General features: G+C 45.1%; 3 protein-coding genes across 5 annotated transcripts; all 3 read right to left on the bottom strand.

Moving 5' to 3' along the window:
- Positions 1–22,846: 22,846 nt before the first annotated feature.
- On the bottom strand, positions 22,847–35,443 carry slc16a6b (solute carrier family 16 member 6b). 2 transcript variants are annotated; one of them, XM_065010797.1, is made up of 6 exons: positions 35,016–35,443; positions 30,689–30,951; positions 28,363–28,506; positions 27,384–27,512; positions 25,964–26,893; positions 22,847–24,668 (listed from the first exon to the last, which is right to left on the bottom strand). In XM_065010797.1, the coding sequence occupies exons 2-6, from the start codon at positions 30,933–30,935 to the stop codon at positions 24,367–24,369; spliced, it is 1,752 nt and encodes a 583-aa protein (XP_064866869.1). In that variant the 5' UTR covers positions 30,936–30,951; positions 35,016–35,443; the 3' UTR covers positions 22,847–24,366. The 2 variants fall into 2 exon arrangements, with proteins under 2 accessions (XP_064866869.1, XP_064866870.1); XM_065010798.1 differs by lacking the exon at positions 30,689–30,951 and having other exon boundaries at positions 35,016–35,442.
- A 24,921-nt stretch (positions 35,444–60,364) lies between these two features.
- Positions 60,365–101,673, bottom strand: wipi1 (WD repeat domain, phosphoinositide interacting 1). The gene is made up of 14 exons (XM_065010825.1): positions 101,260–101,673; positions 93,570–93,652; positions 90,511–90,677; positions 88,394–88,490; positions 88,205–88,302; positions 86,167–86,259; positions 84,082–84,152; positions 77,413–77,520; positions 73,890–73,968; positions 73,612–73,697; positions 72,663–72,770; positions 69,534–69,673; positions 68,947–69,047; positions 60,365–62,717 (listed from the first exon to the last, which is right to left on the bottom strand). Exons 1-14 carry the CDS (start codon positions 101,367–101,369, stop codon positions 62,667–62,669), a joined length of 1,392 nt encoding a protein of 463 aa, XP_064866897.1. The 5' UTR covers positions 101,370–101,673; the 3' UTR covers positions 60,365–62,666.
- Positions 101,674–118,777: 17,104 nt separating this feature from the next.
- On the bottom strand, positions 118,778–134,419 carry zgc:86896 (uncharacterized protein LOC415190 homolog). 2 transcript variants are annotated; one of them, XM_065010795.1, is made up of 10 exons: positions 134,283–134,419; positions 133,318–133,464; positions 129,777–129,881; positions 129,359–129,581; positions 128,648–128,755; positions 126,835–127,041; positions 125,512–125,587; positions 123,216–123,406; positions 122,984–123,074; positions 118,778–119,264 (listed from the first exon to the last, which is right to left on the bottom strand). In XM_065010795.1, the coding sequence occupies exons 2-10, from the start codon at positions 133,379–133,381 to the stop codon at positions 119,259–119,261; spliced, it is 1,071 nt and encodes a 356-aa protein (XP_064866867.1). In that variant the 5' UTR covers positions 133,382–133,464; positions 134,283–134,419; the 3' UTR covers positions 118,778–119,258. The 2 variants fall into 2 exon arrangements, with proteins under 2 accessions (XP_064866867.1, XP_064866868.1); XM_065010796.1 differs by having other exon boundaries at positions 133,318–133,461.
- Positions 134,420–138,807: the final 4,388 nt, after the last annotated feature.

Raw genomic sequence — 138,807 nt, 5'->3', positions numbered from 1 at the left:
GAGTACTCACCATAGATAATAACAGAGCAGCAGCAGCGTTCCGGTAGAGTACTCACCATAGATAATAACAGAGCAGCAGTGTTCCGGAAGTACTCACCATAGATAATAACAGAGCAGCAGCAGCGTTCGGGGAAGTAGAGTACTCACCATAGATAATAACAGAGCAGCAGCAGCGTTCCGGGGATTCAGAGCAGCAGGGGGAAGTATAGTACTCACCATAGATAATAACAGAGCAGCAGCAGCGTTCCAGGGGAAGTATAGTACTCACCATAGATAATAACAGAGCAGCAGTGCTCACCATAGATTAACAGGGCAGCAGTATAGTACTCACCATAGATAATAACAGAGCAGCAGTGTTCCAGGGGGAAGTATAGTACTCACCATAGATAATAACAGAGCAGCAGCAGCGTTCCGGGGGGAAGTATAGTACTCACCATAGATAATAACAGAGCAGCAGTGTTCCGGGGGAAGTATAGTTCTCACCATAGATAATAACAGAGCAGCAGCAGCGTTCCGGGGGAAGTAGAGTACTCACCATAGATAATAACAGAGCAGCAGCAGTTCAGGGGAAGTAGAGTACTCACCATAGATGATAACAGAGCAGCAGCAGCGTTCAGGGGAAGTATAGTACTCACCATAGATAATAACAGAGCAGCAGCAGCGTTCCAGGGGAAGTATAGTACTCACCATAGATAATAACAGAGCAGCAGCAGCGTTCCAGGGGGAAGTATAGTACTCACCATAGATAATAACAGAGCAGCAGCAGCGTTCCAGGGGGAAGTATAGTACTCACCATAGATAATAACAGAGCAGCAGTGTTCCGGGGGGAAGTATAGTACTCACCATAGATAATAACAGAGCAGCAGCAGCGTTCCGGGGAAGTATAGTACTCACCATAGATAATAACAGAGCAGCAGCTCACCATAGATAATAACAGAGCAGCAGCAGGGGGAAGTATAGTACTCACCATAGATAATAACAGAGCAGCAGCAGCGTTCCGGGGGAAGTATAGTACTCACCATAGATAATAACAGAGCAGCAGCAGCGTTCAGGGGGAAGTATAGTACTCACCATAGATAATAACAGAGCAGCAGCAGCGTTCCAGGGAAGTATAGTACTCACCATAGATAATAACAGAGCAGCAGCAGCGTTCCAGGGGGAAGTATAGTTCTCACCATAGATAATAACAGAGCAGCAGCAGCGTTCCAGGGGAAGTATAGTACTCACCATAGATAATAACAGAGCAGCAGCAGCTCACCATAGATTCCAGGGGGAAGTATAGTACTCACCATAGATAATAACAGAGCAGCAGCAGCGTTCCAGGGGAAGTATAGTACTCACCATAGATAATAACAGAGCAGCAGCAGCGCGTTCCGGGAAGTATAGTTCTCACCATAGATAATAACAGAGTAGCAGCAGCGTTCCAGGGGGAAGTATAGTTAATAACTCACCATAGATAATAATAATAACAGAGCAGCAGCGTTCCAGGGGGGAAGTATAGTACTCACCATAGATAATAACAGAGCAGCAGCGTTCAGGGGGAAGTATAGTACTCACCATAGATGATAACAGAGCAGCAGCAGCGTTCCAGGGGAAGTAGAGTACTCACCATAGATAATAACAGAGCAGCAGCGTTCCGGGGAAGTAGAGTACTCACCATAGATAATAACAGAGCAGCAGCAGCGTTCCAGGGGGAAGTATAGTACTCACCATAGATAAAAACAGAGCAGCAGCGTTCCGGGGAAGTATAGTACTCACCATAGATAATAACAGAGCAGCAGCAGCGTTCCAGGGAAGTAGAGTACTCACCATAGATAATAACAGAGCAGCAGTGTTCAGGGAAGTAGAGTACTCACCATAGATGATAACAGAGCAGCAGCAGCGTTCCAGGGGAAGTATAGTACTCACCATAGATAATAAACAGAGCAGCAGCGTAATCAGAGCAGCAGGGGAAGTAGAGTACTCACCATAGATGATAACAGAGCAGCAGCAGTTCCCAGGGGAAGTATAGTACTCACCATAGATAATAACAGAGCAGCAGCAGCGTTCCAGGGGAAGTATAGTACTCACCATAGATAATAACAGAGCAGCAGCAGCGTTCCAGGGGGAAGTATAGTACTCACCATAGATAATAACAGAGCAGCAGCAGCGTTCAGGGGGAAGTATAGTACTCACCATAGATAATAACAGAGCAGCAGTGTTCCGGGGAAGTATAGTTCTCACCATAGATAATAACAGAGCAGCAGCAGCGTTCCGGGGGGAAGTAGAGTACTCACCATAGATAATAACAGAGCAGCAGCAGCGTTCCGGGGGGAAGTATAGTACTCACCATAGATAATAACAGAGCAGCAGCAGCGTTCCAGGGGGAAGTATAGTACTCACCATAGATAATAACAGAGCAGCAGCGTTCCGGGGGGAAGTATAGTACTCACCATAGATAATAACAGAGCAGCAGCGTTCCAGGGGGAAGTATAGTACTCACCATAGATAATAACAGAGCAGCAGCAGCGTTCCGGGGGGAAGTATAGTTCTCACCATAGATAATAACAGAGCAGCAGCAGCGTTCCAGGGGGAAGTATAGTACTCACCATAGATAATAACAGAGCAGCAGCAGCGTTCCGGGGGGAAGTATAGTACTCACCATAGATAATAACAGAGCAGCAGCAGCGTTCAGAGTAGCAGGGGAAGTATAGTACTCACCATAGATAATAACAGAGCAGCAGCGTTCCGGGGGGAAGTATAGTACTCACCATAGATAATAACAGAGCAGCAGCAGCGTTCCGGGGAAGTATAGTACTCACCATAGATAATAACAGAGCAGCAGCAGCGTTCCAGGGGGAAGTATAGTTCTCACCATAGATAATAACAGAGCAGCAGCAGCGTTCCAGGGGGAAGTATAGTACTCACCATAGATAATAACAGAGCAGCAGCAGATAATAACAGAGCAGCAGCAGGTTCCAGGAAGTATAGTACTCACCATAGATAATAACAGAGCAGCAGTGTTCCAGGGGAAGTATAGTACTCACCATAGATAATAACAGAGCAGCAGCAGCGTTCCAGGGGGAAGTATAGTACTCACCATAGATAATAACAGAGCAGCAGCAGTTCCAGGGGAAGTATAGTACTCACCATAGATAATAACAGAGCAGCAGCAGCGTTCCAGGGGAAGTATAGTACTCACCATAGATAATAACAGAGCAGCAGCAAGCGATTCAGAGCAGCAGCAGGGGGGAAGTATAGTACTCACCATAGATAATAACAGAGCAGCAGCAGCGTTCCGGGGAAGTATAGTACTCACCATAGATAATAACAGAGCAGCAGCGTTCCAGGGGAAGTATAGTACTCACCATAGATAATCAGAGCAGGGCGTTCAGGGGGAAGTATAGTTCTCACCATAGATAATAACAGAGCAGCAGCAGCGTTCCAGGGGGAAGTATAGTACTCACCATAGATAATAACAGAGCAGCAGCAGCGTTCCGGGGAAGTATAGTACTCACCATAGATAATAACAGAGCAGCAGCAGCGTTCCGGGGAAGTAGAGTTCTCACCATAGATAATAACAGAGCAGCAGCAGTTCCAGGGGGAAGTATAGTACTCACCATAGATAATAACAGAGCAGCAGCAGCGTTCAGAGCAGGGGAAGTATAGTACTCACCATAGATAATAACAGAGCAGCAGCAGCGTTCCAGGGGAAGTATAGTACTCACCATAGATAATAACAGAGCAGCAGCAGCGTTCAGGGGAAGTATAGTACTCACCATAGATAATAACAGAGCAGCAGCAGCGTTCCCAGGGGGAAGTAGAGTACTCACCATAGATAATAACAGAGCAGCAGCAGTTTCCGGGGAAGTATAGTACTCACCATAGATAATAACAGAGCAGCAGCAGCGTTCAGGGGCAGAAGTATAGTACTCACCATAGATAATAACAGAGCAGCAGCAGCGTTCCGGGGGAAGTATAGTACTCACCATAGATAATAACAGAGCAGCAGTGTTCCGGGGGAAGTAGTTCTCAGTACTCACCATAGATAATAACAGAGCAGCAGCAGCGTTCCGGGGTACTCAAGTAGAGTACTCACCATAGATAATAACAGAGCAGCAGCAGCGTTCGGGGGAAGTATAGTACTCACCATAGATAATAACAGAGCAGCAGCAGCGTTCAGGGGAAGTAGAGTACTCACCATAGATAATAACAGAGCAGCAGCAGCGTTCCAGGGGAAGTATAGTACTCACCATAGATAATAACAGAGCAGCAGCAGCGTTCAGAGCAGGGGGAAGTATAGTACTCACCATAGATAATAACAGAGCAGCAGCAGCGTTCCGGGGAAGTATAGTTCTCACCATAGATAATAACAGAGCAGCAGCAGCGTTCCGGGGAAGTATAGTACTCACCATAGATAATAACAGAGCAGCAGCAGCGTTCCAGGGGAAGTATAGTACTCACCATAGATAATAACAGAGCAGCAGTGTTCGGGGGAAGTATAGTACTCACCATAGATAATAACAGAGCAGCAGCAGCGTTCCAGGGGAAGTATAGTACTCACCATAGATAATAACAGAGCAGCAGCAGCGTTCAGGGGAAGTATAGTTCTCACCATAGATAATAACAGAGCAGCAGCAGCGTTCCGGGGGAAGTATAGTTCTCACCATAGATAATAACAGAGCAGCAGCAGCGTTCCAGGGGGAAGTATAGTACTCACCATAGATAATAACAGAGCAGAGCAGCAGCGTTCCGGGGAAGTATAGTACTCACCATAGATAATAACAGAGCAGCAGCAGCGTTCCGGGGAAGTATAGTACTCACCATAGATAATAACAGAGCAGCAGCAGCGTTCGGGGGAAGTATAGTACTCACCATAGATAATAACAGAGCAGCAGCAGCGTTCCGGGGGGAAGTATAGTACTCACCATAGATAATAACAGAGCAGCAGCAGCGTTCCGGGGGGAAGTATAGTACTCACCATAGATAATAACAGAGCAGCAGCAGCGTTCCAGGGGGAAGTATAGTACTCACCATAGATAATAACAGAGCAGCAGCAGCGTTCCAGGGGGAAGTATAGTACTCACCATAGATAATAACAGAGCAGCAGCAGCGTTCCGGGGGGAAGTATAGTTCTCACCATAGATAATAACAGAGCAGCAGTGTTCCAGGGGGAAGTATAGTACTCACCATAGATAATAACAGAGCAGCAGCAGCGTTCCAGGGGGAAGTATAGTACTCACCATAGATAATAACAGAGCAGCAGCAGTTCCAGGGGGAAGTATAGTACTCACCATAGATAATAACAGAGCAGCAGCAGCGTTCCAGGGGGAAGTATAGTTCTCACCATAGATAATAACAGAGCAGCAGCAGCGTTCCAGGGGGAAGTAGCAGCAGCGTTCCGGGGGGAAGTAGAGTTCTCACCATAGATAATAACAGAGCAGCAGCAGCGTTCCAGGGGGAAGTATAGTTCTCACCATAGATAATAACAGAGCAGCAGCAGCGTTCCAGGGGGAAGTATAGTACTCACCATAGATAATAACAGAGCAGCAGCAGTTCCGGGGGAAGTATAGTACTCACCATAGATAATAACAGAGCAGCAGCAGCAGCGTTCCAGGGGAAGTATAGTTCTCACCATAGATAATAACAGAGCAGCAGCAGCGTTCCAGGGAAGTATAGTACTCACCATAGATAATAACAGAGCAGCAGCAGCGTTCCAGGGGGAAGTATAGTACTCACCATAGATAATAACAGAGCAGCAGCAGCGTTCCGGGGAAGTATAGTACTCACCATAGATAATAACAGAGCAGCAGCAGCGTTCCGGGGAAGTATAGTTCTCACCATAGATAATAACAGAGCAGCAGCAGCGTTCCAGGGGGAAGTATAGTACTCACCATAGATAATAACAGAGCAGCAGCAGCGTTCAGAGCAGCAGGGGAAGTATAGTTCTCACCATAGATAATAACAGAGCAGCAGCAGTTCCAGGGGGAAGTATAGTACTCACCATAGATAATAACAGAGCAGCAGCAGCGTTCCAGGGGAAGTATAGTACTCACCATAGATAATAACAGAGCAGCAGCGTTCCGGGGAAGTATAGTTCTCACCATAGATAATAACAGAGCAGCAGCAGCAGGTTCCAGGGAAGTAGTACTCACCATAGATAATAACAGAGCAGCAGCAGCGTTCCAGGGGGAAGTATAGTACTCACCATAGATAATAACAGAGCAGCAGCAGCGTTCCGGGGGAAGTATAGTACTCACCATAGATAATAACAGAGCAGCAGTACAGCGTTCCAGGGGAAGCAGCGTAGTACTCACCATAGATAATAACAGAGCAGCAGCAGCGTTCCAGGGGAAGTATAGTACTCACCATAGATAATAACAGAGCAGCAGCAGTTCCAGGGAAGTATAGTTCTCACCATAGATAATAACAGAGCAGCAGCAGATAACAACAGAGCAGCAGCAGCGTTCCGGGAAGCGTTCCAGGGGGGAAGTATAGTACTCACCATAGATAATAACAGAGCAGCAGCAGCGTTCCAGGGGAAGTATAGTACTCACCATAGATAATAACAGAGCAGCAGCAGTTCGGGGAAGTATAGTACTCACCATAGATAATAACAGAGCAGCAGCAGCGTTCCAGGGGAAGTATAGTTCTCACCATAGATAATAACAGAGCAGCAGCAGCGTTCAGGGGGAAGTATAGTACTCACCATAGATAATAACAGAGCAGCAGCAGCGTTCCAGGGGAAGTAGGGGAGTACTCACCATAGATAATAACAGAGCAGCAGCAGCGTTCAGGGGAAGTATAGTACTCACCATAGATAATAACAGAGCAGCAGCAGCGTTCAGACAGCAGGCGGGGAAGTATAGTACTCACCATAGATAATAACAGAGCAGCAGCAGCGTTCCAGGGGGAAGTATAGTACTCACCATAGATAATAACAGAGCAGCAGCAGCGTTCCGGGGGGAAGTATAGTACTCACCATAGATAATAACAGAGCAGCAGCAGCGTTCCAGGGGGAAGTATAGTACTCACCATAGATAATAACAGAGCAGCAGCAGCGTTCCCAGGGGGAAGTATAGTTCTCACCATAGATAATAACAGAGCAGCTCACCATAGATAATAACAGAGCAGCAGTTCAGGGGAAGTATAGTACTCACCATAGATAATAACAGAGCAGCAGCAGTTTCGGGGGGGAAGTATAGTACTCACCATAGATAATAACAGAGCAGCAGCAGCGTAGATAATAACAGAGCAGCAGCAGGGGGAAGTATAGTTCTCACCATAGATAATAACAGAGCAGCAGCAGCGTTCCGGGGGGAAGTATAGTACTCACCATAGATAATAACAGAGCAGCAGCAGCGTTCCAGGGGGAAGTATAGTACTCACCATAGATAATAACAGAGCAGCAGCAGCGTTCCGGGGCAGCGTTCGGGGAAGTATAGTTCTCACCATAGATAATAACAGAGCAGCAGCAAGCGTTCCAGGGGAAGTATAGTACTCACCATAGATAATAACAGAGCAGCAGCAGCGTTCCGGGGGGAAGTATAGTACTCACCATAGATAATAACAGAGCAGCAGTGTTCCGGGGGAAGTATAGTTCTCACCATAGATAATAACAGAGCAGCAGCAGCGTTCCAGGGGGAAGTATAGTACTCACCATAGATAATAACAGAGCAGCAGCAGCGTTCCGGGGGGAAGTAGAGTACTCACCATAGATAATAACAGAGCAGCAGCAGCGTTCAGGGAAGTATAGTTCTCACCATAGATAATAACAGAGCAGGAAGCAGCGTTCAGGGGAAGTATAGTTCTCACCATAGATAATAACAGAGCAGCAGCAGCGTTCCAGGGGGAAGTATAGTTCTCACCATAGATAATAACAGAGCAGCAGCAGCGTTCCAGGGGGAAGTATAGTACTCACCATAGATAATAACAGAGCAGCAGCAGCGTTCCAGGGGGAAGTATAGTTCTCACCATAGATAATAACAGAGCAGCAGCAGCGTTCCAGGGGGAAGTATAGTACTCACCATAGATAATAACAGAGCAGCAGTGTTCCGGGGGGAAGTATAGTACTCACCATAGATAATAACAGAGCAGCAGCAGCGTTCCAGGGGGAAGTATAGTTCTCACCATAGATAATAACAGAGCAGCAGCAGTTCCGGGGAAGTATAGTACTCACCATAGATAATAACAGAGCAGCAGCAGCGTTCCAGGGGAAGTATAGTACTCACCATAGATAATAACAGAGCAGCAGCAGCGTTCCGGGAAGTATAGTTCTCACCATAGATAATAACAGAGCAGCAGCAGCGTTCCAGGGGAAGTATAGTACTCACCATAGATAATAACAGAGCAGCAGCAGCGTTCCAGGGGGAAGTATAGTACTCACCATAGATAATAACAGAGCAGCAGCAGCGTTCCAGGGGAAGTATAGTACTCACCATAGATAATAACAGAGCAGCAGCAGTTCCAGGGGAAGTATAGTACTCACCATAGATAATAACAGAGCAGCAGCAGCGTTCTCACCATAGATAATAACAGAGCAGCAAGTATAGTACTCACCATAGATAATAACAGAGCAGCAGCAGTTCCAGGGGGAAGTATAGTTCTCACCATAGATAATAACAGAGCAGCAGCAGCGTTCCAGGGGAAGTATAGTACTCACCATAGATAATAACAGAGCAGCAGCAGATAATAACAGTTCCGGGGGAAGTAGAGTACTCACCATAGATAATAACAGAGCAGCAGCAGCGTTCCAGGGGAAGTATAGTACTCACCATAGATAATAACAGAGCAGCAGCAGCGTTCCAGGGGGAAGTATAGTACTCACCATAGATAATAACAGAGCAGCAGCGTTCCAGGGGAAGTATAGTTCTCACCATAGATAATAACAGAGCAGCAGCAGCGTTCAGGGGGAAGTATAGTACTCACCATAGATAATAACAGAGCAGCAGCAGCGTTCCAGGGGAAGTATAGTACTCACCATAGATAATAACAGAGCAGCAGCAGCGTTCGGGGGAAGTAGAAGTACTCACCATAGATAATAACAGAGCAGCAGCAGCGTTCAGGGGGAAGGGTTCACCAAGATAGTACTCACCATAGATAATAACAGAGCAGCAGCAGCGTTCCGGGGAAGTATAGTACTCACCATAGATAATAACAGAGCAGCAGCAGCGTTCCGTATAGTAGTATAGATACTCACAGCATAGATAATAACAGAGATAACAGCAGCAGCGTTCCAGGGGGAAGTATAGTACTCACCATAGATAATAACAGAGCAGCAGCGTTCCAGGGGGAAGTATAGTTCTCACCATAGATAATAACAGAGCAGCAGCAGCGTTCCAGGGGGAAGTATAGTTCTCACCATAGATAATAACAGAGCAGCAGCAGCGTTCAGGGAAGTATAGTACTCACCATAGATTCAGAGGGGGGGGAAGTATAGTTCTCACCATAGATAATAACAGAGCAGCAGCAGCGTTCCAGGGGGAAGTATAGTACTCACCATAGATAATAACAGAGCAGCAGCAGCGTTCAGGGGGAAGTATAGTACTCACCATAGATAATAACAGAGCAGCAGCAGCGTTCCAGGGGGAAGTATAGTACTCACCATAGATAATAACAGAGCAGCAGCAGCGTTCCAGGGGAAGTATAGTTCTCACCATAGATAATAACAGAGCAGCAGCAGCGTTCCAGGGGGGGGAAGTATAGTACTCACCATAGATAATAACAGAGCAGCAGCAGTTCGGGGAAGTATAGTACTCACCATAGATAATAACAGAGCAGCAGCAGCGTTCCAGGGGAAGTATAGTACTCACCATAGATAATAACAGAGCAGCAGCGTTCCAGGGGGAAGTATAGTACTCACCATAGATAATAACAGAGCAGCAGCAGCGTTCCAGGGGGAAGTATAGTACTCACCATAGATAATAACAGAGCAGCAGCAGCGTTCCAGGGGGAAGTATAGTACTCACCATAGATAATAACAGAGCAGCAGCAGCGTTCCAGGGGAAGTATAGTTCTCACCATAGATAATAACAGAGCAGCAGCAGCGTTCAAGCGTTCAGGGGAAGTATAGTACTCACCATAGATAATAACAGAGCAGCAGCAGCGTTCCACCATAGGGAAGTATAGTACTCACCATAGATAATAACAGAGCAGCAGCAGCGTTCCGGGGGGGAAGTATAGTACTCACCATAGATAATAACAGAGCAGCAGCAGCGTTCCGGGGGGAAGTATAGTTCTCACCATAGATAATAACAGAGCAGCAGCAGCGTTCCAGGGGGAAGTATAGTACTCACCATAGATAATAACAGAGCAGCAGCAGCGTTCCAGGGGAAGAAGTATAGTAATAACTCACCATAGATAATAACAGAGCAGCAGCAGCGTTCCAGGGGAAGTATAGTACTCACCATAGATAATAACAGAGCAGCAGCAGCGTTCAGGGAAGTATAGTACTCACCATAGATAATAACAGAGCAGCAGCAGCGTTCCGGGGAAGTATAGTTCTCACCATAGATAATAACAGAGCAGCAGTGTTCAGAGCAGGGCGTTCAAAGTATAGTACTCACCATAGATAATAACAGAGCAGCAGCAGCGTTCCAGGGGGAAGTATAGTACTCACCATAGATAATAACAGAGCAGCAGTGTTCCGGGGGGAAGTATAGTTCTCACCATAGATAATAACAGAGCAGCAGCAGCGTTCCGGGGGGGAAGTATAGTACTCACCATAGATAATAACAGAGCAGCAGCAGCGTTCCGGGGGGAAGTAGAGTACTCACCATAGATAATAACAGAGCAGCAGCAGCGTTCCAGGGGGAAGTATAGTTCTCACCATAGATAATAACAGAGCAGCAGCAGCGTTCCAGGGGGAAGTATAGTACTCACCATAGATAATAACAGAGCAGCAGCAGCGTTCAGGGGGAAGTATAGTTCTCACCATAGATAATAACAGAGCAGCAGCAGCGTTCAGGGGAAGTATAGTACTCACCATAGATAATAACAGAGGGGGAAGTATAGTTCAGCAGCAGCGTTCCAGGGGGAAGTATAGTACTCACCATAGATAATAACAGAGCAGCAGCAGCGTTCCAGGGGGAAGTATAGTACTCACCATAGATAATAACAGAGCAGCAGCAGCGTTCCAGGGGGAAGTATAGTACTCACCATAGATAATAACAGAGCAGCAGCAGCGTTCCATAGTACTCACCATAGATAATAACAGAGCAGCAGTATAGTACTCACCATAGATAATAACAGAGCAGCAGCAGCGTTCCAGGGGGAAGTATAGTACTCACCATAGATAATAACAGAGCAGCAGTGTTCCGGGGGAAGTATAGTTCTCACCATAGATAATAACAGAGCAGCAGCAGCGTTCCGGGGGAAGTATAGTACTCACCATAGATAATAACAGAGCAGCAGCAGCGTTCCGGGGGGAAGTATAGTACTCACCATAGATAATAACAGAGCAGCAGCAGCGTTCCAGGGGGAAGTATAGTACTCACCATAGATAATAACAGAGCAGCAGCAGCGTTCCGGGGGGAAGTATAGTTCTCACCATAGATAATAACAGAGCAGCAGCAGCGTTCCGGGGAAGTATAGTACTCACCATAGATAATAACAGAGCAGCAGCAGCGTTCCAGGGGGAAGTATAGTTCTCACCATAGATAATAACAGAGCAGCAGCAGCGTTCCAGGGGGAAGTATAGTACTCACCATAGATAATAACAGAGCAGCAGCGTTCCGGGGGGAAGTATAGTACTCACCATAGATAATAACAGAGCAGCAGCAGCGTTCCAGGGGGAAGTATAGTACTCACCATAGATAATAACAGAGCAGCAGCGTTCCGGGGGGAAGTATAGTACTCACCATAGATAATAACAGAGCAGCAGCAGCGTTCCAGGGGGAAGTATAGTACTCACCATAGATAATAACAGAGCAGCAGCAGCGTTCCAGGGGGAAGTATAGTACTCACCATAGATAATAACAGAGCAGCAGCAGCGTTCCAGGGGAAGTATAGTACTCACCATAGATAATAACAGAGCAGCAGCAGCGTTCAGGGGAAGTATAGTACTCACCATAGATAATAACAGAGCAGCAGTGCGTTCCGGGGAAGTATAGTACTCACCATAGATAATAACAGAGCAGCAGCAGCGTTCCAGGGGGAAGTATAGTACTCACCATAGATAATAACAGAGCAGCAGCAGCGTTCCGGGGGGAAGTATAGTTCTCACCATAGATAATAACAGAGCAGCAGCAGCGTTCCAGGGGAAGTATAGTACTCACCATAGATAATAACAGAGCAGCAGCAGCGTTCAGGGGAAGTATAGTTCTCACCATAGATAATAACAGAGCAGCAGCAGCGTTCCAGGGGAAGTATAGTACTCACCATAGATAATAACAGAGCAGCAGTAGGGGAAGTATAGTTCTCACCATAGATAATAACAGAGCAGCAGCAGCGTTCCAGGGGGGGAAGTATAGTTCTCACCATAGATAATAACAGAGCAGCAGCAGCGTTCCAGGGGAAGTATAGTACTCACCATAGATAATAACAGAGCAGCAGCAGCGTTCCGGGGAAGTATAGTACTCACCATAGATAATAACAGAGCAGCAGCAGCGTTCAGGGGGAAGTATAGTACTCACCATAGATAATAACAGAGCAGCAGCAGCGTTCAGGGGGAAGTATAGTACTCACCATAGATAATAACAGAGCAGCAGCAGCGTTCCAGGGGAAGTATAGTACTCACCATAGATAATAACAGAGCAGCAGCAGCGTTCCAGGGAAGTATAGTACTCACCATAGATAATAACAGAGCAGCAGCAGCGTTCGGGGAAGTATAGTTCTCACCATAGATAATAACAGAGCAGCAGCAGCGTTCGGGGAAGTATAGTACTCACCATAGATAATAACAGAGCAGCAGCAGCGTTCCGGGGGGAAGTATAGTTCTCACCATAGATAATAACAGAGCAGCAGCAGCGTTCAGGGGAAGTATAGTACTCACCATAGATAATAACAGAGCAGCAGCATTACAAGTATAGCAGCAGCGACTTACTCAAATAGATTGTTCACCTTATGACCACCAGATGGAAGGGGGAAGTATAGTACTCACCATAGATAATAACAGAGCAGCAGCAGCGTTCAGGGGAAGTATAGTTCTCACCATAGATAATAACAGAGCAGCAGTGTTCAGGGGGAAGTATAGTTACTCACCATAGATAATAACAGAGAGCAGCAGCGTCTCCGGGTGGAAGTATAGTGTCTCACCATAGATAATTCCACCATTGGGGGCAGAGCAGCAGTTTTGACTGGGCTGAGCGGGAACTGTACTCACCATAGATAATAACAGAGCAGCAGCAGCGTTCCTGATCAGAGCCTGGAGGTATAGTTCTCACCATAGATAATAACAGAGCAGAGCAGCAGCAGCGTTCCGGGGAAAGTATAGTTCTCACCATAGATAATAACAGAGCAGCAGCAGCGTTCCATAGAGTACTCACCATAGATAATAACAGAGCAGCAGTTCCAGGGGAAGTATAGTACTCACCATAGATAATAACAGAGCAGCAGCAGCGTTCCAGGGGAAGTATAGTACTCACCATAGATAATAACAGAGCAGCAGCAGCGTTCAGGGGGAAGTATAGTACTCACCATAGATAATAACAGAGCAGCAGCAGCGTTCCAGGGGGAAGTATAGTACTCACCATAGATAATAACAGAGCAGCAGCAGCGTTCCGGGGGGGAAGTATAGTACTCACCATAGATAATAACAGAGCAGCAGCAGCGTTCCAGGGGGAAGTATAGTACTCACCATAGATAATAACAGAGCAGCAGCAGCGTTCCAGGGGGAAGTATAGTACTCACCATAGATAATAAAAGAGCAGCAGTATTCCGGGGGGAGGTATAGTACTCACCATAGATAATAACAGAGCAGCAGCAGCGTTCCGGGGAAGTATAGTACTCACCATAGATAATAACAGAGCAGCAGCAGTCAGCGTTCGGGGAAGTATAGTACTCACCATAGATAATAACAGAGCAGCAGCAGCGTTCCGGGGGGAAGTATAGTTCTCACCATAGATAATAACAGAGCAGCAGCAGCGTTCCGGGGGGAAGTATAGTTCTCACCATAGATAATAACAGAGCACCAGTGTTCCGGGGGGAAGTATAGTTCTCACCATAGATAATAACAGAGCAACAGCAGCGAGCAGCAGCAGCGTTCCGGGGGAGGTATAGTACTCACCATAGATAATAACAGAGCAGCAGCAGCGTTCGGGGGAAAGTATAGTTCTCACCATAGATAATAACAGAGCAGCAGCGTTCTCACCAGGGGAAGTATAGTTCTCACCATAGATAATAACAGAGCAGCAGTATTCCGGGGGGAAGTATAGTTCTCACCATAGATAATAACAGAGCAGCAGCGTTCCAGGGGGAAGTATAGTTCTCACCATAAATAATAACAGAGCAGCAGCAGCGTTCCAGGGGGAAGTAGAGTACTCACCATAGATAATAACAGAGCAGCAGCGTTCCGGGGGGGAAGTAGAGTACTCACCATAGATAATAACAGAGCAGCAGCGTTCCAGGGGGAAGTATAGTACTCACCATAGATAATAACAGAGCAGCAGCAGCGTCCGGGGAAGTAGAGTACTCACCATAGATAATAACAGAGCAGCAGCGTTCCGGGGGGAAGTAGAGTACTCACCATAGATAATAACAGAGCAGCAGTGTTCCGGGGGGAAGTATAGTACTCACCATAGATAATAACAGAGCAGCAGCGTTCCGGGGGGAAGTAGAGTACTCACCATAGATAATAACAGAGCAGCAGTGTTCCGGGGGGAAGTATAGTACTCACCATAGATAATAACAGAGCAGCAGTGTTCCGGGGGGAAGTATAGTACTCACCATAGATAATAACAGAGCAGCAGCGTTCCGGGGGGAAGTAGAGTACTCACCATAGATAATAACAGAGCAGCAGCAGCGTTCCAGGGGGAAGTATAGTACTCACCATAGATAATAACAGAGCAGCAGCGTTCCGGGGGGAAGTAGAGTACTCACCATAGATAATAACAGAGCAGCAGCAGCGTTCCAGGGGAAGTAGAGTACTCACCATAGATAATAACAGAGCAGCAGCAGTTCGGGGAAGTAGAGTACTCACCATAGATAATAACAGAGCAGCAGCAGCGTTCCGGGGGGAAGTAGAGTACTCACCATAGATAATAACAGAGCAGCAGCAGCGTTCCAGGGGGAAGTAGAGTTCTCACCATAGATAATAACAGAGCAGCAGCAGCGTTCCAGGGGGAAGTATAGTACTCACCATAGATAATAACAGAGCAGCAGCGTTCCGGGGGGAAGTAGAGTACTCACCATAGATAATAACAGAGCAGCAGCAGCGTTCCGGGGGGAAGTAGAGTACTCACCATAGATAATAACAGAGCAGCAGCAGCGTTCCAGGGGGAAGTATAGTTCTCACCAACATGTCATCGATGTGGGACAGGAAGGGCTGCTTAGCACTGTGATGGGGCTGTACTAATGTTACCAAGGCAGCAGAGCCTCATGTACATCAGGATGTAATGTTACTGAGGAGACGCTAGGTGGCACTGTGATGGGGCTGTACTAATGTTACCAAGGCAGCAGAGCCTCATGTACATCCGGATGTAATGTCACTGAGGAGACGCTAGGTGGCACTGTGATGGGGCTGTACTATTGTTACCAAGGCAGCAGAGCCTCATGTACATCAGGATGTAATGTCACTGAGGAGACGCTAGGTGGCACTGTGATGGGGCTGTTCTAATGTTACCAAGGCAGCAGAGCCTCATGTAATATAGGTCAACATCAGGATGTAATGTTACTGAGGAGACGCTTAGGTGGCAGTGTAACACAGGAGTTATCACTGTACAGTAGACCACTGTAGTAGAAACGCTTAGGTAGCAGCGTAACACAGGATTTATCACTGTACTGTAGACCAGTGTAGGAGCGAGAGGGTCACAGCAGCAAGATATGTGACCTGTTGCCACAAGACAAGGGCAACCAGTGAAGAACAAACACCACTGTAAATACAACCCATATTTATGTTTATTTATTTTCCCTTTTGTACTTTAACTAACATAGACATAATATGACATTTGTAATGTCTTTATTCCTTTGGAACTTTAGTGAGTGTAATGTTTACTGTTCATTTTTATTGTTTATTTCACTGTTGTTTATTTTATTATTTTTATTATTTATTTATTTTTGCCACTGAAATGAAACACTTTATTTAAAGGGTTTTCATATAATTGAAATGTCATACCATTTCAAATGTACAAACCAAAGCAAAAGAAAATGTGCAGCTGCATTTTGTCACAACAAGAACAGACATCACTGACATAGCATACCTCATGTCACCATAGCAGCACCCACTCGTAGCACGCGCTCCAGCAGGTATATCTCACTGGTCACCATAGCAGCACCCACTCGTAGCACGCGCTCCAGCAGGTATATCTCACTGGTCACCATAGCAGCACCCACTCGTAGCACGCGCTCCAGCAGGTATATCTCACTGGTCACCATAGCAGCACCCACTCGTAGCACGCGCTCCAGCAGGTATATCTCACTGGTCACCATAGCAGCACCCACTCGTAGCACGCGCTCCAGCAGGTATATCTCACTGGTCACCATAGCAGCACCCACTCGTAGCACCGCTCCAGCAGGTATATCTCACTGGTCACCATAGCAGCACCCACTCGTAGCACGCGCTCCAGCAGGTATATCTCACTGGTCACCCCCAAAGCCAATTCCTCCTTTGGTCGCCTTTCCTTCCAGTTCTCTGCTGCCACTGACTGGAACGAACTGCAAAAATCACTGAAGCTGGAGATTCCCATCTCCCTCACTAGCTTTAAGCACCAGCTGTCAGAGCAGCTCACAGATCACTGCACCTGTTCATAGCCCATCTGTAAACAGCCCACCTACCTCATCCCCATACTGATATTTATTTATTTATCTTGCTCCTTTGCACCCCAGTATCTCTACTTGCACATTCATCTTCTGCACATCTACCATTCCAGTGTTTAATTGCTATATTGTAATTACTTTGCCACCATGGCCTATTTATTGCCTTAACTCCCTTATCTTACCTCATTTGCACTCACTGTATATAGACTTTTTGTTTTCATCTTGTTCTACTGTATTATTGACTATGTTTTGTTTATTCCATGTCTAACTCTGTGTTGTTGTATCTGTCGAACTGCTTTGCTTTATCTTGGCCAGGTCGCAGTTGTACATGAGAACTTGTTCTCAACTAGCCTACCTGGTTAAATAAAGGTGTTCTCAACTAGCCTACCTGGTTAAATAAAGGTGTTCTCAACTAGTCTACCTGGTTAAATAAAGGTGTTCTCAACTAGTCTACCTGGTTAAATAAAGGTGAAATAACATAATAAATGTATGGAAAACTAATTATAAATGCTCTGCTATTGGTGATTTCTCATGTCACTGTGAGATGAAACCGATATAGATTGCATGGTAGTGCCTATTGGTGATTTCTCATGTCACTGTGAGATGAAACCGATATAGATTGCATGGTAGTGCCTATTGGTGATTTCTCATGTCACTGTGAGATGAAACCGATATAGATTGCATGGTAGTGCCTATTGGTGATTTCTCATGTCACTGTGAGATGAAACCGATATAGATTGCATGGTAGTGCCTATTGGTGATTTCTCATGTCACTGTGAGATGAAACCGATATAGATTGCATGGTAGTGCCTATTGGTGATTTCTCATGTCACTGTGAGATGAAACCGATATAGATTGCATGGTAGTGCTGAGAACATCAATAACTGTGAGCATCTCGTTCTATTGGGTTCTCCAACATCTGTCAGTCTGTTAACAATGGCAGTGGTTTTCAAAATCTCTCCTCTGGCATTTCTAAAGTTTAGTTGTAGCTCTGAAATGGCGTGCCTGATTCTGATTCACCTATTAAAAGGTTTGATGATAAGTTGAACCAGGTGTGCTAGCTGTGGAGTATATAAAATACCTGGAACGGCTGGGGGTCCTAGAAGCTAGGTTGGACTCCCCCCCCCCTCCCCTGAGCTAGGAGACTACAACCCACTGAGGACAATATCATTAACCTAATAGTGCATGGCTCAAGATTGGGCCTAGTAAACATTTAACATTTACATTTAAGTCATTGAACTCCCAGACGTTATCCTGGCTGAGAAGGCAGTACTTTAATAAATTAACAACTTCTCCCATGTAGTTCGTTCTGGCTGAGAAGGCAGTACTGAACATTAATAGAATTAACAACTTATCCTGTGTAGTTCGTTCTGGCTGAGAAGGCAGTACTGAACATTAATAGAATTAACAACTTCTCCTGTGTAGTTCGTTCTGGCTGAGAAGGCAGTACTGAACATTAATAGAATTAACAACTTCTCCCATGTAGTTTGTTCTGGCTGAGAAGGCAGTACTGAACATTAATATAATATAATATAATATATAATATAATTGCAAAGCCAGATGTCCAGGGTTATATCAGTTGGTATATGGATTTACTTTGCTAAATCACAGGAACTCCTGGCAGGACCATCTGACCGATATGGATGCAAACTGCAGGTCGATAGTTCCCCTGTAGAGGTCACTGGACACCATTATAGAGACTGTGTTGTGATGAACTCAGTGTACAGAACTATCAACCAGACACAAAAACCACTGGGCACCATTATAGAGACTGCGTTGTGATGAACTCAGTGTACAGAACTAATCAACCAGACAGGAAAACCACTGGGCACCATTATAGAGACTGCGTTGTGATGAACTCAGTGAACAGAACTAATCAACTAGACTAGAGACTGTGTTGTGATGAACTCAGTGTACAGAACTAATCAACCAGACAGGAAAACCACTGGGCACCATTATAGAGACTGTGTTGTGATGAACTCAGTGTACAGAACTAATCAACCAGACAGGAAAACCACTGGGCACCATTATAGAGACTGCGTTGTGATGAACTCAGTGTACAGAACTAATCAACCAGACAGGAAAACCACTGGGCACCATTATAGAGACTGCGTTGTGATGAACTCAGTGTACAGAACTAATCAACCAGACAGGAAAACCACTGGGCACCATTATAGAGACTGTGTTGTGATGAACTCAGTGTACAGAACTAATCAACCAGACAGGAAAACCACTGGTCTACTGGGAACAGGTCAATACAGGTTTACAGTGATCTAAAAGTCAGAACATAGGCAGAGAACTTCAAAGGGACACATTGGTAGATATTAACATAATATTCTTAACATAAGGGTACTACAGGATGTTGTAAATATAACTTGGGTATAACAAGGTTGGATGGTTAATCTACAAGCAAGACCAAATTGAAAGCTGTCCTGAGGCAAAGAAAATCTCCCCCTATAAAGCACCCACTTCCATCAGTAAAATCCCCCATGGCATAAAATAAAGAACGTTATCTTTCCAGTTAATATAAATATATATATATATACATGTATATAAGGCCCTGAGGAGTATTGCACACATTGCAAGAGATGATTGTGAAGACGTGATGCATAATTCAAGCAACCATATTGTTTTTTCCTACATTTCTCCACACAAACAAACATCATTTTTTCTGAATTCAGTACCATTGTGCAAGGCTGTGGAGTAGTTCAATGGGTCTTTTCTTTAGGGGGCAGGTTTATTGGTTCAGTGATCCGTCTTCTCCCCCAGAACCAGAGCTGCTATTTGCCGGGTCCTTTTAAGAGTGTTGAAAACGTCTTTGCTCGATGTTGGACACACCAAAATGTTGAGCTGCAAAGATGCCTGTGCAAGTCCCACAGATCACGCCCCAAAACCACAGAGGATCGCAGCCTAGACACAATATATCCTGCCAAGAAGCCCTTAAGGAAAGGAGAGGCCAGCACACTGCCACCCTGTGGGATCCCAGACTTCCTTCTCCACACGGCGCTGGATGTCCTCTAGCTGGTCCTTGAGCTCTACCTGGTCCTTCAGTGGTCTTAAGGGGTCCACATGGATGGGCATAAAACTCCATTGTAGCCTACACCCCAGTAAGCACGGACCAGCGCCAGCGTCTTTCTTTGGTGCGGACCGGCCTTGACGTTTATGTTTGGTTAAAAGTTTGTTCGGTCTGGACCAAAACATAGACTTCACATAAAGTTGGTCTCACTTTTGTTTATTATCTACTTCACTTGCTTTGGCAATGTTAACATATGTTTCCCATGCCAATAAATCCCTTACATTTGAATTGAGTGTGTGTGTGTGTGTGTGTGTGTGTGTGTGTGTGTGTGTGTGTGTGTGTGTGTGTGTGTGTGTGTGTGTGTGTGTGTGTGTTCTGTGTGTGTGTGTGTGTGTGTGTGTGTGTGTGTGTGTGTGTGTGTGTGTGTGTGTGTGTGTGTGTGTGTGTGTGTGTGTGTGTGTGTGTGTGTGTGTGTGTGTGTGTGTGTGTGTGTGTGTGTGTGTGTGTGTGTGTGTGTGTGTGTGTGTGTGTGTACCATAAAACATCAACACTGAGATACACACACATACATTAATCTTCAGCTTCAACACTGACAGACTCTCTCTTCCTCTCTCTCTCAACACTGACAGACTCTCTCTTCCTCTCTCTCTCAACACTGACAGACTCTCTCTTCCTCTCTCTCTCAACACTGACAGACTCTCTCTTCCTCTCTCTCTCAACACTGACAGACTCTCTCTTCCTCTCTCTCTCAACACTGACAGACTCTCTCTTCTCTCTGACAGACTCTCTCAACACTGACAGACTCTCTCTTCTCCTCTCTCTCTCAACACTGACAGACTCTCTCTTCCTCTCTCTCTCTCAGACTCAACACTGACAGACTCTCTCTTCCTCTCTCTCTCAACACTGACAGACTCTCTCTTCCTCTCTCTCTCAACACTGACAGACTCTCTCTTCCTCTCTCTCTCAACACTGACAGACTCTCTCAACACTGACAGACTCTCTCTTCCTCTCTCTCTCAACACTGACAGACTCTCTCTTCCTCTCTCTCTCAAACACTGACAGACTCTCTCTTCCTCTCTCTCTCAACACTGACAGACTCTCTCTTCCTCTCTCTCTCAACACTGACAGACTCTCTCTTCCTCTCTCTCTCAACACTGACAGACTCTCTCTTCCTCTCTCTCAACACTGACAGACTCTCTCTTCCTCTCTCTCAACACTGACAGACTCTCTAGTCCTCTCTCTCTCAACACTGACAAACTCTCTCAACACTGACAGACTCTCTCTTCCTCAACACTGACAGACTGACAGACTCTCTTCCTCTCTCTCTCAACACTGACAGACTCTCTCTTCCTCTCTCTCTCAACACTGACAGACTCTTCCTCTTCCACTCAGACTCTCTCTCAACACTGACAGACTCTCTCTTCCTCTCTCTCTCAACACTGACAGACTCTCTCTTCCTCTCTCTCTGACAGACTCTCTCTTCCTCTCTCTCAACACTGACAGACTCTCTCTTCCTCTCTCTCTCAACACTGACAGACTCTCTCTTCCTCTCTCTCTCTCAACACTGACAGACTCTCTTCCTCTCTCTCTCAACACTGACAGACTCTCTCTTCCTCTCTCTCTCAACACAGACAGACTCTCTCTTCCTCTCTCTCTCAACACTGACAGACTCTCTCAACACTGACAAACTCTCTCTTCCTCTCTCTCTCAACACTGACAGACTCTCTCTTCCTCTCTCTCAACACTGACAGACTCTCTCTTCCTCTCTCTCTTGATGTCTTTCTCTGGTCCAGTAAGTACAGTGTATTCTGAAAGTATTCAGACCCCTTGACTTTTTCCACATTTACGTTACAGCCTTATTCTACGTTAAGGATTCAGACCCTTTGCTCAGATACTTGAGATTGTGACTTGTCCCAAAGCCACTCCTGCGTTTCTTGTCTGTGTGCTTAGGGTCATTGTCCTGTTGGAAGGTGAACCTTCACCCCAGTCTGCTCTGGAGCAGGTTTTCATCAAGGATCTCTGTACTTCGCTCCATTCATCTTTCTCTCGATCCTGATTAGTCTCCCAGTCCCTGCCGCTGAAAAACATCCCCACAGCATGATGCTGCCACCACCACCATGCTTCACTGTAGGGATGGTGCCAGGTGTCCTCCAGACATGATGCTGCCACCACCACCATGCTTCACCGTAGGGATGGTGCCAGGTGTCCTCCAGACATGATGCTGCCACCACCATGCTTCACCGTAGGGATGGTGCCAGGTGTCCTCCAGACATGATGCTGCCACCACCATGCTTCACCGTAGGGATGCTGCCACCACCATGCTTCACCGTAGGGATGGTGCCAGGTGTCCTCCAGACATGATGCTGCCACCACCATGCTTCACCGTAGGGATGGTGCCAGGTGTCCTCCAGACATGATGCTGCCACCACCACCATGCTTCACCGTAGGGATGGTGCCAGGTTTCGTCCAGACATGACGCTTGGCATTCGGGCCAAAGAGTTCAATCTTGGCGGGACCTTATATAGACAGGTGTGTGCCTTTCCAAATCATGTCCAATCAATTTAATTTACCACAGGTGGATTCCAATCTGGTTGTAGAAACATCTCAAGGATGATCAATGGAAACAGGATGGACCTGAGCTCAATTTCAAGTATCATAGCAAAGGGTCTGAATACTTATGTAAATAAACTTTTTCTGTTTTTTATTCTTAATACATTTGCAAAAATGTCTAAAAACCTGTTTTCGCTTTGTCATTATGGGGTATTGTGTGTAGATTGAGTGTAATTTCAAAAAATATTGAATCCATTTTAGAGTAAAGCTGTAACGTAACACAATGTGGAAAAAGGAAAGGGGTCTGAATACTGTCTGAATACCGTCTGAATATATATGTATGTATATGTATATATGCCTCTCTCAATAGAATGAATACATGGACACGTGTTCAAATGTTCATTTGTTATAAACAAATCAATTTAATCAATTAGAAAAAGCTGATCAGCAGTGAGTGTTGCAGCAGAGATGATAGATCCTGTATCTCAGTGCAAGAGGTCTGAGTGACTCAGAGTCTTTGGGTAGGGCATTTAGGCCAGTCTGAGGGAGATCGGCCTCTCTCCTTGTCTCAAGGTCTTTACCTGCCTAATATGGCGGTGAAAGACTCCAGGGTGTTTTCGGAGTCGACGATCAAAGGAGTCGAGGAATCAACACTTTCGTAGTCAAATCTCCACCTCTACCTACCTAGGAAGTTTTGTCTCGTCACCGTGGCCTTGGCTTCAAATGCATTTATATATATTTTATTTAAATAAACACAATATAAATAAAAGCTTTGATTGATTGATTGACAGGTAAAGCAGTGATCCACAGCATTGAAACAGCTCGTCATTCACACTGTAATCCATACGTCTTAGTTTCACCTACGGTCTTATTTGGTACTTTTATATCACATTTATACATCACATAGGTACATGAAGTAGACTGTTGACGAATACATACCGTGCACAGGCTGTGCAGAATACTGTGGTGGTATTGTGTTTGGATAACAGCAGTCATTCAGATTCAACCATAATAATAGTAATCGATATAAAGACAGGACTTGGCCTGTTACTACCAGGCCTTTGGCATCAACTGAGGGGTTGAGACAGAGAAACAGTCATCGTGGTTATAACTATGAACAGATGTCGTATCATGGTTATAACTATGAACAGAGAGGTCGTGTCATGGTTATAACTATGAACAGAGAGGTCGTGTCATGGTTATAACTATGAACAGAGGTCGTATCATGGTTATAACTATGAACAGAAAGGTAATATCATGGTTATAACTATGAACAGATGTCGTATCATGGTTATAACTATGAACAGAGAGGTCATATCATGGTTATATCAACTACTGACAGAGCGGTAATCATGTTAAAAGCCTGTGTCTCAGCCATGCATGGAGTTTGGTTGACTCTGAGGAGAGAGACTTGGTCAATAGGAATGATGCACCTAAGACAGTTGTTCGCTGCAATGCAAGTGTATGTGAATGACATCTGAGAGGGTGAACAGGTCAAAGCTGTGTGTGTGTGTGTGTGTGTGTGTGTGTGTATACATTCTGTACCACAGAGGTGATTGTCCAGCACTCAGTCTCTCAGTAGCATGTTGACAGTGTGTGTGTGTGTGTGTGTACATTCTGTACCACAGAGGTGTTTGTCCAGCACTCAGTCTCTCAGTAGCATGTTTGACAGCGTGTGTGTTCTCTTATTTGCTAGATGGTTGGGTGTTTGTTCTCCATTCTAACCACCTGTGAGTATCTAGTGGTCGAGGTTCTCCTTGGTCGGTCAGTTAGGCAGCGGTCAGCAAAACGTTGTCATGTGTTTTATATTCAACCTTTATTTAACCAGGTCGTCCCATTGAGTTCAGAAGATCCAAAGGAGGCCTGGTTGTGGTTCTGTCTTAGCTATTCAACCGCGTTCAGACCGCGTTTCAGACCGCGTTGGTCTCCTGTTTTGGGGACCATTTAGCCGGACTGGTCTCCACAACCAGATCAACATCTAGATAATCTGTTGATCCACTGTCCTGAGAAACCTTCTCCTCCTCCTCCTCTCCTCCTCCCTCCTCTCTCCTCTCCTCCTTCCTCCTCTCCTCCTGTTTTCTCGTCTTCCCGCGGTGGCAGAGGCCAGACTTGGCAGGTCCCACCATGGCGAGGAAGATGGCGCCCAGGCCCATTCCCACAGCACAGGAGTAGAAGGCTGAGCCATAGTTCTGGGTCTTGTCCACCAACAGGCCTGGGGAGAAAACACAGGAGGCAAAGTCAGAGACGCCTAAAGATCTGCCAAGACCCTTCAAGATCATCAGGTTGGTGCAGCAGCAATCAACACCTTCTAGATGGGTTCAAAACAGGATTACAGACAATGAAAGGATTCACAAAGAAAGATATTCAGAGAGGGAGGGACTGAGAGAGAGAGAGAGAGAGAGAGAGAGAGAGAGAGAGAGAGAGAGAGAGACTGAGAGAGAGAGAGAGAGAGAGAGAGAGGGAGGGACTGAGAGAGAGAGAGAGAGAGAGAGAGAGAGAGAGAGAGAGAGAGAGAGAGAGAGAGAGAGGGAGAGAGAGAGAGGAGAGAGGAGAGATGGAGAGAGGGAGAGAGAGAGAGAGGGAGAGATGGAGAGAGGAGAGATGGAGAGAGGGAAAGACAGAGAGAGAGAGAGAGAGAGAGAGGGAGAGAGAGAGAGGGAGAGATGGAGAGAGAGGGAGATAGAGAGGACAGAGAGAGAGAGAGAGGGAGTAACAAAGAGAGGGAGAGACGGAGAGAGGGAGAGATGGAGAGAGGGAGAGATGGAGAGAGGGAAAGACAGAGAGAGAGAGAGAGAGTAACAAAGAGAGGGAGAGAGATAGATGGAGAGGGAGAGATGGAGAGAGGGAGAGATGGAGAGAGGGAAAGACAGAGGGAGAGAGAGAGAGAGTAACAAAGAGAGGGAGAGACGGAGAGAGGGAGAGATGGAGAGAGGGAGAGATGGAGAGATGGAGAGAGAGAAAGACAGAGAGAGAGAGAGAGAGTAACAAAGAGAGGGAGAGACGGAGAGAGGGAGAGATGGAGAGAGGGAAAGACAGACAGGGAGAGAGAGAGAGAGTAACAAAGAGAGGGAGAGAGATAGATGGAGAGGGAGTAGCGGAGAGAGGGAGAGAAAAAAAGGGAGAGAGGGAGTAACAGAGGAGGGAGTAGACAGAGAGAGGGAGAGAAGAAGAAAGGGAGAGAGGGAGTAACAGAGAGAGGGAGAGAAGAAGAAAGGGAGAGAGGGAGTAACAGAGAGAGGGAGAGAAGAAGAAAGGGAGAGAGGGAGTAACAGAGAGAGGGAGAGAAGAAGAAAGGGAGAGAGGGAGAGAAGAAGAAAGGGAGAGAAGGAGTAACAGAGAGAGGGAGAGAAGAAGAAAGGGAGAGAGGGAGTAACAGAGAGAGGGAGAGAAGAAGAAAGGGAGAGAGGGAGAGAGAGAGGGAGAGAAGAAGAAAGGGAGAGAGGGAGTAACAGAGAGAGGGAGAGAAGACTAAGATCCAGACAGAGTTAACCATCTAGAGTCTCTTACCCCCCAGCGGTGGTCCGGCCAACCCAGCAAAGCTCTGGATACACACATAGACCCCCACGGACGAGGGCATCCTGTCTATGCCCACCACGTCGTCCTCTGCCAGCATGGGGATGTGTGTAGAGCCCACGGTGCCCATCAGGAAGCCATAGAGACAGCAGCAGGCTGCCAGGCCCCAGAACTCAGTCACCTGGGTGAAGGCAAGCAGCACCAGACACAGCAGAACTACACATCCCAGAAGCACCTGGGTCTTACGCATCCGCACCTTGTTTAAAATGACCCCGATGGACAGGCGCCCGCAGACCTCGGACACCGCCATTACAGAGAGCATGTAGGCCGACTTCTCTGGGTGGACGCCGCGGCTCTTACTGAGCTCTATGATGTAGAGAGACGGGGCGAAGAACCCCAGCGTGGCGAAGAGACCGAACAGAGAGTAGCAGATGAACGATCCATCTTTCAACACAGAAAAGTCTAGAAGTTTAGGTCTGGAGGGTTGGACAAGGGGACCCACCTCACCCTGCTCTTTCTCCCCAGCCTCCAGCTGATTCAGTGGGGTTCCAAGGGCTGCCTGTCCCCCCTGGTTCTTCTCCCCCTGGTCCTCCATGAGGGCCCGGGTCTCTGAGGGGTCCTGTGCGGCTGTGGCGGCCTGGAGGTCAGCACTGGAGGCGGACAGAGAGGTGACCCCAGAATCCCCCGAGTCCTCAGACTCCCCCGAGCTAACGTTGGTCTGGGTGTCCTCATTCTCCAGCTCGTAGACCGTCTGCAGCTTAACGGACAGCTTCTCCTTATTGGACACCTCCCCTGACACTTCCTGGTCAGGTCGGATGATGATTGGTCGAAGCAGAGCGCCGCAGCCAATCACGGAGGCCTGCATGAGACCGATGACGACGAGGCAGTGGCGCCAGCCGATGATCTCCTTCAAAGCCATGAAGGCTGCAGGAGAGGAGATGTTTAATGACTCTTAGAAACATTTAAAAGGCCTGTTTCTTTACCTTCCTCCACAATGTTTCAGGTATTATTTATAGAACAGTATCAGTCACTATATCTGCCTTTGAGATTCATTAGTCTGTGTATGAAATGGCACCCTATTCCCTATATAGTGCACTACTTTTGACCAGGGCCCAATGATGCCCTATTCCCTACATAGTGCACTACTTTTGACCAGGGCCCAATGATACCCTATTCCCTACATAGTGCACTACTTTTTACCAGGGCCCAATGATACCCTATTCCCTATATAGTGCACTACTTTTGACCAGGGCCCATAGGGTGTAGGGTGCTATATAGGTAATAGGGTATCATTGGGTCCTGGTCAAAAGTAGTGCACTATGTAGGGAATAGGGTATCATTGGGCCCTGGTCAAAAGTAGTGCACTATAAAGGGAACAGGGTGCCATTTGGGCCCACATGAAACCACAACGTACCTGGTGCGAAGACAAACATGGCGAAGGACTCCCCTGAGGAGGCCAGGGCGGTGACCAGGGACCTCCTACTGCTGAAGTACTGGGACAGGATGGTGATGGTGGGCAGGAAGGCCAGGCAGTACCCCAGACCTGGACACATTAACAAAACCACAAACACCTGTTATTGTATATACGCAATCTGGAAATCACATGAGTAACATGAAACCAAAACCACATGAAAACACGGATTACAGGAGTACCTTGTCATCAAGATCATGTCAAATAACGTTTACAAAGTGAATACAGTCACTGTGCAAAATGCTGCTGACGGTTTCACGTTTCAGTCCCATGTCTTAGATATATACACATCATTGGTCCAGCAGAGGACACACAGAGGGGTGTGACAGCCACGGGCACTGCAGCAAGGTCAGGGGTCAGAGGTCAGTGGTCAGGGTTCACAGGTCACCCTGATGTCAAGAGGTCAGGGTTGATAGGTCACTCGGGCTTGTTGTCGTGGTGACTGCTGAAAGAGGACGTAGTTAAAAAACAAAAGACAAGAAGAGAGAAGACAGAGGTTGTTAAGTTGCTGCTGTCTGTTTTAAAGGAAGGTGAAGACGTATTTAGTGGGACAGCTAGCAGTGTTTCGTTCTGTAAAAGAAAAGTTATTTGGATCAGATCTGAAAGGAAATATTGGTTTATTTTGGACAATTTTGGGAATTGTTCTTTTTCTGTTGTGTAAATCTGTCCTACAGACTCAAGATGGGGGAGTTTAGGCCTCATTGATACGACACGTTTCATTCAAATCCTTCAATCTGAGTTGAATACAGCTTTGACAGTGGGGAGTTTTTACCCCACAAACACAGGCCGGGTCTGGAAGAGACAGACATCGATCAGTCAGCCTCATGCACTGCTAGGAGTCCCTTGTTTCATTCAGATCTTGTCTGTGTGTGTGTGTGTGTGTGTGCGTGTGTGTGTGTGTATAAAGTAGTTAGATCGTTACCTGAGACAATGCCGATAGTGACGTACATCTCGTTGATGGAGGAGACGAAAGCAGAGCTGATGGTACCCAGACTGACCAGAAAACCCCCCAACATCACTACGGGACGGTACCCAAACCGGTTACTGAGCACCGAGGACAGAGGGGCTGGAGGGGGAGAAAGAGGTGGGGGGGGAGGGGGGAAGAGGAGAGAAGGGGGGAAGAGGAGAGAGAGAGAGGGGGAGAGGGGGAAGAGGAGTGAGAGGGAGAGGGGGAAGAGGAGAGGGAGGGAGAGAGGAGAGAGAGGGAAGGGGAGAGAGAGGGGGAAGAGGAGAGAGAGAGGGGGAGAGAGGAGAGAGGGGGAAGAGGAAAGAGAGGGAGAGGGGGAAGAGGAGAGAGGGGGAAGAGGAGAAAGGGGAGAGAGGAGAGAGGGGGAAGAGGAGAGAGGGGGAGAGGGGGAAGAGGAGGGAGGGAGAGGGAGAGAGAGGGGGAAGAGGAGAGAGGGGGAGGGGAGGGGAAGGGGAGAGGAGGAGGGGAGGGGAAGGGGAGAGGAGAGGAGAGAGGGGGAAGAGGAGAGAGAGAGGGGGGGAGAGGAGAGAGAGAGAGGGGGAGGGGAGAGGGGGAAGAGGAGAGAGGGGGAGAGGGGGAGAGAGGGGGAAGAGGAGTGAGAGGGAGAGGGGGAAGAGGAGTGAGAGGGGGAAGAGGAGAGAGAAGGGGAAGAGGAGAGAGGACTGTTAGTTTTACTATAGACATGTTTTTAATTAACCTTATACACTATTTAATGAAGTAGTTGATTGACACAGTTCAGTGAATAGGACAGATTCTGTGTCTAAATACTGTTCACACAGATTTACTGGCCCATAAAGCCTCTTATACGAGTGCTGATCTAGGATCAGGACCCCTGTCCATAAAAATCTGATCCATTATGATCTAAAAGGCAAAACTATTCCTAGATCAGCACTGCTACTCTGATCTTAGACCTGTGAAGATGATGATTAAAACTTCCTAAGGCTAGGGGGCAGTATTTTGATGTCCGGATGAAAAGCGTGCCCAAAGTAAACTGCCTGTTACTCAGGCCCAGAAGCTAGGATATGCATATAATTTAGATTTGGATAGAAAACAGTCTAAAGTTTCTAAAACGGTTAAAATTATGTCTGTGAGTATAACAGAACTGATTTGGCAGGCGAAACCCCGAGGACAAGCCATCCAGGGGAAAAAAAATTGAGGTCATAGGATTTTCCAATGGTTTTCTATGGGAAACCCTATTTATTAGGAACCCGGGTGCAGTTCCTATGGCTTCCACTAGATGTCACCAGTCTTTAGAAATTGGTGGATGTTTTTCTTTTGAGAAATGAAGAAGTAGTGCTATTCATTCCATGTGTCACTCTGAAGGTCCCCCTACTATTTTGTTGAGCTTGAACAGGAAGCGCGCTTTCCTTCGGTATTGGAAACAGATTATCCCGTCTAAAAATTTGATTGATTATTTACATTTTAGGATACCTGAGGTTGGATTAGGATTTACCTGAGGTTGGATTAGGAACGTTGTTTGAAATGTTTGGACCGAGTTTACAGGTAACTAATTAGATACTTTGTAGTCATGTTGGGCGAGTTGAAACCGGTGTATTTCTGAATCAAACGCGCCAAATGAATGGACATTTTGGGGATATAAAGAAGGAATTTATCGAACAAAACGACCATTCATTGTGTCACTGAGACATTTTGGGATTGCAAAAGGATCTTCAAAGGTAAGGCACTTATTATATCGTTATTTCTTACTTTTGTGTCGCACCTGCACCTGGCTGGAAAATGATTTTCATGCGTTTGTATACGGGGGCACTGTCCTCAGGTAATCCCATGGTTTGCTTTCACCGTAAAGCCTTTTTGAAATCTGACACAGCAGCTGGATTAACACGTAGCGAAGCTTTATTTTGATGTATTACACTTGTATTTTCATGAATGTTGAATATTGATATATCTGTAAGTTTGAATTTGGCGCTCTGCTATTTCACCGGATGTTGTCAAATCGATCCCACTAAAGGGATCGGCACTTTAAGAGATCCCTACGAGGTTTTAAGAGGCTCTCTCTGAACCACCTGTGAAGCTGAGGATGATTAAGATGCTCTGTCTGAACCACCTGTGATTATGATGAGTAAGAGGCTCTCTGAACCCCCTGTGATTATGATGACTAAGAGGCTCTCTGAACCCCCTGTGATTATGATGACTAAGAGGCTCTCTGAACCCCCTGTGATTATGATGACTAAGAGGCTCTCTGAACCCCCTGTGATTATGATGACTAAGAGGCTCTCTGAACCCCCTGTGATTATGATGACTAAGAGGCTCTCTGAACCACCTGTGAATGTGACGATGAAGACGCAGATTGCGATGACCCAGGATACTCTGCTGTTGCTCTCCCCAAACTCTGTCATGAGGTCCTCGAGGAACACCCCCAGAGACTTGATGGTCCCGTAAGTAAACACCTCAACGAAGAAGAAGGCCACAGCCACCGCCCAGCCCCAGCCCCCGTCTGGCACCGCCTCGTACACACACGGACCCCCGCATCCCCCGGACCCCTGCACCGCTGACTTTAACCCCCGCATGGCTGGGTCTGAGCACCTGGGAGAGAGGGACAGAGAGTCAATCAGGGAACTTTTAAAGTTTTTCCAAGTGTAGTCAAGCGCTATGATGAAACTGGCTCTCGTGAGGACTGCCACAGGAAACGAAGACCCAGAGTTACCTCTGCTGCAGAAGGTAAGTTCATTAGAGTTACCAGCCTCAGAATTCGGCAATTAACTGCACCTCAGAAAACATCAAGTGTTCAGAGGAGACTGCGTGAATCATTCCTTCATGGTCCAATTGCTGAAAAGAAGAAACTAAAATATATTTTTATTTGTTTAACACTTTTTTGGTTACTACATGATTCCATATGTGTTATTTCATAGATTTGATGTATTCACTATTATTCTACAATGTAGAAAATAGTGTGTGTGTACTGTATGTATATTGAGTGTACAAAACATTATGAACACCTGCTCTTTCCATGACACAGACTGACCAGGTGAATTCAGGTGAAATATATGATCCCTTATTGATGTCACTTGTTAAATCCACTTCAATCAGTGTAGATGAAGAGGAGGAGACCTGGTTAAACTCAATAGTAGGAAGGTGTTCTTAAGGTTTTGTACACTCAGTGTATGTATGCACTTAGAGGGAAAGGGACAGAGATACTGGCATGCAGGCAAACACAGGCATACACACACACACACACACACACACACACACACACACACACACACACACACACACACACACACACACACACACACACACACACACACACACACACACACACACACACACACACACACCATAGCCTCCAGACCTGGCACATATAAAGGAACACAGCCAGAGGAAAGACACACGCAGCATATAGTGGGCTGGTGAGATTTAGGGCGTTCTCATACATCTTTTGTTTGCTTAAGTTTTGAATCAGAGTTCAGATATGAGCCTAAGCTCCACCCCCACCATCCCCACTCTCGTTCTCTGTATAAATGTCTATCTCTCTCTGTTCTGGTCTTCTCTTGTTCCATCTGAATCTGAACTGAAAACAAACAAAGATGATATAATCTACCAGCTGATCCAGCTGGTGTCTGAATACTACTATAGCTCTATCCAAAATATAGCTGTTTTATATGAGGCTGGTTCATAGACTGACTGTTTTATATGGGGCTGGTTCATAGACTGTCTGTTTTATATGGGGCTGGTTCATAGACTGACTGTTTTATATGGGGCTGGTTCATGTTTTAGACTTATATGGGGCTGGTTCATAGACTGATATGGGGCTGTTTTATATGGGGCTGGTTCATAGACTGACTGTTTTATATGGGGCTGGTTCATAGACTGACTGTTTTATATGGGGCTGGTTGGTTCTGGTTCATAGACTGACTGTTTTATATGGGGCTGGTTCATATGGGGCTGGTTCATAGACTGAGTTTTATATGGGGCTGACTGACTGTTTTATATGGGGCTGGTTCATAGACTGACTGTTTTATATGGGGCTGGTTCATAGACTGACTGTTTTATATGGGGCTTTTAGACTGACTGTTTTATATGGGGCTGGTTCATAGACTGACTGTTTTATATGGGGCTGGTTCATAGACTGACTGTTTTATATGGGGCTGGTTCATAGACTGACTGTTTTATATGGGGCTGGTTCATAGACTGACTGTTTTATATGGGGCTGGTTCATAGACTGACTGTTTTATATGGGGCTGGTTCATAGACTGACTGTTTTATATGACTGACTGTTTTATATGAGGCTGGTTCATAGACTGACTGTTTTATATGAGGCTGGTTCATAGACTGACTGTTTTATATGGGGCTGGTTCATAGACTGACTGTTTTATATGGGGCTGGTTCATAGACTGACTGTTTTATATGTTATTATCGTGTGTGTGTGTGTGTGTGTGTGTGTTTATCACAGAGCTGAGAAACTCTGTTTATGGGTGATCTCCCCTGTTATCTCAACTGCATGATAATAACATGTATTTAGATTAGGAGGAAATATCACTATTGTAATCTATAGCACACCAATCTGTAGCTAGTTACAGGATCCACATGCATTAAAAATACATGTTTCTGGATCATAAATACCAATATGGCTGAAACCGGCCCGTGTGGAAGGCAAGCCCTTCCTAATTCAAACCCTGTCTCCTCTACCATGTTCCTTGGGCTGCTAACAGGTGGTGGCCCACATTCCCACTGAGCTGAAACACTGCACTTGATACAATGTAACAACGTTGATGTAACACCATCACTATAGCAACTTTGTATCCGCTCTCCTTCATCTCTGAACAGTGAACTTGGACTTCTCTATGGACACATAGTGCAGTGTAGGGCAGACTGTAGTCTACTGGCTGGAAGGATGGTGTCAACCCCAGCAACAGGACCAGATCTGACCTGCGGCTCGTCTTTTCAGCATTGCAGAGATCTAGCTCGGTCCTGAATGTGACACCGTACTCTCTTTGGTGACGCACTGTGCCAACGTGTTACTGCAAGACCCCAACTGAGATTGCTACATACTTTCTCTACTAGCCTAGGCCAGGGGTTTTCCAACTTTTCTTGCGACCCAGACCCAGGGACCCCCTCCCAGGTAAACTGGTGACCCAGACCCAGGGACCCCCTCCCAGGTAAACTGGTGACCCAGGGACCCCCTCCCAGGTAAACTGGTGACCCAGACCCAGGGACCCCCTCCCAGGTAAACTGGTGACCCAGACCCAGGGACCCCCCCAGGTAAACTGGTGACCCAGACCCAGGGACCCCCTCCCAGGTAAACTGGTGACCCAGATCCAGGGACCCCTCCCAGGTAAACTGGTGACCCAGACCCAGGGACCCCCTCCCAGGTAAACTGGTGACCCAGACCCAGGGACCCCCTCCCAGGTAAACTGGTGACCCAGACCCAGGGACCCCCATCATATGTTAGCAACAAAAAAAATGATTAACATCTTGTCATCAGGTGAATTATAATGGCAAGTAGAAGTACTCAACATTTTAAAATGAATAGATTTGGTAGATAGTTTCATTATTTTGACCCCCCACAGTTCATTGGAAGAGGAAGAGTTAACTCTAACATAGTCTATTAGGTTGAAAGGTGTCTTGGTCGGCGTAGAGAAAATGTTGTAGTTTTAAAGATCATTTTCTGCAATTCTATGTATGTTGCCATGGCAAATGCTTTGTTCCTCTGCTCAAACATTCTAACTAAACCAATGGGCGTGTGACCTGACTGCCCAGTTTATGGGATGTTCGAGTCTCCCTGACTCTCTAGCTTTTATTTGATTGTTAGTTCTCAAAGATGTTTTTATTTTTATTATATATATTATATTATATATTATAAAATATATTTAAAAAATATATATATAAGTTTATGTCAAACTTAAACGACTTAAACCAGATAGAAAACATGCAGAAAATATATTGACCTATACATATATTTATGTATGTATTTATATTTATGCATAAATATATGTATAGGTCAATATATTTTCTGCATGTTTTCTATCTGGTTTAAGTCGTTTAAGTTTGACAAACTTTTTTTTCCATCCCAAAAATGACCACTTGAATGGCCCAACTAAGAATTTTCTATACAGAAAAAACCCTGTAATTAGCTCCAATTAGTGTAATTTCCTCCATATTAAAGGGCTCGTTCGAGATTTTGACAATGCAGCCCTTTAACTACCTCCCCAGAGTCAGATGAACAGTTAACAGCTAGCACGCTAAATGTTCCTGTAGTCTTCCAATCATTGTGCTATTGCTAGTTAGCATCGGCTCAGTTAGCATTGGATCGTAAAAACCACCTCTAACTCCCTTCATACTAGATGCAAAGACATACAAATGGTATCCACTGTCACCTAAAAAAATCCCCAAAATATATATTTTTTCAAAAAACATAGCGGAAGACCTGCAGTACCTCCGCGGACCCGTAAGGGGTCGCGGACCCCAGTTTGAAACCCCTTAGGCTACTACTGGTAAGGCATCACTAAGCAACGCCCTGGCCTCGGAGCTACACTAAACAGTGAGCATCACAGCTCGCTTGGCAGCTGAGTGAGTTGTTCACATAGGGTGAGTGAGTGAGTTCACATAGGGTGAGAGCGTGAGTTCACGTTGAAATATAAAATACTTACCAACAGAGCGACGATCAGTCTAGTCGGAAAAGTGATCGACACAGAATAGTCGACTGTCGAATATAACGAACAGGTTTTAATGGCAAAATGAGCAGCTAGTTTATCGGTATGTTATTTCTATGTTCTCCCTATACCGTTAGTCTACCAGCTCTGTCTCTTCCGCTTCCGATCAGACGAATCGATGTTCTGGACTAAAGCAACATCTTTTTAAGCATGATGTAAAAAATGTCCTCTTGTCCGATCCACAAGAAGAATCATAGCTTATTATGTTACCCTGGTTACTGTATCTGTCCTCTCTTTCTTGAATGCCAAAAACACATCTGTGTCTTCTGTAAAAGTAAATCAACCGTTTCCTTATTTCCTTACTGTTCTGTCAGCTCTTTATAGCCTACCGGCTCGAGCCGGTCTTCAAGCGGGGGCGCGCAAAAACTGCTGTAGCCTTTTTCTCAAGAGCGCGCATCCCTGCGTTATGCTTCCACGAGCCTGAGCGTTGTGACACTTCAATACCATTAGATCTGTGAAGTAGTCTGTAGGCCTTACGCCTACGTGGAGAAAAGTAGCCTACTGGATGTATATTATAATACTATTATATATTACACTTGCTTTGGCAATGTAAACATACGTTTCCAATGTCAATAAAGCCCCTTAAATTGAAGACAAATAAATTATATCCATCTCAGTAAACAATTCCCTTTACATTTTAGGCAAATTAATAAATAGCGGTTATATGTATTTTTACTGGTAAGCCTGTGCCTGTTTTGGTTGCTCCTTCACTCCAGTGACGTAGCCTACTGTCGAGTTTTTGTCGAGAGCGCGCTCTTTGGGGAGCAGACTGATGAAACAGCCTTTCCAGGAGCGCACATGCGGACAGAGGCTCCCTGGCTGGGTGGAACAGGTTTATTCCAGTTCTGAGCCAACAACACTCACTTATTCAACATTTAATATCGCAATAACATACTTATCTAACCGGTGTTTTGCTGCCAGAAATTGATATGAACTAGCCAGGGGTGAGGGTAGTTCTCCAACAATGCACGTGGATAGATGTTCCTTCCTGTGTGAATGTTGGTAGTGGGTCATCATAGGCCCCGCCCCAGTATTATAGGTTAGAGACACCATTCGTGGGTTGTCACTAGTAACCACAGCCATTTTTGGTCTTAATTTGAGGTTAGGTTAGGCATAACGTTAGCTGTGTGGTTAATGTTAGGGTTATACGTCAGATTTTAAGAAGATACATTGTAGAAATATGCGGGTTGTGGTATGACTCTGTGGTTGTGGTAACTAGTGACGACCTTTGTCTTGTCCTCAGATGACGTTGCAGTGACCCACAACCAGGCTAGATTATAGACTATCGCTAAAAGTACGCGGTGTAGCCTATAGCCTAGTTCTCTAGGCTAGGTTCATTCCATACCTACTGTATTTAATGTGGGAATCCTCAAATGCCGATGTACTGTAAAATAGACTATTGATTGTGTGATTTGAGTCAGTATTAGCAATGGCATCATATACCAGGGATGTGTAGGGTCTGTTGGGAACACACAAGACTGGTCACACACATAATGTCTATGTCCTCTTTTGTTGACCCAGTCTTGTTAAATGTTTATAGAATGTATACTTTAAAAAAAAAACATCCTAAGGAAAAATATGAAAGTGATCAATGCACTTGTCTCCGCTGACCTAACCATTACCTCCCTCGCCAAGTAGTCAGGGGAAATGACGTCGCACCAGCAGCACCGCTGATATTGCGATGAACATGATGCAAGACTTCATAATCACACGGTTACACACAGCATCTGCACGGGTTGGCTTTCATCCCCCATAGCGTGGTAGCTATGCGACCAAAACAGCGGAGAAGTTAACCCTCGCGCTTCAACGCTCTTAGTTGTTGCGGCGGAAATTCACCCACTATGAAACCATAATAGTGCATCTAACCTAAGGTCTGGGAGCCTATCTATAAAGAATCTCAAAGTCCTAGGAATCTCGTTAAACCTGTTTTACGACGACAACAAATAAACTCCCAGCTCATAGTAGATTTAAGGATGACGTTTAAACACTGCAAAGACAAACTCTGAGCCAGGAGTAAAAATCAATTTATAAAAGTTGATCTCCGCTGGTAATCACGACAGTTTGAGGTACCGCAAAGGATATATAGCGATGACGCTCATTGACATTGTTGCAAATGATGGGGAATAACCAATCGTAATCAGGCGTCGCCAGCTGTTAACTCTACAGCACGCTTCAGACAAGGACACTACATCAAATGTTGTCATGGTAAAACGTTGATATCATTTTCGCCTGACACGATCGCTTTGCCTACTCTTAATTATTGCCTAATATGTTGGGATGCATGACTTTTTAATAAAACATTTTTTTTACAATTGTGGTGGTTGTTAAAAAGCGGATTTTTAAAAATAATACCGTTATGTCAACACACTCGTCTCTCACCGGTTTAACAACTCTAAATCGCTTTTGACACAGTAGGCATCAGTTAAGTCACTTGCCGATCATGTTGCATGCAACGTTTGAAAGGGCTATAATTTTAATCGAACACAATCAAATGTTACATAAGATGTCTTCAATTGACCAATTTAGACATATATATATTTTAAACATCGTGATGTTGCTCTCAAAGGGGTACATCGAAAAACATGATGTAGGTAATTCAATAAACGAAAGAAAAACGTATTTCTTTATTAGCCTCGTTGTTGTAAGTATATATTTAGGCATGTCGTATGAAATAATTGTCAAAAGTGCAAAAGATAAGGACTACTGTTGCATGTATGCATGCTGTCTACACGATATATGGATTAATCACATTACAACAGAAATATCAAAACAGTGTTTTTAACGACTCCAAAGCAATTGCATGGGGCGCAGGAACCACTGACTCGGTGCATTTTTTCTATGATCAAGACACCTGCCGGTAACTCTTAACTGGTTAGGACAGCTCACGAGGTGTCCTAAATATCTGCGGACTACAATGGGCTCTTATGACTAAAGGGGCTTCATGCATAGCTTTTATTTTTTAACCGTAAGAGTAAAATGTCTCTATTCTCAGCGTTTACGACCATTTGATTTACTCTGTGACGCTTGGTGCATCCGGGCCCTGGTGTTTGAATGTAAACCCAATGTAAGTGTTATGATACAACGAAACTATTGTCAAACATAATATACGTGCTCTGACTTGTCTTAAACACCCATAGTGGTAATTTAATCTGAATATTGGTGTTTTTAAGAGAGTGTTGTGAAAAGACGTTTAGGGGTTTTCCGTGTATGTAAAAGGCAGCATCAAAACACCGTGTCTCTCACACATCCAAATGGATTCTATCTTAAATATTGATTATTGATAAGGGCCTTTGGACAATATTGATTATGGAATTCCACCTTTTTTCATTGCTTTATTTAGACAGACAAGACAGAGAAGGAGTGAAAGTGGGACAGGCAGAAGCGGAAATTGGACCCAAAACTTCTGGGGCAGTAAAATGGTACATTTTATTGAAATTTCATCGGAATTTTACACAATCAACGACACAGCCACACTTTTTTTTACGTTTCTGGGGTGAATTGAAATTGACTCAATAAATAACAAACATGTACTTTATACAAATGAATGCAAGTCATTTCAATAATTTGTTCATTTAATTTGACCAACATTCGTTTTTAGAATAAATCCAACTTAATATATTTTATTTGAGGATAACCAAAAATGGAGAACATTTTGTGATTGAACTAATTGTCAAGCCTGCTCCCCCTCCTTGGCGCTGCAGGGCGCCAGGCTCCCCGTCATCACGCTCACCTGTTACCATCGTTACACGCAGCTGCGCTCATTGGACTCACCTGGACTCCCTCACATATGTCTGCTCCTCTGTGTTGCGTTGGGCCTTACACTAATTAGGAGTATGGTTTTAAACTCCTTGCACATGTGGTTATATTTTTAGAGCATTGTGGGTCATTCAAAATGTTTAGACTTTATGTTTGAATAAATGAAAATATATGAGTATTAATTTTTTTTTAAATTTTACCTTTATTTTACTAGGCAAGTCAGTTAAGAACAAATTCTTATTTTCAATGACGGCCTACGAACAGTGGGTTAACTGCCTGTTCAGGGGCAGAACGACAGATTTGTACCTTGTCAGCTCGGGGATTTGAACTTGCAACCTTCCGGTTACTAGTCCAACGCTCTAACCACTAGGCTACCCTGCCGGCGTGTTGTATCATGAGGTGTAACGGATCACGATGAAGGGACATCACTGCCATCAGGCAGAATGACGTTCAATGATATGATCCTTTCCCACGTTTCCAACTTTTAATGGGAGACGCAAATACACTATCCTGCGATGCTGTAAAACCTCCAGCTACTGCTGTTGGATTGAACACTGTGCTCAACAATACCTGTCAAAGGGGATTTAAACTGGCAAATAATCAGATACATAAATCAACTAAAATCCCCCAGAAGAAGGTATCTAACACGAGACAGGAAACACGAGACAGGAAACACGAAACAGGAAACACGAAACAGGAAACACGAGACAGGAAACACGAGACAGGAAACACGAAACAGGAAACACTAGACAGGAAACACGAGACAGGAAACACGAGACAGGAAACACTAGACAGGAAACACGAGACAGGAAACACGAGACAGGAAACACGAAACAGGAAACACGAGACAGGAAACACCAGTAAAGTGTTCAGATGTTTTTTCGCGACTGGAACGAGCTGCAAAAAAACCACTCAAACGTCTCTTAATTTAAAGACTCAGTCATGGACACTGACTGACAGTTGGGGCGGCAGGGTAGCCTAGTGGTTAGAGTGTAGAGGCTGCAGCGTAGCCTAGTGGTTAGAGTGTAGAGGCTGCAGCGTAGCCTAGTGGTTAGAGTGTAGAGGCTGCAGAGTAGCCTAGTGGTTAGAGTGTAGAGGCTGCAGCGTAGCCTAGTGGTTAGAGTGTAGAGGCTGCAGCGTAGCCTAGTGGTTAGAGTGTAGAGGCTGCAGCGTAGCCTAGTGGTTAGAGTGTAGAGGCTGCAGCGTAGCCTAGTGGTTAGAGTGTAGAGGCTGCAGCGTAGCCTAGTGGTGAGAGTGTAGAGGCTGCAGCGTAGCCTAGTGGTTAGAGTGTAGAGGCTGCAGCGTAGCCTAGTGGTTAGAGTGTAGAGGCTGCAGCGTAGCCTAGTGGTTAGAGTGTAGAGGCGGCAGGGTAGCCTAGTGGTTAGAGTGTAGAGGCGGCAGGGTAGCCTAGTGGTTAGAGTGTAGAGGCGGCAGGGTTAGTGGTTAGAGCGTTGGACTAGTAATCGGAAGGTTGCGAGTTCAAACCCCCGAGCTGACAAGGTACAAATCTGTCGTTCTGCCCCTGAACAGGCAGTTAACCCACTGTTCCTAGGCCGTCATTGAAAATAAGAATGTGTTCTTAACTGACTTGCCTGCTTAAATAAAGGTAAAAAAATAAAAAATAATGTGCTGTCTCTACTACCTTCTTGCCCTTTGTGCTGTTGTCTGTGCCCAATGTTTGTATGGTGTTTTGTGCTGCTACCATGTTGTGTTGTTGCCATGTTGTGTTGCTACTATATTGTTGTCATGTTGTGTTGCTACCATGTTATGTTGTGTTGCTACCATGTTGTTGTCATGTTGTGTTGCTACCATGTTATGTTGTGTTGCTACCATGTTGTCATGTTGTGTTACTACCATGTTACGTTTTGTTGCTACCATGTTGTTGTCATGTTGTGTTGCTACCATGTTGTTGTCATGTTGTGTTGCTACCATGTTATGTTGTGTTGCTACCATGTTGTTGTCATGTTGTGTTGCTACCATGTTATGTTGTGTTGCTACCATGTTGTCATGTTGTGTTACTACCATGTTACGTTTTGTTGCTACCATGTTGTTGTCATGTTGTGTTGCTACCATGTTGTGTTGCTACCATGTTATGTTATGTTGCTACCATGTTGTCATGTTGTGTTGCTACCATGTTGTTGTCATGTTATGTTGCTACCATGTTGTCATGTTGTGTTGCTACCATGTTGTTGTCATGTTATGTTGCTACCATGTTGTCATGTTGTGTTGCTACCATGTTGTTGTCATGTTATGTTGCTACCATGTTATGTTGCTACCATGTTGTCATGTTGTGTTTCTACCATGCTGTGTTTTCAGGGATCTAATTCTGCACTAAACAGATCTTGAAACACTATAATAGTGTGTTCAACCTTTTCCACTAGTCCTCCCAGTCCCTGGGAAGTTGTTACAACACACCGTGTCATGTTTCAGAACATCTCAGGATGATGTGTTTCAATACTCCAGCAAAGTTAAGGTTTGGTCTCCGTCAAGTTGGTGTTTTGGTTTTACAAAACACTTCCTTTTAACAGTGTATGTCATATTGCTGGCTCTACCTTTAACCTAGCCACTGTCCCAGCCAGGCCTCTCTCCACCTCCGGTAAAGAAAGCCTGGGCGCCCAAGGCTACTTTTAACCCTGTACCTGGGCATCCAATAGTTTTCTTTCTCCATAGGAGCATTAAAGTCCCTCCAGTGATTATATTAGCTCTAGTGTTATTTTTTTGAGCAGTGTGTTTCTATTACCGAGGTTGACACTAAGGACGTGGAGCGAGCCACCCCACCCGTTGGCCCCCCACACCCCCACCCGTTGGCCCCCCACACCCCCACCCGTTGGCCCCTCCACCCCCACCCGTTGGCCCCCCACCCCCACCCGTAGGTCCACAGAGGCCATGGCCCAGTGAGTCTGTGGATCCAGGCCGTGGAGGGGAAAACACAGAAGTCTGAGGCTTCTAAGTCAAGCACCGGGGTAAATCCCCAGTGGAGATGTGAGAGGATGCCTAACCCTGCAATTCTAAACCTTCCCCTGTCCATCCATGACAACTGCCTTGATGATGCAAATCATTTGCATATCGGACAAGTCTTTACTTATTAAGGACGAGACTTTAAGGCCAAGGCTTTGTCCCAAATGGCACCCTATTGCCTATGTAGTGCACTACTTTTGACCAGGGTTCATATGGCTCAAGGCAAAAGTAGTGCACTATAGGGAATAGGGTGCCATTTGGGATAATCCAGAGTCAAGTCTCTGGTACACTGGTCCTTTTAGATTACATGGACAGGAGGAACTGATCCTAGACCAGCTCTATGACTGAATACTGGTCCTATTAGATTACATGGACAGGGGGACCTGATCCTAGACCAGCTCTATGACTGAATACTGGTCCTATTAGATTACATGGACAGGAGGAACTGATCCTAGACCCGCTCTATGACTGAATACTGGTCCTTTTAGATTACATGGACAGGGGGGACCTGATCCTAGACCAGCTCTATGACTGAATACTGGTCCTTTTAGATTACATGGACAGGGGGACAAGATCCTAGACCAGCTCTATGACTGAATACTGGTCCTATTAGATTACATGGACAGGGGGGACCTGATCCTAGACCAGCTCTATGACTGAATACTGGTCCTTTTAGATTACATGGACAGGGGGACCTGATCCTAGACCAGCTCTATGACTGAATACTGGTCCTATTAGATTACATGGACAGGGGGGACCTGATCCTAGACCAGCTCTATGACTGAATACTGGTCCTTTTAGATTACATGGACAGGGGGACCTGATCCTAGACCAGCTCTATGACTGAATACTGGTCCTATTAGATTACATGGACAGGGGGACCTGATCCTAGACCAGCTCTATGACTGAATACTGGTCCTATTAGATTACATGGACAGGAGGAACTGATCCTAGACCCGCTCTATGACTGAATACTGGTCCTTTTAGATTACATGGACAGGGGGGACCTGATCCTAGACCAGCTCTATGACTGAATACTGGTCCTTTTAGATTACATGGACAGGGGGACAAGATCCTAGACCAGCTCTATGACTGAATACTGGTCCTATTAGATTACATGGACAGGGGGGACCTGATCCTAGACCAGCTCTATGACTGAATACTGGTCCTTTTAGATTACATGGACAGGGGGACCTGATCCTAGACCAGCTCTATGACTGAATACTGGTCCTATTAGATTACATGGACAGGGGGACCTGATCCTAGACCAGCTCTATGACTGAATACTGGTCCTTTTAGATTACATGGACAGGGGGACCTGATCCTAGACCAGCTCTATGACTGAATACTGGTCCTATTAGATTACATGGACAGGGGGACCTGATCCTAGACCAGCTCTATGACTGAATACTGGTCCTTTTAGATTACATGGACAGGGGGACCTGATCCTAGACCAGCTCTATGACTGAATACTGGTCCTATTAGGTTACATGGACAGGGGGGACCTGATCCTAGATTATGACTGAATACTGGTCCTTTTAGATTACATGGACAGGGGGACCTGATCCTAGACCAGCTCTATGACTGAATATGCCTGTTCACCCCGCTATCATCCAGAAGGCGAGGTCAGTACAGGTGCATCAAAGCTGGGACCGAGAGACTGAAAAACAGCTTCTATCTTAAGGCCATCAGACTGTTAAACAGCCACCACTAACATTGAGTGGCTGCTGCCAACACACTGACATTGACACTGACTCAACTCCAGCCACTTTAATAATGGGAATTGATGGGAAATGATGTAAATATATCACTAGCCACTTTAAACAATGCTACCTTATATAATGTTACTTACCCTACATTATTCATCTCATATGCATACGTATATACTGTACTCTATATCATCGACTGCATCCTTATGTAATACATGTATCACTAGCCACTTTAACTTTGCCACTTTGTTTACTTTGTTTACATACTCATCTCATATGTATATACTGTACTCGATACCATCTACTGTATGCTGCCCTGTACCATCACTCATTCATATATCCTTATGTACAAATTCTTTATCCCCTTACACTGTGTATAAGACAGTAGTTTTGGAATTGTTAGTTAGATTACTTGTTGGTTATTACTGCATTGTCGGAAACTAGAAGCACAAGCATTTCGCTACACTCGCATTAACATCTGCTAACCATGTGTATGTGACAAATAAAATTTGATTTGATTTGAATACTGGTCCTATTAGATTACATGGACAGGAGGAACTGATCCTAGACCAGCTCTATGACTGAATACAGGTCCTATTAGATTACATGGACAGGGGGACCTGATCCTAGACCAGCTCTATGACTGAATACTGGTCCTTTTAGATTACATGGACAGGGGGACCTGATCCTAGACCAGCTCTATGACTGAATACTGGTCCTATTAGGTTACATGGACAGGGGGGACCTGATCCTAGATTATGACTGAATACTGGTCCTTTTAGATTACATGGACAGGGGGACCTGATCCTAGACCAGCTCTATGACTGAATATGCCTGTTCACCCCGCTATCATCCAGAAGGCGAGGTCAGTACAGGTGCATCAAAGCTGGGACCGAGAGACTGAAAAACAGCTTCTATCTTAAGGCCATCAGACTGTTAAACAGCCACCACTAACATTGAGTGGCTGCTGCCAACACACTGACATTGACACTGACTCAACTCCAGCCACTTTAATAATGGGAATTGATGGGAAATGATGTAAATATATCACTAGCCACTTTAAGCTCTATGACTGAATACTGGTCCTATTAGATTACATGGACAGGGGGGACCTGATCCTAGACCAGCTCAATGACTGAATACTGGTCCTATTAGATTACATGGACAGGGGGACCTGATCCTAGACCAGCTCTACGACTCCTACGCTTGATACAGATGTTGATTTCTGTGTTGGTTTTGCCATGGGTCTGTTTTTTAATTTGTAATTTCTTTTATGCCTTTATTTAACTTGGCAAGTCAGTTAAGAACAAATTCTTATTTTCAATGACGGCCTAGGAACAGTGGGTTAACTGGCTTGTTCAGGGGCAGAACGACAGATTTTTACCTTGTCAGCTCGGGGATTTGATATTGCAACCTTTCTCTAACCAATACTCTAACCACTAGGCTACCTGCCACCCCAAGGGCTGGACCAGACCTAGGGCTTTTAATATGAGCACACATAACTCCCTGGACCAGAGCTAGGGCTTTTAATATGAGCACACGTAACTCCCTGGACCAGAGCTAGGGCTTTCAATATGGTCTCACCTTTCCAATATGAACACACGTAACTCCCTGGACCAGAGCTAGGACTTTCAATATGGTCCCACCTTTCCAATATGAACACACGTAACTCCCTGGACCAGAGCTAGGGCTTTCAATATGGTCCCACCTTTCCAATATGAACACACGTAACTCCCTGGACCAGAGCTAGGACTTTCAATATGGTCCCACCTTTTCAATATGAACACACATAACTCCCTGGATCAGAGCTAGGGCTTTCAATATGAGCACACGTAACTCCCTGGACCAGAGCTAGGGCTTTTAATATGAGCACACGTAACTCCCTGGACCAGAGCTAGGGCTTTTAATATGAGCACACGTAACTCCCTGGACCAGAGCTAGGGCTTTCAATATGAGCACACGTAACTCCCTGGACCAGAGCTAGGGCTTTTAATATGAGCACACGTAACTCCCTGGACCAGAGCTAGGGCTTTTAATATGAGCACACGTAACTCCCTGGACCAGAGCTAGGGCTTTCAATATGAGCACACGTAACTCCCTGGACCAGAGCTAGGGCTTTTAATATGAGCACACGTAACTCCCTGGACCAGAGCTAGGGCTTTTAATATGAGCACACGTAACTCCCTGGATCAGAGCTAGGGCTTTCAATATGAGCACACGTAACTCCCTGGACCAGAGCTAGGGCTTTCAATATGAGCACACGTAACTCCCTGGACCAGAGCTAGGGTTTTCAATATGAGCACACGTAACTCCCTGGACCAGAGCTAGGGCTTTCAATATGAGCACACGTAACTCCCTGGACCAGAGCTAGGGCTTTTAATATGAGCACACGTAACTCCCTGGACCAGAGCTAGGGCTTTCAATATGAGCACACGTAACTCCCTGGACCAGAGCTAGGGCTTTCAATATGAGCACACGTAACTCCCTGGACCAGAGCTAGGGCTTTTAATATGAGCACACGTAACTCCCTGGACCAGAGCTAGGGCTTTCAATATGAGCACACGTAACTCCCTGGACCAGAGCTAGGGCTTTCAATATGGTCCCACCTTTCCAATATGAGCACACGTAACTCCCTGGACCAGAGCTAGGGCTTTCAATATGGTCCCACCTTTCCAATATGAACACACGTAACTCCCTGGACCAGAGCTAGGGCTTTCAATATGAGCACACGTAACTCCCTGGACCAGAGCTATGGCTTTTAATATGAGCACACGTAACTCCCTGGACCAGAGCTAGGGCTTTCAATATGAGCACACGTAACTATGTTGACTTTGAGACTGGTGTTTTGCGGGTACTATTTACTGAAGCTGCCAGTTGAGGACTTGTGAGGCGTCTGTTTCTCAAACTAGACACTCTAATGTACTTGTCCTCTTGCTCAGTTGTGCACCGGGGCCTTTTACAAGGCCAGGTGCTGCATAGGAACACCTATGTTAGAATGCTATTCATTGACTCAGCGTTCAACACCATAGTTCCCTCAAAGCTCATCACTAAGCTAAGGACCTTGGAACTAAACACCTCCCTCTGCAACTGGATCCTGGACTTCCTGATGGGCCGCCCCCAGGTGGCGAGGGTAGGTAACAACACATCTGCCATGGGGGCCCCTCAGGGGTGCGTGCTCAGTCCCCTCCTGTACTCCCTGTTCACTCATGACTGCATGGCCAGGCACGACTCCAACACCATCATTAAGTTTGCAGATGACGCAACAGTGGTAGGCCTGATCACAGACAACAATGAGACAGCCTATAGGAAGGAGGTCAGAGACCTGACCGTGTGCTGCCAGGACAACAACCTCTCCCTCAATGATGAGACAGCCTATAGGAAGGAGGTCAGAGACCTGACCGTGTGGTGCCAGGACAACAACCTCTCCCTCAATGATGAGACAGCCTATAGGAAGGAGACCAGAGACCTGACCGTGTGGTGCCAGGACAACAACCTCTCCCTCAATGATGAGACAGCCTATAGGAAGGAGGTCAGAGACCTGACCGTGTGGTGCCAGGACAACAACCTCTCCCTCAATGATGAGACAGCCTATAGGGAGGAGGTCAGAGACCTGACCGTGTGGTGCCAGGACAACAACCTCTCCCTCAATGATGAGACAGCCTATAGGGAGGAGGTCAGAGACCTGGCCGTGTGGTGCCAGGACAACAACCACTCCCTCAATGATGAGACAGCCTATAGGGAGGAGGTCAGAGACCTGACCGTGTGGTGCCAGGACAACAACCACTCCCTCAATGATGAGACAGCCTATAGGGAGGAGACCAGAGACCTGACCGTGTGGTGCAAAGACAACAACCTCTCCCGCAATGTGATCAAGACAAAGAAGAAGATTGTGGACAACAGGAAAAGGGAGACCGAGCACGCCCCCATTCTCATCGACGGGGCTGTAGTGGAGCAGGTTGAGAGCTTCAAGTTCCTTGGTGTCCACGTCACCAACAAACTAACATGGTCCAAGCACACCAAGACAGTCGTGAAGAGGGCACAACAAAACCTATTACCCTCAGGAGAATGAAAAGATTTGGCATGGGTCCTCAGATCCTACAGCTGCACCATCGAGAACATCCTGACTGGTTGCATCACTGCCTGGTATGGCAACTGCTCAGGACCTCTATACCAGGCGGTGTCAGAGGAAGGCCCTAAAAATTGTCAAAGACTCCAGCAACCTTAGTCATAGACCGTTCTCTCTGCTACCACACAGCAAACGGTACCGGAGCACCAAGTCTAGGTCCAAGGGACTTCTAAACAGCTTCTACCCCCAAAGCCATAAGACTCCTGAACATCTAGTCAAATGGCTACCCAGACTATTTGCATTGCCCCCCCCCTTCTACGATGCTGCTACTCTCTGTTTATTATCTCTGCATAGTCACTTTAATAACTCTACCTACATGTACATATTACCTCAATTACCTCGACACCAGTGCCCCCACACATTGACTCTGTACCGGTACCCCCTGTATATAGCCTCCACATTGACTCTGTACCGGTACCCCCTGTATATAGCCTCCACACTGACTCTGTACCGGTACCCCCTGTATATAACCTCCACACTGACTCTGTACTGGTACTCCCTGTATATAGCCTCCACATTGACTCTGTACCGGTACCCCCTGTATATAGCCTCCACATTGACTCTGTACCGGTACCCCCTGTATATAGCCTCCACACTGACTCTGTACCGGTACCCCCTGTATATAGCCTCCACATTGACTCTGTACCGGTACCCCCTGTATATAGCCTCCACATTGACTCTGTACCGGTACCCCCTGTATATAGCCTCCACATTGACTCTGTACCGGTACCCCCTGTATATAGTCTCCACACTGACTCTGTACTGGTACCCCCTGTATATAGTCTCCACATTGACTCTGTACCGGTACCCCCTGTATATAGTCTCCACATTGACTCTGTACCGGTACCCCCTGTATATAGCCTCCACATTGACTCTGTACCGGTACCCCTGTATATAGCCTCCACATTGACTCTGTACCGGTACCCCCTGTATATAGCCTCCACATTGACTCTGTACCGGTACCCCCTGTATATAGCCTCCACATTGACTCTGTACCGGTACCCCCTGTATATAGCCTCCACATTGACTCTGTACCGGTACCCCTGTATATAACCTCCACATTGACTCTGTACTGGTACCCCCTGTATATAGCCTCCACATTGACTCTGTACCGGTACCCCCTGTATATAGCCTCCACATTGACTCTGAACCGGTACCCCCTGTATATAACCTCCACATTGACTCTGTACTGGTACCCCCTGTATATAGCCTCCACATTGACTCTGTACCGGTACCCCCTGTATATAACCTCCACATTGACTCTGTACTGGTACCCCCTGTATATAGCCTCCACATTGACTCTGAACCGGTACCCCCTGTATATAGCCTCCACATTGACTCAGTACCGGTACCCCCTGTATATAGCCTCCACATTGACTCTGTACCGGTACCCCCTGTATATAGCCTCCACATTGACTCTGTACCGGTACCCCCTGTATATAACCTCCACATTGACTCTGTACTGGTACCCCCTGTATATAGCCTCCACATTGACTCTGTACCGGTACCCCCTGTATACAGCCCATCTATTGTTATTTTACTGCTGCTTTTAAATTATTTGTTATTTGTATCTCTTACTTTTTTAGGTATTTTCATAAAACTGCATTGTTGGTTAAGCGCTTGTAAGTAGGCATTTCACTGTAAGGTCTACTACACCTGTTGTATTCAGCATTTCACTGTAAGGTCTACTACACCTGTTGTATTCAGCATTTCACTGTAAGGTCTACTACACCTGTTGTATTCAGCATTTCACTGTAAGGTCTACTACACCTGTTGTATTCAGCATTTCACTGTAAGGTCTACTACACCTGTTGTATTCAGCATTTCACTGTAAGGTCTACTACACCTGTTGTATTCAGCATTTCACTCTAAGGTCTACTACACCTGTTGTATTCAGCATTTCACTGTAAGGTCTACTACCCTGTTGTATTCAGCATTTCACTGTAAGGTCTACCTACACCTGTTGTATTCAGCATTTCACTGTAAGGTCTACTACACCTGTTGTATTCAGCATTTCACTGTAAGGTCTACCTACACCTGTTGTATTCAGCATTTCACTGTAAGGTCTACTACACCTGTTGTATTCAGCATTTCACTGTAAGGTCTACTACACCTGTTGTATTCAGCATTTCACTGTAAGGTCTACCTAAACCTGTTTTATTCAGCATTTCACTGTAAGGTCTACCTACACCTGTTGTATTCAGCATTTCACTGTAAGGTCTACTACACCTGTTGTATTCAGCATTTCACTGTAAGTTCTACACCTGTTGTATTCAGCATTTCACTGTAAGGTCTACTACACCTGTTGTATTCAGCATTTCACTGTAAGGTCTACTAAACCTGTTGTATTCAGCATTTCACTGTAAGGTCTACTACACCTGTTGTATTCAGCATTTCACTGTAAGTTCTACACCTGTTGTATTCAGCATTTCACTGTAAGGTCTACTACACCTGTTGTATTCAGCATTTCACTGTAAGGTCTACTACACCTGTTGTATTCAGCATTTCACTGTAAGGTCTACTACACCTGTTGTATTCAGCATTTCACTGTAAGGTCTACTACACCTGTTGTATTCAGCATTTCACTGTAAGGTCTACTACACCTGTTGTATTCAGCATTTCACTGTAAGGTCTACTACACCTGTTGTATTCAGCATTTCACTGTAAGGTCTACTACACCTGTTGTATTCAGCATTTCACTGTAAGGTCTACTACACCTGTTGTATTCAGCATTTCACTGTAAGGTCTACTACACCTGTTGTATTCAGCATTTCACTGTAAGGTCTACTACACCTGTTGTATTCAGCATTTCACTGTAAGGTCTACTACACCTGTTGTATTCAGCATTTCACTGTAAGGTCTACTACACCTGTTGTATTCAGCATTTCACTGTAAGGTCTACTACACCTGTTGTATTCAGCATTTCACTGTAAGTTCTACACCTGTTGTATTCAGCATTTCACTGTAAGTTCTACACCTGTTGTATTCAGCATTTCACTGTAAGTTCTACACCTGTTGTATTCAGCATTTCACTGTAAGTTCTACACCTGTTGTATTCAGCATTTCACTGTAAGTTCTACACCTGTTATATTCAGCATTTCACTGTAAGGTCTACTACACCTGTTGTATTCAGCATTTCACTGTAAGGTCTACTACACCTGTTGTATTCAGCATTTCACTGTAAGTTCTACACCTGTTGTATTCAGCATTTCACTGTAAGTTCTACACCTGTTGTATTCAGCATTTCACTGTAAGTTCTACACCTGTTGTATTCAGCATTTCACTGTAAGTTCTACACCTGTTGTATTCAGCATTTCACTGTAAGTTCTACACCTGTTGTATTCAGCATTTCACTGTAAGTTCTACACCTGTTGTATTCAGCATTTCACTGTAAGTTCTACACCTGTTGTATTCAGCATTTCACTGTAAGTTCTACACCTGTTATATTCAGCATTTCACTGTAAGGTCTACTACACCTGTTGTATTCAGCATTTCACTGTAAGGTCTACTACACCTGTTGTATTCAGCATTTCACTGTAAGGTCTACTACACCTGTTGTATTCAGCATTTCACTGTAAGGTCTACTACACCTGTTGTATTCAGCATTTCACTGTAAGGTCTACTACACCTGTTGTATTCAGCATTTCACTGTAAGGTCTACTACACCTGTTGTATTCAGCATTTCACTGTAAGTTCTACACCTGTTGTATTCAGCATTTCACTGTAAGTTCTACACCTGTTGTATTCAGCATTTCACTGTAAGTTCTACACCTGTTGTATTCAGCATTTCACTGTAAGTTCTACACCTGTTGTATTCAGCATTTCACTGTAAGTTCTACACCTGTTGTATTCAGCATTTCACTGTAAGTTCTACACCTGTTGTATTCAGCATTTCACTGTAAGTTCTACACCTGTTGTATTCAGCATTTCACTGTAAGGTCTACTACACCTGTTGTATTCAGCATTTCACTGTAAGGTCTACTACACCTGTTGTATTCAGCATTTCACTGTAAGGTCTACTACACCTGTTGTATTCGGCGCATGTGACAAATAACATTTGATTTAATTTGCAGACTGTTCTAGTGTCCTCGCCAATTCATTGATACATATGTTCAAGAGGATGGGGCTCAAGTTGCATTCCTGTCTCACCCCCCAGCCCTGTGGAAAGAAATGTGTGTGTTTTTTCCCCATTTTAACCGCACACTTGTTGTTTGTGTACATGGATTTTATTATGTCATATATTTTTCCCCCAACACCACTTTCCATCAAGTTGTATAGCAGACCCTCATGCCAAATTGGGTCAAAAGCTTTTTTTTAAATCAACAAAGCATGAGAAGACTTTGCCTTTGTTTTGGTTGGTTGTTTAACATACTATAGTTTTAGCAAGTCGGTTAGGACATCTACTTTGTGCACGACATAAGTCATTTTTCCAACTAATGGTTTACAAACAGATTATTTCACTTATAATTCGCTGTATCACAATTCCAGTGGGTCAGAAGTTTACATACACTAAATTGACTGTGCCTCTTAAACAGCTTGGAAAATTCCAGAAAAGGATGTCATGGCTTTAGAAGCTTCTGATTGGCTAATTGATATCATTTGAGTCAATTGGAGGTGTACGTGTGGATGTATTTCAAGTGCTACCTTCAAACTCAGTGCCTCTTTGCTTGACATCATGGGAAAATCAAAATAAATCAGCCAAGACCTCAGAAAAAAATTGTAGACCTCCACATGTCTAGTTCATCCTTGGGAGCAATTTCCAAACGCCTGAAGGTACCACGTTCATCTGTACAAACAATTGTACGCAAGTATAAACACCATGGGACCACGCAGCCGTCATACCGTCAGGAAGGAGATGTGTTCTGTCTCCTAGAGATGAATGTACTTTGGTGCGAAAAGTGCCAATCAATCCCAGAACAACAGCATAGGACCTTGTGAAGATGCTAGAGGAAACAGGTACAAAAGTATCTATATCCATAGTGAAACGAGTCCTATATCGACATAACCTGAAAGGACGCTCAGCAAGGAAGAAGCCACTGCTCCAAAACCACCATTAAAAAGCAAGACTATGGTTTGCAATTGCACATGGGGACAAAGATCGTACTTTTTGGAGAAATGTCCTCTGATCTGATGAAACAAAAATAGAACTGTTTGGCCATAATGACCATTGTTATGTTTGGAGGAAAAAGGGGGAGGCTTGCAAGCTGAAGAACACCATCCCAACCGTGAAGCACGGGGGTGGCAGCATCATGTTGTGGGGGGGCTTTGCTGCAGGAGGGACTGGTGCAATTCACAAAATACATGGCATCATGAGGAAAGACAATTATGTGGATATATTGAAGCATCATCTCAAGACATCAGTCAGGAAGTTAAAGCTTGGTCGCAAATGGGTCTTCCAAATGGACATGGACACCAAGCACACTTCCAAAGTTGTAGTAAAATGGCTTAAGGTCAACAAAGTGAAGGTATTGGAGTGGCCAACACAAAGCCCTGACCTCAATCCCATAGAAAATGTATGGGCAGAACTGAAAAAGTGTGTGCGAGCAGAGACCTACAAACCTGACTCCGTTACACCAGTTCTGTCAGGAGGAATGGGACAAAATTCACCCAACTTATTGTGGGAAGCTTGTGGAAGGCAACCCGAAATGTTTGACCCAAGTTAAACAATTTAAAGGCAATTTACATTCTTCAAATAAGGTGGTGATCCTAACTGACCTAAAACAGGGAATTTTTTATAGGATTAAATGTCAGGAATTGTGAAAAACTGAGTTTAAATGTATTTGGCTAAGGTGTATGTAAACTTCCGACTTCAACTGTATATGTTTTTGCTGTTTGTTCTTTGTTATAGGGCCTAAAAGATTGGAGAAGTGGTTTATCCATACATCTCTGTTTTGGATAGATAAGTCTTTGTGTTGGTTGTTTAGTGTTTTCCAATTTTCCAAGATTTGGAAAATTGGTTTGGATTCTATGAATTCTTCAGTTACATTGAGTTGATTTCTGATGTGCTGTTCCTTCTTTTTCCGTAGTGTATTTCTGTATTGTTTTAGTGATTCACCATAGTGAAGGCGTAGACTCAGGTTTTCTGGGTCTCTATGTTTTTGGTTGGATAGGTTTCTCAATTTCTTTCTTAGGTTTTTGCATTCTTCATCAAACCATTTTTCATTGTTGTTAATTTCTTAGGTTGTCTGCTTCTCTCTCTCTCTCTCTCTTTCTCTCTCTCTCTCTTTCTCTCTCTCTCTCTCTTCTCTCTCTCTCTCTCTCTCTCTCTTTCTCTTTTATTTAGGAGCCAGAGGCAGTGGCTCGTGTGAGGCATGTGTAACACTAATGAGTCAGCAGTCTCTCTCTCTGTTCCTCTCGCTCTTTCCCTCTCTGACTCTCTCTCTGTTCCTCTCTCTCTGTTCCTCTCTCGCTCTTCTCTCTCTCTGTTCCTCTCTCTCTGTTCCTCTCTCTCTCTGTTCCTCTCTCTCTCTGACTCTCTCTCTCTGTTCCTCTCTCGCTCTTCTCTCTCTCTGTTCCTCTCTCTCTGTTCCTCTCTCGCTCTTCTCTCTCTCTGTTCCTCTCTCTCTGTTCCTCTCTCTCTGTTCCTCTCTCTCTCTGACTCTCTCTCTCTGTTCCTCTCTCGCTCTTCTCTCTCTCTGTTCCTCTCTCTCTGTTCCTCTCTCGCTCTTCTCTCTCTCTGTTCCTCTCTCTCTGTTCCTCTCTCTCTCTGTTCCTCTCTCTCTCTGTTCCTCTCTCACTGTTTCTCTCTCGCTGTTCCTCTCTCTCTGTTCCTCTCTCTCTGTTCCTCTCTCTCTCTGACTCTCTTTCTCTGTTCCTCTCTCTGTTCCTCTCTCTCTGTTCCTCTCTCTCTGTTCCCCTCTCTCTGACTCTCTCTCTGTTCCCCTCTCTCTGACTCTCTCTCTGTTCCTCTCTCTCTGTTCCTCTCTCTCTGACTCTCTCTCTGTTCCTCTCTCTCTCTGTTTCTCTCTCTCTGTCCCTCTCTCTCTCTGACTCTCTCTCTCTGTTCCTCTCTCGCTCTTCTCTCTCTCTGTTCCTCTCTCTCTGTTCTCTCTCTCTGTTCCTCTCTCTCTGTTCCTCTCTCTCTGTTCTCTCTCTCTGTTCCTCTCTCTCTGTTCCTCTCTCGCTGTCCTCTCTCTCTGTTCCCCTCTCTCTCTCTGACTCTGTTCCTCTCTCTGTTCCTCTCTCTGTTCCCCTCTCTCTGTTCCTCTCTCTCTCTCTCTCTGTTCCTCTCTCTCTGTTCCTCTCTCTCTCTTCTCTCTCTGTTCCTCTCTCTCTGTTCCTCTCTCTCTCTGTTCCTCTCTCTCTGGTCCTCTCTCTCTCTCTCTCTCTCTCTTCTCTCTCTGTTCCTCTCTCTCTGACTCTCTCTCTCTGCGCCTCTCTCTCTAACTCTCTCTCTGTTCCTCTCTCTCTGTCCCTCTCTCTCTCTGACTCTCTCTCTCTGTGCCTCTCTCTCTCTGTTCCTCTCTTTCTCTGACTCTCTCTCTCTGTTCCTCTCTCTCTGTCCCTCTCTCTCTCTGACTCTCTCTCTCTGTGCCTCTCTCTCTCTGTTCCTCTCTTTCTCTGACTCCCTCTCTCTGTTCCTCTCTTTCTCTGACTCTCTCTCTCTGTTCCTCTCTCTCTGACTCTCTCTCTCTGTTCCTCTCTCTCTGACCCTCTCTCTCTGACTCTCTCTCTCTGTTCCTCTCTCTCTGTTCCTCTCTCTCTGTTCCTCTCTCTCTCTGTTCCTCTCTCTCTCTGTTCCTCTCTGACTCTCTCTCTGTTCCTCTCTCTCTGACTCTCTCTCTGTTCCTCTCTCTCTGTTCCTCTCTCTCTCTGTTCCTCTCTGACTCTCTCTCTGTTCCTCTCTCTCTGACTCTCTCTCTGTTCCTCTCTCTCTGTTTCTCTCTCTCTCTGTTCCTCTCTCTCTATTCCTCTCTCTGTTCCTCTCTCTCTGTTCCTCTCTCTCTGACTCCTCTCTCTCTGTTCCTCTCTCTCTGACTCTCTCTCTCTGTTCCTCTCTCTCTGTTCCTCTCTGACTCTCTCTCTCTGTTCCTCTCTCTCTGTTCCTCTCTGACTCTCTCTCTCTGTTCCTCTCTCTCTATTCCTCTCTCTCTGTTCCTCTCTCTCTGTTCCTCTCTCTGTTTCTCTCTCTCTGTTCCTCTCTCTGACTCTCTCTCTCTGTTCCTCTCTCTCTGTTCCTCTCTCTCTGTTCCTCTCTATCTGACTCTCTCTGACTCTCTCTGTTCCTCTCTCTCTCTGTTCCTCTCTCTCTGTTCCTCTCTGACTCTCTCTCTGTTCCTCTCTCTCTGTTCCTCTCTCTCTGTTCCTCTCTCTCTGACTCTCCCTCTCTCTCTGGTCCTCTCTCTCTCCTCTCTCTCTGTTCCTCTCTCTCTCTGTTCCTCTCTCTCTCTGTTCCTCTCTCTCTCTGTTCCTCTCTCTCTGACTCTCTCTCTCTGTTCCTCTCTCTCTGTTCCTCTCTCTCTGACTCTCCCTCTCTCTCTGTTCCTCTCTCTCTGTTCCTCTCTCTCTGTTCCTCTCTCTCTGACTCTCTCTCTCTCTCTTTCTCTCTCTCTGTTTCTCTCTCTCTGTTTCTCTCTCTCTGTTTCTCTCTCTCTGTTCCTCTCTCTCTCTGTTCCTCTCTCTCTCAACAGACTCAGTGGCATGTGCAGTGCAACACTGATGAGTCAACAGTCAGGTTAATAATGACCTAAGGCCTAGTCATATCGGGTTGCAAAATTCCAGTAATTTGACCCAAAGTCACTGGTTTTCAAGAAATCCTGGTTGGAGGATTCCAGGATTTTGTCCTTAATCCCTCATAATATATATATATATACACACCTTATTTTTGTTGGCACCCAACTTTCTCCTTTCTTCCATTTGTTTGTATGCGTTTACCTTCAGACAAGTCCCGTGATACTTGTGGGGGTCGTAGAGTCAAACGGAGAACATCATCATGTTTGGGAGAGTCTCCCCTTTCCATAGTAGGGTCATAATAGTTCGGAAGTTACAGATGTTTTTGTGAGATTACCGATTTTGGGGATGTCCCATGGTCTTACCGACACCGTCGTAGCTCAGCCACCTTCCACTGCAGATGCAGAAGGTCGACAGGCTGATGTGATGGGTTGAGGCTCAGCCACCTTCCACTGCAGATGCAGAAGGTCGACAGGCTGATGTGATGGGTTGAGGCTCAGCCACCTTCCACTGCCGATGTGGAAGGCCGACAGGCTGATGTGATGGGTTGAGGCTCAGCCACCTTCCACTGCCGATGTGGAAGGTCGACAGGCTGATGTGATGGGTTGAGGCTCAGCCACCTTCCACTGCCGATGCAGGAAGGTCAACATAGGCTGATGTGATGGGTTGAGGCTCAGCCACCTTCCACTGCAGATGCGGAAGGTCGACATTGGCTGATGTGATGAGGCTCAGCCACCTTCCACTGCCGATGCGGAAGATCGACAGGCTGATGTGATGGGTTGAGGCTCAGCCACCTTCCACTGCAGATGCGGAAGGTCGACATTGGCTGATGTGATGGGTCGAGGCTCAGCCACCTTCCACTGCCGATGCAGGAAGGTCAACATAGGCTGATGTGATGGACTGAGGCTCAGCCACCTTCCACTGCCGATGCAGGAAGGTCAACATAGGCTGATGTGATGGGTTGAGGCTCAGCCACCTTCCACTGCCGATGTGGAAGGCCGACAGGCTGATGTGATGGGTTGAGGCTCAGCCACCTTCCACTGCAGATGCGGAAGGTCGACATTGGCTGATGTGATGGGTTGAGGCTCAGCCACCTTCCACTGCCGATGCAGGAAGGTCAACATAGGCTGATGTGATGGACTGAGGCTCAGCCACTTTCCACTGCCGATGCAGGAAGGTCAACATAGGCTGATGTGATGGGTTGAGGCTCAGCCACCTTCCACTGCCGATGTGGAAGGCCGACAGGCTGATGTGATGGGTTGAGGCTCAGCCTCTACAAATAAACAACAACTGATATCTCAAGTTTAAACTGACGGATTGTGATGGGGATTTTTTTAAATGATGTTGCTTAGATAGATGCGTCAACGGACTCTTAAGGATTTGAAATCACTGCAAGGCTGCCAGCTAGAGCAGTATGGATGCTGTCTTAATTGGCTGCCGGCTAGAGCAGTATGGATGCTGTCTTAATTGGCTGCCGGTTAGAGCAGTATGGATGCTGTCTTAATTGGCTGCCGGCTAGAGCAGTATGGATGCTGTCTTAATTGGCTGCCAGCTAGAGCAGTATGGATGCTGTCTTAATTGGCTGCCGGTTAGAGCAGTATGGATGCTGTCTTAATTGGCTGCCGGTTAGAGCAGTATGGATGCTGTCTTAATTGGCTGCCGGCTAGAGCAGTATGGATGCTGTCTTAATTGGCTGCCGGCTAGAGCAGTATGGATGCTGTCTTAATTGGCTGCCGGTTAGAGCAGTATGGATGCTGTCTTAATTGGCTGCCGGTTAGAGCAGTATGGATGCTGTCTTAATTGGCTGCCGGCAGTAGGATGCTGTCTTAATTGGCTGTATGGATGCTGTCTTAATTGGCTGCCGGCTAGAGCAGTATGGATGCTGTCTTAATTGGCTGCCGGTTAGAGCAGTATGGATGCTGTCTTAATTGGCTGCCGGTTAGAGCAGTATGGATGCTGTCTTAATTGGCTCTTAATTGGCTGCTGCGGTTAGAGCAGTATGGATGCTGTCTTAATTGGCTGCCGGCTAGAGCAGTATGGATGCTGTCTTAATTGGCTGCCGGTTAGAGCAGTATGGATGCTGTCTTAATTGGCTGCCGGCTAGAGCAGTATGGATGCTGTCTTAATTGGCTGCCAGCTAGAGCAGTATGGATGCTGTCTTAATTGGCTGCCGGTTAGAGCAGTATGGATGCTGTCTTAATTGGCTGCCGGTTAGAGCAGTATGGATGCTGTCTTAATTGGCTGCCGGCTAGAGCAGTATGGATGCTGTCTTAATTGGCTGCCGGCTAGAGCAGTATGGATGCTGTCTTAATTGGCTGCCGGTTAGAGCAGTATGGATGCTGTCTTAATTGGCTGCGGTTAGAGCAGTATGGATGCTGTCTTAATTGGCTGCCGGCTAGAGCAGTATGGATGCTGTCTTAATTGGCTGCCGGCTAGAGCAGTATGGATGCTGTCTTAATTGGCTGCGGCTAGAGCAGTATGGATGCTGTCTTAATTGGCTGCCGGCTAGAGCAGTATGGATGCTGTCTTAATTGGCTGCCGGCTAGAGCAGTATGGATGCTGTCTTAATTGGCTGCCGGTTAGAGCAGTATGGATGCTGTCTTAATTGGCTGCCGGCTAGAGCAGTATGGATGCTGTCTTAATTGGCTGCCGGCTAGAGCAGTATGGATGCTGTCTTAATTGGCTGCCGGCTAGAGCAGTATGGATGCTGTCTTAATTGGCTGCCGGCTAGAGCAGTATGGATGCTGTCTTAATTGGCTGCCGGCTAGAGCAGTATGGATGCTGTCTTAATTGGCCTGTCACCTCACCACCATCAACCACACACTGCTACTCCCGAGTCTAACGCACTGCGTCTCAGTGCTAGAGGCGTCACTACAGACCCTGGTTCGATTCCAGGCTGCATTACAACTGGCCGTGATTGGGAGTTACAGAAAGACTAAATATGAAGGCCTTTTCTGCTCAATTCGGATTTTTTTCTGTCACTAATTGGTCTTTTGACCAATCAGATAAGCTTTGAAAATATCTGTTGTGAAAGATCTGATGTGATTGATCAAAATACCAATTCGTTTTTTTTTTTAAATATCTGAATTTGGCTGCCTGTGTAAACACAGATGCTGATTTCAGGTCATATTTGTCCCTCTAATGGTGAAAGTTTAGGTACGCTGATATGAGTTCTGTGGCTAATTCTATACAAGGATAGATTGGTTACTACATCCAAGGCTGTGTGTGGACTCAGTGGTCTAATAATATAACAGCTGTCCAAAACATTCCTGCATTCCTGCAATATAGTGCATTACATTTGATCACAGCCCTATGGTCCTGGTCTAAAGTAGTGCACTAAATGGGGAATAGGGTGCCTTTTTAGGACATAGTGGTATTTGAGTGTTTGACATTATATATTTGACCTAGGACTGTAACACACCGGTTCACAAACACCCAGTCCTGCCCCCCCCTCCCTCCCAATTAGAAATCATTATTATTATTATTATTTAAATCACTTAATTCCTTCCTCCTCTCCTCTCCTCTCCTCTCCTCTCCTCTCATCTCATTTACATTTACATTTAAGTCATTTAGCAGACGCTCTTATCCAGAGCGACTTACAAATTGGTGCATTCACCTTATGACATCCAGTGGAACAGCCACTTTACAATAGTGCATCTAAATCTTTTAAGGGGGGGGGGTGAGAAGGATTACTTTATCCTATCCTAGGTATTCCTTAAAGAGGTGGGGTTTCAGGTGTCTCCGGAAGGTGGTGATTGACTCCGCTGTCCTGGCGTCGTGAGGGAGTTTGTTCCACCATTGGGGGGCCAGAGCAGCGAACAGTTTTGACTGGGCTGAGCGGGAACTGTACTTCCTCAGTGGTAGGGAGGCGAGCAGGCCAGAGGTGGATGAACGCAGTGCTCTCCTCTCCTCTCCTCCTCCTCTCCTCCCTCCCTCTCCTCTCCTCTCCTCTCCCCTCCCCTCCCTCCTCCCTCTCCTCCCTCCCTCCCTTTCCCTCTCCTCTCCTCTCCTCTCCTCTCCTCTCCCATTAAAGATAAATAACCACTCAAGTCATGCGATTTGCATAATTCCATTCCTACTTCAGTCAACTTCTTTATTTGTTTGTTTCTGTGTAGTTTATTTTTTGTTTGGTCTTGTGCAATCTGCAAACCGTCGCACTTTTACAAATGATATCATCGGGACGTACATACAAAAGGACCTGCTGGTTCGTGTCCAATAGGCGTACATGTAAACATTTAGTAAGTATCAATACATCCAAATACACAGATTTAAAACAAAACAAACATCATAATAAAACCTGTTAATCTCCTTTACGATTAAATACCGTAATGTTAATAATAACAAACGTAATACAAAGTTATGATGATGCTATAATTAAACAATTTAATTATTCTATTATATAAAATATTTTTTGTCAAGTAATGCATGTAGCTATAAAAAAAAAAAACGTGGTTATATTTGCGACATGTCAGTCATGCACGTGGTACAGGAGAGTCTTAACACACCACAGACGGATCACACACCTGGTCTCTAATACTTCCACTGCTCTACCAAGGTGCCCTCAGAGACAGAGCCTTTGGGACCTTCATTTAGTTTGGAGTTTGTCCTCTTGGGAATATTCAGATCGGTTTCATTGGTTCCATTTTACAGGAAACACTAAACACAATTTTTTTTTTTTTTTGGTTAGTGCCACCAACTAAATTTCGCTCTGCCCAGAGTACCCCTGAAGGACCCCCTTCATGTGCGTTTTAACCAGTAGGCCTATGGTCTCATGAGTCTTCTCTACTACCCCCTCTAGTACCCTCTCCTAGTACCCCTGGGTTGGGAACCACTGAACTAAACTAAGCACAGCCCTGGACTGTGCACCAAATTGCACTATATTCCCTATATAGTGCATTACATTTGATCACAGCCCTATGGTCCTGGTCTAAAGTAGTGCACTAAATGGGGAATAGGGTGCCTTTTTAGGACATAGTGGTATTTGAGTGTTTGACATTATATATTTGACCTAGGACTGTAACACACCGGTTCACAAACACCCAGTCCTGCCCCCCCCCTCCCTCCCAATTAGAAATCATTATTATTATTATTATTTATTATTTAAATCGCTTAATTCAGAAAAATAACTTAGCACCCTAAAATGAGAATCTTTTCCCTCTCTGGTTTATTTAGTCCTGTTCCTCTATCTGAATCTCTCTCTGGGTAACGGTTCCCCTGGTTTATTTAGTCCTGTTCCTCTCTCTGACTCTCTCTCTGGGTAACGGTTCCCCTGGTTTATTTAGTCCTGTTCCTCTATCTGACTCTCTCTCTGGGTAACGGTTCCCCTGGTTTATTTAGTCCTGTTCCTCTATCTGACTCTCTCTCTGGGTAACGGTTCCCCTGGTTTATTTAGTCCTGTTCCTCTCTGACTCTCTCTCTGGGTAACGGTTCCTCTGGTTTATTTAGTCCTGTTCCTCTATCTGACTCTCTCTCTGGGTAACGGTTCCCCTGGTTTATTTAGTCCTGTTCCTCTCTGACTCTCTCTCTGGGTAACGGTTCCCCTGGTTTATTTAGTCCTGTTCCTCTCTGACTCTCTCTCTGGGTAACGGTTCCCCTGGTTTATTTAGTCCTGTTCCTCTATCTGACTCTCTCTCTGGGTAACGGTTCCCCTGGTTTATTTAGTCCTGTTCCTCTATCTGACTCTCTCTCTGGGTAACGGTTCCCCTGGTTTATTTAGTCCTGTTCCTCTCTGACTCTCTCTCTGGGTAACGGTTCCCCTGGTTTATTTAGTCCTGTTCCTCTATCTGACTCTCTCTCTGGGTAACGGTTCCCCTGGTTTATTTAGTCCTGTTCCTCTCTGACTCTCTCTCTGGGTAACGGTTCCCCTGGTTTATTTAGTCCTGTTCCTCTATCTGACTCTCTCTCTGGGTAACGGTTCCCCTGGTTTATTTAGTCCTGTTCCTCTATCTGACTCGCTCTCTGGGTAACGGTTCTCCTGGTTTATTTAGTCCTGTTCCTCTCTGACTCTCTCTCTGGGTAACGGTTCCCCTGGTTTATTTAGTCCTGTTCCTCTCTGACTCTCTCTCTGGGTAACGGTTCCCCTGGTTTATTTAGTCCTGTTCCTCTCTGACTCTCTCTCTGGGTAACGGTTCCCCTGGTTTATTTAGTCCTGTTCCTCTATCTGACTCTCTCTCTGGGTAACGGTTCCCCTGGTTTATTTAGTCCTGTTCCTCTCTGACTCTCTCTCTGGGTAACGGTTCCCCTGGTTTATTTAGTCCTGTTCCTCCCCTGGAAGTCCTGTGGTTCCAGACCAGGTGTCAGTGTGTTCTAACGTGTACAACAGACACCTGTCTGTCTGTCCTCCCGCCTGTCTGTCCTCCTGTCCTTCCCTCACAGACGACGCCCCTGGCCACCTCGAGTTCCGTCGCGGCACCAATTTATCTACCAAAAAACACCAAAACAGACCGGGGTCAGGGGTCAGGTTGAATGGTTTTTGGTCATAGTCTTGTTATAATAGAGACAACAGGGTTAAGGTTCCTTCCATATCATTTTAGGCTGAGTCCCAAATGATATCCTGTTCCCTGTATAGTGCACTACTTTTAACCAGAGCCCTATTTCCTATATGGTGAACTACCAGGGTCAAAAGTAGTACACTATATAGGGAATAGGGTGCCATTGGCCATAGGGCTCTAGTCAAAAGTAGTGCACTATATAGGGAATAGGGTGCCATTTGGGATGCGAACCTCAGTCAATTCAATGTCATTCCTGACTCTGAGAGACAGACTAAAGACGTCCACCTTTACCAATATCAACATCAAGGGGGGTTTAGAAAACCCTCCACTAACTAAGATAAATCCTGTGATTAATGCTCTTAGACAAGGTTTTTCTAGGACCAGACACATGGGACAGACTAGACAGAGGTTTACAAACAGACCTCCTTATTCCTTATGAAACACACAGTCATGCCAAGACGTTCCAAAACAACATGGTTATTGTAGTATGGTCACGTGGTCATGTGTCACGGCTCCCCTTCTCAGAGAATGTGACAGAACTACAGGTTGACATTCATTTCAATAGGACAAACTAGTAGGGCATCACAAAGGCAGTCTTTTCCCAACCTCTCCTCGGCAACCACCAGCCTGTCCATGTATTATCACAACCTCTCCTCGGCAACCACCAGCCTGTCCATGTATTATCACAACCTCTCCTCGGCAACCACCAGCCTGTCCATGTATTATCACAACCTCTCCTCGGCAACCACCAGCCTGTCCATGTATTATCACAACCTCTCCTCGGCAACCACCAGCCTGTCCATGTATTATCACCTCTCCTCGACAACCCCCAGCCTGTCCATGTATCATCACCTCTCCTCGGCAACCCCCAGCCTGTCCATGTATCATCACCTCTCCTCGGCAACCCCCAGCCTGTCCATGTATTATCACCTCTCCTCGGCAACCACCAGCCTGTCCATGTATTATCACAAACTCTCCTCGGCAACCCCAGCCTGTCCATGTATCATCACCTCTCCTCGGCAACCACCAGCCTGTCCATGTATTATCACCTCTCCTCGGCAACCCCCAGCCTGTCCATGTATTATCACAAACTCTCCTCGACAACCACCAGCCTGTCCATGTATTATCACAACCTCTCCTCGGCAACCCCCAGCCTGTCCATGTATTATCACAACCTCTCCTCGGCAACCACCAGCCTGTCCATGTATTATCACAAACTCTCTCTCGGCAACCCCAGCCTGTCCATGTATTATCACAACCTCTCCTCGGCAACCCCAGCCTGTCCATGTATTATCACAACCTCTCCTCGGCAACCACCAGCCTGTCCATGTATTATCACAACCTCTCCTCGGCAACCCCCAGCCTGTCCATGTATTATCACCTCTCCTCGGCAACCCCCAGCCTGTCCATGTATTATCACAAACTCTCCTCGACAACCACCAGCCTGTCCATGTATTATCACAACCTCTCCTCGGCAACCCCCAGCCTGTCCATGTATTATCACAACCTCTCCTCGACAACCCCCAGCCTGTCCATGTATTATCACCTCTCCTCGGCAACCCCCAGCCTGTCCATGTATTATCACCTCTCCTCGGCAACCCCCAGCCTGTCCATGTATTATCACAACCTCTCCTCGGCAACCACCAGCCTGTCCATGTATTATCACAACCTCTCCTCGGCAACCCCCAGCCTGTCCATGTATTATCACAACCTCTCCTCGGCAACCACCAGCCTGTCCATGTATTATCACAACCTCTCCTCGGCAACCACCAGCCTGTCCATGTATTATCACCTCTCCTCGACAACCACCAGCCTGTCCATGTATTTGAACTGTTCCAGAACTAGCACACCTGATGCTACAACCGAGCACTTGACTACTATAAATCAGGCGCTAGTTCAGGGCTACAACAACATTGTGAAACGTCCCCGAGGAGAGATTTGAAAAATGGCTGACATTGAGAATCATGGGCTCTCTCTATACCCAATAAAGCAACATAGAATCTTCTCTTCATGAACTGATCTAGGACCAGTATTGCGCTTAACCTTCATATAGTAAAGGTCAGGACTGGCCAGGAGTATGCTGATCCTTGATAAGTGCTTAGGAGCGACTTCTACTTGCTTACAGGTTGCACTGACCAATAGGAACTCACACGGGGACAACAGCACACCCTAGTGGATTAATATAACAATTACACCAACAGAACTGGCCACATGCAACTAGGATTCAATCTGATCGCAGGTTATCGGCATTGTGACTTTTAAAGGTAATATCCGATTGAGTTTTCCTGTAAATGGAATCCACGCGAACGCGGGAACATTTCCTGCCTATCAGCCAGGATCTAATTTAATCCCGGCCGAAAACATGTGAACGGTTCTTTCAAAATCCGGTTCTTTTCAAACCCCCATTTGAGTCATTATACACGTCATGTTAAGAAGGTAACACTTATAAAATCACATTAAAGAGAGAAATGATGTATTAAAGTAATTCCGGTATTCACAGAGTGAAACGCATTGCAACCGTCCAACATCAAAACAACCCTTCTTATAAAACCTACTGTATATATATACTGACTGCACAAAACATTATGAACACCTACTGTATATATATACTGACTGCACAAAACATTATGAACACCTACTGTATATATATACTGACTGCACAAAACATTATGAACACCTACTGTATATATATACTGACTGCACAAAACATTATGAACACCTACTGTATATATATACTGACTGCACAAAACATTATGGACACCTACTGTATATATATACTGACTGCACAAAACATTATGAACACCTACTGTATATATATACTGACTGCACAAAACATTATGGACACCTACTGTATATATATACTGACTGCACAAAACATTATGAACACCTGCTCTTTCCACGACACAGACTGACCAGGGGAATCCAGGTGAAACATATCATCCCTTATTGATGTCACTTGTTAAATCCACTTCAAATCAGTGTAGATGAAGGGGAGGAGACCTGGTTAAACTCAATATTAGGAAGATGTTCACTCGGTGTATACTGTAGGATTTAAACCCAATGTTTTGTAGGAGTTAGTGTGGAGGCCTTGCTAACTGGGCCAATGTTATAAGGGGTAGGGAAGGGAACTAGTTTGTAGGAGAGTAGGGGTTTGGGAAGGGGACTAGTCTGTAGGAGAGTAGGGGGTAGGGAAGGGGACTAGTCTGCAGGAGAGGAAGGAGACTAGTTTGTGGGAGGGTAGGGGTTAGGGAAGGGGACTAGTTTGTAGGAGGGTAGGGGTTAAGGAAGGGGACTAGTTTGTGGGAGGGTGGGGGTTAAGGAAGGGGACTAGTTTGTAGGAGGGTAGGGGTTAGGAAGGGGACTAGTTTGTGGGAGGGTAGGGGTTAAGGAGGGGACTAGTTTGTGGGAAGGTAGGGGTTAAGGAAGGGGACTAGTTTGTGGGAGGGTGGGGGTTAAGGAAGGGGTCTAGTTTGTAGGAGGGTAGGGGTTAAGGAAGGGGACTAGTTTGTGGGAGGGTAGGGGTTAAGGAAGGGGACTAGTTTGTGGGAAGGTAGGGGTTAAGGAAGGGGACTAGTTTGTGGGAAGGTAGGGGTTAGGGAAGGGGACTAGTTTGTAGGAGGGTAGGGGTTAAGGAAGGGGACTAGTTTGTGGGAGGGTAGGGGTTAGGGAAGGGGACTAGTTTGTAGTAGGGTAGGGGTTAAGGAAGGGGACTAGTTTGTGGGAGGGTAGGGGTTAAGGAAGGGGACTAGTTTGTAGTAGGGTAGGGGTTAGGGAAGGGGACTAGTTTGTAGTAGGGTAGGGGTTAAGGAAGGGGACTAGTTTGTGGGAGGGTAGGGGTTAAGGAAGGGGACTAGTTTGTAGGAGGGTAGGGGTTAGGGAAGGGGACTAGTTTGTAGTAGGGTAGGGGTTAAGGAAGGGGACTAGTTTGTGGGAGGGTGGGGGTTAAGGAAGGGGTCTAGTTTGTAGGAGGGTAGGGGTTAAGGAAGGGGACTAGTTTGTGGGAGGGTAGGGGTTAAGGAAGGGGACTAGTTTGTGGGAAGGTAGGGGTTAAGGAAGGGGACTAGTTTGTGGGAAGGTAGGGGTTAGGGAAGGGGACTAGTTTGTAGGAGGGTAGGGGTTAAGGAAGGGGACTAGTTTGTGGGAGGGTAGGGGTTAGGGAAGGGGACTAGTTTGTAGTAGGGTAGGGGTTAAGGAAGGGGACTAGTTTGTGGGAGGGTAGGGGTTAAGGAAGGGGACTAGTTTGTAGTAGGGTAGGGGTTAAGGAAGGGGACTAGTTTGTGGGAGAGTAGGGGTTAGGGAAGGGGACTAGTTTGTGGGAGGGTAGGGGTTAAGGAAGGGGACTAGTTTGTGGGAGGGTAGGGGTTAGGGAAGGGGACTAGTTTGTAGGAGGGTAGGGGTTAAGGAAGGGGACTAGTTTGTGGGAGGGTAGGGGTTAGGGAAGGGGACTAGTTTGTAGTAGGGTAGGGGTTAAGGAAGGGGACTAGTTTGTGGGAGGGTAGGGGTTAAGGAAGGGGACTAGTTTGTAGTAGGGTAGGGGTTAAGGAAGGGGACTAGTTTGTGGGAGGGTAGGGGTTAGGGAAGGGGACTAGTTTGTAGGAGGGTAGGGGTTAAGGAAGGGGACTAGTTTGTGGGAGGGTAGGGGTTAGGGAAGGGGACTTAGTTTGTAGTAGGGTAGGGGTTAAGGAAGGGGACTAGTTTGTGGGAGGGTAGGGGTTAGGGAAGGGGACTAGTTTGTAGGAGGGTAGGGGTTAAGGAAGGGGACTAGTTTGTGGGAGGGTAGGGGTTAGGGAAGGGGACTTAGTTTGTAGTAGGGTAGGGGTTAAGGAAGGGGACTAGTTTGTTGGAGGGTAGGGGTTAGGGAAGGGGACTAGTTTGTAGGAATGGTAGGGGTTAAGGAAGGGGACTAGTTTGTGGGAGGGTAGGGGTTAGGGAAGGGGACTTAGTTTGTAGTAGGGTAGGGGTTAAGGAAGGGGACTAGTTTGTGGGAGGGTAGGGGTTAGGGAAGGGGACTAATTTGTAGGAGGGTAGGGGTTAAGGAAGGGGACTAGTTTGTGGGAGGGTAGGGGTTAGGGAAGGGGACTAGTTTGTGGGAGGGTAGGGGTTAGGGAAGGGGACTAGTTTGTGGGAGGGTAGGGGTTAAGGAAGGGGACTGGTTTGTGGGAGGATAGGGGTTAAGGAAGGGGACTAGGCTGGTACTATAGTTCCTATGTTTCTAAATGGAACCTGGCTAGCACCTGAGTGGAATATAAAGACAGTAGGGTCAACTCTTTACATGTGCTCCTCTGATCCTACTGATGGCCTTCCAGACTCAGTATCCCAGAAGCACTACTGCTGCTCACCAGATCGAGGAGCTGTCCTGTAGTTTCTGAAGGCACTAGGGTAGAGTTGCACCCTTTCCCTTTGTCTAATGTTTTTACAGGTTGAAATGTCTCGCTTTGGCCAAACTCTGCTTCTCTCAGTCTCTGGCTAGCTAGCCAGGCTACTGTTTCTGTATAGGACCAGGCTAGGAGAGTTAGCATGACTACTGTTTCTGTATAGGACCAGGCTCGGAGAGTTAGCATGACTTAATGTTTCTGTATAGGACCAGGCTAGGAGAGTTAGCATGACTACTGTCTCTGTATAGGACCAGGCTAGGAGAGTTAGCATGACTAATGTTTCTGTATAGGACCAGGCTAGGAGAGTTAGCATGACTACTGTCTCTGTATAGGACCAGGCTAGGAGAGTTAGCATGACTACTGTCTCTGTATAGGACCAGGCTAGGAGAGTTAGCATGACTACTGTTTCTGTATAGGACCAGGCTAGGAGAGTTAGCATGACTACTGTCTCTGTATAGGACCAGGCTAGGAGAGTTAGCATGACTACTGTTTCTGTATAGGACCAGGCTAGGAGAGTTAGCATGACTACTGTTTCTGTATAGGACCAGGCTAGGAGAGTTAGCATAACTACTGTCTCTGTATAGGACCAGGCTAGGAGAGTTAGCATGACTACTGTCTCTGTATAGGACCAGGCTAGGAGAGTTAGCATGACTACTGTTTCTGTATAGGACCAGGCTAGGAGAGTTAGCATGACTACTGTCTCTGTATAGGACCAGGCTAGGAGAGTTAGCATGACTACTGTCTCTGTATAGGACCAGGCTAGGAGAGTTGCTGGTTGCTCACTGGAGGAAACTCATTCTCATCATCCAGACAGACGGGACCAGCAGCAAACTCATGTTCTGGGATCACCTCTCCCTTCTTAGCCCCACCATCCTCAGAGTAACCTGGGGAGGAGAGGAGGAGAGGGGTTACAGGTAAAGTTATATATATATACACACACACACACACACCTCTCTTTCTCTCTGTCTTCCTCAGTCTCTCACACAATCTATCTCTCACACACACACACAATATGTATCTCTCTCACACACACACACACACACACACCCTTTCAGATACAACACACACACACACACACACACACACACACACACACACACACCCTTTCAGATACAACACACATCTCTCTTTCTGTCTTCCTCACTCTCTCACACAATCTCTCTCTCACACACACACACACACACACACAATATGTATCTCTCACACACACATACACACACACCCTTTCAGATACAACACAAATCTCTCTTTCTGTCCATCTCTTTCTCTCTGTCTTCCTCACTCTCTCACACAATCGCTCTCTCTCACACACACACACAAACACACACACACACAATATGTATCTCTCACACACACACACACACACACACCTGTGAGCGTGGTAGTGACTGGACCGGTGGCTGGTATGGCAACAGTGGCGGCGTATGATGGACATGCCTGGACGGGCACCGTGACCTCTGACCCTTCTGACTCCGCCCCTTCCTCCTTGTCCTCATCCTCACCAAACAATCTGAGAGAGAGAGAGGCAAGATTTGTGAGCTGTTGCCACAAGGACAACCAGTGAAGAACAAACACCATTGTAATTACAACCTATATTTCTGTTGATTTATTTTCCCTTTGTACTTGAACTATTTGAACATCATTACAACACTCTATATAGACTGATATGACATTTGAAATGTCTTTATTCCTTTGAAACTTGTGAGTGTAATGTTTACTGTACATTTTTTGTTTATTTCACTTGCTTTGGCAATGTAAACATATGTTTCCCCTGCCAATAAAGCACAAATACTAGGTCTGGTATTGAATAAGTTGTAGATGACATCATAAATACTAGGTCTGGTATTGAATAAGTTGCAGATGACATCATAAATACTAGGTCTGGTATTGAATAAGTTGCAGATGACATAAATACTAGGTCTGGTATTGAATAAGTTGCAGATGACATCATAAATACTAAGTCTGGTATTGAATAAGTTGCAGATGACAAATACTAGGTCTGGTATTGAATAAGTTGCAGATGACATCATAAATACTAGGTCTGGTATTGAATAAGTTGCAGATGACATCATAAATACTAGGTCTGGTATTGAATAAGTTCCAGATGACATCATAATTACTAGGTCTGGTATTGAATAAGTTGTAGATGACATCATAAATACTAGGTCTGGTATTGAATAAGTTGCAGATGACATCATAAATACTAGGTCTGGTATTGAATAAGTTGCAGATGACATCATAAATACTAGGTCTGGTATTGAATAAGTTGCAGATGACATCATAAATACTAAGTCTGGTATTGAATAAGTTGCAGATGACATCATAAATACTAAGTCTGGTATTGAATAAGTTCCAGATGACATCATAAATACTAGGTCTGGTATTGAATATATTTCAGATGACATCATAAAAACTAGGTCTGGTATTGAATAAGTTGCAGATGACATCATAAATACTAGGTCTGGTATTGAATAAGTTTCAGATGACATCATAAAAACTAGGTCTGGTATTGAATAAGTTGCAGATGACATCATAAATACTAGGACTGGTATTGAATAAGTTGCAGATGACATCATAAATACTAGGTCTGGTATTGAATAAGTTTCAGATGACATCATAAATACTAGGTCTGGTATTGAATAAGTTGCAGATGACATCATAAATACTAAGTCTGGTATTGAATAAGTTCCAGATGACATCATAAATACTAGGTCTGGTATTGAATAAGTTTCAGATGACATCATAAATACTAGGTCTGGTATTGAATAAGTTGCAGATGACATCATAAATACTAGGTCTGGTATTGAATAAGTTCCAGATGACATCATAAATACTAGGTCTGGTATTGAATAAGTTCCAGATGACATCATAAATACTAGGTCTGGTATTGAATAAGTTTAAATACTAAGTCTGGTATTGAATAAGTTTCAGATGACATCATAAATACTAAGTCTGGTATTGAATAAGTTTCAGATGACATCATAAATACTAGGTCTGGTATTGAATAAGTTGCAGATGACATCATAAATACTAGGTCTGGTATTGAATAAGTTTCAGATGACATCATAAATACTAGGTCTGGTATTGAATAAGTTTCAGATGACATCATAAATACTAGGTCTGGTATTGAATAAGTTGCAGATGACATCATAAATACTAAGTCTGGTATTGAATAAGTTCCAGATGACATCATAAATACTAAGTCTGGTATTGAATAAGTTCATAAATACTAAGTCAGATGACATCATAAATACTAAGTCTGGTATTGAATAAGTTGCAGATGACATCATAAATACTAAGTCTGGTATTGAATAAGTTCCAGATGACATCATAAATACTAGGTCTGGTATTGAATAAGTTGCAGATGACATCATAAATACTATGTCTGGTATTGAATAAGTTCCAGATGACATCATAAATACTAGGTCTGGTATTGAATAAGTTGCAGATGACATCATAAATACTAAGTCTGGTATTGAATAAGTTGCAGATGACATCATAAATACTAAGTCTGGTATTGAATAAGTTGCAGATGACATCATAAATACTAGGTCTGGTATTGAATAAGTTGCAGATGACATCATAAATACTAAGTCTGGTATTGAATAAGTTTCAGATGACATCATAAATACTAAGTCTGGTATTGAATAAGTTGCAGATGACATCATAAATACTAAGTCTGGTATTGAATAAGTTCCAGATGACATCATAAATACTAGGTCTGGTATTGAATAAGTTGCAGATGACATCATAAATACTAAGTCTGGTATTGAATAAGTTCCAGATGACATCATAAATACTAAGTCTGGTATTGAATAAGTTCCAGATGACATCATAAATACTAGGTCTGGTATTGAATAAGTTGCAGATGACATCATAAATACTAAGTCTGGTATTGAATAAGTTGCAGATGACATCATAAATACTAAGTCTGGTATTGAATAAGTTGCAGATGACATCATAAATACTAAGTCTGGTATTGAATAATGTTGCAGATGACATCATAAATACTAAGTCTGACATCATAAATACTAAGTCTGGTATTGAATAAGTTTCAGATGACATCATAAATACTAAGTCTGGTATTGAATAAGTTGCAGATGACATCATAAATACTAAGTCTGGTATTGAATAAGTTTCAGATGACATAAATACTAAGTCTGGTATTGAATAAGTTCCAGATGACATCATAAATACTAGGTCTGGTATTGAATAAGTTGCAGATGACATCATAAATACTAAGTCTGGTATTGAATAAGTTTCAGATGACATAAATACTAAGTCTGGTATTGAATAAGTTGCAGATGACATCATAAATACTAAGTCTGGTATTGAATAAGTTTCAGATGACATAAATACTAAGTCTGGTATTGAATAAGTTTCAGATGACATCATAAATACGGTTTTCCAGATGTCGCTTTCAGCAGTTTGTTTGATTAGCAAAGCAGCTGTAAAGGCTTCTGACCTCGATTGACCTCTGACCCGAGATGACCTCTCACCTGTGTTTCTGAGCCAGGAAGCACTCTCCTCCATCCTGGGGGTCGACGTTATAGATGAACAGCTGTCCGTCGGAGGAGGCCACCAGCAGACGAGGAAGCTTCTGGATCCTGACAGACAGACACAGGGACACAGCCAGCCATGACACCCTCACACCCAGTGGAACAGGACAAACAACACTATCATTTATGGCCATCACTCTAGGATCAGGTCAGGATGATCTACGATATAGTCTTTTAAACTGTGTAATTCAGTCTACTACTGTCTACTACTGTGTATTACTGTGTACTACTGTCTACTACTGTCTACTACTGTGTATTACTGTCTACTACTGTCTACTACTGTGTATTACTGTCTACTACTGTGTATTACTGTCTACTACTGTCTACTACTGTGTATTACTGTCTACTACTGTCTACTACTGTGTATTACTGTGTACTACTGTGTACTACAGTCTACTACTGTCTACTACTGTCTACTACTGTGTATTACTGTCTACTACTGTGTACTACTGTCTCTACTGTGTACTACTGTCTACTACTGTGTACTACTGTCTACTACTGTGTACTACTATGTACTACTGTGTACTACTGTCTACTAATGTGTATTACTGTGTACTACTGTGTACTACTGTCTACTTCTGTGTACTACTGTGTACTACTGTCTACCACTGTCTACTACTGTGTACTACTGTCTACTACTGTGTACTACTGTGTACTACTGTCTACTACTCTCTACTACTCTGTACTACTGTCTACTACTCAGTATAACAAATAGACCAAAACCTACGGAGACAAAAAAAACACACCAACTCCCTATACAGTACACACACACACACACACACACACACACACACACACACACACACACACACACACACACACACACACACACACACACACACACACACACAATCCCTAAACACAAAAATACACAGACAGGGAAACTCACGTGGCGAGGGTACAGACGTTCCTCTGCCCGGCCACTAGGAGGCGTACAGTGGCGAAGGCTCTTTCCTGATTCATCACTCCAGACACCTCAAATGCAATCAAAGTTTACAGTCATACGATAGGATAAAGCCTAGTGTATACAGTACAATGTCATGCTACTTACAAGATCTCCTCTCAGTACAGCAAGTAAACCAATATTTGAAATAGTATTGAATAAGAAGAAGCATAATATATAAACATGCAGGGAACAAGAGAGAAAAGGCCAATAAGACAAGACACCTGGGCTGGGAGGTAGCTGCTGGCTGCAGAGAACATCTTCCCTACGTAGGATCCCCATGTAGGACACTCCTCCTCTCCACTACACAGAGAGAGACAGGGAGATACACAGAGAGAGACAGGGAGAAACACAGAGAGAGACAGGGAGAAACACAGAGAGAGACAGGGAGAGACACAGAGAGAGACAGGGAGATACACAGAGAAACAGGGAGATACACAGAGACAGGGAGAGACACAGAGAGAGACAGGGAGATACACAGAGAGAGACAGGGAGATACACAGAGAGAGACAGGGAGAGACACAGAGAGAGACAGGGAGAGACACAGAGAGAGACAGGGAGATACACAGAAAGAGACAGGGAGATACACAGAGAGAGACAGGGAGAAACACAGAGAGAGACAGGGAGAAACACAGAGAGAGACAGGGAGATACACAGGGAGATACACAGAGAGAGACAGGGAGATACACAGAGAGAGACAGGGAGATACACAGAGAGGGAGACACAGAGAGAGACAGGGAGAGACACAGAGAGAGACAGGGAGAGACACAGAGAGAGACAGGGAGATACACAGAGAGACAGGGAGATACACAGAAAGAGACAGGGAGATACACAGAGAGAGACAGGGAGATACACAGAAAGAGACAGGGAGAAACACAGAGAGAGACAGGGAGATACACAGAGAGAGACAGGGAGATACACAGAGAGAGACAGGGAGAGACACAGAGAGAGACAGGGAGATACACAGAGAGAGACAGGGAGATACACAGAGAGAGACAGGGAGAGACACAGAGAGAGACAGGGAGATACACAGAGAGAGACAGGGAGATACACAGAGAGAGACAGGGAGAGACACAGAGAGAGACAGGGAGATACACAGAGAGAGACAGGGAGATACACAGAGAGAGACAGGGAGAAACACAGAGAGAGACAGGGAGAGACACAGAGAGAGACAGGGAGAGACACAGAGAGAGACAGGGAGATACACAGAGAGAGACAGGGAGATACAGAGAGAGAGGGAGAGACACAGGGAGACAGGGAGATACAGAGAGAGACAGGGAGAGACACAGAGAGAGACAGGGAGATACAGAGACAGAGAGAGACAGAGGAGAGACACAGAGAGAGAGACACAGGGAGACAGGGAGATACACAGAGAAACAGGGATATACACAGAGAGACAGGGAGAGACACAGAGAGAGACAGGGAGATACACAGAGAGAGACAGGGAGATACACAGAGAGACAGGGAGATACACAGAGAGAGACAGGGAGAGACACAGAGAGAGACAGGGAGAGACACAGAGAGAGACAGGGAGATACACAGAGAGAGACAGGGAGAAACACAGAGAGAGACAGGGAGATACACAGAGAGACAGGGAGATACACAGAAAGAGACAGGGAGATACACAGAGAGAGACAGGGAGAAACACAGAGAGAGACAGGGAGAGACACAGAGAGAGACAGGGAGATACACAGAGAGAGACAGGGAGATACACAGAGAGAGACAGGGAGAAACACAGAGAGAGACAGGGAGAGACAGGGAGATACACAGAGAGAGACAGGGAGATACACAGAGAAACAGGGAGATACAGGGTTAGAGAGACAGGGAGATACACAGAAAGAGACAGGGAGATACACAGAGAGAGACAGGGAGATACACAGAGAGAGACAGGGAGAAACACAGAGAGAGACAGGGAGAGACACAGAGAGAGACAGGGAGAGACACAGAGAGAGACAGGGAGAGACACAGAGAGAGACAGGGAGATACAGAGAGAGACAGAGAGAGACAGGGAGAGACACAGAGAGAGACAGGGAGACACACACAGAGAGAGACAGGGAGATACACAGAGAGAGACAGGGAGAGACACAGAGAGAGACAGGGAGAGACACAGAGAGAGACAGGGAGAGACACAGAGAGAGACAGGGAGAGACACAGAGAGAGACAGGGAGATACACAGAGAGAGACAGGGAGAGACACAGAGAGAGACAGGGAGATACACAGAGAAACAGGGATATACACAGAGAGACAGGGAGAGACACAGAGAGAGACAGGGAGATACACAGAGAGAGACAGGGAGATACACAGAGAGACAGGGAGATACACAGAGAGAGACAGGGAGAGACACAGAGAGAGACAGGGAGAGACACAGAGAGAGACAGGGAGATACACAGAGAGAGACAGGGAGAAACACAGAGAGAGACAGGGAGATACACAGAGAGACAGGGAGATACACAGAAAGAGACAGGGAGATACACAGAGAGAGACAGGGAGAAACACAGAGAGAGACAGGGAGAGACACAGAGAGAGACAGGGAGATACACAGAGAGAGACAGGGAGATACACAGAGAGAGACAGGGAGAAACACAGAGAGAGACAGGGAGATACACAGAGAAACAGGGAGATACAGGGTTAGAGAGACAGGGAGATACACAGAAAGAGACAGGGAGATACACAGAGAGAGACAGGGAGATACACAGAGAGAGACAGGGAGAAACACAGAGAGAGACAGGGAGAGACACAGAGAGAGACAGGGAGATACACAGAGAGAGACAGGGAGATACACAGAGAGAGACAGGGAGATACACAGAGAAACAGGGAGATACAGGGTTAGAGAGACAGGGAGATACACAGAAAGAGACAGGGAGATGCACAGAGAGAGACAGGGAGAGACACAGAGAGAGACAGGGAGATGCACAGAGAGAGACAGGGAGAGACACAGAGAGAGACAGGGAGATACACAGAGAGAGACAGGGAGATACACAGAGAGAGACAGGGAGAGACACAGAGAGAGACAGGGAGAGACACAGAGAGAGACAGGGAGAGACACAGAGAGAGACAGGGAGAGACACAGAGAGAGACGGAGATACACAGAGAGAGACAGGGAGATACACAGAGAGAGACAGGGAGATACACAGAGAGAGACAGGGAGAGACACAGAGAGAGGCAGGGAGATACACAGAGAGAGACAGGGAGATACACAGAGAAACAGGGAGATACAGGGTTAGAGAGACAGGGAGATGCACAGAGAGAGACAGGGAGATACACAGAGAGAGACAGGGAGATACACAGAGAGAGACAGGGAGATACACAGAGAGAGACAGGGAGATACACAGAGAGAGACAGGGAGAGACACAGAGAGAGACAGGGAGAGACACAAAGAGACAGGGAGATACACAGAGAGAGACAGGGAGATACACAGAGAGACAGGGAGATAGTACCCATAGAGAGACAGGAAGATACACAGAGAGAGACAGGGAGAGACAGGTTTAGAGAGACAGGGAGATACACAGAGAGAGACAGGGAGAGACAGGTTTAGAGAGACAGGGAGATACACAGAGAGAGACAGGGAGAGAGAAAGAGTGTGTGAGAGAGGGGGGGTAGAGAGAGGGGGGATAGAGAGAGATGTATGTATGCTTGCCAGGTTGGGGGTGACTCCTTCTGTGCGTGTGTGTGTGTGTGTGTGTGTGTGTGTGTGTGTGTGTGTGTGTGTGTGTGTGTGTGTGTGTGTGTGTGTGTGTGTGTGTGTACCTGGGTCCGTGCTGTTCTAGTTTAAAGATGTGTACGGTCTCAGTGTTGCTAGAGGCACAGAGGAACTGGGCGTCAGGACTGAAGGACAGGGAACTGATATTGACATACCTGCAGAGAGACACACACACACACACACACACACACACACACACACAGGAAGTTATTATAAGTCTCTTCTACACTCATACTGTTAGTAAGAACTTAATTACACAAATTACGTTATCTAGCTATAAAAGAAGCATTTGAAACATTTCAGCTGGCCATTCCTTTGCTTTGCCTGTTCTATCACACACTGTCATAATGAGAGATGTGTCATTATAAACCGGTCTTCAGTCTGTCATAATGATGTCATAATGAGAGATGTGTCATTATAAACCTGTCTTCAGTCTGTCATAATGAGAGATGTGTCATTATAAACCTGTCTTCAGTCTGTCATAATGATGTCATAATGAGAGATGTGTCATTATAAACCTGTCTTCAGTCTGTCATAATGAGAGATGTGTCATTATAAACCGGTCTTCAGTCTGTCATAATGAGAGATGTGTCATTATAAACCGGTCTTCAGTCTGTCATAATGATGTCATAATGAGAGATGTGTCATCATTATAAACCGGTCTTCAGTCTGTCATAATGAGAGATGTGTCATTATAAACCTGTCTTCAGTCTGTCATAATGAGAGATGTGTCATTATAAACCTGTCTTCAGTCTGTCATAATGATGTCATAATGAGAGATGCGTCATTATAAACCTGTCTTCAGTCTGTTCTAATGATGTCATAATGAGAGATGTGTCATTATAAACCTGTCTTCAGTCTGTCATAATGATGTCATAATGAGAGATGTGTCATTATAAACCTGTCTTCAGTCTGTTTTAATGATGTCATAATGAGAGATGTGTCATTATAAACCTGTCTTCAGTCTGTTCTAATGATGTCATAATGAGAGATGTGTCATTATAAACCTGTCTTCAGTCTGTCATAATGATGTCATAATGAGAGATGTGTCATTATAAACCTGTCTTCAGTCTGTTTTAATGATGTCATAATGAGAGATGTGTCATTATAAACCTGTCTTCAGTCTGTCATAATGATGTCATAATGAGAGATGTGTCATTATAAACCTGTCTTCAGTCTGTCATAATGAGAGATGTGTCATTATAAACCTGTCTTCAGTCTGTCATAATGAGAGATGTGTCATTATAAACCTGTCTTCAGTCTGTCATAATGATGTCATAATGAGAGATGTGTCATTATAAACCTGTCTTCAGTCTGTCATAATGAGAGATGTGTCATTATAAACCTGTCTTCAGTCTGTTTTAATGTTGTCATAATGAGATGTGTCATTATAAACCGGTCTTCAGTCTGTCATAATGATGTCATAATGAGAGATGTGTCATTATAAACCTGTCTTCAGTCTGTCATAATGAGAGATGTGTCATTATAAACCGGTCTTCTGTCTGTCATAATGAGAGATGTGTCATTATAAACCTGTCTTCAGTCTGTCATAATGAGAGATGTGTCATTATAAACCTGTCTTCAGTCTGTCATAATGAGAGATGTGTCATTATAAACCTGTCTTCAGTCTGTCATAATGATGTCATAATGAGAGATGCGTCATTATAAACCTGTCTTCAGTCTGTTCTAATGATGTCATAATGAGAGATGTGTCATTATAAACCTGTCTTCAGTCTGTCATAATGAGAGATGTGTCATTATAAACCTGTCTTCAGTCTGTCATAATGAGAGATGTGTCATTATAAACCTGTCTTCAGTCTGTCATAATGAGAGATGTGTCATTATAAACCTGTCTTCAGTCTGTCATAATGAGAGATGTGTCATTATAAACCGGTCTTCAGTCTGTCATAATGAGAGATGTGTCATTATAAACCTGTCTTCAGTCTGTTCTAATGATGTCATAATGAGAGATGTGTCATTATAAACCTGTCTTCAGTCTGTCATAATGAGAGATGTGTCATTATAAACCTGTCTTCAGTCTGTTCTAATGATGTCATAATGAGAGATGTGTCATTATAAACCTGTCTTCAGTCTGTTTTAATGATGTCATAATGAGAGATGTGTCATTATAAACCTGTCTTCAGTCTGTCATAATGAGAGATGTGTCATTATAAACCGGTCTTCTGTCTGTCATAATGATGTCATAATGAGAGATGTGTCATTATAAACCTGTCTTCAGTCTGTTTTAATGATGTCATAATGAGAGATGTGTCATTATAAACCTGTCTTCAGTCTGTTCTAATGATGTCATAATGAGAGATGTGTCATTATAAACCTGTCTTCAGTCTGTTTTAATGATGTCATAATGAGAGATGCGTCATTATAAACCGGTCTTCTGTCTGTCATAATGATGTCATAATGAGAGATGTGTCATTATAAACCTGTCTTCAGTCTGTTTTAATGATGTCATAATGAGAGATGTGTCATTATAAACCTGTCTTCAGTCTGTCATAATGAGAGATGTGTCATTATAAACCGGTCGTCAGTCTGTCATAATGAGAGATGCGTCATTATAAACCTGTCTTCAGTCTGTTCTAATGATGTCATAATGAGAGATGTGTCATTATAAACCTGTCTTCAGTCTGTCATAATGATGTCATAATGAGAGATGTGTCATTATAAACCTGTCTTCAGTCTGTCATAATGATGTCATAATGAGAGATGTGTCATTATAAACCTGTCTTCAGTCTGTCATAATGATGTCATAATGAGAGATGTGTCATTATAAACCTGTCTTCAGTCTGTTTTAATGATGTCATAATGAGAGATGTGTCATTATAAACCTGTCTTCAGTCTGTTCTAATGATGTCATAATGAGAGATGTGTCATTATAAACCTGTCTTCAGTCTGTTCTAATGATGTCATAATGAGAGATGTGTCATTATAAACCTGTCTTCAGTCTGTTTTAATGATGTCATAATGAGAGATGCGTCATTATAAACCGGTCTTCTGTCTGTCATAATGATGTCATAATGAGAGATGTGTCATTATAAACCTGTCTTCAGTCTGTTTTAATGATGTCATAATGAGAGATGTGTCATTATAAACCTGTCTTCAGTCTGTCATAATGAGAGATGTGTCATTATAAACCGGTCTTCAGTCTGTCATAATGAGAGATGCGTCATTATAAACCTGTCTTCAGTCTGTTCTAATGATGTCATAATGAGAGATGTGTCATTATAAACCTGTCTTCAGTCTGTCATAATGATGTCATAATGAGAGATGTGTCATTATAAACCTGTCTTCAGTCTGTCATAATGATGTCATAATGAGAGATGTGTCATTATAAACCTGTCTTCAGTCTGTCATAATGATGTCATAATGAGAGATGTGTCATTATAAACCTGTCTTCAGTCTGTTTTAATGATGTCATAATGAGAGATGTGTCATTATAAACCTGTCTTCAGTCTGTTCTAATGATGTCATAATGAGAGATGTGTCATTATAAACCTGTCTTCAGTCTGTCATAATGATGTCATAATGAGAGATGTGTCATTATAAACCTGTCTTCAGTCTGTCATAATGATGTCATAATGAGAGATGTGTCATTATAAACCTGTCTTCAGTCTGTTTTAATGATGTCATAATGAGAGATGTGTCATTATAAACCTGTCTTCAGTCTGTTCTAATGATGTCATAATGAGAGATGTGTCATTATAAACCTGTCTTCAGTCTGTCATAATGATGTCATAATGAGAGATGTGTCATTATAAACCTGTCTTCAGTCTGTTCTAATGATGTCATAATGAGAGATGTGTCATTATAAACCTGTCTTCAGTCTGTCATAATGATGTCATAATGAGAGATGTGTCATTATAAACCTGTCTTCAGTCTGTTTTAATGATGTCATAATGAGAGATGTGTCATTATAAACCGGTCTTCAGTCTGTTTTAATGATGTCATAATGAGAGATGTGTCATTATAAACCTGTCTTCAGTCTGTTTTAATGATGTCATAATGAGAGATGTGTCATTATAAACCTGTCTTCAGTCTGTTCTAATGATGTCATAATGAGAGATGTGTCATTATAAACCTGTCTTCAGTGTGTTCTAATGATGTCATAATGAGAGTCTACTACTCTACATTCCAGACATCTACACTCCCATGCTTGTCTCCCCAATCTGGAGGTTACATCTATGGGTAGTGTTGTCAGTGTTAATTATAGTGCTGTTTTGAAGATATTTTCACCTGCAGGTGGGTGTTATCATCAGTGTAAATGAAACCTGCTGTTACAGCTGACCAAGAGTAGATTTAACTATTTGACAATCAATCCGTAGAACTGAAAAAAAGGTATTTCCTTGTTACCACAGCAAAATCTACTGTGGCAATTTACCCTACGTATTTTATGAATGGACAACTCATGTTTTAGATCGCTCTAACACATTTTTCATTTCCAATTTATGGAAAACATTCATTACAACTTGTCTTAAAAAGTATGGTCATTTCTTATCAAGATTGGGGGTTAAATATCCCTGCCCTGTCCATCTTAAGGGGTGAAATATCTATCCCTGCCCTGTCCATCTTAAGGGGTGAAATATCCCTGCCTGACCATCTTAAGGGGTGAAATATCCCTGCTCTGACCATCTTAAGGGGTGAAATATCCCTGCCTGACCATCTTAAGGGGTGAAATATCCCTGCTCTGACCATCTTAAGGGGTCAAATATCCCTGCCCTGACCATATTTGGGGGTTAAATATCCCTGCTCTGACCATCTTAAGGGGTGAAATATCCCTGCTCTGACCATCTTAAGGGGTTAAATATCCCTGCTCTGACCATCTTAAGGGGTGAAATATCCCTGCCTGACCATCTTAAGGGGTGAAATATCCCTGCTCTGACCATCTTAAGGGGTGAAATATCCCTGCCTGACCATCTTAAGGGGTGAAATATCCCTGCTCTGACCATCTTAAGGGGTGAAATATCCCTGCCCTGACCATATTTGGGGGTTAAATATCCCTGCTCTGACCATCTTAAGGGGTGAAATATCCCTGCTCTGACCATCTTAAGGGGTTAAATATCCCTGCCCTGACCATATTTGGGGGTGAAATATCCCTGCCTGACCATATTTGGGGGTTAAATATCCCTGCCCTCACCATATTTGGGGGTGAAATATCCCTGCCCGACCATATTTGGGGGTTAAATATCCCTGCCCTCACCATATTTGGGGGTGAAATATCCCTGCCCTCACCATATTTGGGGGTGAGATATCCCTGCCCGACCATATTTGGGGGTGAAATATCCCTGCCTGACCATATTTGGGGGTTAAATATCCCTGCCCTCACCATATTTGGGGGTGAAATATCCCTGCCCGACCATATTTGGGGGTTAAATATCCCTGCCCTCACCATATTTGGGGGTGAAATATCCCTGCCCTCACCATATTTGGGGGTGAGATATCCCTGCCCGACCATATTTGGGGGTTAAATATCCCTGCCCTCACCATATTTGGGGGTGAAATATCCCTGCCCGACCATATTTGGGGGTGAAATATCCCTGCCCGACCATATTTGGGGGTTAAATATCCCTGCCCTCACCATATTTGGGGGTGAAATATCCCTGCCCTGACCATCTTAAGGGGTGAAATATCCCTGCCCTGTCCATCTTAAGGGGTTAAATATCCCTGCCCTGTCCACATTATAACCCGCACAACGCTGGGCCAATAACGACCAACCCCAGGCCAAACCCGGACAACACTGGGCCAATAACGACCTACCCCAGGCCAAACCCGGACAACGCTGGGCCAATTGTGCGTCGCCATATGGGACTCCCAATCACGGCCGGATGTGAGCCTGGATTCGAACCAGGTCATTCCATTGTGGGCGGGAACAGAGAACCTTGACGAGGAAATGTGCAGCCGTCTGGTACCAGCATGAGATCCAGCTAAATCACTGGATTATTCTAGTGGGTTTTTACGTTGCTTGTTTATTTATGTGTGTTTAATGTGTTCTGTTAGTCCTGTTCATTAGGTGTGTTTAATGTGTTCTGTTAGTCCTGTTCATTAGGTGTGTTTAATGTGTTCTGTTAGTCCTGTTCATTAGGTGTGTTTAATGTGTTCTGTTAGTCCTGTTCATTAGAGGTGTGTTTAATGTGTTCTGTTAGTCCTGTTCATTAGGTGTGTTTAATGTGTTCTGTTAGTCCTGTTCATTAGGTGTGTTTAATGTGTTCTGTTAGTCCTGTTCATTAGGTGTGTTTAATGTGTTCTGTTAGTCCTGTTCATTAGGTGTGTTTAATGTGTTCTGTTAGTCCTGTTCATTAGGTGTGTTTAATGTGTTCTGTTAGTCCTGTTCATTAGGTGTGTTTAATGTGTTCTGTTAGTCCTGTTCAGTAGGTGTGTTTAATGTGTTCTGTTAGTCCTGTTCATTACAGTAGGTGTGTTTAATGTGTTCTGTTAGTCCTGTTCATTACAGTAGGTGTGTTTAATGTGTTCTGTTAGTCCTGTTCATTAGGTGTGTTTAATGTGTTCTGTTAGTCCTGTTCAGTAGGTGTGTTTAATGTGTTCTGTTAGTCCTGTTCATTAGGTGTGTTTAATGTGTTCTGTTAGTCCTGTTCATTAGGTGTGTTTAATGCGTTCTGTTAGTCCTGTTCATTACAGTAGATGTAGACTATGTTGTGTAGTAAAGTGTGTTTATACAGTTTATGCTCTATTGTGTGAACTCTGACCTCTTCATCCCTCTGCGGAACTCAAACAGACGCTGTCCCTCTGGGATGGAGAACACACGGATTACAGTACCCTGGAGGGAGAGAGAGGGGGGGAGAGAGTGGGAGAGAGAGAGAGATATGAAGAAGGGAGTAAGAAAGAGAGTCAGTCCCTCACAGTCAGGACTGTCTAACTAGAGGAGAAAGAGAGTCAGTCCCTCACAGTCAGGACTGTCTAACTAGAGAGAGAAAGAGAGTCAGTCCCTCACAGTCAGAACTGTCTAACTAGAGGGAGAAAGAGAGTCAGTCACTCACAGTCAGAACTGTCTAACTAGAGGGAGGAAGAGAGTCAGTCCCTCACAGTCAGGACTGTCTAACTAGAGGGAGAAAGAGAGTCAGTCCCTCACAGTCAGGACTGTCTAACTAGAGAGAGAAAGAGAGTCAGTCCCTCACAGTCAGGACTGTCTAACTAGAGGGAGAAAGAGAGTCAGTCCCTCACAGTCAGGACTGTCTAACTAGAGAGAGAAAGAGAGTCAGTCCCTCACAGTCAGAACTGTCTAACTAGAGGGAGGAAGAGAGTCAGTCCCTCACAGTCAGAACTGTCTAACTAGAGGGAGAAAGAGAGTCAGTCACTCACAGTCAGAACTGTCTAACTAGAGGGAGAAAGAGAGTCAGTCCCTCACAGTCAGGACTGTCTAACTAGAGGGAGAAAGAGAGTCAGTCCCTCACAGTCAGGACTGTCTAACTAGAGGGAGAAAGAGAGTCAGTCCCTCACAGTCAGGACTGTCTAACTAGAGGGAGGAAGAGAGTCCCTCACAGTCAGGACTGTCTAACTAGAGGGAGAAAGAGAGTCAGTCCCTCACAGTCAGGACTGTCTAACTAGAGGGAGAAAGAGAGTCAGTCCCTCACAGTCAGGACTGTCTAACTAGAGGGAGGAAGAGAGTCAGTCCCTCACAGTCAGGACTGTCTAACTAGAGGGAGAAAGAGAGTCAGTCCCTCACAGTCAGGACTGTCTAACTAGAGGGAGAAAGAGTCAGTCCCTCACAGTCAGGACTGTCTAACTAGAGGGAGGAAGAGAGTCAGTCCCTCACAGTCAAGACTGTCCAGCTAGAGGGAGGAAGAGAGTCCCTCACAGTCAAGACTGTCTAACTAGAGGGAGAAAGAGAGTCCCTCAGTCAAGACTGTCTAACTAGAGGGAGAAAGAGAGTCAGTCCCTCACAGTCAGGACTGTCTAACTAGAGGGAGAAAGTGAGTCAGTCCCTCACAGTCAGGACTGTCTAACTAGAGGGAGAAAGTGTCATGCCTCTTCAGGATGCCCCGCCCACATGGGCTTATAATACACTGTGTGCTTCAGCAGAGTACATCTACTACTAGTCAAGTACTGAATGTTTTGGACATGGCCTGGGCCTAACTGCAATATCCAGGTATGTTGTCAAAAAGCAGCGCTGGCCTCCCGTCACTAGGGGCAGCTGTCCTGGTAGTGCTTACCCTCTCCGAGGCGCTGACCTCCCGTCACTAGGGGCAGCTGTCCTGGTAGTGCTTACCCTCTCCGAGGCCCTGGCCTCCCGTCACTAGGGGCTGCTGTCCTGGTAGTGCTTACCCTCTCCGAGGCGCTGGCCTCCCGTCACTAGGGGCAGCTGTCCTGGTAGTGCTTACCCTCTCCGAGGCGCTGGCCTCCCATCACTAGGGGCAGCTGTCCTGGTAGTGCTTACCCTCCCGTCACTAGGGGCAGCTGTCCTGGTAGTGCTTACCCTCCCGTCACTAGGTGCAGCTGTCCTGGTAGTGCTTACCCTCTCCGAGGCGCTGGCCTCCCGTCACTAGGGGCAGCTGTCCTGGTAGTGCTTACCCTCTCCGAGGCGCTGGCCTCCCGTCACTAGGGGCAGCTGTCCTGGTAGTGCTTACCCTCTCCGAGGCGCTGGCCTCCCGTCACTAGGGGCTGCTGTCCTGGTAGTGCTTACCCTCTCCGAGGCGCTGGCCTCCCGTCACTAGGGGCAGCTGTCCTGGTAGTGCTTACCCTCTCCGAGGCGCTGGCCTCCCGTCACTAGGGGCAGCTGTCCTGGTAGTGCTTACCCTCCCGTCACTAGGGGCAGCTGTCCTGGTAGTGCTTACCCTCTCTGAGGCGCTGGCCAGCTTGGTGCCTGACGAGTTGAAGGTGAGAGCAGCCAGGGGACTGTCATGGGCCGGGATCATTGTGACAGTACTCTGAGAGAGAGGAGACAGAGAGAGAGAGAGTAGTAGTAGTACAGTAGTAGTGATACAGTAGTATGGTAGTGGTACAGTAGTATAGTAGTAGTACAGTAGTATAGTAGTACCTTACCTCTCTGTACGCTGGTAGTACAGTAGTAGTACAGCTGTATGGTAGTGCAGTAGTCTACAGTAGTACAGCTTGCCTAGTACAGTAGTGAGAGCAGCAGCTGTATGGTAGTAATACAGTAGTAGCTGGCCTCCCGTATAGGGCAGCTGTCCTGGTAGTGCTTACCCTCTCGAGTGCTGGTACCTGAGTATAGTAGCAGCTGTATGGTAGTGCTTAGTATCCGTAGGCGCTGGCCTCCCCCAGTAGTAGGGTAGTGGTACAGCAGTATAGTAGTAGTAGTACAGTGGTACAGTCAGTAGTGCAGTGTTTAGTAGTAGTAGCCAGGGGTACAATCAGTAGTGATACAGCTAGTATGGTAGTGGTACAGTCTACAATGCCTGGTACAGTCAGCAGTGCGGTAGCTGTCCTATAGTGCTTACCCTCTCTGAGTACAGCTGGCCTCCCGTACACTAGTACAGCTGTATGGTAGTACAGTAGTACAGTAGTAGTGTAGTACAGTAGTGTCCACAGTAGCAGTACTGTAGTAGTGTCACCCTCTCTCTGAGTGCTGGCCTCCCCTCAGTGGTAGCTGTACAGTAGTATAGTAATAGCAGGGGCAGCTGTCCTACAGTAGTATAGAGGCGCTGGTAGTAGTATAGTAGTAGTACAGTAGCGGTGCAGTAGTACAGCAGTATAGTAGTACAGTAGTACAGTAGTAGTGTAATACAGTAGTATAGTAGTAGTAATATAGTAGTACAGTAGTAGTGACACAGTAGTATGGTAGTGGTACAGTAGTACAGTAGTAGTAGTACAGTAGTACAGTAGTAGTGCAGTAGTATAGTAGTAGTAGTATAGTAGTACAATAGTAGTGATACAGTAGTATGGTAATGGTACAGTAGTACAGTAGTAGTACAGCAGCAGTGCAGTAGTACAGTAGTAGTATAGTAGTATATTAGTTGTGCAGTAGTACAGTAGTATAGTAGTACAGTAGTACAGTAGTATAGTAGTACAGTAGTAGTACAGTAGTATAGTAGTAGCTTGTGCAGTAGTAGTACAGTAGTACAGTAGTAGTACAGTAGTAGTACAGTAGTACAGTAGTAGTACAGTAGTATAGTAATACAGTAGTAGTACAGTAGTAGTATAGTAGTAGTGCTTACCCTCAGTGAGGCGGTGCAGTGGTGCAGGGGTTGAGGTGAGAGCAGCCAGGGGTGTCATGTGTAGTGCTTACCCTCTCTGAGTATAGTAGTAGCCTAATGGTAGGGACAGAGGAGTGACACAGTGGTATGGTAGTGGTACAGTCATGGTAGTAGTAGTCTGAGAGCCAGTACAGTGTACAGTGGTAGATAGAGAGTAGTACAGCAGAGTGATACAGTAGTATGGTAGTGGTACATGAGTACAGTAGTAGTACAGCAGCAGTGCAGTAGTACAGTAGTAGTAGTACAGTAGTAGTATAGTAGTAGTAGTACAGTAGTAGTGATACAGTAGTATGGTAGTGGTAATATAGTAGTACAGTAGTAGTGACACAGTAGTATGGTAGTGGTACAGTAGTATAGTAGTAGTAGTACAGTAGTACAGTAGTAGTGCAGTAGTATAGTAGTACAGTAGTAGTGATACAGTAGTATGGTAGTGGTACATGAGTACAGTAGTAGTACAGCAGCAGTGCAGTAGTACAGTAGTAGTATAGTAGTAGTAGTACAGTAGTAGTGATACAGTAGTATGGTAGTGGTACAGTAGTAGTACAGCAGCAGTGCAGTAGTACAGTAGTAGTAGTACAGTAGTAGTAGTACAGTAGTAGTGCAGTAGTAGTATAGTAGTATAGTAGTTGTGCAGTAGTACAGTAGTAGCAGGCCTTACCAGGTTGTTGGCATCGTAAACTATGATCTCTCCGATGGTGGAGCTGCCTGGGTAGGCCAGATACGAGTTGGAATGGTTGATGGACAGAGCACACAGACCTGAACAGAACAACCATGTTAATTTCAGTCCACAGAAAGACAGCTTCTGCTTTTCCCCATCAGAAACCCACAGAGCAGCACTGGTGTTTACCTGAGGGGTTGGAGGGCGTGTTGAGAAGGGTCTTCAGCAGCTTCATGTCTTTGATGTTGTGGATGTAGACTGACTCCTCCAGACACACCACCAGCCTCTACAGAGGGGGGAGGGAGGGAGAGGAAGAGAGGGAGAGGAGAGAGAGAGGGTGGGTGGGAGAGGGTGGGAGAGAGAGAGAGGGGAGAGAGAGAGAGAGAGAGAGAGAGAGAGAGAGAGAGAGAGGGAGGGAGAGAGAGAGAGAGAGTCTGAGAGAGAGAGGAGAGAGAGAGAGAGGGGGAGAGAGAGAGAGAGAGAGAGAGAGAGAGAGAGAGAGAGTTACTGAGAGAGAGAGAGAGAGTTGTTACTGGTTACCTGTCTGTTGAGAGAGAGGGGTTGTTAGAGAGAGGGAGAGGGACAGAGAGAGGGGGGAGATGGAGAGGGAGAGAGAGTCTGTTGAGCCTGAGAGAGAGGATGTTGTTAGAGTGACTGTTAGTATGTGAATTGCGATTATCATTTCCTGGCAGGTTATCCTATGTCAACATGTCCTAACAAAAAGTGTTCAAAATCAATAGCTGCTGACAATAACGTCTCTATGTGGTCTCTATATGTATGTCTCTGTTGTTATTACTGTAGTTCTGTTACCTGTCTGTTGAGTCTGACAGAGAGGATGTTGTTACTGTAGTTACCTGTCTGTTGAGCCTGACAGAGAGGATGTTGTTACTGTAGTTACCTGTCTGTTGAGCCTGACAGAGAGGATGTTGTTACTGTAGTTACCTGTCTGTTGAGTCTGACAGAGAGGATGTTGTTACTGTAGTTACCTGTCTGTTGAGCCTGACAGAGAGGATGTTGTTACTGTAGTTACCTGTCTGTTGAGTCTGACAGAGAGGATGTTGTTACTGTAGTTACCTGTCTGTTGAGTCTGACAGAGAGGATGTTGTTACTGAAGTTACCTGTCTGTTGAGTCTGACAGAGAGGATGTTGTTACTGTAGTTACCTGTCTGTTGAGCCTGACAGAGAGGATGTTGTTACTGTAGTTACCTGTCTGTTGAGCCTGACAGAGAGGATGTTGTTACTGTAGTTACCTGTCTGTTGAGCCTGACAGAGAGGATGTTGTTACTGTAGTTACCTGTCTGTTGAGCCTGACAGAGAGGATGTTGTTACTGTAGTTACCTGTCTGTTGAGCCTGACAGAGAGGATGTTGTTACTGTAGTTACCTGTCTGTTGAGTCTGACAGAGAGGATGTTGTTACTGTAGTTACCTGTCTGTTGAGCCTGACAGAGAGGATGTTGTTACTGTAGTTACCTGTCTGTTGAGCCTGACAGAGAGGATGTTGTTACTGTAGTTACCTGTCTGTTGAGTCTGACAGAGAGGATGTTGTTACTGTAGTTACCTGTCTGTTGAGCCTGACAGAGAGGATGTTGTTACTGTAGTTACCTGTCTGTTGAGTCTGACAGAGAGGATGTTGTTACTGTAGTTACCTGTCTGTTGAGTCTGACAGAGAGGATGTTGTTACTGTAGTTACCTGTCTGTTGAGTCTGACAGAGAGGATGTTGTTACTGTAGTTACCTGTCTGTTGAGTCTGACAGAGAGGATGTTGTTACTGTAGTTACCTGTCTGTTGAGCCTGACAGAGAGGATGTTGTTACTGTAGTTACCTGTCTGTTGAGCCTGACAGAGAGGATGTTGTTACTGTAGTTACCTGTCTGTTGAGCCTGACAGAGAGGATGTTGTTACTGTAGTTACCTGTCTGTTGAGTCTGACAGAGAGGATGTTGTTACTGTAGTTACCTGTCTGTTGAGTCTGACAGAGAGGATGTTGTTACTGTAGTTACCTGTCTGTTGAGCCTGACAGAGAGGATGTTGTTACTGTAGTTACCTGTCTGTTGAGCCTGACAGAGAGGATGTTGTTACTGTAGTTACCTGTCTGTTGAGTCTGACAGAGAGGATGTTGTTACTGTAGTTACCTGTCTGTTGAGCCTGACAGAGAGGATGTTGTTACTGTAGTTACCTGTCTGTTGAGTCTGACAGAGAGGATGTTGTTACTGTAGTTACCTGTCTGTTGAGCCTGACAGAGAGGATGTTGTTACTGTAGTTACCTGTCTGTTGAGCCTGACAGAGAGGATGTTGTTACTGTAGTTACCTGTCTGTTGAGCCTGACAGAGAGGATGTTGTTACTGTAGCTGTAGTTGCAGATCTCCGTTCCCTTCTTGAAGTGGTAGACGTTCATCCGTCTGGGGATGGAGAGACTGACCACCACCACCAGACTGCTGGAGAACAACCGCTCCACGATGTACACGTCTGGGGTCTCTGATTGGGAAGAGCAGGGGAACACAGGGGTAAGCATGGTATGGGCATGAGTGTCCTGGGGGGCTGAGGTATTCTGGTATTAGTGTCCTAGGGGCTGAGGTAGCCTGGTATTAGTGTCCTGGGGGGCTAAGGTAACCTGGTATTCGTGTCCTGGGGTGGGGGCTGAGGTAGCCTGGTATTAGTGTTCTGGGGGGTTGCGGCAGCCTGGTATTAGTGTCCTGGGGGGCTGAGGTAGCCTGGTATTAGTGTCCTGGGGGGCTGAGGTAGCCTGGTATTAGTGTCCTGGGGGGCTGAGGTAGCCTGGTATTAGTGTCCTGGGGGGCTGAGGTAGCCTGGTATTAGTGTCCTGGGGGGCTGAGGTAGCCTGGTATTAGTGTCCTGGGGGGCTGAGGTAGCCTGGTATTAGTGTCCTGGGGGGCTGAGGTAGCCTGGTATTAGTGTCCTGGGGGGCTGAGTGTCCTGGGGGGCTGAGCCTGGTATTAGTGTCCTGGGGGGCTGAGGTAGCCTGGTATTAGTGTCCTGGGGGGGCTGAGGTAGCCTGGTATTAGTGTCCTGGGGGGGCTGAGGTAGCCTGGTATTAGTGTCCTGGGGGGGCTGAGGTAGCCTGGTATTAGTGTCCTGGGGGGGCTGAGGTAGCCTGGTATTAGTGTCCTGGGGGGGCTGAGGTAGCCTGGTATTAGTGTCCTGACATGGTTGGTTTCTATCTCCACACCACTGTGTCTGCCAGTAATAATGAACTGAACAGTAAATCACCAGAGACTGCTGGCTAGTGAAGTTATCCATCTACTATTGCCTGTCAACCATTTATCAGTCTACACACAGTGTCTGCAACCCAAATTACACCCTATTGCCTATTTACTTTTGACTGGGAGCCACAGGGCTCTATGTATTTGGAACACAGCCAGTGATTCACTACAAGGAAGTAGACTAACAGAGAATTACCCATCATTGGAAGAGGACTGCCAAGTAATTTCCCTGTAACTGACACTAATGTCCAGAGAGAGGCTGGACAACACGACTAGAATGAGATCCTCTGTATGGACTGAACAATTCTACAGCTTGGCAGAGCAGAGGCCTGTATGAGTCAGAGGCCCGTATGAGTCAGAGGCCTGTATGAGTCAGAGTCCTGTATGAGTCAGAGGCCTGTATGAGTCAGAGGCCTGTATGAGTCAGAGTCCTGTATGAGTCAGAGGCCTGTATGAGTCAGAGGCCTGTATGAGTCAGAGGCCTGTATGAGTCAGAGTCCTGTGAGTCAGAGGCCTGTATGAGTCAGAGGCCTGTATGAGTCAGAGGCCTGTATGAGTCAGAGTCCTGTATGAGTCAGAGGCCTGTATGAGTCAGAGTCCTGTATGAGTCAGAGGCCTGTATGAGTCAGAGTCCTGTATGAGTCAGAGTCCTGTGAGTCAGAGTCCTGTGAGTCAGAGTCCTGTATGAGTCAGAGTCCTGTATGAGTCAGAGGCCTGTATGAGTCAGAGGCCTGTATGAGTCAGAGTCCTGTATGAGTCAGAGTCCTGTGAGTCAGAGTCCTGTATGAGTCAGAGGCCTGTATGAGTCAGAGTCCTGTATGAGTCAGAGGCCTGTATGAGTCAGAGTCCTGTATGAGTCAGAGGCCTGTATGAGTCAGAGTCCTGTATGAGTCAGAGGCCTGTATGAGTCAGAGTCCTGTATGAGTCAGAGTCCTGTATGAGTCAGAGGCCTGTATGAGTCAGAGGCCTGTATGAGTCAGAGTCCTGTGAGTCAGAGTCCTGTATGAGTCAGAGTCCTGTATGAGTCAGAGGCCTGTATGAGTCAGAGTCCTGTATGAGTCAGAGGCCTGTATGAGTCAGAGTCCTGTATGAGTCAGAGGCCTGTATGAGTCAGAGGCCTGTATGAGTCAGAGTCCTGTATGAGTCAGAGGCCTGTATGAGTCAGAGTCCTGTATGAGTCAGAGTCCTGTATGAGTCAGAGGCCTGTATGAGTCAGAGTCCTGTGAGTCAGAGTCCTGTATGAGTCAGAGTCCTGTATGAGTCAGAGTCCTGTGAGTCAGAGTCCTGTATGAGTCAGAGTCCTGTATGAGTCAGAGGCCTGTATGAGTCAGAGTCCTGTATGAGTCAGAGTCCTGTGAGTCAGAGTCCTGTATGAGTCAGAGTCCTGTATGAGTCAGAGTCCTGTATGAGTCAGAGTCCCGTATGAGTCAGAGGCCCGTATGTGTCAGAGTCTTGTATGAGTCAGAGGCCTGTATGAGTCAGAGGCCTGTATGAGTCAGAGTCTTGAAGGGAGATAATATCACATCCCAATATAAAGCTCTGGTATAGGAGTCATAGAGTACAAGCTGCCTATCAGAGAGAGGCAGAGGAGAACAGGCAGCCTATCAGAGAGGGATGGGGTCTAGGGGAAGAGGTTTGTTTGGGATGGGGTCTAGGGGAAGAGGGGAACAGGCAGCCTATCAGAGAGAGGCAGAGGTGTTGGAACTAAGTCTATTCTAGGGGAAGGGTTATGGGGTTTGTTTGGGACTGGTTCTAGACGAAGGGGTTTGTTTGGGACGGGGTCTAGGGGAAGGGGTTTGTTTGGGATGGGGTCTAGGGGAAGGGTCTAGGGGAAGGGTCTAGGGGTGTGTTTGGATAAACCATTCTGGATTGAGTAAACCATTGAGGAACTTCCCCAAACTTCATTGACTGAAAACTATCTAAGGGAAGGGTCTAGGAGTGTCTAGAAGTGTGTGGGGTCTAGGGGAAGGGTCTAGGGGTTTGTTTGGGACAGGATCTAGGGGAAGAGGTTTGTTTGGGATGGGGTCTAGGGGTGTGTTTGGAACAGGGTCTAAGGGAAGGGTCTAGGGGTTTGTTTGGGACAGGGTCTAGGGGAAGGGTCTAAGGGAAGGGTCTAGGAGTGTGTTTGGGACAGGGCTATACTAACCGCTCTCGTAGATGCAGTCCAGTTTGTCCACTGAGGTCACAGAGAACAGCTTATAGCCTGTCTTGGTTCCCACTGCCAATGACCTGGGAACACAACAACACATACAGAGGTTGATAAACACATATAGAATATTACAAGTCAAAGTGACTAATGTGTTACTAGTTTCTTCATGCACACCAGAGTATTTAGGAATACAGAGTGCACACACACACACACACACACACACACACACACACACACACAGAGGTAGATCATTTAAAAAACACATTGAATATGTTAGGATAAAAACAAGTCAATGATGTGTGACTCATCTCATGCACACCAGACTTTGCTCTCAATGGTTTTATAGACACTGTTTATTTGGGGATTCCAGAACGAGAAACAGTTACTTTGTTTTTCAAGTTTGCTGCAAGGACTTTTGATAAAAGGGACAAAAACATGGAATTGGAAAGTTGCAAGTGTGACTCTTTCCTCGTGTAAATGCTGTGTTCTCCATCCATTCTGGACAGGAGGGAACTTCCCCCAAACTTCATGACTGAACTATCATTTTCAGTTCAACATGATATTGCCTATGGAGTGCTGATGTGATTGAACTTGCTCAGTTATCATTTTGCATAGCCAGTCCAAATACAAAGAGAGTAAACCATTGAGTAAACCATTGAGTATTGAGTAAACCATTGAGTATTGAGTAAACCATTGAGTTCAACTGGTAAAAACAGAAAGGAGGCTAGTGTGCAAATCTTGACTGAGATGCACTAGATTCATTTTGGTTAAGTAAGGGAGGACAGTCATCTAGTAGGGAGGACAGCCATCTAGTAGGGAGGACAGTCATCTAGTAGGGAGGACAGTATCTAGTAGGGAGGACAGTCATCTAGCAGGGAGGACAGTCATCTAGCAGAGAGGACAGTCATCTAGCAGGGAGGACAGTCATCTAGCAGGGAGGACAGTCATCTAGTAGGGAGGACAGTCATCTAGCAGGGAGGACAGTCATCTAGCAGGGAGGACAGCCATCTAGTAGGGAGGACAGTCATCTAGTAGGGAGGACAGTCATCTAGCAGGGAGGACAGTCATCTAGCAGAGAGGACAGTCATCTAGTAGGGAGGACAGTCATCTAGTAGGGAGGACAGTCATCTAGTAGGGAGGACAGTCATCTAGCAGGGAGGACAGTCATCTAGTAGGGAGGACAGTCATCTAGCAGGAAGGACAGTCATCTAGTAGGGAGGACAGTATCTAGTAGGAAGGACAGTATCTAGCAGGGAGGACAGTCATCTAGCAGGAAGGACAGTCATCTAGTAGGGAGGACAGTCATCTAGTAGGGAGGACAGTATCTAGTAGGGAGGACAGTCATCTAGTAGGGAGGACAGTCATCTAGCAGGGAGGACAGTCATCTAGCAGGGAGGACAGTCATCTAGTAGGGAGGACAGTCATCTAGCAGGGAGGATAGTCATCTAGCAGGGAGGACAGTCATCTAGTAGGGAGGACAGTATCTAGTAGGGAGGACAGTCATCTAGTAGGGAGGACAGTCATCTAGTAGGGAGGACAGTCATCTAGCAGGGAGGACAGTCATCTAGTAGGGAGGACAGTCATCTAGCAGGGAGGACAGTCATCTAGCAGGGAGGACAGTCATCTAGTAGGGAGGACAGTCATCTAGTAGGGAGGACAGTATCTAGTAGGGAGGACAGTCATCTAGTAGGGAGGACAGTCATCTAGCAGGGAGGACAGTCATCTAGTAGGGAGGACAGTCATCTAGCAGGGAGGATCTAGTCAGGACAGTCTCTAGTAGGGAGGACAGTATCTAGTAGGGAGGACAGTCATCTAGTAGGGAGGACAGTCATCTAGCAGGGAGGACAGTCATCTAGTAGGGAGGACAGTCATCTAGTAGGGAGGACAGTCATCTAGTAGGGAGGACAGTCATCTAGCAGGGAGGACAGTCATCTAGCAGGGAGGACAGTCATCTAGTAGGGAGGACAGTCATCTAGTAGGGAGGACAGTCATCTAGTAGGGAGGACAGTATCTAGTAGGGAGGACAGTCATCTAGCAGGGAGGACAGTCATCTAGCAGGGAGGACAGTATCTAGTAGGGAGGACAGTATCTAGTAGGGAGGACAGTCATCTAGCAGGGAGGACAGTCATCTAGTAGGGAGGACAGTCATCTAGCAGGGAGGACAGTCATCTAGCAGGGAGGACAGTCATCTAGTAGGGAGGACAGTCATCTAGTAGGGAGGACAGTCATCTAGTAGGGAGGACAGTCATCTAGTAGGGAGGACAGTCATCTAGCAGGGAGGACAGTCATCTAGTAGGGAGGACAGTCATCTAGCAGGGAGGACAGTCATCTAGTAGGGAGGACAGTCATCTAGTAGGGAGGACAGTATCTAGTAGGGAGGACAGTCATCTAGCAGGGAGGACAGTATCTAGTAGGGAGGACAGTCATCTAGCAGGGAGGACAGTCATCTAGTAGGGAGGACAGTCATCTAGTAGGGAGGACAGTCATCAAGCAGGGAGGACAGTCATCTAGTAGGGAGGACAGTATCTAGCAGGGAGGACAGTCATCTAGCAGGGAGGACAGTCATCTAGTAGTGAGGACAGTCATCTAGTAGGGAGGACAGTCATCTAGTAGGGAGGACAGTCATCTAGCAGGGAGGACAGTCATCTAGCTAGGGTGTGTTTAGGGGCACGTCCCAATTGGCACCCTAAATAGTGCACTACTTTTTGACCAGGGCCCATAGGTTAGTGCACTATATAGGGAATAGGGTGCCATTGGAGTGTTTATAAAGTTCACTGAGTTGTTCCATTGGACAGTTTCTAAAAGCCACTACTCTGTTCCCCTGGATGGGGCTGTCTGCTGCACATGTCTGGTCCTGCTCTGGAAACGGGAACAAACCTGCAATCATCATCACTGAAAGAAAGAAAAGAGTGTTTGCCATTTTTCTTTTGACACAAACACAAACAGATTCCACAGTAAGCTCTCAGTCTCCACGGTTACGCATTGTTCCTGACTTTGTTTCAAATGGATATTTGGTCATCTTTTTTTCCAGAACTTTCTTTGTTTTTTTTTGCTCGTTTTGAATGCTGTTTTTACTGTGAGATCTCTGGTGGATCAGATCCCCACTGTAGGCTATGTATTACGTAGGCCTATGGGGTTTAAAAATGATCAGATCAGATCCCCACTGTAGGCTATGTATTACGTAGAAAATGATCAGATCAGATCCCCACTGTAGGCTATGTATTACGTAGGCCTATGGGGTTTTGATCAGATCAGATCCCCACTGTAGGCTATGTATTACGTAGGCCTATGGGGTTTAAAAATGATCAGATCAGATCCCCACTGTAGGCTATGTATTACGTAGGCCTATGGGGTTTAAAAATGATCAGATCAGATCCCCACTGTAGGCTATGTATTACGTAGGCCTATGGGGTTTAAAAATGATCAGATCAGATCCCCACTGTAGGCCTATGGGGTTAAAAAATGATCAGATCAGATCCCCACTGTAGGCTATGTATTACGTAGGCCTTGGGGTTAAAAATGATCAGATCAGATCCCCACTGTAGGCTATGTATTACGTAGGCCTATGGGGTTAAAAAATGATCAGATCAGATCCCCACTGTAGGCTATGATCCCTATGGGGTTAAAAAATGATCAGATCAGATCCCCACTGTAGGCTATGTATTACGTAGGCCTATGGGGTTAAAAATGATCAGATCAGATCCCCACTGTATTACGGGCCTATGGGGTTAAAAATGATTGTATTACGTAGGCCTATGGGGTTTAAAAATGATCAGATCAGATCCCCACTGTAGGCTATGTATTACGTAGGCCTATGGGGTTTAAAAATGATCAGATCAGATCCCCACTGTAGGCTATGTATTACGTAGGCCTATGGGGTTAAAAAATGATCAGATCAGATCCCCACTGTAGGCTGGGGTTTTAAAAATGATCAGATCAGATCCCCACTGTAGGCTATGTATTACGTAGGCCTATGGGGTTAAAAAATGATCAGATCAGATCCCCACTGTAGGCTATGTATTACGTAGGCCTATGGGGTTAAAAAATGATCAGATCAGATCCCCACTGTAGGCTATGGGGTTAAAAAATGATCAGGCCTATGGGGTTAAAAAATGATCAGATCAGATCCCCACTGTAGGCTATGTATTACGTAGGCCTATGGGGTTAAAAAATGATCAGATCAGATCCCCACTGTAGGCTATGTATTACGTAGGCCTATGGGGTTAAAAATGATCAGATCAGATCCCCACTGTAGGCTATGTATTACGTAGGCCTATGGGGTTAAAAATGATCAGATCAGATCCCCACTGTAGGCTATGTATTACGGGCCTTTAAAAAATGATCAGATCAGATCCCCACTGTAGGCTATGTATTACGTAGGCCTATGGGGTTAAAAAATGATCAGATCAGATCCCCACTGTAGGCTGATTACGTAGGCCTATGGGGTTAAAAATGATCAGATCAGATCCCCACTGTAGGCTATGTATTAGGCCTAGGCCTCCCCACTGGGCTATGTATTACGTTTAAAAATGATCAGATCAGATCCCCACTGTAGGCTATGTATTACGTAGGCCTATGGGGTTTAAAAAATGATCAGATCAGATCCCCACTGTAGGCTATGTATTACGTAGGCCTATGGGGTTTAAAAAATGATCAGATCAGATCTCCACTGTAGGCTATGTATTACGTAGGCCTATGGGGTTTAAAAAATGATCAGATCAGATCTCCACTGTAGGCTATGTATTACGTAGGCCTATGGGGTTTAAAAATGCCCTCCTTTGGCCGAAGTAGCAAAATGCATTGGGAATGTGTCGTTTGGAGAGCGGTCGAACATTGGGAATGTGTCGTTTGGAGAGCGGTCGAACATTGGAAATGTGTCGTTTGGAGAGCGGTCGAACATTGGGAATGTGTCGTTTGGAGAGCGGTTGAACATTGGAAATGTGTCGTTTGGAGAGCGGTCGAACATTGGGAATGTGTCGTTTGGAGAGCGGTCGAACATTGGGAATGTGTCGTTTGGAGAGCAGTCGAACATTGGGAATGTGTCGTTTGGAGAGCGGTTGAACATTGGGAATGTGTCGTTTGGAGAGCGGTCGAACATTGGAAAGACGTCGCAGAGACATCAAACTTTAAGTTTTTATTTTCTCACAAATCAACACCATATTATATTGCCCATCGCAACTTGAAAGAAAACGTAGCCTAATGTTGCACCGGAAAAAAGAAATGAACTGTGTGTTGTTGAAGTAATTGTATGTTCAGATCCAAACCCCAACACCACAGGACAACAGGTCTACTCTGTTCAGATCCAAACCCCAACACCACAGGACAACAGGTCTACTCTGTTCAGATCCAAACCCCAACACCACAGGACAACAGGTCTACTCTGTTCAGATCCAAACCCCAACACCACAGGACAACAGGTCTACTCTGTTCAGATCCAAACCCCAACACCACAGGACAACAGGTCTACTCTGTTCAGATCCAAACCCCAACACCACAGGACAACAGGTCTACTCTGTTCAGATCCAAACCCCAACACCACAGGACAACAGGTCTACTCTGTTCTATGTTCAGATCCAAACCCCAACACCACAGGACAACAGGTCTACTCTGTTCAGATCCAAACCCCAACACCACAGGACAACAGGTCTACTCTGTTCAGATCCAAACCCCAACACCACAGGACAACAGGTCTACTCTGTTCAGATCCAAACCCCAACACCACAGGACAACAGGTCTACTCTGTTCAGATCCAAACCCCAACACCACAGGACAACAGGTCTACTCTGTTCAGATCCAAACCCCAACACCACAGGACAACAGGTCTACTCTGTTGTATGTTCAGATCCAAACCCCAACACCACAGGACAACAGGTCTACTCTGTTCAGATCCAAACCCCAACACCACAGGACAACAGGTCTACTCTGTTCAGATCCAAACCCCAACACCACAGGACAACAGGTCTACTCTGTTCTGCATTCCTTTATGAAGTAAACACTCTCCTGCTCAAGGTTTTTTACCAGTTACCTAACTAAGACAGAATCTATGGACAGGTGTGTGTGTGTGTGTGTGTGTGTGTGTGTGTGTGTGTGTGTGTGTGTGTGTGTGTGTGTGTGTGTGTGTGTTACCTAGTACCGAGCCTACGACAGAAGCTATGGACAGGTTGTGAAAATTTTCTCCACAGTGCCAGTCAGCCTCATATCAGGTGAGCAGGCGATCTGAGAGTTATTCACTGCCCCAGATATACTGTCACTATTCCCTACATACAGTAGGGCTCTATAGACCCTGGTCAAAACTACTAATACTGTCCCTATTCCCTACATACAGTAGGGCTCTATAGGCCCTGGTCAAAACTACTAATACTGTCCCTATTCCCTACATACAGTAGGGCTCTATAGGCCCTGGTCAAAACTACTAATACTATCCCTATTCCCTACATACAGTAGAGCTCTATAGGCCCTGGTCCAAACTACTAATACTGTCCCTATTCCCTACATACAGTAAGGGTTCTATAGGCCCTGGTCAAAACTACTAATACTGTCCCTATTCCCTACATACAGTAGAGCTCTATAGGCCCTAGTCCAAACTACTAATACTGTCCCTATTCCCTACATACAGTAAGGGTTCTATAGGCCCTGGTCAAAACTACTAATACTATCCCTATTCCCTACATACAGTAGAGCTCTATAGGCCCTGGTCCAAACTAGTAATACTGTCCCTATTCCCTACATACAGTAAGGGTTCTATATGTCCTGGTCAAAACTACTAATACTGTCCCTATTCCCTACATACAGTAGAGCTCTATAGGCCCTGGTCCAAACTACTAATACTGTCCCTATTCCCTACATACAGTAAGGGTTCTATAGGCCCTGGTCAAAACTACTAATACTATCCCTATTCCCTACATACAGTAGAGCTCTATAGACCCTGGTCAAAACTAGTAATACTGTCCCTATTCCCTACATACAGTAGGGCTCTATATGTCCTGGTCAAAACTACTAATACTGTCCCTATTCCCTACATACAGTAGGGCTCTATAGGCCCTGGTCAAAACTACTAATACTGTCCCTATTCCCTACATACAGTAGGGCTCTATAGGCCCTGGCCACAACTAGTGCAGAGAACAGGATGCCATTTGGGATATATGTCTGTTCATGAAAAGTAGTTGATCGTGGCGATTCAAGCATTCTCAGTCAGTGCTTACATTAGTCAAAGGAACTCTCTCTCTCTGTCTAATGGAGTCATTAAGAAAGGGATCAATAGATTTCTAGAGGCATCAGTGTGTATAACAGGAGTGCTTTAGAAGCCCCATCGTTCTGCCTCCAGAACGGTTCCATCCACTGTTGTCAACCGTCGCTTTTAAATTTTTTTTTAATAAATCCTGTGGTTTCAGGTTTAAGCATAATTAGTGTGTTTTGTTCAGAGGACTGTGAACTGCCCTCTCTGATCATCACATGCGAATTCTGTAGCCGCTATGTAGAATTCTATAACATCTATGGGCTATTTAATTAGGATTTTTAGGACCTCACAATGAAAGGGAAATATTTTTTAGATTGAATCACCATGATATCATACTGAAAGGTGTATTTATCCATAACTTATTTTACAGGAAATGACAAGGACATTTGCTGAGAGAGCATTCTGTTGTAGGCAACCAACCCAACAGTCAGCGGGTTCGGAGGCGCTTACGTGGAGTCTTGGTTGAAAGAGGCGCAGCCAAGCCCCGTCAGCTCCGTCCCCGGCCCGGCTCCCGGTTCACCCGGTCCGCAAGGACCGTCTGCTCCCTCTCCCGTCTCCATCCCGATTCCCAGCGACCTCTTTCCCTCCCTCCGCCCTGGATCGGAGGCCTGGGATCGGCTTTGCCTCTTGGCACGATAGCGTCGGATTGAGGATCCAGCTGAGAAGAAATCTCGATCGCCTTTTTAACAATAAACCGATCTAATCATAGGCCTGAGTGTTTTGAACTCCTTATATCCGGTGTTTTTAGAATCCAAATCTGAGTTCCATAAATGTTCTTATTTAGTACAGAAGAGATCAGACACTCTAGAGAAAGAAGAAGGGAAAAAACCGAAGCAAAACAAGAACAGCTGACAGCTTGTTGCGTCACTCGGATTTCCCGTCCCAGTTGGCTGAAAGCGAAATTCAATGTTGTCGTCGGCTCGATTCTGATTGGTCAGGTGCATAGAGAATGATATAGAGGCCTGTAGTGGCCACAAATATATTTTAGCATGGGCAGCGCCAGAGGAACGAAAATAAGCCCAACTTTGAAAAAAACGACTTCATATTGGAGTTGTGCCTGTTTTCCAGAGATAGATAGAAGACAGATAGAGGACTCATCGTGGATATAACCCGTTTTAGCATGGACATTGCCATTGAGGGCTTCCACCACTTAAAGTAGTCAACTGGGTGGGGAGCAATCAGCCAATGAAGAAAAGTGTAAATGACTACATTAAAATGGAGATAGCCTCAATGGTGCTGCCCATGCTGTCACAGATCCTATAATCAAATCACATTTTATTTGTCACATATTTGGTAAACAGCAGGTGTAACAGTGAAATGCTTCCTTATGGGCCTTTCCAAACTATGTAGAGAGAAAAATAATAGAAAATAATGACATGAGGAATAAATATACAACGAGTAACGATAACTTGGTTTATATACACGGATTACCAGTACCTAGTCAATGATAACTTGGTTATATACACGGATTACCAGTACCTAGTCAATGATAACTTGGTTATATACACAGGGTACCAGTACCTAGTCAATGATAACTTGGTTATATACACAGGGTACCAGTACTGAGTCAATGATAACTTGGTTATATACACAGGGTACCAGTACTGGGTCAATGATAACTTGGTTATATACACAGAGTACCAGTACCCAGTCAATGATAACTTGGTTATATACACAGAGTACCAGTACCTAGTCAATGATAACTTGGTTATATACACGGGGTACCAGTACCTAGTCAATGATAACTTGGTTATATACACGGGGTACCAGTACCTAGTCAATGATAACTTGGTTATATATACACGGGGTACCAGTACCCAGTCAATGATAACTTGGTTATATATACATGGGGTACCAGTACCCAGTCAATGATAACTTGGTTATATATACACGGATTACCAGTACTGAGTCAATGATAACTTGGTTATATACACAGAGTACCAGTACTGGGTCAATGATAACTTGGTTATATACACAGAGTACCAGTACCCAGTCAATGATAACTTGGTTATATACACAGAGTACCAGTACCTAGTCAATGATAACTTGGTTATATACACGGGGTACCAGTACCTAGTCAATGATAACTTGGTTATATATACACGGGGTACCAGTACCCAGTCAATGATAACTTGGTTATATATACATGGGGTACCAGTACCCAGTCAATGATAACTTGGTTATATATACACAGATTACCAGTACTGAGTCAATGATAACTTGGTTATATACACAGAGTACCAGTACTGGGTCAATGATAACTTGGTTATATACACGGGGTACCAGTACCCAGTCAATGATAACTTGGTTATATACACGGGGTACCAGTACCCAGTCAATGATAACTTGGTTATATACACGGATTACCAGTACTGAGTCAATGATAACTTGGTTATATACACAGGGTACCAGTACCTAGTCAATGATAACTATATATACACGGGGTACCAGTACCCAGTCAATGATAACTTGGTTATATACACGGGATACCAGTACTGAGTCAATGATAACTATATATACACGAGGTACCAGTACCCAGTCAATGATAACTTGGTTATATACACGAGGTACCAGTACTGAGTCAATGATAACTTGGTTATATACACAGATTACCAGTACTGAGTCAAGGATAACTATATATACACAGGGTACCAGTACCTAGTCAATGATAACTATATATACATGAGGTACCAGTACCTAGTCAATGATAACTATATATACACAGGGTACCAGTACTGAGTCAATGATAACTTGGTTATATACACGGGGTACCAGTACTGAGTCAATGATAACTTGGTTATATACATGAGGTACCAGTACCTAGTCAATGATAACTATATATACACGGGGTACCAGTACTAAGTCAATGATAACTTGGTTATATACACGGGTTACCAGTACCTAGTCAATGATAACGTGGTTATATACACGGGGTACCAGTACCTAGTCAATGATAACTTGGTTATATACACAGGGTACCAGTACCCAGTCAATGATAACTTGGTTATATACACAGGGTACCAGTACCCAGTCAATGATAACCTGGTTATATACACGGGGTACCAGTACCCAGTCAATGATAACCTGGTTATATACACAGAGTACCAGTACCCAGTCAATGATAACTTGGTTATATACATGAGGTACCAGTACCTAGTCAATGATAACTATATATACACGGGGTACCAGTACTGAGTCAATGATAACTTGGTTATATACACGGGGTACCAGTACTGAGTCAATGATAACTTGGTTATATACATGAGGTACCAGTACCTAGTCAATGATAACTATATATACACGGGGTACCAGTACTAAGTCAATGATAACTTGGTTATATACACGGGTTACCAGTACCTAGTTAATGATAACGTGGTTATATACACGGGGTACCAGTACCTAGTCAATGATAACTTGGTTATATACACAGGGTACCAGTACCCAGTCAATGATAACTTGGTTATATACACAGGGTACCAGTACCCAGTCAATGATAACTTGGTTATATACACGGGGTACCAGTACCCAGTCAATGATAACTTGGTTATATACACAGGGTACCAGTACTGAGTCAATGATAACTTGGTTATATACACAGAGTACCAGTACTGAGTCAATGATAACTTGGTTATATACACAGGGTACCAGTACCTAGTCAATGATAACTATATATACACGGGGTACCAGTACTAAGTCAATGATAACTTGGTTATATACACGGGTTACCAGTACCTAGTCAATGATAACGTGGTTATATACACGGGGTACCAGTACCTAGTCAATGATAACTTGGTTATATACACAGGGTACCAGTACCCAGTCAATGATAACTTGGTTATATACACATACCCAGTCAATGATAACCTGGTTATATACACAGGTACCAGTACCCAGTCAATGATAACCTGGTTATATACACAGAGTACCAGTACCCAGTCAATGATAACTTGGTTATATACACCAGTACCCAGTCAATGATAACTTGGTTATATACATGAGGTACCAGTACCTAGTCAATGATAACTATATATACACCGGGTACCAGTACTGAGTCAATGATAACTTGGTTATATACACGGGTTACCAGTACCTAGTTAATGATAACTTGGTTATATACACGGGGTACCAGTACTGAGTCAATGATAACTTGGTTATATACATGAGGTACCAGTACCTAGTCAATGATAACTATATATACACGGGGTACCAGTACTAAGTCAATGATAACTTGGTTATATACACGGGTTACCAGTACCTAGTCAATGATAACTTGGTTATATACACAGAGTACCAGTACCTAGTCAATGATAACTTGGTTATATACACGGGGTACCAGTACCTAGTCAATGATAACTTGGTTATATACACAGGGTACCAGTACCCAGTCAATGATAACTTGGTTATATACACAGGGTACCAGTACCCAGTCAATGATAACTTGGTTATATACACGGGGTACCAGTACCCAGTCAATGATAACTTGGTTATATACACAGAGTGCCAGTACCCAGTCAATGATAACTATATATACACAGGGTACCAGTACCTAGTCAATGATAACTATATATACACAGGGTACCAGTACCTAGTCAATGATAACTATATATACATGAGGTACCAGTACCTAGTCAATGATAACTATATATACACGGGGTACCAGTACTGAGTCAATGATAACTTGGTTATATACACGGGGTACCAGTACTGAGTCAATGATAACTTGGTTATATACATGAGGTACCAGTACCTAGTCAATGATAACTATATATACACGGGGTACCAGTACTAAGTCAATGATAACTTGGTTATATACACGGGGTACCAGTACCTAGTCAATGATAACTTGGTTATATACATGAGGTACCAGTACCTAGTCAATGATAACTATATATACACGGGGTACCAGTACTAAGTCAATGATAACTTGGTTATATACACAGGGTACCAGTACCCAGTCAATGATAACTTGGTTATATACACAGGGTACCAGTACCCAGTTAATGATAACCTGGTTATATACACGGGGTACCAGTACCCAGTCAATGATAACTTGGTTATATACATGAGGTACCAGTACCTAGTCAATGATAACTATATATACACGGGGTACCAGTACTGAGTCAATGATAACTTGGTTATATACATGAGGTACCAGTACCTAGTCAATGATAACTTGGTTATATACACGAGGTACCAGTACCTAGTCCATGATAACGTGGTTATATACACAGGGTACCAGTACCTAGTCAATGATAACTTGGTTATATACACAGGGTACCAGTACCTAGTCAATGATAACTTGGTTATATACACGGGGTACCAGTACCTAGTCAATGATAACGTGGTTATATACACAGGGTACCATTACTGAGTCAATGATAACTTGGTTATATACACAGAGTACCAGTACTGAGTCAATGATAACTTGGTTATATACACAGGGTACCAGTATCTAGTCAATGATAACTATATATACACGGGGTACCAGTACTGAGTCAATGATAACTTGGTTATATACACGGGGTACCAGTACCTAGTCAATGATAACGTGGTTATATACACAGAGTACCAGTACCTAGTCAATGATAACTTGGTTATATACACAGGGTACCAGTACCCAGTCAATGATAACTTGGTTATATACACAGAGTACCAGTACCTAGTCAATGATAACTTGGTTATATACACAGAGTACCAGTACCTAGTCAATGATAACTTGGTTATATACACAGGGTACCAGTACCTAGTCAATGATAACTATATATACACGGGGTACCAGTACCCAGTCAATGATAACTTGGTTATATACACGGGATACCAGTACTGAGTCAATGATAACTATATATACACGAGGTACCAGTACCCAGTCAATGATAACTTGGTTATATACACGAGGTACCAGTACTGAGTCAATGATAACTTGGTTATATACACAGATTACCAGTACTGAGTCAAGGATAACTATATATACACAGGGTACCAGTACCTAGTCAATGATAACTATATATACATGAGGTACCAGTACCTAGTCAATGATAACTATATATACACAGGGTACCAGTACTGAGTCAATGATAACTTGGTTATATACACGGGGTACCAGTACTGAGTCAATGATAACTTGGTTATATACATGAGGTACCAGTACCTAGTCAATGATAACTATATATACACGGGGTACCAGTACTAAGTCAATGATAACTTGGTTATATACACGGGTTACCAGTACCTAGTCAATGATAACGTGGTTATATACACGGGGTACCAGTACCTAGTCAATGATAACTTGGTTATATACACAGGGTACCAGTACCCAGTCAATGATAACTTGGTTATATACACAGGGTACCAGTACCCAGTCAATGATAACCTGGTTATATACACGGGGTACCAGTACCCAGTCAATGATAACCTGGTTATATACACAGAGTACCAGTACCCAGTCAATGATAACTTGGTTATATACATGAGGTACCAGTACCTAGTCAATGATAACTATATATACACGGGGTACCAGTACTGAGTCAATGATAACTTGGTTATATACACGGGGTACCAGTACTGAGTCAATGATAACTTGGTTATATACATGAGGTACCAGTACCTAGTCAATGATAACTATATATACACGGGGTACCAGTACTAAGTCAATGATAACTTGGTTATATACACGGGTTACCAGTACCTAGTTAATGATAACGTGGTTATATACACGGGGTACCAGTACCTAGTCAATGATAACTTGGTTATATACACAGGGTACCAGTACCCAGTCAATGATAACATATGATAACAGTACCCAGTCAATGATAACTATTATATACACGGGGTACCAGTACCCAGTCAATGATAACTTGGTTATATACACAGGGTACCAGTACTGAGTCAATGATAACTTGGTTATATACACAGAGTACCAGTACTGAGTCAATGATAACTTGGTTATATACACAGGGTACCAGTACCTAGTCAATGATAACTATATATACACGGGGTACCAGTACCCAGTCAATGATAACTTGGTTATATACCAGTACTGAGTCAATGATAACTATACCAGTACCAGTACCCAGTCAATGATAACTTGGTTATATACACAGGGTACCAGTACTGAGTCAATGATAACTTGGTTATATACACAGATTACCAGTACCAGTACTATATATACACAGGGTACCAGTCAATGATAACTATATATACATGTACCAGTACCTAGTCAATGATAACTATATATACACAGGGTACCAGTACTGAGTCAATGATAACTTGTTATATACAACCAGTACTGAGTCAATGATAACTTGGTTATATACATGAGGTACCAGTACCTAGTCAATGATAACTATATATACACGGGGTACCAGTACTAAGTCAATGATAACTTGGTTATATACACGGGTTACCAGTACCTAGTCAATGATAACGTGGTTATATACACGGGGTACCAGTACCTAGTCAATGATAACTTGGTTATATACACAGGGTACCAGTACCCAGTCAATGATAACTTGGTTATATACACAGGGTACCAGTACCCAGTCAATGATAACCTGGTTATATACACGGGGTACCAGTACCCAGTCAATGATAACCTGGTTATATACACAGAGTACCAGTACCCAGTCAATGATAACTTGTTATATGATAACCAGTACCTAGTCAATGATAACTATATATACACGGGTACCAGTACTGAGTCAATGATAACTTGGTTATATACACGGGTACCAGTACTGAGTCAATATAACTTGTTATATGATAACCAGTAGTCAATGATAACTATATACACGGGTACCAGTACTAAGTCAATGATAACTTGGTTATATACACGGGTTACCAGTACCTAGTTAATGATAACGTGGTTATATACACGGGGTACCAGTACCTAGTCAATGATAACTTGGTTATATATACACAGGGTACCAGTACCCAGTCAATGATAACTTGGTTATATACACAGGGTACCAGTACCCAGTCAATGATAACTTGGTTATATACACTACCAGTACCCAGTCAATGATAACTTGGTTATATACACAGGGTACCAGTACTACCAGTACCAGTACTAGTCAATGATAACTTGGTTATATACACAGGGTACCAGTACCTAGTCAATGATAACAGTACCTAGTCAATGATAACTTGGTTATATACACGGGTACCAGTACCTAGTCAATGATAACGTGGTTATATACACGGGTACCAGTACCTAGTCAATGATAACTTGGTTATATACACAGGGTACCAGTACCCAGTCAATGATAACTTGGTTATATACACGGGGTACCAGTACCCAGTCAATGATAACTTGGTTATATACACAATGATAACTTGGTACCAGTACCCAGTCAATGATAACTTGGTTATATACACAGAGTACCAGTACCCAGTCAATGATAACTTGGTTATATACACAGAGGTACCAGTACCTAGTCAATGATAACTATTTATACACCGGGTACCAGTACTGAGTCAATGATAACTTGGTTATATACACGGGTTACCAGTACCTAGTTAATGATAACTTGGTTATATACACAATGGGATATACGGGGTACCAGTACTGAGTCAATGATAACCAGTCAATGATAACTATATATACACAGGGTACCAGTACCTAGTCAATGATAACTATATATACACAGGGTACCAGTACCTAGTCAATGATAACTATATATACATGAGGTACCAGTACCTAGTCAATGATAACTATATATACACGGGGTACCAGTACTGAGTCAATGATAACTTGGTTATATACACGGGGTACCAGTACTGAGTCAATGATAACTTGGTTATATACATGAGGTACCAGTACCTAGTCAATGATAACTATATATACACGGGGTACCAGTACTAAGTCAATGATAACTTGGTTATATACACGGGGTACCAGTACCTAGTCAATGATAACTTGGTTATATACATGAGGTACCAGTACCTAGTCAATGATAACTATATATACACGGGGTACCAGTACTAAGTCAATGATAACTTGGTTATATACACAGGGTACCAGTACCCAGTCAATGATAACTTGGTTATATACACAGGGTACCAGTACCCAGTTAATGATAACCTGGTTATATACACGGGGTACCAGTACCCAGTCAATGATAACTTGGTTATATACATGAGGTACCAGTACCTAGTCAATGATAACTATATATACACGGGGTACCAGTACTGAGTCAATGATAACTTGGTTATATACATGAGGTACCAGTACCTAGTCAATGATAACTTGGTTATATACACGAGGTACCAGTACCTAGTCCATGATAACGTGGTTATATACACAGGGTACCAGTACCTAGTCAATGATAACTTGGTTATATACACAGGGTACCAGTACCCAGTCAATGATAACTTGGTTATATACACGGGGTACCAGTACCTAGTCAATGATAACGTGGTTATATACACAGGGTACCATTACTGAGTCAATGATAACTTGGTTATATACACAGAGTACCAGTACTGAGTCAATGATAACTTGGTTATATACACAGGGTACCAGTATCTAGTCAATGATAACTATATATACACGGGGTACCAGTACTGAGTCAATGATAACTTGGTTATATACACGGGTACCAGTACCTAGAATGATAACGTGGTTATATACACAGAGTACCAGTACCTAGTCAATGATAACTTGGTTATATACACAGGGTACCAGTACCCAGTCAATGATAACTTGGTTATATACACAGAGTACCAGTACCTAGTCAATGATAACTTGGTTATATACACAGAGTACCAGTACCTAGTCAATGATAACTTGGTTATATACACAGGGTACCAGTACTGAGTCAAGGATAACTATATATACACGGGGTACCAGTACCCAGTCAATGATAACTATATATACATGAGGTACCAGTACCTAGTCAATGATAACGTGGTTATATACACGGGGTACCAGTACCCAGTCAATGATAACTATATATACACGGGGCACCAGTACCCAGTCAATGATAACTTGGTTATATACACAGGGTCGTGACGATGGAAAAACCAGCTAACAAAGAGACTCCTCCCCCCTCTCATCTTACCCGAGGCTGTCAACTGGTCGTGACGATGGAAAAACCAGCTAACAAAGAGACTCCTCCCCCTCTCATCTTACCCGGGGCTGCCGACTGGTCGTGACGATGGAAAAACCAGCAAGATGTATATCATCCATGTCCTTGTTCAGCCACGACTCAGAAAACCAAACAATATTACAGTTGTTCAGATCACGTTGATAGAATAGTCTCTAACGGAACTCGCCCAGCTTGTTCTTCAGTGACTGTACGTTCTCCAATAGAATGGAGGGTATAGGCGGTTTATTTACCCGACAACATAGAATATTCCGTTAGCCAATAGAACGGAGGGTATAGGCGGTTTATTTACCCGACAACATAGAATATTACGTTAGCCAATAGAACGGAGGGTATAGGCGGTTTATTTACCCGACAACATAGTATATTCTGTTAGCCAATAGAACGGAGGGTATAGGCGGTTTATTTACCCGACAACATAGAATATTCCGTTAGCCAATAGAACGGAGGGTATAGGTGTTTCGGGTTGGAGCGAGCGGTCGCATCCGAGTGCTTCGGTCTGCAGGTAGTATAACTTTTCATTACATTTCATTACATTTCATTATAGTACAACGGTTTGATTTGTCTAATCTTAGCAATTTCTTCTTAGCTAGCTACATAGCCGTCTTTGTATCAAAGATAATTGCGTAATTATCGTATTTCGTCGTCCTAACGTAGTCTACACTGCTATCTGCCCAGCAGCTAGCCAGCTAGCCACCTAGCAAACATCCACCGTCTTCCGAATACCAGCACTGTAAAAAACTATTACACTCAACTGAACGACTTGATTAGTGTAGTGTTAGCTAGCTACATAGTTGTCTTTGCTGTCTTCGTATCCAAGATAATTGTGTAGTTTAGAGTGTGTAGTCTTAGAGTGATTATCTTAATTTACCGAGGTTAGCTAGCCAGCTATTTGTCGTCCTTAACGTAGGAGACACTGCTAGCTAGCCAACAGCTAGCCAATGTCTACCGAATAGAACTTCCTCACTCAACAACCCGGTCGCATTCGCTCCACAGGTAGTATCACATTTTCATTTCATTTCATTACAGTACAACGGTTTGATTTGTTTGATCATAGCTAGCTACATAGCTAGCTACATAGCCGTCTTTGTATCAAAGATAATTGTGTAGTCTAGAGCAATTTTCTAGGTTAGCTAGCCAGCTATTGTCGTTCTTTTAACGCAACGTAACGTAATCAACACTGCTAGCTAGCCAGCTAGCCCCCGAATAGCAGCACTGTTGAAACTATCACACTCAACGGAACGACTTGATTAGTGTAGTGCCAACAACGCAGCCACTGCCAGCTAGCCTACAAAGTCAACAACGCAGCCACTGCCAGCTAGCCTACTTCACCAGTACTGTATAATTTTAATAATTTTAGTCAATAAGATTCTTGCTACGTAAGCTTAACTTTCTGAACATTCGAGACGTGTAGTCCACTTGTCATTCCAATCTCCTTTGCATTAGCGTAGCTTCTTCTGTAGCCTGTCAACTATGTGTCTGTCTATCCCTGTTCTCTCCTCTCTGCACAGACCATACAAACGCTCCACACCGCGTGGCCGCGGCCACCCTAATCTGGTGGTCCCAGCGCGCACGACCCACGTGGAGTTCCAGGTCTCCGGTAGCCTCTGGAACTGCCGATCTGCGGCCAACAAGGCAGAGTTCATCTCAGCCTATGCCTCCCTCCAGTCCCTCGACTTCTTGGCACTGACGGAAACATGGATCACCACAGACAACACTGCTACTCCTACTGCTCTCTCTTCGTCTGCCCACGTGTTCTCGCACACCCCGAGAGCTTCTGGTCAGCGGGGTGGTGGCACCGGGATCCTCATCTCTCCCAAGTGGTCATTCTCTCTTTCTCCCCTTACCCATCTGTCTATCGCCTCCTTTGAATTCCATGCTGTCACAGTTACCAGCCCTTTCAAGCTTAATATCCTTATCATTTATCGCCCTCCAGGTTCCCTCGGAGAGTTCATCAATGAGCTTGATGCCTTGATAAGCTCCTTTCCTGAGGACGGCTCACCTCTCACAGTTCTGGGCGACTTTAACCTCCCCACGTCTACCTTTGACTCATTCCTCTCTGCCTCCTTCTTTCCACTCCTCTCCTCTTTTGACCTCACCCTCTCACCTTCCCCCCCTACTCACAAGGCAGGCAATACGCTCGACCTCATCTTTACTAGATGCTGTTCTTCCACTAACCTCACTGCAACTCCCCTCCAAGTCTCCGACCACTACCTTGTATCCTTTCCCTCTCGCTCTCATCCAACACTTCCCACACTGCCCCTACTCGGATGGTATCGCGCCGTCCCAACCTTCGCTCTCTCTCCCCCGCTACTCTCTCCTCTTCCATCCTATCATCTCTTCCCTCTGCTCAAACCTTCTCCAACCTATCTCCTGATTCTGCCTCCTCAACCCTCCTCTCCTCCCTTTCTGCATCCTTTGACTCTCTATGTCCCCTATCCTCCAGGCCGGCTCGGTCCTCCCCTCCCGCTCCGTGGCTCGACGACTCATTGCGAGCTCACAGAACAGGGCTACGGGCAGCCGAGCGGAAATGGAGGAAAACTCGCCTCCCTGCGGACCTGGCATCCTTTCACTTCCTCCTCTCTACATTTTCCTCTTCTGTCTCTTCTGCTAAAGCCACTTTCTACCACTCTAAATTCCAAGCATCTGCCTCTAACCCTAGGAAGCTCTTTGCCACCTTCTCCTCCCTCCTGAATCCTCCTCCCCCTCCACCCCCCCTCCTCCCTCTCTGCAGATGACTTCGTCAACCATTTTGAAAAGAAGGTCGACGACATCCGATCCTCGTTTGCTAAGTCAAACGACACCGCTGGTTCTGCTCACACTGCCCTACCCTGTGCTCTGACCTCTTTCTCCCCTCTCTCTCAGATGAAATCTTGCGTCTTGTGACGGCCGGCCGCCCAACAACCTGCCCGCTTGACCCTATCCCCTCCTCTCTTCTCCAGACCATTTCCGGAGACCTTCTCCCTTACCTCACCTCGCTCATCAACTCATCCCTGACCGCTGGCTACGTCCCTTCCGTCTTCAAGAGAGCGAGAGTTGCACCCCTTCTGAAAAAACCTACACTCGATCCCTCCGATGTCAACAACTACAGACCAGTATCCCTTCTTTCTTTTCTCTCCAAAACTCTTGAACGTGCCGTCCTTGGCCAGCTCTCCCGCTATCTCTCTCAGAATGACCTTCTTGATCCAAATCAGTCAGGTTTCAAGACTAGTCATTCAACTGAGACTGCTCTTCTCTGTATCACGGAGGCGCTCCGCACTGCTAAAGCTAACTCTCTCTCCTCTGCTCTCATCCTTCTAGACCTATCGGCTGCCTTCGATACTGTGAACCATCAGATCCTCCTCTCCACCCTCTCCGAGTTGGGCATCTCCGGCGCGGCCCACGCTTGGATTGCGTCCTACCTGACAGGTCGCTCCTACCAGGTGGCGTGGCGAGAATCTGTCTCCTCACCACGCGCTCTCACCACTGGCGTCCCCAGGGCTCTGTTCTAGGCCCTCTCCTATTCTCGCTATACACCAAGTCACTTGGCTCTGTCATAACCTCACATGGTCTCTCCTATCATTGCTATGCAGACAACACACAATTAATCTTCTCCTTTCCCCCTTCTGATGACCAGGTGGCGAATCGCATCTCTGCATGTCTGGCAGACATATCAGTGTGGATGACGGATCACCACCTCAAGCTGAACCTCGGCAAGACGGAGCTGCTCTTCCTCCCAGGGAAGGACTGCCCGTTCCATGATCTCGCCATCACGGTTGACAACTCCATTGTGTCCTCCTCCCAGAGCGCTAAGAACCTTGGCGGGATCCTGGACAACACCCTGTCGTTCTCAACTAACATCAAGGCGGTGGCCCGTTCCTGTAGGTTCATGCTCTACAACATCCGCAGAGTACGACCCTGCCTCACACAGGAAGCGGCGCAGGTCCTAATCCAGGCACTTGTCATCTCCCGTCTGGATTACTGCAACTCGCTGTTGGCTGGGCTCCCTGCCTGTGCCATTAAACCCCTACAACTCATCCAGAACGCCGCAGCCCGTCTGGTGTTCAACCTTCCCAAGTTCTCTCACGTCACCCCGCTCCTCCGCTCTCTCCACTGGCTTCCAGTTGAAGCTCGCATCCGCTACAAGACCATGGTGCTTGCCGTTCATCCACCTCTGGCCTGCTCGCCCCCCTACCACTGAGGAAGTACAGTTCCCGCGCTGCCCAGTCAAAACTGTTCGCTGCTCTGGCCCCCCAATGGTGGAACAAACTCCCTCACGACGCCAGGACAGCGGAGTCAATCACCACCTTCCGGAGACACCTGAAACCCCACCTCTTTCAGGAATACCTAGGATAGGATAAAGTAATCCTTCTCACCCCCCTTAAAAGATTTAGATGCACTATTGTAAAGTGGCTGTTCCACTGGATGTCTTATTAAGGTGAACGCACCAATTTGTAAGTCGCTCTGGATAAGAGTGTCTGCTAAATGACTTAAATGTAAATGTAATGTAAATGTGTTTTATTTACCCGCCAACATAGAATATTCCGTTAGCCAATAGAACGGAGGGTATAGGTGTTTTATTTACCCGACAACATAGAATATTCCGTTAGCCAATAGAACGGAGGGTATAGGTGTTTTATATACCCGACAACATAGAATATTCCGTTAGCCAATAGAACGGAGGGTATAGGTGTTTTATTTACCCGACAACATAGAATATTACGTTAGCCAATAGAACGGAGGGTATAGGTGTTTTATTTACCCGACAACATAGAATATTCCGTTAGCCAATAGAACGGAGGGTTTAGGCGTAGTTTAGTCAGGATGCCGACTCTTCTGCCTCTTCTTGCGCCATCACTTCCTTTTTCGAGTTCCTGAGGGAATTAGGGCCTGGTCCGGAGTAAGAAGAACATCCAGAGCTGACAACTCGTTGAAGTAGAAAATTGTCATCCAAATTTTAGGTTAGTGATCACTGTTCAGATATCCAGAAGCTGTTTTCGGTCATAGGAAATGAAGACGGAGATATTATGTAAAACAAAAAGTTAAGATCAGCGGGGGAAGAAAAAAAAACCACACAAAATATCAGAATTGGTCTGGAGCCCATTAAAAGGCTTCACAGCAGCTCAGGCCTTTACATCTTCATGGCACAGGTACAAAGATGAGACCTCTGTCGATCTCTATGGCCTGTTCACATGTGTATCTGCCCTCTCATTGGCTAGACGGGTCCCACCTGATCTCGCCTCCTCCCGCCTGCCTTCCATCTTTGAAGACATGTATTTCCATTGTTAGAACGGTCACATGACTAAATAATAGACATTCTTGGCTTCCACCATATTAATGTACTGGGTGGGACTTCCAAATTCATTGGCTGATCCCTCCTCAATGTACTACTTCAAAATGGAGATTGCCTCAATGGCGCTGCCCCAAACACACAGATGCTATAATGGGAATTATAAACTAGGTGGTTTGAACCCTTAATGCTGATTGGCTGAAAGCTGTGGTAAATCAGACCGGGTATGACAAAATATGTATTTTTGCTGCTGTAATTACGTACCAGTTAATAATAGCAATTAGGCACCTCGGGGGTTTGTGTATATGGCAAATATACCACAGCCAATGGCTGCATCCAGCCATTCTGCATTGCATCATGATAAGAACAGCCCTTAGCCGTGGTATATTGGTCATGTACCACACCCCCTCGGGACTTATTGCTTAATAACTACTGCATACACTGAGTATACCAAACATTAGGAACACCTTCGTCATGTTGAGTTGGCCCTCAGACCAGCCTCAATTCGTTGGGGCATGGACTCTACAAGGTGTTGAAAGCGTTCCACAGGGATGCTGACTCCCATGGTGACTCCAATGCTTCCCACAGTTGTGTCCAAGTTGGCTGGATGTCCTTTGGGTGGTGGACCATTCTTGATACACACGGGAAACTGTTGAGCGTGAAAAATCCAGCAGCGTTGCAGTTCTTGACACCCTCTGGATGGAACACATGTGAAATCCATGTCTTAAAAATCCTCCTTTAACCAGGTCTCCTCCCCTTCCTCTTTAACCAGGTCTCCTCCCCTTCCTCTTTAACCAGGTCTCCTCCCCTTAATCTTTAACCAGGTCTCCTCCCCTTCATCTTTAACCTGGTCTCCTCCCCTTCATCTTTAACCAGGTCTCCTCCCCTTCATCTTTAACCAGGTCTCCTCCCCTTCATCTTTAACCAGGTCTCCTCCCCTTCATCTTTAACCAGGTCTCCTCCCCTTCATCTTTAACCAGGTCTCCTCCCCTTCATCTTTAACCAGGTCTCCTCCCCTTCATCTTTAACCAGGTCTCCTCCCCTTCATCTTTAACCAGGTCTCCTCCCCTTCATCTACACTGATTGCAGTGGATTTAACAGGTGACATTAATAAGGGATCATAGCTTTCACCTGGATTCACCTGGTCAGTCTATGTCATGAACAGAGCAGGTGTTCTTAAATGATTTGCATACTCAGTGCTTTCTCTATCATTATCTATGGTCAGGTGGGAAAAAAAGTTTGTCTTGATTGGCTCCTCTTGGGGAAAGGGAGGTCGGGTAACGCCCCTAGTTTAAATCTATGCAGCAGTAGCAGAGATACAGTATATAATGAGTTGTTGTCTCGGAGGCGGGAAGGCAGGTGACAAGCTATCTATCGATCTGCTTACTAAACCTATAGAAACACAGTGAATAACACTGTACTCTCCGTGGACAGACGTTGACGTGAGTAAAATCTCTGGCTCCGCCTCTTCCTTTCTAGTAGCTCTGCTGTGTTGTTATTCACGGAGAACTCAAACCAGTGGGCGGTGGTCACCTTAGGGCGGAGACAGACAAGGAAAAGCTATTCATTTACAGTAGTAACAGCTGGCAAAACATTGACCTCTCCTTGACCTCTCCTTGATCTCTCCTTGACCTCTCCTTGACGTCTCCTTGACCTCTCATTGATCTCTCCTTGACCTCTCCTTGACCTCTCCTTGACCTCTCCTTGATCTCTCCTTGACCTCTCCTTGATCTCTCCTTGACCTCTCCTTGACGTCTCCTTGACCTCTCAATGACCTCTCATTGACCTCTCCTTGACCTCTCCTTGACCCCTCCTTGATCTCTCCTTGACCTCTCATTGATCTCTCCTTGACCTCTCCTTGACCTCTCCTTGATCTCTCCTTGACCTCTCCTTGATTTCTCCTTGACCTCTCCTTGACGTCTCCTTGACCTCTCAATGATCTCTCATTGACCTCTCCTTGACCTCTCCTTGACCCCTCCTTGATCTCTCCTTGATCTCTCCTTGACCTCTCCTTGACCTCTCCTTGCCATCTTCTTGACCTCTCCTTGATCTCTCCTTGACCTCTCCTTGACCTCTCCTTGACCTCTCCTTGAGCGACCCTCAAGCACCTGCAGCAGCCTTTTGCTTCCACGTGTTACTTAGTATTCGGTATATTTATATTTACATTGAACTTTGTACCCTTTATAACAGTTCTGGAGTGTAGATTCACTGTAGCCATACTGCCATAGACACAATACCTTGTTGAGGTGTAGCACTCAGCCAGGGATGGACATTATGATTTATATAATAACATGTCTTACTACAATATTAGAAATATACACCAACACGTACCACTCGGGTGTGAGTTCATTTATCACATAGGAACCACAGGGGCGGCAGGGTAGCCTAGTGGTTAAAGCGTTGGACTAGTAACCGGAAGGTAGCAAGTTCAAATCCTTGAGCTGACAAGGTACAAATCTGTCGTTCTGCCCCTGAACAGGCAGTTAACCCACTGTTCCTAGGCCGTCATTGAAAATAAGAATTTGTTCTTAACTGACTTGCCTAGTTAAATAAAGGTTAAAAAAATAATAATATGAAAACTCAGTCCACCAGAATCTGTAGAAAGCATGTTTATTTTACTTAAAAAATATTGATTCATTGATTGAAACCCAGCACAAAGCAACATGATTTATTGTAAAACATCTTGAAGCTGCAGAAGTGTCTACTGTTCCAGTTGAAAATGAATACACATGATAACACATCTATCTGTGTAAAATAATGGGTAACTTGACAGTGGTGTGACTCTGTGTTGGGGTCAATTCCATTTCAATTCCAGTCAATTCAGAAAGTACACTGAAATTCCAATTCTCTTCAATGCTTTTCAATGAGGAATAAACAATAAAAAAATGGAATTGGAATTTGGTTTACTTTCCGAATTGACTGGAATTGAAATGGAATTGACCCCAACCCTGGTGTGACTAACTGCTTAATGTAGATGTTAATAACAACTGGTAGTGGTGAGTCCCATGGTCATCTGGAGTAATGCTGACCGCACAGATGGCAAGACACAGCCTATGGCTCTAGCATCCTCCATGAACTCAGTGCTGCCGGGAAAACAGAGAGAATAAGAAAAACCGGTGAATAAATGTCATGTAAACAGAGTAGAACAGCCTGAGTTTTACCCATAATGCTCTGGTCAACAGTAGTGCACTATGCTGTGTAATGATATGGGGGGAAAAGTTAGTGTTGGAACAAAGGCAAACACACTATCCAGGATACAATTCCACACTCCGCCCCCAGGGGGCTGAGCTAAGCCTTGATAAGCACATCAGGTGCAGCCAATGAAGGTGATTGGCAGTCTGGGAGAGAGAGAGGAGGACAGAAGCCTCTCAGTCGGATTTTATTTGTTTTTGTTGTGTTAGAAAACCTCTTTAGTTGGGCATATATTTTTGTAGTGTGGTTTCTGTACACATTTACTTTGTCACCATGAACATATGGATAATTTGCTTAGACTGACCGATCAAGAGGTCAAGATGGAGCTAGCCGTAATCTCGGTAAATTGCTGTCTCCTGGGTACATTCAACACCTGGCTGAATAAGCTGACTTCTCATATTTATACACACATCAACTCAGGTTACAGACCACGTAGCTAGGACCCCTAGACAAAATGAGTCAGGTTACAGACCATGTAGCTAGGACCCCTAGACAGAATGAGACAGGTTACAGACCATGTAGCTAGGACCCCTAGACAGAATGAGTCAGGTTACAGACCACGTAGCTAGGACCCTACACATAATGAGTCAGGTTACAGACCATGTAGCTAGGACCCTACACATAATGAGTCAGGTTACAGACCATGTAGCTAGGACCCCTAGACATAATGAGTCAGGTTACAGACCATGTAGCTAGGACCCCTAGACATAATGAGTCAGGTTACATGTAGCTAGGACCCCTAGACAGAATGAGTCAGGTTACATGTAGCTAGGACCCCTAGACATAATGAGTCAGGTTACATGTAGCTAGGACCCCTAGACATAATGAGTCAGGTTACAGACCATGTAGCTAGGACCCCTAGACATAATGAGTCAGGTTACAGACCATGTAGCTAGGACCCCTAGACAAAATGACTCAGGTTACAGACCATGTAGCTAGGACCCCTAGACAGAATGAGTCAGGTTACATGTAGCTAGGACCCCTAGACATAATGAGTCAGGTTACATGTAGCTAGGACCCCTAGACATAATGAGTCAGGTTACAGACCACGTAGCTAGGACCCCTAGACATAATGAGTCAGGTTACATGTAGCTAGGACCCCTAGACATAATGAGTCAGGTTACATGTAGCTAGGACCCCTAGACATAATGAGTCAGGTTACATGTAGCTAGGACCCCTAGACATAATGAGTCAGGTTACAGACCATGTAGCTAGGACCCCTAGACATAATGAGTCAGGTTACATGTAGCTAGGACCCCTAGACATAATGAGTCAGGTTACATGTAGCTAGGACCCCTAGACATAATGAGTCAGGTTACATGTAGCTAGGACCCCTAGACATAATGAGTCAGGTTACAGACCATGTAGCTAGGACCCCTAGACATAATGAGTCAGGTTACATGTAGCTAGGACCCCTAGACATAATGAGTCAGGTTACAGACCATGTAGCTAGGACCCCTAGACATAATGAGTCAGGTTACAGACCATGTAGCTAGGACCCCTAGACATAATGAGTCAGGTTACATGTAGCTAGGACCCCTAGACATAATGAGTCAGGTTACATGTAGCTAGGACCCCTCGACATAATGAGTCAGGTTACAGACCATGTAGCTAGGACCCCTAGACATAATGAGTCAGGTTACATGTAGCTAGGACCCCTAGACATAATGAGTCAGGTTACAGACCATGTAGCTAGGACCCCTAGACATAATGAGTCAGGTTACATGTAGCTAGGACCCCTAGACATAATGAGTCAGGTTACATGTAGCTAGGACCCCTAGACATAATGACTCAGGTTACAGACCATGTAGCTAGGACCCCTAGACATAATGAGTCAGGTTACATGTAGCTAGGACCCCTAGACATAATGAGTCAGGTTACATGTAGCTAGGACCCCTAGACATAATGAGTCAGGTTACAGACAATGTAGCTAGGACCCCTAGACATAATGAGTCAGGTTACAGACCATGTAGCTAGGACCCCTAGATATAATGAGTCAGGTTACAGACCATGTAGCTAGGACCCCTAGACATAATGAGTCAGGTTACATGTAGCTAGGACCCCTAGACATAATGAGTCAGGTTACAGACCATGTAGCTAGGACCCCTAGATATAATGAGTCAGGTTACAGACCATGTAGCTAGGACCGCTAGACATAATGAGTCAGATTACAGACCATGTAGCTAGGACCCCTAGACAGAATGAGTCAGGTTACAGACCATGTAGCTAGGACCCCTAGACATAATGAGTCAGGTTACATGTAGCTAGGACCCCTAGACATAATTTCGTAACACTATGGATGAGGATGCCATTTCAGACACACCCTGTGCCTTTGAATTGATCTCTGAGTAGAATACTGAATCCCCATTGGTTCCTGAGTCTCTGAATGTCATGTCATGTACACTACATTACCAAAAGTATGTGGACACCTGCTCGTCAAACATCTCATTCCAAAATCATGGGCATTAATATGGAGTTGGTCCCCCCTTGGCTGCTATAACAGCCTCCACTCTTCTGGGAAGGCTTTCCACTAGATGTTGGAACATTGCTGCAGGGACTTGCTTCCATTCAGCCACAAGAGCATTAGTGAGGTCAGGCACTGATGTTGGGCGATTAGGCCTGGCTTGATGGGATGAGGTCAGGGCTCTTTGAAGGCCAGTCAAGTTCTTCCACACCGATCTCAACAAACCATTGCTGTTTGGACCTGGCTTTGTGTACGGGGGGCATTTTCATGCTGAATCGGGAAGGGCCTTCCCCAAACTGTTGCCACAAAGTTGAAAGCACAGAATCGTATCCTGTAGCATTAAGATTTCCCTTCACTGGAACTAAAGGGCCTAGCCCGAATCATTTATTCCTCCTCCACCAAACTTCACAGTTGGCACTATGTATTGGGGCAGGTAGCGTTCTCCTGGCATCTGCCAAACCCAGATTCATCCGTCGAACTGCCAAATGGTGAAGCGTGAATCATCAGTCCAGAGAACGTGTTTCCACTGCTCCAGAGACCAATGGCTGCAAGCTTTACACCCCTCCAGCTGACGCTTGGCATTACGCACAGTGATCTTAGTCTTGTGTGCGGCTGCTCGGCCATGGAAACCCATCTCTTCACCATGGAAACCCATCTCTTCACCATGGAAACCCATTTCACGAAGCTCCCGACGAACTGTTCTTGTGTTGACGTTGCTTCCAGAGGTAGTTTGGAACTCGGTAGGGAGTGTTGCAACCGAGGACAGACGCGCTACATGCTTCAACACTCGGTGGTCCCGTTCTGTGAGCTTGTGTGGCCTACCACTTCCCAGCTGAGGCGTTGTTGCTCCTAGACGTTTCCACTTCACAATAACAGCACTTACAGTTGACCGGGGGCAGCTCTAGCAGGGCAGAAATTTGACAAACTGACTGTTGAAAAGGTGGCATCCTATGACGGTGCCACGTTGAAAGTCACTGAGCTCTTCAGTACGGGCCATTCTACTGCCAATGTTTGTCTATGGAGATAGCATGGCTGTGTGCTCAATTTTATACACCTGTCAGCAACGGGTGTACCTGAAATAGCCAAATCTACTCATTTGACGGGGTGTCCACATCCTTTTGTATATGTGGTGTATGTAGGCAGTACCTTGAAGTCCCAGAGGACCATAGCTCCGTCCAGACCCACACTGCTGTACTTGTCCACGTGGGCCTTAGTTCCTGACACGATACACAGCTGACTGGAGGGAGACACAGGAGCAGAAAGATTCAGTATACTCTACAAGCATTTCGCTACATCCGCAATAACATCTGCTAAACACGTGTATGTGACACACACAACACACACACACAACACACACACACACTCCCTCTCTCCTCACGTGATGCTGTTCTGGTGCAGGCAGCCCAGCTCGTTGCTCTCGTCGTCAGTAGCCTTCTTATCCAGATTGCGGAAGTGTTGCATGGCGGACATGCTGCCCCTAGAGGTCTGCTTGGGGATGTCCAGCTTCTTAACAAACTTCAGACTGCCTGGGCCCTTATAGGAGAACTGAAACGGACAGCAGTCATGGCCCTGAAACAGAGGGTTTAGACATTAGGTATGCAAGGTATGTATGATAGGGACATAGAGGGTTTAGACATTAGGTACGGGACATAGAGGGTTTAGACATTAGGTATGTAGGGTATGTATGATAGGAACATAGAGGGTTTAGACATGACGTATGCTAGGATATGTATGCTAGAAACAGAGGGTTTAGACATTAGGTATGCATGATAGGAACATAGAGGGTTTAGACATTAGGTATGCAGGGTATGTATGATAGGAACATAGAGGGTTTAGACATTAGGTATGCAGGGTATGTATGATAGGAACATAGAGGGTTTAGACATTAGGTATGCAGGGTATGTATGATAGGAACATAGAAGGTTTATACATTAGGTATGCATGATAGGAACATAGAAGGTTGTTTAGACATTAGGTATGCAGGGTATGTATGATAGGAACATAGAACATAGTATGCAGGGTATGCATGATAGGAACATAGAAGGTTGTTTAGACATTAGGTATGCAGGGTATGTATGCTAGAAACATAGAGGGTTTCGACATTAGGTATGCAGGGTATGCATGATAGGAACATAGAGGGTTTAGACATTAGGTATGCAGGGTATGTATGATAGGAACATAGAAGGTTTAGACATTAGGTATGCAAGGTATGTATGATAGGAACATAGAGGGTTTAGACATTAGGTATGCAGGGTATGTATGATAGGAACATAGAAGGTTTAGACATTAGGTATGCAAGGTATGTATGATAGGAACATAGAGGGTTTAGACATTAGGTATGCAGGGTATGCATGATAGGAACATAGAAGGTTTAGGCATTATGTATGTATGATAGGAACATAGAACATAGGAACATAGTATGCAGGGTATGCATGATAGGAACATAGAAGGTTTAGACATTAGGTATGCAGGGTATGTATGATAGGAACATAGAGGGTTTAGACATTAGGTATGCAAGGTATGTATGATAGGAACATAGAGGGTTTAGACATTAGGTATGCAGGGTATGTATGATAGGAACATAGAGGGTTTAGACATTAGGTATGCAGGGTATGTATGATAGGAACATAGAGGGTTTAGACATTAGGTATGCAGGGTATGTATGATAGGAACATAGAAGGTTTATACATTAGGTATGCATGATAGGAACATAGAAGGTTGTTTAGACATTAGGTATGCAGGGTATGTATGATAGGAACATAGAACATAGTATGCAGGGTATGCATGATAGGAACATAGAAGGTTGTTTAGACATTAGGTATGCAGGGTATGTATGCTAGAAACATAGAGGGTTTCGACATTAGGTATGCAGGGTATGCATGATAGGAACATAGAGGGTTTAGACATTAGGTATGCAGGGTATGTATGATAGGAACATAGAAGGTTTAGACATTAGGTATGCAAGGTATGTATGATAGGAACATAGAGGGTTTAGACATTAGGTATGCAGGGTATGTATGATAGGAACATAGAAGGTTTAGACATTAGGTATGCAAGGTATGTATGATAGGAACATAGAGGGTTTAGACATTAGGTATGCAGGGTATGCATGATAGGAACATAGAAGGTTTAGGCATTATGTATGTATGATAGGAACATAGAACATAGGAACATAGTATGCAGGGTATGCATGATAGGAACATAGAAGGTTTAGACATTAGGTATGCAGGGTATGTATGATAGGAATATAGAGGGTTTAGACATTAGGTATGCAAGGTATGTATGATAGGAACATAGAGGGTTTAGACATTAAGTATGCAAGGTATGTATGATAGGAACATAGAAGGTTTAGGCATTAGATATGTATGATAGGAACATAGAACATAGGAACATAGTATGCAGTATTGAGTCCCAAATGGAACCCTATTGCCTTTATATAATGCACTGCTTTTGACCAGGTCCGATAGGAGCAAACTGTAGGATACCAGGCCACAAGGGATCCTGTAAAGCCTATATATAGGGGACAGTGTTCCATCCGGGGCAGTGTATCACTGAACTCAATGAACTCCCACAGGTGGAAGTGGTTCGGTGAACTGGGCTCACATGTTGAGTAACCTTGCTATGGTTCTGGTCGGTCACAAATGTAGAGAGTGATGAGAGGTGTGTTTTCTTACCGCGGCAACCATCTCTGTGGGGCTCACATAGAGCACGCTCACTAGAGGGAGACGGTCCGTTGTCAGCTGAGTCACCCTGTCAATCGACACGAGGTCAGAGATCAAGAGTCATGGGGTCAATGACATGTTCCTCTCTTTGTGTGAATCTCTAAATGAAAGATTCCTCTCATCCCTTTCTCCTAGCCTCTTTCCTCAGAACATCAGAAGGACACAAGGTTCCTTTTCAAGGATCTCCTCCAAGGCTCTAATGGCTTCCCTTTTCCATTTTCAGGAGAGGAGGCGAGAGGACGACAGTAGTGGAGGAAAAGACTGAGAAGCATCCTTTCTGTCAGTGATAGCTATTCACTCTTTCCCCCTTCACTCTTCCCCCCTTCACTCTTTCACCCCTTCACTCTTTCACCCCTTCACTCTTTCCCCTTCACTCTTTCCCCCTTCACTCTTTCACCCCTTCACTCCTTCCCCCTTCACTCTTCCCCCCTTCACTCTTTCACCCCTTCACTCTTTCCCCCTTCACTCTTTCACCCCTTCACTCTTTCCCCCTTCACTCTTTCACCCCTTCACTCTTTCCCCCTTCACTCTTTCCCCCTTCACTCTTTCACCCCTTCACTCTTTCCCCCTTCACTCTTTCACCCCTTCACTCTTTCCCCCTTCACTCTTTCACTCACTCTTTCCCCCTTCACTCTTTCCCCCTTCACTCTTTCACCCCTTCACTCTTTCCCCCTTCACTCTTTCACTCACTCTTTCACCCCTTCACTCTTTCCCCCTTCACTCTTTCACCCCTTCACTCCTTCCCCCTTCACTCTTCCCCCTTCACTCTTTCACCCCTTCACTCTTTCCCCCTTCACTCTTTCACTCACTCTTTTTCCCCCTTCACTCTTTCACCCCTTCACTCTTTCCCCCTTCACTCTTTCCCCCTTCACTCTTTCCCCCTTCACTCTTTCCCCCTTCACTCTTTCACCCCTTCACTCTTTCCCCCTTCACTCTTTCACCCTTCACTCTTTCCCCTTCACTCTTTCACCCTTCCCTCTTTCACCCCTTCACTCTTTCCCCCTTCACTCTTTCACTCACTCTTTCACCCCTTCACTCTTTCCCCCTTCACTTTTTCCCCCTTCACTCTTTCCCCCTTCACTCTTTCCCCCTTCACTCTTTCCCCCTTCACTCTTCCCCCTTCACTATTTCACCCCTTCACTCTTTCCCCCTTCACTCTTCCCCCTTCACTCTTTCCCCCTTCACTCTTTCCCCCTTCACTCTTTCCCCCTTCACTCTTTCCCCCACTTTCACTTTTTCCCCCTTCACTTTTTCCCCCTTCACTCTTTCACTCACTCTTTCCCCTGGGTGGCGTCGGCCACACTGATGCTGCTGTTGTGAGCGACCCAGGCCAGGTGGTCTCCGCTGGGGGAGAAGGAGACACTGTGTACCCAACCTCCACAGTCCTTGGTCTCCAGCAGCATCTCCCCAAATGGCATCTTAGCCCCCCAAGCTGTCGGGCCTGGCTTGTCCTCGATTTCCTTGATGTAGGCAGAGAAGATCCTGCATGAAGAGTATTTGGGAATTGTCATGTTTGTATCACTATGAGCCGATCCGGCTCGCACAGCGTTACTTTAATACCTGATTATTTTGGATCCCAAAGAGAGAGAATTTTTAAATACTGTTACAGTATAAACAGACGGTATATACATTGGTATAAAACAATTAAACCACCATATTATGACTCACACCTAGAAGAAAGGGTTCCGAAAGGGTTCTTCCCTGTAGCAGAACCATTTTTGGTTCCACTTGACCCCTTTTGGGATCCATGTAGAATTTTCTGTGAAAAGGGTTCTACATGGAACCCTAACGGCTTTTCCAAACGGTTCTCCTATGGGGACAGCCCGAATCACCCTTTTAGGTTCTAGATAGCACCTTTTCTTTCTAAGATTGCATGGTAAAGAAACCTGTTGTGAGAAAACCCAAAACTATGGCAAAATTGTTTGCGAAATGACATCAGATTCAATTCAAAGGTGGTGCAGGGTTTATCAAGCAGAAGTGATGTACAGATGTAATTACATTGTCATAGTTTTGTAACAGCTCCTTGACCAAGCATTAGAAAATAAATAATCTGACCCGATAATTACCTAGCTAAAGGTTGAATAAATAAGAATCAGCAAAGCAATAGCATCAACAGCCTTAGAGACAGTTACTATCTGTTGGTTCTGACCTGCAGTGGAAGCCTTAGAGACAGTTACTATCTGTTGGTTCTGACCTGCAGTGGAAGCCTTAGAGACAGTTACTATCTGTTGGTTCGGACCTGCAGTGGAAGCCTTAGAGACAGTTACTATCTGTTGGTTCTGAACTGCAGTGGAAGCCTTAGAGACAGTTACTATCTGTTGGTTCTGACCTGCAGTGGAAGCCTTAGAGACAGTTACTATCTGTTGGTTCTGACCTGCAGTGGAAGCCTTAGAGACAGTTACTATCTGTTGGTTCTGACCTGCAGTGGAAGCCTTAGAGACAGTTACTATCTGTTGGTTCTGACCTGCAGTGGAAGCCTTAGAGACAGTTACTATCTGTTTGTTCTGACCTGCAGTGGAAGCCTTAGAGACAGTTACTATCTGTTGGTTCTGACCTGCAGTGGAAGCCTTAGAGACAGTTACTATCTGTTGGTTCTGACCTGCAGTGGAGGCCTTAGAGACAGTTACTATCTGTTGGTTCTGACCTGCAGTGGAAGCCTTAGAGACAGTTACTATCTGTTGGTTCGGACCTGCAGTGGAAGCCTTAGAGACAGTTACTATCTGTTGGTTCTGACCTGCAGTGGAAGCCTTAGAGACAGTTACTATCTGTTGGTTCTGACCTGCAGTGGCCTTAGAGACAGTTACTATCTGTTGGTTCTGACCTGCAGTGGAAGCCTTAGAGACAGTTACTATCTGTTGGTTCTGACCTGCAGTGGCCTTAGAGACACTTACTATCTGTTGGTTCTGACCTGCAGTGGAAGCCTTAGAGACAGTTACTATCTGTTGGTTCTGACCTGCAGTGGAAGCCTTAGAGACAGTTACTATCTGTTGGTTCTGACCTGCAGTGGAAGCCTTAGAGACAGTTACTATCTGTTGGTTCTGACCTCCAGTGGAAGCCTTAGAGACAGTTACTATCTGTTGGTTCTGACCTGCAGTGAAAGTCAGAGGATCCTGCAGCCAACAGGATGTTGTTGGGGTGCCAGTCCAGACACATCACCGTGGACCGGATGCTCTTCTTTATGTGCTTACTGAGCCACCTGCAGGGGCCAGAGGTCACAGAGGTCTCAAAGGTCAAAGGTTGCAATAGATTCATACTGGACAAATCTCAAGACACTACTGAGCCACAACAGGTTCAGAGGGGAAATGTCACAGTAGATTCTTTCTGGGAATATCTCAAATGGTGCCTCACTTCCAGCCTATAGTGTACTACTGTAGTAACAGTCACAATAACAGTATTAGTAAGAGGGTACAGTGAGTGAGTGAGTGAGTGAGTGAGTGAGTGAGTGAGTGAGTGAGTGAGTGAGTGAGTGAGTGAGTGAGTGAGTGAGTGAGTGAGTGAGTGAGTGTAGTAAGAGGGTGCAGTATTAGTAAGAGAGTACAGTATTAGTAAGAGGGTACAGTATTAGTAAGAGGGTACAGTATTAGTAAGAGGGTACAGTATTAGTAAGAGGGTACATTATTAGTAAGAGAGTACAGTGAGTGAGTGAGTGAGTGGAGTGAGTGATGAGTGAGTGAGTGAGTGAGTGAGTGAGTGAGTGAGTGAGTGAGTGAGTGAGTGAGTGAGTGAGTGAGTGAGTGGAGTGAGTGAGTGAGTGACCGACCGACCGTCCGACTGACTGAACGTGTTCCGTGTCTCTCACCAGTCGTTCTCCTTCTCGAAGTAGCAGACAGAGATGAGGCGAGCTCCGCTGCCCAGGGCAAACTTATTCTCCAGAGGGGACCACTTGACAAAAGTAGCAGCCCGGTTGATCCTCACCAACACCAGAGTGGGCTTCCACACCTTGTCCTTCAGGGTCCACACGTACGCATTACGGTCCGATGCACACGTCACGATGCGGTTCGAATCCGGAGCCCAGTCGATGCCTGGAAGGTTTTTAAGAGAAGGAGACATTGAAGAGAATGATGCAGTTGGAATCCCATAATGCCTTGTGATGCAACATGTTCAGGCTAGCACCGTGTGCGTGCGTGTGTGTGTGTGTGTGTGTGTGTGTGTGTGTGTGTGTGTGTGTGTGTGTGTGTGTGTGTGTGTGTGTGTGTGCGTGTGTGTTCAGTGGGTACCTGTGATTCGTCCACTGTGCTCAGTCAGCTCGTGGATCTTGGCCCACTCGTTCCCCTTCTTCTCATAGATGATCACCACACTGCTGTTGGGGCTGACAGCAATCTCTAGAGATAGACATCATTATGTCACTACAATATCTTGATTAACAACAACGAATACACAGCAATATCTGGAGAGAGGAGATACATCTTTACGTCACTACAATATCTTGATTAACAACAACGAATACACAGCAATATCTGGAGAGAGGAGAGACATCTTTACGTCACTACAATATCTTGATTAACAACAACGAATACACAGCAATATCTGGAGAGAGGAGATACATCTTTACGTCACTACAATATCTTGATTAACAACAACGAATACACAGCAATATCTGGAGAGAGGAGAGACATCTTTACGTCACTACAATATCTTGATTAACATGTAACTAATGTGTAATGGATAGAAACTTGCTGATTGACAGTGGCACACACACACACACACACACGCACACACACACGCAAGCGCACACACACACACGCACACACACACACACAGACACACACACACGCACGCACACACACACACGCAAGCGCACACACACACACGCACGCACACACACACACACGCACACACGCACACGCAGCACACACACAGACACACGCACGCACGCACGCACACACACACAGACACACACACACACACACACACACACAGACACACACAACATTGCATATTATGTGGAGGAGAGATGTCTATAATGCATTGACGCATCATATAGGACACGTACAGAAACATACAGTACATTGTATATGTTTACACAGCAAATTCTCCAGTGGTGAATCAACAGTGACAGTGTTCAGTTCAACACTGGGCCAGTGTGTATAAGTGTCCACGCTTTTCAGTGTTAAAGGAAATTAGCACTTTTAGTGTTATGCAACACCTCACATTTACCACCAGGAAGTGTATATAGTTTTCACCAATGGTGTTTGCAATGACACCTCATAGTATTTTTTTTAAACAATTACACTAATTAGGCCTAGTTTCACCGTAGTAAAAAGGTCTGAAACTCATGGTTTTACAGGCCACATCAGGCCTTGAAGTAGCGTAGGTAACTTTCCCCAAATTCCCAGATATCCTGGTTGAAGGATTTCAGATTTTTTAAATTATTTCCTCCCAGGAATCTTCCAACCGCGATTTCTGAAAAATCTGGAAATTATGGCAAGATTTTTGACCAGAATTTTGCAACCCTTACCTGCAAGTCACACTGCTGGTTTGCAAAGTGATTTGTAATTCCTATCAGAACCCAAACAGAATGATTGCCTGGGTCAGCAGCATTCTGAGGAGAGTATTTAATGTTTACAAAGGGAACAACCTTTTCACTAACGGGTACAAATCTAATTAACTGATTTGATTCGTTTTGAAAAAGGTTTTGTTTGTTTGTTTGTTATTTATCTTTGAGTAGCATAATATGAATGAATCAATCAGTGTACAAGCAAAAACAAAAGTTTAAAAAAATATAATTAAAAAAAAATCTACCTGCAGAAGAGCATGCTGGGAAATATGATAATAATGGCCGTGGTTTTGATGGGAACGTTATACTCTCCACAGAGTAAAACCAGAGAGGAAGAGGCAAAGCGAGAGATTTCACTCTCACCAAAATCTGTCCACGCGGGAATAAAGCGTTATTCAATGAGTTTCTGTGGGCTTAATGAGCAGACTGATAAGCAGACTTCCTGCCTTCCCACCTTTGGGACAATGGCTCCTATTGTTAGCCTCTAGGCATTATATAATGATCTCTGGTAAAACTGGCACAATCACACTCACAGTCAACACTGGTTATTAACTGGGGTTGTCTACACTAATAGAGTTAATTTAACACCTGAACCAACACTAGAAATATTACACTGAAAAACATCTACATTACATTACCCTCTTTCCACTGGGATTCTCTGCCTCTAACCCTATTACAGTGGCTGAGTCACTGGCTTACTGGGGCTCTCTCATGCCGTCCCTGGAGGGGGTGCGTCACCTGAGTGGGTTGAGTCACTGATGTGATCATCCTGTCTGGGTTGGCGCCCCCCCCTTGGGTTGTGCCGTGGCGGAGATCTTTGTGGGCTATACTCAGCCTTGTCTCAGGATGGTAAGTTGGTGGTTGAAGATATCCCTCTAGTGGTGTGGGGGCTGTGCTTTGGCAAAGTGGGTGGGGTTATATCCTTCCTGTTTGGCCCTGTCCGGGGGTGTCCTCGGATGGGGCCACAGTGTCTCCTGTCTCAGCCTCCAGTATTTATGCTGCAGTAGTTTATGTGTCGGGGGGCTAGGGTCAGTTTGTTATATCTGGAGTACTTCTCCTGTCCTATTCGGTGTCCTGTGTGAATTTAAGTGTGCTCTCTCTAATTCTCTCTTTCTCTCTTTCTTTCTCTCTCTCTACCTGACATGATGACTCCTTGCTGTCCCCAGTCCACCTGGCTGTGCTGCTGCTTCAGTTTAAACTGTTCTGCCTTATTATTATTGGACCATGCTGGTCATTTATGAACATTTGAACATCTTGGCCATGTTCTGTTATAATCTCCACCCGGCACAGCCAGAAGAGGACTGGCCACCCCACATAGCCTGGTTCCTCTTTAGGTTTCTTCCTAGGTTATGGCCTTTCTAGGGAGTTTTTCCTAGCCACCGTGCTTCTACACCTGCATTGCTTGCTGTTTGGGGTTTTAGGCTGGGTTTCTGTACAGCACTTTGAGATATCAGCTGATGTACGAAGGGCTATATAAATACATTTGATTTGATTTGATTAGGTAACACTGGCCAATTTACTGTGTAGCAATGGCATTTTGTTAACCTTGTCCTCAGGCTCTATTGTTACTGCATATAGACGTTGGAGAGAGGGAGATCCGGCTTGGGACCAGATTAGCATGTTTACCTACAAATTTCTCTCTACGTCAAAGATAACTTGTTTAATGTAGAGATACTGTAGATAAATCACAATGTTCATGTTCCATCTTTGTACTTTAACAGAATACTAAAAGGGTAGAGTTAGACTAGTAAAGGAGACAAAGAAGAAGAGTGAAGTCTAATGTGTCCCAAATGGCAACCCTATTCCCTACATAATGCTCTTTGGGTCCTGGTACAAAGTAGTGCACTATATAGGGAATAGGGTACCATTTGGGCCCACACTACAGTATGGAGCTCCTTACATCTCTGCTAACATTTCCTCTGTTGATAATCACATTCCCCAGATCTTCAGACAATTTTTAATGGACAGCAATTAGAGGAGGAAGAGGAAGTGCATCTGCAGACAGCAAACAACACGAGGGGTTTGCGTCTCAACGGGCTCCCTATTCGCTACATAGTGCACTACGTATGACTAGAACCCTATGGGCCCTGGTCAAATGGTAGTGCACTGTATAAGGAATTTGGGACGCTTCCGAGGAGCCAGCAGGCCAGCTAATGGAGGTATAGACCGGGAGAAAGTGAGGTGTGTGTGTGTGTGTGTGTGTGTGTGTGTGTGTTGAAATGCGGGCAGACTGGTTTAAGTATTACTGCAGGACTACTTACGTGTCCTGTCCTTATTCCAGGCATGACAGGAGAGAGGCTCCAACCCAAAGCTGTACAGAGACATGCTTCAACAAGGGGTCCACAGGGTTCTGGAATGTTGCTGGGAATGGAATGTCTTCTTCTTGTCAGGGATTGGTTGGAACTCTACTGTTGTAAAACCAGGAAGGGAGGGTTAAAAGTGAGAAAGATTGGGTTAGATAAAGTTAGATTGTAGGCCGAGGCTATACTCTAGGAGGCAAAGTTGCCCCCAAGCAACTCAACCCCAAGTGTATTTCAGAAACTGGTTGAATGTCTGAATTGTTTTTTTTAGTTGTATCGTTTAGGTAAATATTAAGTTGAGCGTCAACTTTTGTTGAGTTGAGCAACGAGTTGAGCAAGGAAACTAACTGTGGACGTTGGTTGTCAGTGTTGGCACATACTTTGTAAACACAAAATGGCTACCTTTCATCTTTACATGGTTGTTGTTGCCTGCTAGCTGTGTTGACATAGTGGGAAAAACCATTGCATTCAGATACAGTCAACCCAACAGTATATATTTTTTGTATAGGTAGAGATTTGTATCTTCCTTCCACTTGGTGGGAGACACTCAGAAGACCAGAAGGACTTTCTGATTGATCCTATATGCACAACAACATTAGACTGGTTCCATTGCAGACCCTTAATGTCCTGCTCTATGCCTCTCATACTGTCACTCCTACATTCTTGATGCCCTTGATACGTGGCATTACAAGACCTTTCTGCAATGCCTCCCAGTCCCAGTATCTGACAAGGAACTGAACTGAGAGTGCTTTCTTATCACACTTAATTAGCATAGAGATCAAACACACACAGACACAGATACAGACACAGACACAGACACAGACACACACTCAAACAGAAAAGACCACGCCATAGAAAACCATAAGAAACCCCAATGCAACTAAGAAACAAGGGAATGTCAACCAAAACCAGTCTCTCCCTCCTACCTCTCCTTCCTCCAGTGGACAGGAACGATAAGATGATGTGTGTGTGGTTGTAGCAGGGTTGTATTCGCGGACTCTGGGCAGTCGACACGAATGAAGCAGTGCAGCGCAGGACTGGAGAGGACACAAGAAGAGGAAGTAGAGCGAGATTGAGAGACACACAGAGAGAGAAGGAGGAGTGACGAGGGTGTGTCTGCGTATTCAGCTATTGCGCAAGCACCTGGGACAAAGGTTGGTGGAGGATGAAGATAACATGCAGACTGTCAGGTGACTTCCTGCAGGACACCTGTAGTAGTTTGACTGAGACTTTCCCTCAACAGTACACCTGTAGTAGTTTGATGACTTTCCCTCAACAGTACACCTGTAGTAGTTTGACTGAGACTTTCCCTCAACAGGACACCTGTAGTAGTTTGACTGAGACTTTCCCTCAACAGTACACCTGTAGTAGTTTGATGACTTTCCCTCAACAGGACACCTGTAGTAGTTTGACTGAGACTTTCCCTCAACAGGACACCTGTAGTAGTTTGATGACTTTCCCTCAACAGGACACCTGTAGTAGTTTGACTGAGACTTTCCCTCAACAGGACACCTGTAGTAGTTTGACTGAGACTTTCCCTCAACAGTACACCTGTAGTAGTTTGACTGAGACTTTCCCTCAACAGGACACCTGTAGTAGTTTGACTGAGACTTTCCCTCAACAGTACACCTGTAGTAGTTTGACTGAGACTTTCCCTCAACAGGACACCTGTAGTAGTTTGATGACTTTCCCTCAACAGGACACCTGTAGTAGTTTGACAGAGACTTTCCCTCAACAGTACACCTGTAGTAGTTTGACTGAGACTTTCCCTCAACAGGACACCTGTAGTAGTTTGACTGAGACTTTCCCTCAACAGGACACCTGTAGTAGTTTGACTGAGACTTTCCCTCAACAGGACACCTGTAGTAGTTTGACTGAGACTTTCCCTCAACAGGACACCTGTAGTAGTTTGACTGAGACTTTCCCTCAACAGGACACCTGTAGTAGTTTGATGACTTTCCCTCAACAGGACACCTGTAGTAGTTTGACTGAGACTTTCCCTCAACAGGACACCTGTAGTAGTTTGATGACTTTCCCTCAACAGGACACCTGTAGTAGTTTGACTGAGACTTTCCCTCAACAGTACACCTGTAGTAGTTTGACTGAGACTTTCCCTCAACAGTACACCTGTAGTAGTTTGACTGAGACTTTCCTCAACAGTACACCTGTAGTAGTTTGACTGAGACTTTCCCTCAACAGGACACCTGTAGTAGTTTGATGACTTTCCCTCAACAGGACACCTGTAGTAGTTTGACTGAGACTTTCCCTCAACAGGACACCTGTAGTAGTTTGACTGAGACTTTCCCTCAACAGTACACCTGTAGTAGTTTGACTGAGACTTTCCCTCAACAGGACACCTGTAGTAGTTTGACTGAGACTTTCCCTCAACAGTACACCTGTAGTAGTTTGACTGAGACTTTCCCTCAACAGGACACCTGTAGTAGTTTGATGACTTTCCCTCAACAGGACACCTGTAGTAGTTTGACAGAGACTTTCCCTCAACAGTACACCTGTAGTAGTTTGACTGAGACTTTCCCTCAACAGGACACCTGTAGTAGTTTGACTGAGACTTTCCCTCAACAGTACACCTGTAGTAGTTTGACTGAGACTTTCCCTCAACAGGACACCTGTAGTAGTTTGACTGAGACTTTCCCTCAACAGGACACCTGTAGTAGTTTGATGACTTTCCCTCAACAGGACACCTGTAGTAGTTTGACTGAGACTTTCCCTCAACAGGACACCTGTAGTAGTTTGACTGAGACTTTCCCTCAACAGTACACCTGTAGTAGTTTGACTGAGACTTTCCCTCAACAGTACACCTGTAGTAGTTTGACTGAGACTTTCCTCAACAGTACACCTGTAGTAGTTTGACTGAGACTTTCCCTCAACAGGACACCTGTAGTAGTTTGATGACTTTCCCTCAACAGGACACCTGTAGTAGTTTGACTGAGACTTTCCCTCAACAGGACACCTGTAGTAGTTTGACTGAGACTTTCCCTCAACAGTACACCTGTAGTAGTTTGACTGAGACTTTCCCTCAACAGGACACCTGTAGTAGTTTGACTGAGACTTTCCCTCAACAGTACACCTGTAGTAGTTTGACTGAGACTTTCCCTCAACAGGACACCTGTAGTAGTTTGATGACTTTCCCTCAACAGGACACCTGTAGTAGTTTGACAGAGACTTTCCCTCAACAGTACACCTGTAGTAGTTTGACAGAGACTTTCCCTCAACAGGACACCTGTAGTAGTTTGACTGAGACTTTCCCTCAACAGTACACCTGTAGTAGTTTGACTGAGACTTTCCCTCAACAGGACACCTGTAGTAGTTTGACTGAGACTTTCCTGACTGAGACTTTCCCTCAACAGGACACCTGTAGTAGTTTGATGACTTTCCCTCAACAGGACACCTGTAGTAGTTTGACTGAGACTTTCCCTCAACAGGACACCTGTAGTAGTTTGATGACTTTCCCTCAACAGGACACCTGTAGTAGTTTGACTGAGACTTTCCCTCAACAGTACACCTGTAGTAGTTTGACTGAGACTTTCCCTCAACAGTACACCTGTAGTAGTTTGACTGAGACTTTCCTCAACAGTACACCTGTAGTAGTTTGACTGAGACTTTCCCTCAACAGGACACCTGTAGTAGTTTGACTGAGACTTTCCCTCAACAGTACACCTGTAGTAGTTTGATGACTTTCCCTCAACAGGACACCTGTAGTAGTTTGACTGAGACTTTCCCTCAACAGGACACCTGTAGTAGTTTGATGACTTTCCCTCAACAGTACACCTGTAGTAGTTTGACTGAGACTTTCCCTCAACAGGACACCTGTAGTAGTTTGACTGAGACTTTCCCTCAACAGGACACCTGTAGTAGTTTGACTGAGACTTTCCCTCAACAGTACACCTGTAGTAGTTTGACTGAGACTTTCCCTCAACAGGACACCTGTAGTAGTTTGACAGAGACTTTCCCTCAACAGTACACCTGTAGTAGTTTGATGACTTTCCCTCAACAGTACACCTGTAGTAGTTTGACTGAGACTTTCCCTCAACAGGACACCTGTAGTAGTTTGACTGAGACTTTCCCTCAACAGGACACCTGTAGTAGTTTGATGACTTTCCCTCAACAGGACACCTGTAGTAGTTTGACAGAGACTTTCCCTCAACAGTACACCTGTAGTAGTTTGATGACTTTCCCTCAACAGTACACCTGTAGTAGTTTGACTGAGACTTTCCCTCAACAGGACACCTGTAGTAGTTTGACTGAGACTTTCCCTCAACAGGACACCTGTAGTAGTTTGATGACTTTCCCTCAACAGGACACCTGTAGTAGTTTGACTGAGACTTTCCCTCAACAGTACACCTGTAGTAGTTTGACTGAGACTTTCCCTCAACAGTACACCTGTAGTAGTTTGACTGAGACTTTCCTCAACAGTACACCTGTAGTAGTTTGACTGAGACTTTCCCTCAACAGGACACCTGTAGTAGTTTGACTGAGACTTTCCCTCAACAGTACACCTGTAGTAGTCAGGTGACTTTCCCTCAACAGGACACATGTAGTAGTTTGATGACTTTCCCTCAACAGTACACCTGTAGTAGTTTGACTGAGACTTTCCCTCAACAGGACACCTGTAGTAGTTTGATGACTTTCCCTCAACAGGACACCTGTAGTAGTTTGACTGAGACTTTCCCTCAACAGGACACCTGTAGTAGTTTGACTGAGACTTTCCCTCAACAGTACACCTGTAGTAGTTTGACTGAGACTTTCCCTCAACAGGACACCTGTAGTAGTTTGACTGAGACTTTCCCTCAACAGGACACCTGTAGTAGTTTGACTGAGACTTTCCCTCAACAGGACACCTGTAGTAGTTTGATGACTTTCCCTCAACAGGACACCTGTAGTAGTTTGACTGAGACTTTCCCTCAACAGTACACCTGTAGTAGTTTGACTGAGACTTTCCCTCAACAGTACACCTGTAGTAGTTTGACTGAGACTTTCCCTCAACAGGACACCTGTAGTAGTTTGACTGAGACTTTCCCTCAACAGTACACCTGTAGTAGTTTGACTGAGACTTTCCCTCAACAGGACACCTGTAGTAGTTTGACTGAGACTTTCCCTCAACAGGACACCTGTAGTAGTTTGATGACTTTCCCTCAACAGGACACCTGTAGTAGTTTGACTGAGACTTTCCCTCAACAGTACACCTGTAGTAGTTTGATGACTTTCCCTCAACAGTACACCTGTAGTAGTTTGACTGAGACTTTCCCTCAACAGGACACCTGTAGTAGTTTGATGACTTTCCCTCAACAGGACACCTGTAGTAGTTTGACTGAGACTTTCCCTCAACAGGACACCTGTAGTAGTTTGATGACTTTCCCTCAACAGGACACCTGTAGTAGTTTGACTGAGACTTTCCCTCAACAGGACACCTGTAGTAGTTTGATGACTTTC

Source organism: Oncorhynchus nerka, linkage group LG26 (genome assembly GCF_034236695.1).
Source record: "Oncorhynchus nerka isolate Pitt River linkage group LG26, Oner_Uvic_2.0, whole genome shotgun sequence".
Taxonomy (NCBI): domain Eukaryota; kingdom Metazoa; phylum Chordata; class Actinopteri; order Salmoniformes; family Salmonidae; genus Oncorhynchus; species Oncorhynchus nerka.
This window is presented reverse-complemented; position numbering and strand designations above follow the sequence as displayed.

Bases quoted from the DNA above. Each gene is read 5' to 3' on its own strand.
- zgc:86896 (XM_065010795.1), bottom strand. From the start codon at position 133,381: ATGTCTCTGTACAGCTTTGGGTTGGAGCCTCTCTCCTGTCATGCCTGG. The intron at 123,407-125,511 runs GTAAGAAAACAC...CCTCTGTTTCAG, and splicing joins CCACAGAGATGGTTGCCGCG to GGCCATGACTGCTGTCCGTT. The intron at 123,075-123,215 runs GTGAGGAGAGAG...GTCTCCCTCCAG, and splicing joins CTGCACCAGAACAGCATCAC to TCAGCTGTGTATCGTGTCAG.
- wipi1 (XM_065010825.1), bottom strand. From the start codon at position 101,369: ATGGAGACGGGAGAGGGAGCAGACGGTCCTTGCGGACCGGGTGAACCG. The intron at 73,969-77,412 runs GTACACACACAC...CTCTCTGTGTAG, and splicing joins CTAGAACAGCACGGACCCAG to TGGAGAGGAGGAGTGTCCTA. The intron at 69,048-69,533 runs GTGTGTGTGTGT...TCTCCTCCCCAG, and splicing joins AGTCACTACCACGCTCACAG to GTTACTCTGAGGATGGTGGG.
- slc16a6b (XM_065010797.1), bottom strand. From the start codon at position 30,935: ATGCGGGGGTTAAAGTCAGCGGTGCAGGGGTCCGGGGGATGCGGGGGT. The intron at 27,513-28,362 runs GTAACGATCTAA...TAATGTGTCCAG, and splicing joins CACTATCGGCATTGTCTCAG to GTCTGGGGTACTGCCTGGCC. The intron at 26,894-27,383 runs GTACGTTGTGGT...CCTCTCCTGCAG, and splicing joins CATGTTTGTCTTCGCACCAG to CCTTCATGGCTTTGAAGGAG.